Below are 128,984 nucleotides of genomic sequence, written 5' to 3'. Positions count from 1 at the left end.
GGCGTGCACGGTCATTATGAGAAGAATGCAATTGATTTGCCAAATTAACAAAATCATTTTGGATGCGTGGATCAGGAGCCGAACCCAGCAGGACAACCTGCACCATAGTCCGTTAAAACACCAAATACAGGGTTGACATATCAACCACTTCCTAATTGGAAACAAGCATCAGAACTTTCAACTCATCGATGTATATGCACATTATGGTCATTTTAGTATGATTTACTTCACAATCATACAGCTCATTTATCCACCCAATGCTCCAAACCACCCAGATAGAGATACACAGGTAAGTTGACATCACATGTGAATATACAAAAAGTAGGCTAAAGGGCAAGTTTAGATTGATATCAACAACACGTCAAAACTAAAAAATTTCATTGTTATTAAGAAACTACAAAAGTCCATGGTATAGATTCATATCTGGTGAAGAGTCAAATGCAATCCTCGAACAATCAGATGCAGGGTAAGCAATCAGTTAAATTTGAACCCTATGAGCAACCGGAGAAGGAAGTAAGAAGCAAAAAACCTGTCCACCGCGGTCCAAAGTGCGCCAAATTGCATGTTTTATTAGGTGGATCCCTTTCTGGTGAGTCAAACGACTGATAATTCCTACCAGAGGCAGGTCTGCCCTTTTCAAGCCAAGCTTCTGCTGCAAAACTTCTTTAGCAGCCCTTTTGCCTTCAATAACATTTTCTGAAGTGTAAGATACCTGCAATAATTAGTAATGCATTAGCATTATACAAATTTAGACAGGAGAGAATTTTCCAGTTTCAAAAAATGGCCTCCCTTTTATGGTATATTGTCAGACCATGGCTGGAGACTCAAAAAAGTTTATAAAAAACATTTGAGGTCCTCTATGGAAATTCTCCTCCTCTTAAATGTTTCCTCAATTAATTTATTTCTTCTTTACATAAGGAAACCCAAAAATTTGCAGTAAGTGACCAAACATTGTCTTCATAGGCATAATCAACATATAGAGCCAGCAACATACTAGGCAGTCACATAATGCATAGAGCCTTCAAACACATATCAAACATAAATTTGGAATGCTTGGGCCCCAATTAACATATGGAAAACTTACCCCTTCGCAAGAACATATCACAAATTGAAGCTTAAGAAACCACAGTACTAGAGCACCCTTCATGCAGTAGTTACGATGCATGATAACATCAATGCTGCAGATTTAGCCTATCAAAAACTAGAATTTGCTCATTAAACAAATTATAGCTCCATAGAATCGAAAGTAAGAAGATTAAATAGCCGCAAAAGGGGACCAAAATTTTATGCAAAGCACAAAGAACATTTCAATTGATTCGTTCAAGAAAGCAGAAAGTCATCTAGATCATCTAAGAGCAGCTGAAATATACAGGACATGCATAAAAAGACTCCCATAGAGCCACTTATCGTCCTTTAGCTTCTACCAAGATTAAACCTCAGACTGCTTAGTTCATTACACACAATGTTTTTTAGCAGTAACTAATCTCTTATCTTACAGTGTCTCCTTCAGTTCTGTTTGTACCTTCAGTAGCCTTACCCTAGCCTGCTGCTCCACAAAGCTCTAAATTCTATCATCATCTCCAGAAAAGTATCTCATTCTGTACTAGATAAAACCTATCCCCAGTGCAAATATCCAGCAGTACCAAATAATTGATCAATATCAATTGGTGTTGATGTTATTTAGACAGTAAGGCACACTAAATCTGCTAAAAGTTGAACAAAGTACTGAAGTAGCAAATACCATAACCTTCCTAAAGTCAGGCACCATAAAATAACAAGTCAATGATATAACAAAATGGAATTTAACAAGATAGATTTAGTTTTACTCCATTATGGGTAAAAAGATGAATGAAGGTACCAGAGAAGCAGGGAAAAAGAAGATTAAAAAATTTTAATACTTACAGGAATGAATTTATCATTATAAGGGTCCCATATGTCTGGGTCAATGCCATTTAGTATTCCATGAAACTTGTAAAGATGAGAAGCAACTGCTGGATTTCCTGAGACCTCCCGTGAATAAGTGGGGGAGACCTAAAGCAGAAGACACATTCAGAGTCTTATGGCGTCTGTGATACTGATTGAAGAAACTTTTTTCATTGCAACAGAAGGTAAAGAATATAATCATTAACAGGCTGGAAAATGAGTATAGAGTATATCAGGCACTCACAGTTGTAGCCTTATCAGTGTATGCCATTGCTTTGCCAATCAAATGTGCTCCAAATTCGAGGTTATGTATTGTGAAAACAATGCGGGCTTTACTAAGACCATAGTGCATATATTGTTCTTTGAATAACCATGCAACTGGAGCACTAGACCAATCATGACAATGAATAATGTCCTGTCAAAACAAAAGTAACAGTAAATGTCATCAAAGCAATGGACTCTCAATTTTGTTCCTTGCACATACTCTAATCAGGCCTTTGCACGTACTGCCTACAAATTTCTTGGATTTTATACAGTTAAAAAATTGGTTTTACTGCTCGACAGACAGAGAGGACAAATGGAAGCACCAGGAGAAAGGAAAAGATGATAGCAAGAATATACTTACTCTATGTACCTTTACAAAGAACTAACATGAAAATCAAAATCAGAACATCAGAAGTTAGTTACACCTTCCTTTGTTTTCTCAAAAGAAGTAGGCTCCAGCTTGGTTCAAACTAAAATTGGTTTTAAGGTATTCACATTTAGCTTTTACCTCTAAAATATTTTTTTTTTTTTTTTTTTGAACTTGAGAAATGGTTCTTCAACAGGAAAAGTCCTGTGTAAATAATTTTTTTACTAACTTGTAGGTTATTTTTTTCCATGTCAATGGGAAGGTGACACTGGCAGCAACAAGAGTAAAAATATAGTTTTGGAGAACAGTGGCTTCAGCATTTGGGCCAACACGTGCTCTCTTTTAAACTTTGAAACAGCTTTTCCAGAATGTATTCTTTTCAGAAGCTTTAAAACAACCTAAGGAAAGAAGAAGCTCTAATCAACTAGGTAGTAAATAGAAAAGTCATCTCTGATTATGTGCATCTTTTTAGATATCAGAGCAATCTATACGCAAGAAGTGCCTCCATTCACACAATGCATCACTCATCAACATGATCAGAGAAATTGGATATAGTACTTTAACAAACCACTCATACATCAGATCTGAACAAAACTAAAATTTATTTTCTTAATGGTGAATGACTGTTACTTTATGAAAAATTAGACTTACTGGATGGAATCCACTTTGCAAAAGGAACTCAAGAGCAACATGACAAAAGAAACCAAATCTTTCACCATCGTTATGGCAACCATATATACAGCCTTTCCCAAAAAACCTGCCACAGGCAAATGAATGTATAATACAACAGCCATTTCCCCTAAACAAATTTACAAAGACCTAGGGAAAGAACATATATGATGTATAATTGTACTGAATATGTGAAGTAACTGAGAAACAACTTCATTCTCTTTTTTATCATCCTTCATAAGGTTGATTTTCCCCACTCAACATTTCAGAGAGAACGATAGAAAAAATGTATCTAAAAACATAGTGAAACTGAAATCTCAAACTGCACCAAACAAATTGACATTAGTTAGCCAATTATCAATTCATAATAAAGACTTCACTCACTGCACCATTTCATTTTCTCAGGTAGACAACTTAGAAGTTGATCTACCCTTCTACTTGTTGGAAGAAAGCAAACATGCACATCCAGAGACAAAGCAAAACTCTAGACTCAAACGATAGAAACAGATGGCATGAAAAGTTCTCCTCTTTACTAGATGATAACATAAGTGAAGCTTACAATAAAATGCACAAAATAGGCAAAATAATATAAACCTTCATTATGAAATTGTAAAGGAATCACATGCCAAGGTTCATCAAATTCGTAGTAGCAATCAAGTTGTTGGAACATGTATAAGGAAAGAAAGGATCTAAATAAAAAGTCACGTCTCTGTTGATTCAGAACTCAAAAGAAGAAGAGACACAATACATTACTTCAGGAAACATAAATTTCCAAGCAAAAGGAAATACCAAGTTTCCCATTTCTCCAATGATATGGCAACCAGGAACAAATTCTCAAACTGAGTAAAGCTTCTATGTGTTCCTGTCAAAAATTTTAGACGAGACAGCTATACTAATACAGTTTTTTCCAGAAATTTGTTCTATCTTGTTTAGCTTATTTTCTGTGAGACAATCAGAACCTAAAGATCCGAAACAACCTTTTAAGGGATAACATTTCCAGAGAGAAAGAGTTTATAGTGCAAAATATGAAGGCGGGGATAGGCTATCATCTTAAATGATCTATCAACTATGATGAGTTGACTCATATCAATTGAATGGTCAACTGAGATGTAGATTCCAAGACCACATACTTAGTATAATTACTTGCAATGGAAAAAAAAAAATAGCCCCATTTAGTTGTAATTACTTTTTTCTAATTTGACCAACTCTTTAGTTCCATTTTGTATTTTGAAACTGCCAAGAAGAAACATGCACTTCAACACAAATTGATTTTCGTGAGAGCTATGGGTACATAAGAGAGGGAAGTAAAGCCCTCTCAAGGATAAGAAGATATGAGGAGGCCATAAGTTGGGATACAAGTTACCCATATTAATTACCCATTTTTCAAAGAACAAATCAAGAAACATAATACCTTTCATGTCATGTGATTTGTGTAGAAAGAACTTTCCTACAAATAACTCAAAAGACTAATTTTATCAAGAACATTTGAATGTACCACAATAATAAAAAGAATCAGGAAGCATTTTAGCAAGAGAAGCTAAAATATTGAGTATATTACTGGTCATCAAGTACTCCCTAAATAGTGTTTGCACTATACAGCAAAATCGTAGTAGAATTAAACAAGGGGACCACAGAAAAAAAGGAGTATGGGTATTACAGCAATTACCCATTTTGAGGCTCCAAAAAGTAGACAGAGAGGCCTTCCACCTTGCCAAACCAAACTTTAATTTCAGTCCCACCCCAAGAATAGCTTTTATGAAACTGAAAATCCTTGACCTGTTTCAAATGACATAGAGCTAATCAGCTCTCGAGCAAAAGGTTACTAGTTCAGCCAACAGATTATGAGGAAGCACTTCCTATAAAAATAACATCTAAGATGGTTTTCCTGATTGGCTAACAATATTAGCATAAAAAGAGAACTGGTCATACAGAACAATGGATCAGGCACTAGATCTCTACATTTCAGGAAGCAAATATCCAGAAATATTGTGTAATATACATCTGTCTATATATTAGTGTAGTAAGACTTCTGTTGAGTTAGAAATAATCAATGATGTGCAATCATCATAGTACTGCAATGACTGCAATAGTCAGACTGTTTCAACTGCCCAATGACGGCATTTAAAAAATATGACTGATCCATAAAAGTACACATTTAATACATTGGAAGAAATATTCCATCAAACTAAGAGATCAGAAAAGTAAATAAATAGAATCTGCAGGCCACTATTCACAGCCGTAAGGAAGACATGACACCCAGCCATATAAACAGATGAAAACTTACATGGCTAAAGTTCAAACAGTCATACTTCGGAAGGATAACATCTACACTATGTTTTAAATCCTGTACAGCACGGGAAAGGCTAGTGACAACATCACCAAGGCCTCCCACCTGTTAAAGCATAGAGAAAATTGCAAAAATGAGTAGATGACCACAGCCTTCATCAAAATGGTTTTGAAATTACAAGCATGAATCAACTGCAACACCAATCCTAAATGGTACAAATCACATGCATCACAAAAAAGAAGTTTCTCCCAAACCATCAGTATATCAGAGAAAGAAACAGTTGAAACTGTTACTACTTTCTTGATAACAGTTGGAGAAATTAATCAAGGACAAATGAGCAAGTGTGTTGTGTTCACTTTTTGACATATCTGAAAAAACCTTGAAACCAACCTTTGCAATGGGAGCCATTTCAACTGAAATATGCACAATATGCATCGGGGGTTCCTTGATAACTCCTCCAATAACAGGTATGTGATAGTCCATGCCATTCTTGTTGTCAAAAATTCCACCATCCTCTTTCTCAGAGAATACAAAGTCCATCATATATGCATCTAAAGGAACCTTAACTATGGGAAAGAAAAAGGCATAAGAATATTATTTTGGATGTATTCTTATTCAAGGTTTACTTGCAAATGAATAAAAGATACATCCAGCATGTATATAGTCTTAAGAGTGCTGAGAAAATGGAATCCATATTCACGCAATGTATCATGAATACAGGTGGCTGCAGATATGCATCACTTATTGTTAATCTTCCTACTAAGCCATGAATTGGTTCTACCAAACTGTGCATGTAAAATTTACAGGATGCTACTTTTTTTATTTGTCATGGTTGCGTTCCAGAAAAGTTTTATGCAGAAAAGTTTTATGCAATTCAGAAATTTTAGTTACACATCATAAGTTTGTATTGTAAGCATCCAAAACATCACAGACGACTATTAGCCACCTTATCTTGGGTCAGAGCAAATGTATGTGCAGAAAAGGTAAACAGAGGTCTGCCGAAAGGTTCTGAAAGAACAAATTAAATAAAATTTTGATCTAGGGAAGCAAAGACTTCAGTCAGTTCTTCCCCAGATGAAAAATGCCTAGCCTTGTTAAATATCAAAATGCAAGCAGGAAACAGAATAATCTGTTAAAGAAAACTAATAAACCTAAAAATACTTCCTCGCTGTACATAGTAGCAAAAAATACACACCAGTTGCTTTAACATGAGAACTTTGATCAGCAGGCAACATTCTCTGTGGTGGCAATGGACCCATACGGTGAGTCCAACGATTGAATGAGAATCTGAACCAAATTTCAGGCTTCCCATTCAAGACTGTGTTGGTAGGATTATAGAAAACAGTTGCAGCATTCCCAGCTTGGACATCAAGAGGTTCAGTGTAGACAATATGCTTTTGAGATAAAAGAAATGTTTTCAAAGTTCTTTCCTTTGTTTCTGCTTTCATCCATGCTGTCTTCTCAGCCTACAGATGGCAGATCACGAGAGATTAAGATTTAGATATATCAACAGAAATTTTTCCCATAAAGAAAAATTGAATTGGACTGATTTTTTTTTTTTTTTTTTTTGGGGTGGGGGGTTGGAAGGGCACAGGCAGCAGTTAGAAAAGAATTTCTCTACTCCATCAATTTTGCATCATAAAGAATTGAAATCAAGGTGCCATTTTGACAACATCTTTTGAATATATTTTTCAAAACATCAACCTTAGCACGGATGGCCTCCTCTCTGATCCGTCTCTCCTCTTGGAGATTTTGGTATATCTGATGCTCTTCTTCAACCCAATAGTGATCCTCAGGAACACGCCGTGGAACAATAGCACGGAAATCCTGCCTATCATTGTTATCGTAAACCCTTGCTTGGTGAGGTGGACCATCAGCAAAAACCCAGTCCAAGACAAGGGCACGATTAGGCACAACAACTGTAAACAAAATAAAAATAGATCAGATAAAATTGCAACATCAATGGAAAAAGAAAGCTGAAGAAGAAGTGCATGAAGTTTTCAGAGATACAAACATCTGTTGCAAATAATATATTATGTCTCTGCAAGTAAAAAAATGGTTCAAGTAATTATTAAAAAAAAATTTTAAGTGTTTATCATAAACGCAAAAATTCAGTAAAAGATGCACAAAGAAATCTCCAACAAATAGTGCACAACTGTAGATCTCCGAATAGGAAGAATTTCAGAGATTCATGATAAATTAAGAATCTGCATGAACTCTGATAAACAGGTTCATATTATCACTTCAGGAAATGAGATTCTCTCAAAGAAATCAATACTGATGGAATCCAATTTTATCCTTCAAAAGACTAGCTCTACCCAGTCTAAGTACCGATTCCCCAAATCCTAACAAACTAGAAATCAGATGAAGCACTTCTTATGTAAGGTAAACATTTTACTTGACAAAAAGAATCTTCATATCATACTCTATCATGAATACCAACATGCATCATTGATCATTCAAATCACATAGGATATCATACTTACTTTCAGCATACCACCAATCTCCACTTTTCCTCTCAGATCTGGCAAGCTTTGTTGAGATGGACAGCCCATCCTTCCACTTATTGTGACCTCCATGCAGCCATAACTCCTCAGCCTGAATCAATGGACCTGAGCTCTTTTTATAGAACAACCTGACCTTGTCCCCACCTTTAAAATCGCTAGGTTCTATGTGCCAGACATCATCAACAGACTTCGCAGCCTTTTTTATCCACTCTTTCAACATTTCCTGTCTCCTTGCAGCCTCCTCTCTTGCCTGTGCTCTATCAGCCTCACGTGCAGCTTTCTCTGCTTCTATGCGCTTCTGTTCTTCTTCATGTCTTTTCCTTTCAGCTTCCTCCTTCGCAAGTTTCTCCAACTCCTTGCGTTTCTCCTCAAGCAAGAAATCTTCAAACTCAGGAACAGTCATACCACCTTCAACAGTAATGCAGAAATCTTTTTTGTCATTATTATCATAGACATCTTTTCCATTGTAGAACACAAAATCTATCTTGTATGCTTCCTTAGGAACATGGACCTGGCAAGCCCACCAATCACCATTGAGACTTGTCTTATCCAACTTCGTAGTAAAAGACTTCCATCGCCAGTCATTAAAGGCTCCCATTATCAGTACGTCAGGTTCATTACTCAATGTGGATAGACTTCTATTGAGGAACACTTCTATATCTTGATCAGGTTTTACCAATTCAGGATAACAGAATAATCTGTTTCCTTTCTCAAAATTTTCTTCAGCAAGCCTTTCCAATGCATGTTTGCGTAAATTTGCTTCCATTTCCATCCTTAACCTTAGAGAAGAATCATCCTTCTCCTTTTGCTCTGGTTTCAAGAATTCATCTTCACTCATATATTTGACAATTTGAGTACTCCCGATCTGGTTTACATCATTTTTCTTAATTGTGTCTTGCTGTTTTGGGTCATCAATTTCGACGGGCTTATTACTTGCGATAACATCAAATGGCTGATCTTCTAAAGCAATTCCACTCAAATGACCGTCAACTTCATTTTCCTTTGCAACTCCTCTTACTTCATTTGTCTCAGTGAGGTCCTTATTACCAGATCTAATTCTTCCATTTTCTGTCAACTTGCTCATTTCAGCATCAAGTGGTGGTTTCCGGCTTGGCCAGTCCTCTTCAACAACATTGTCAATTTCATTTTCATAATCTTCCTCCTTTGCTTGTTCAATGTCATCATCCTGTTCTTCACTGGTTTGTTTGAGTTCAATTCTATTTTTGTTTGCAGTCCCAAGATCCTTGGGTGGCAAGTTACTCTGACTTTCTTTCTGCCCATTGTTTTTCTGATCTCTTCTCTGGCTGCTTGTCCCTGGCTGTGTTTTTGGCACAAACCCTTTTGGTGTAGAGTCTTGAGTTCTAGGAGTTGGTGTTCTTCTTTGTCTTCTTCTAGAAAAATCTACACAATACAACATTCAAGTAAATATTAAGAAAATTAGAGAAATAGCTCAAGTCCAAGACGTTCAATGGAAACTTAAAAATGAAAGCAACCAACCTGCACTTGCAGTGATTCGATGCGAAATGTGAGCTACCCCATAGTCCTTGCTCCATAAAGAAGACTATAACAAATGCATCAGATAGGATAAAATATATCAACGCAGCAAGTCCACTATAATCCACAATGTACACAAAAAGCTACCAGAATTTGACAGAAATAATGAAACTGCTATTGATGTAGCATTGAACAAAGTCTTATAAGTATTAACAGACAACTGGTTCTGCCTCAAAGGGCACACAACCAAATAGAACGAACTGACCAGAAACATATGCCTACCAAGAAACAATACAAAGACAAACCCTTTTAACAGTTTGTGAGACAGCTTATATGCATACAAAAAATGTTAATGAAAAGTGGCCACTAAACTACGCCTAGAAAAGAGTAAGCTTTAGCTCAAGTGGTAAAGCCACCCCTCCGCAGGCCATCTCCCACAGCTAGAATGTCATCACGATCAGCGGCAATGTACTCAGTTTGTGTTTGTGTGTGTGTGAAAGAGAGAAAGAGAGAGGAGGAAGGGGAAGGGGGAGGAGGCGAACACACTAGCCTTAAAGAGACATCAATCGGTTCTAATTCCCATCAAGACTGATTATAAATTCAGAAAAAAAAAAGTGCAATCCAATCAATAATCACTACCTTATACAAAAGGGTTCTACTGAAGATATCATTTTGAGCCTCTGATTGATACAGGACAAGCTCTATCTCTGCTTACGCATAAAAGCAACGAGTAACCAAATATCAAGACATGCACACACACAAGCACTTATTAAATGCTAATATGAACCCCTAGCATCACTACCATAGTTAACAGGGGAAATTTGCTCACGATAGTAGCATTGTAAGAAAATAAAACAGTGAGTGAGAAGCAAACTTTTACTTGGGAAGACAACAAGCTTGTGGTTCTATGAGGCAGGAATCCCAAAAAAGGCGTGATCTTGATGTGGGTTCTACCATTAACCACTGCTCTACAACTCAATGGTTTCTGCAGTGGCAAAGGGACCTCCATTGGTGATATCTTCAAGAATGTTTCATGAGGGTCTGTCTTCTTTCTTTAACCTCGGAATCGGTTAAAAACGTCCCCTTTTGATTCTCTACTTGATTGAATTGATATGGATATTGATAATCCCTTCTGTACTTAATCTCACTTTTTCTCTCTCTGTATCTGTAGTAATCAATAATAGTACAAGTATGTGCTTACTATTATTAAACAAATCGAAAAAAAAATATCTGCACTAAAATCCAGATGAGGTGCTCAGCCTGCTTTGGTAATCAGCTTTTCTTACTAGTTAGTATTATTTCTTTCACGGATAACAGAACGGGAGAGTCCAAAAATTCTGAACCTTAGAAGCAAAATGTTCCTTTTTTTTTCTTTTCTTTTCTGTCATAATCAAATATTTAACGAAAAAAAAATGTAACGAAATTGCGTGAAATAATCCTACGGCTGAGAATGGTTATCTACTGGATTCAAGGGTGGTGATTTTTGGGTTCCATTACTAGTAAGTATTACATGCTCTTTTTTATATTTTTGGGTTTAAATTTCTGGAGATGGGAAGATGTAGCTAGAATGCGACATTCCGGGGTGATGCTGATCCGGTTGGGGCAGGGCAATCCAATCAAAACTGGAAATAATAGGGTGGGGTCAAGTGACACTTGGAGATAAAAAAGAGTTTGGTTTGTCTAAAGAAACGTACGAGGGTGGCTTTGATTGATTTATTTAGTATAATGATTCAATGGTGAACTGATAAGGCATATACTTTAATTGATCTTTGACTAGTTTGATCTGGGAGAGGCATAATTGTTAATCACTAATTGATCATCTACTTTCCAATATTGCCAAACTGTCCCCAAGAAATGACCCCCACCTAGAGGCACTGATGAGAGCGATGGCAAAGGAAAGGCAGGAGCAAAAGAGCACTCTTGAAACATCCAGAGTCAGTGAAGAAGCTGTTCAGGTACAAGATGAGGCTAGTTAGGGAGTGCTAGTTAGTGCTTAGTAGAGGCTCCCCTGTTCCCTCTTTCTATGTCCCACATCGTTTGTTGAGTGTGTACGTGAGTAGTACTTAAGTTCCATGGGTGCAACCAAAAGTCAGCCTTTTGATTGTATCTTGTGGGGTTAATTTAAGTGTCATTGATGAACTTCTTGTCAAAAAAAAAGGTACAAGATGAGGCAAAAATTAATCCGAAGATAGCTATCTATGAGGATAAGGATACCAAGCGGCGGGGAAGGGGCATGGGGGCAAAGAATCACATGGGACAAGTTAAGACAGCTTGGGCTATGAGCGACAGAGGCACAAGCATACCAATACTGGATTTAGCTGAAACAATAAGATTAGTTTTGATCAAGGCTAGAGAAAAGCATTGGACAGAATTTAAAGTCCATATCCCTCAGAAAGCAGCTTTTATCCTCGTTGATGTCCAAGAAAACCAAAGACAATCTATTGGCAAATCTGATGGATGATATCAACAATCTTAACTCTTTGTTTCAAAAATGCTCATTCTGTTTAGATGTAGCAAATGATAATATATGTAAATCTGTTAGTACTTATGTAGTAGGCATTTGCGGTAATGAGGAATGGAACAATCCTCAAGATATCTAACACTTTTATATAACCTGTTTGAGTCATTGCTCTACAAGTGTAAAATTTTTGGATTTATGAATACAATTCCTATCGTTTCAAGGAAAAAAAAAAAGTGCCACTACTGAGTGTGTGGTTTATGAATTTGATTTTGATGTCATTAGGTATACATCTTTGAATTCCATGCTATTAAAGCAATTTATTCATTTCTTCATCACTAGTAAGAAATCCCTTGAAAGAGAAAAACATTATTGAGTATTAACCTCCGAGAATTAACCTTGTCCACGATCTATATCTATTTGTGACGATTGAGTACATAAACTTCTAGGTTTTACCCAATTTCGTTCTTGACCGATATTGAGCTCACTCTTAACCTAAAGATGAATGATGTGTTGAATGTGCGAGACTATAATGCAAAGTAGGTTCTTTCTTCTAGAACTGAAATTTATGGACATAAAATTGTGTATTTGACATACCACTTGGGTCAAAGTGACATACAAAAGAAATTTAGAAAAAAAAATGCCATGCAAGGGATGCAAATACCCAAAATTTCAATAGTTTAAGAGTGCAAAAGTTGTGTTAAAACTCTGAGTACGACTCTTTTTTGATTAAACAAAAAATTCATTCCATGAGATGTGCATTAATAGCAGAAAGTACATTAAACATATTATAGATACAACTACTCTGAATAATCACTGGACTTAACAGATCTTAAAAATAATAAAAATTACACTGTAAAGCTGCAACAAATTATGAGCAGCTCTAAGTACAATTCTGAATTATGAGCAAAGAGGGTACAAATTTCTTTGAAATGTATTATCGTTTGTAAAGCTAAAGATTGCTTTTTTATTTCTTCTCTTCTTTAGATAGTAAAAGAAGTGCATAAGATGAAACAAAAATGAAAAAGTAAAAAAAATATGATAGATTAAGTCATGGGGATTGGGGAAACATAAAAAAGCCCCTTAAATCATCCATAAGAAATGAAATACAAAATTAGGACAGAAGTCAATAGATCAAAAGGAACCATCACTATTTTCTCCTTTCTTAGCCAAAATGTCCACATACTAGTTAGGTTTTCCAAGATTGTGCTTCAAACAAGCATGTTCAAATGTAATTTAACAGCTCATCGCATACGTGAAAAAGTTCATGAAAGGTCATTAAAATCTAAATTTGACTGTAAACATTTACTTCTTCTGATGATATAACATGCCTTGTCCAAAATGCTGAAATGTCACTAATGAACAACTCAGGTGGTGTTTGGTAAGAGAGTTTCGAAATGAAAAATTGGAATAAACTCCATAATTGTTGTTTGGATTACTATTATCAAAATTGAAATTTTGGAATCATATCTGAAAATTTGGAATTCCCTAATTCTCTAATAACCTGAAGGGTTTTGAACAAAACCTAAGTCTGATTTTTATTTAATTTATCAAAAACTAGGGATAGCAATTAAGGTGAATGGGGCCGAGGGAGGGGGAATTTTTTTTGCCCCATTTAGAATGGGACCCATCCCGTCACCGGTTAAAAAAATTAATATATAATTATATTTATATAAAATTATAATAATACATATATTATATTTATAATATATTATTATGTACACGTATATAATATATTATATAAATATATATTATAATTATTTAATTAAATATAATTATAATATATAATTATAATATATAATATATAATTATAATTATAATATATAATTATAATTAATTATAATTATAATTATTTAATTAAATATAATTATAATATATATTATATTATATAATAATATATTTATATTATTTATAAATACATATTTTATTTGCATATATATAATATTTATATGTATATAACAATATATTATAATTATAATTATATATATTTATATTATAATATTAGTATACTTATATTTAATTATATACATAATATTTAATTTAATTAGTTATAAACTTATAATAATGATATTATTAGTTATATGTATTATATAATGTATATTAGTATATGTAATATAATTGATATTATCAATCATACTAATAATTATACATGTTTACTAATAAAAATAATTAATTAGTTATACTAAATTTACTAATACATTTAATTAATAAAAATTTCTTATATCCCAGTTCGAAAGAGTCTATTCTAAACCCAGGATGAAGGATCCCAAATCCGAATCCGATTTCAATATGCGAACAAAATGCCACCTCAATTTGCCCCACCTATCTTAAAGTTTTCTAGTTGGATTACAGGCTTAAAAATTCATAACAATGAGTGATTAGCTACCTTTCTTTTTTCCTTTTTTCCTTTAGCATGCATTGAAAAGAGAAAAGTGCCCATTTGGATTATTGTTATTTTCTGATGTTTTTTTATAGAAAAATGTATTATAGCAATTTGATGTTTGTGAGATAAAAAAATGGTTAAAAAATAGGGCAAAAAATCGCGGTGGTCCTCTAACTTTCAACTTTGCGCACTTTTAGTCCTCTAACTAATAATTGCGCAAACGTAGTCCTCAAATTTAAAAAAGTGTATATTTCTAGTCCATCCGTCCAATTTCGTTGTTAAGATGGACAGAAGAGACATCACGGACTACTCTCATAACATTTGTTGGGGGCACTATGGTACAAAAAATAACAAAGTCCCTCGAAAACAACAAAGTCCCTCGAAAGCTTCAAAGTTCGGACTATTAGTGGAACTCCATTTTCCAGAGAAACCTAAATTACTCCTTGCAGTAACGAGATTTGCAACAGAGAAAAAGACAATCGGGTTTGAAGTCTGCCCAAAGGAATGGTGGAATGGAAAATCAGGAGAAGGGGCGTCTACTTCAACCCCTAGTTAGTATACGGTAAGTGCACTTAAACTGTACAAAGTTCTACAAAAATGGTACAACAATTGATGGTTATTTGTGTTATAGTGATGGGTAAGTGAATAGGAAATTTTATTTTGGTTGTGGGGTTGAATGTGAGGGTGTTTTGTCTCAAATATGGGAGGAAAGTGGTCTCATATTTGGGTTCACTGTCTCTGTCTATAAATAAGCACTAGTGGTCCTGAAGCATATTTTTTTAAACTACTTTGTCTTGTTGAGTTAGCCTAATTATTTAATTTCTATTGTTAATTAGTTTAGTATATATTATTTTAATTGTGCCTATTGACCTAGGTTTGGGATTATGGTCTTTTATACACAAAATTAATGAGTTAATTAACTAGTTACCAAATTAATGATTACTCGTAATTGTTAATATACATGCAGGATCTGAATGATTTACTATAAGAATGCATCACAGGGGAAATATTCGTTGGGAAAGTTACATAAGTTATGTTGGTGGTGATGTGGACGATGTAGACTTATGTGATTGTGAACGGATGTCAATTCATGAACTGAATCAAATGGTAGAAGAGTTAGGTCATATTCAGGAAACCATAATGTATTACTATTTTGAACCAACTAAAGATCTTAATAGTAGGTTAAGGGAATTGTGTACAGATGCTGATGTAAACAAATTTTGCAACTTGGCTTATGAACATAAAGTGATGGAGGTTTACTGTAACCACTTAACAATTGAAGAAATTGATCAAGTTTTGATGGAGGCTGCTGGTAGGGGTAATTCAGTAGAGCGGAAAAAATATGGTGTGGTAATCGAAGAACTAGATAATGAAGGTAAGGTGGTTACGGAACCATGTTTACAAATGGTACGTAGTGGAGTAGGGACATCACAGTCAACTTGACAAACTGTTGACAATAACACTGGGCAGACTTCAGCACAACCATTAAGGGACAATGGAGGTCATGTTGAAAATCCAAGGAATGAACAGAGCACTACACATGAGGGGTCTGGAACTACACATGAGGGCACTATACATGATGGTGAAGTTGCATCTGAATCAGATGCTGAAGTAGAGAGGTTTCCTTGGGATAATGATTATTGTGGAGATGAACAGCTTCTTTATAACCTCATTAGAGAAGGAGACCAGCAGCAATTGGATACAAGAGGTGAACAACAGCATGATACATCTGAGAGGTCTTCGCAGGCTAGAAACAAGCATCAGCAGTCTAAAAACCAAGTAGGAGCTGAGCAACAACCCCAACAGCCCTCTATTCAGCAGATAACCAACAATCAGCAACCACAGCAGCCAAAAAAGGGGAAGAAACAAGTGAGGAGAAGAAGAGAGAAACCTGTAGATGAAGGTCCTGAGAGGCAGACAAATGCATTGGATGAAGATTATGTACCAGATCACTTAAGCAGTGATTATAATTCATCAGACGAAGATGAGAACCAGTTTGAAGGCAGATACAAGAGATTTGTATGGGATAAATCCATGATAGACCCCAAGTTTGAATTGGAGATGAAATTTGAGTCAAGGCCACAATTCAAGGCAGTAGTGACCGACTATGGTATCAAGACAGGTAAACCAGTCTGGACATGTAAAAATGATACCAAAAGGGTGAGAACTGTTTGTAGAGACTCGTGTCCTTGGTTTGTTTTTGCATCAATTGAGAGGGCCCTTGGTACATCAGATTTGGTGGTAAAGACAATGCATGATGTGCATGAGAATTGCAATCACACTTGGAAGAATAAAAACATGACTTCTACGTGTGTGACAACTCGTAAAATTTCTTATATTTTTCTTAAAAATTTTCTTTTATTTGGAAATTATTACTTTATAATGGCCCTACTACCCAATCACCCCACAATAAGTGTAAATGAACATAGAATTAAGGATTTTTCCTTTCGTTTTCAAGTTATCGAAAATTAGTGTTTTTACGCCTATCCGTAGTGTGACTATCCGGTACAGAGGGTGGATCAAATTTGGTGATTAAGAGTGAGTTTTAGTGATATTAAATGTGTGATTAGAAGTGATAATAATAAGTTAGTGAATTATAAGTTAAAATCCTAGTATACGCGATTTAAGAAAAATCGGCTCGAACCGACGGGTATCGTTTGCTACCGATTGAACCCACCATTTGACCACCATTTTTATCAAGTTAATCTCATTGTTATTGGAGCTTAAATATCAGCTCTAAAGCTGATCAAAGTGGCCGAAAATTTTGACCAAGGAAAATAAAAAAAATTGAGATGGAAATTGGTAGTGATAAGTAGCACTAATCCAAGAACCTTTGACCCAAACTATGACTAAACCTTAAAACCATCTTGGAGCTTCATTCTTCTTTATTTTTTTCAGCTTGTGGCCGAACCTAGGAGAGAAAAAAAGAAGAGAAAGAACTTCAATTTCATCTTGGGTTTTGCTTGATTGAGTGAGAAAAACAAAATTCTAAACCGATTAAATCTTTCTTTGAGCACTTGGAAAGTTTGGTGTGTAAAAGGTTACAAGGAGAGGTGGTGGATAACTCTTCCAAGCATCTTTGAGAGGTATATTGGCTGCCACATTTATTTCCCTTAATCTTGTTTAAGTTGAGTAGTAACTTGTAATCTTGCTTGTGATGCCTAAGTCAAGTGATTTTGATGATTGAGGTGATGAATTTTGAGTTAGGGTTTTGAATAATTCACTTATAATTCTTTCGTTTGGATGGTATATGGTATATATAATCTTGTATAGGAGGTTGTAGTAGTGATTTAAGCTAGAAAGGTGAAATTATACTTTGAACTCCTTAAATTCCAGAAATGAAACTCTTCACTGCCCTGTTCTGTTCGGTAAGGTTTGACCATGAGAGAGGCTGAATTAGCCTTAGCACAAAACATGAAAGTTGTAGATAATGATATTTTATAGCTGTCTGTAAAATTTCAACTCAATCCGAGCACTATAACACATGAAAAGATAAAAATACCCCTGACTACCATAGGTAGAGTTTTGTGACAGTTTTGACATTTCACCAATCTGACCGCGTCTGTTCACCCTGATCCATACTGAATTAGTATTTGGCCAAAACGCAGAAGTTGTAGTACTATGTCTTAGCTTTCTAACAGTCCTGAAAACGCCTTAATCAGACTTCGATAACTTGAGTTATTGTCGTTTACGCATAGTGCGGTTAACTAGCCCGAATATGAGATTCTGGTTCTGTAATTTGAATTTTTGACCTGGATACACTACGAACTGGACTGAGTGGTCTTCATCAAAGTTGTAGGCCTTTATTTTAGCTTCAAAACGATATAAATTGTACCCTAATTCGATAAGCGTAGCTTCGATTGTGCCCGTTACGCTAAGCGACGGCAAATCTGTCTTTTGTTTTCTGACTTAAATTTCATTTTCGGACATTTTCCTACCTTGAATTTGTGCTTGTACGACTTTGATCCTATTGAACGGCTATGGAAATGAGATTATTTTGTGTGTGATTTTGGGACTGATTGAGAAAAAGAGTGAAGCCATAAATTGATGTAAAATAGGTAAATATAAAGGGCGTGCCGCCCAAATTTACGCTCGAGAGTTAGGTAGATATACTTGCGACTCAAGTAAAGCTTGAGAGCGAATACCACGTGAACCATCTAGGCTATTGCGTTTTCTTTTATCGAGGTATATAAATTAGAATTTGGCCGAACTTGTACCCTTCAAAAATGAAAGTAATTATCGATAGAAATACGTTTTCCTCGTTCTTTCGACTCCAATAGGAGTTCTAAAGTTTTAACCGCTTCTTTATCGAAACTAAACGAGCGAGCATAAATTTTTCAGAATTTGATAAGTATCTTGAATACTACTTAAACGAGTTGCATTTACTTAATTTTTTTGAAACGAAACTCCTATGTTTCGAATTCTAGAGAGTTTTACATTCGTAAATGATATTTTATCGCAGATTTGGACTCCAACCAAAGAGTTGGACTTGAACGTGACTTTTGAGAGGCACTAGACCTTTAGTGAGTGCTTCCAAATACCTGATTGAACAGGACACTTGTTGTCAATACTTGATCAATGTAAATACATGATATGTGATTTGTTTGATCGGCCAAGAGTGTACTTTATCACACTTGTCCTAATATGGTATATACTTATTTATTATTGCAATTAACGTGATATACTTGTACTTGAGTTGTAAGTGTGGAGCGGCAGTATGTACTACACTCAATCCGAGTAGGAGGTGCCTCTCATTCCCGTCTCCGTACTTTTATTTTGATTCAGTCGATTGGAGATGTTATCTCATCGAATTCTTGGAAACCTAAACCCCATTGACTAATTAATCGAGTCGAGCCGGCAAGGGTTTGGTCAATTAGATAACGAACCATGGGTAGTTAGTGATGTCCAGTGGAGTGTTATCTTTTCGACTAATCGGTATACTCGAGTATTATCACCAGTGTTTATCGTAGAGTTCGGGCCCGATAATGGATTTGGTTGGTGGACGGAGATTGGAGTTAAGTGGTGTACTACTGGACTAGTTACTTTACTTGAAAGTTGACGGAGTGTCAACTAATACTTGATCAAGTTCTGGTGAAGAAATGGGAATTCGGCTCCTGAGAGCCATCTGTATCCTTATACATTGATTGTTATTCAAAGTGTTATTGTTGTTTTGGAAAACTAGGCATGTACGCGAGTCGAGCTACTCGCGAGTAGCTTGGTCAACGGCTTGGCTCGAACTCGGGTTGACCGAGTTCCAGCCGAGTTTCGAGTAGCTCGATTGGCGTTCGAGTCTCAAATTTTTGGCTCAAGACTTGTCGAGTAGATTGTCGAGCCGGGCTATTTATATAATATATTTATAATTTAAATAATATATATGTATTATAATTATAAAATGACTATTATGGATATAGGTTATATGAAATTTACAATATACTCTTCTTTATAATAAAATTTTATAAGGGTAAAAAAATAATAACATAATTATAAAAATACCTAAAAAGAAAAAATGTCTAAAAAATGCCTCAATTTTTTGGTCGAGTCGAGTCAAAAAACTTGATTAGACTCGGTTTGATAAGACTTGACTAAGGGTCGAGCCTTATCGAGTCGAGTTTCGAGCTTAGAGCGAGTACATCGAGTCAAATTTCGAGTATCAATTTTTTTGACTCGATCGAGATCGAGTTGAGCTCGAGCCTAGGGATATATGAGTCGAGTCGAGCTTGAGTATAGCATTACTCGAGTTTGACTCGGCTCGATTACATCCCTATGGAAAACAAAAAGAGTTTTCACTCGCTCATTTTGACATTTGCTATTTGAAGTGTTATTGCTCACTTTCATGAACTTGTTATACTCACTATTTTGCTACGTGATATTTGTACTTTTCAATAATGGTCAACTTGCTATTTGGAACCTCACTGGGCTTTTAGCTCATTTCACGCCATTTATTTTCCTTACATGGGGTACGAGCGAGACGTGAGACTTGTACAGACTAGCGTAGTCTAGTTTTTTTTTTATTTTGATATTGTACTCACGCCAACACCCGTCTAGGGTTGATTTTAGTTTGGTTATAAATAATTTAACGTTTTGGGCATATATAAATTTGTAGCTGGATTTGAACATCAATGTATATGTAAAGTTTGAGATTGTTGTTTCATTTCTTCTCTATGGACGCGGTATCTTTCTCGAGTTACGCGTGAGTGAGTCCTGACGAGAGTTGGGCAGGCGGTCCGCTAAACCCTGGGGTACGCCTTAGGGGGAGGTGGAGTCGTCACAACGTGGCTATCCAATAGGTATATGGAGATAATCAAGTCTAACACAAAAATGCCCGTTAGGGAGTTTAGGCAAACTGTTTATGAGGATTATGAGGTTGAGATTTCTAAATGGGTGGCTAGAAAAACAAGAGCCAAGACTATACAGCTTATTAAGGGGTCTGCAGAGGTACAATACAAGAAAATTTGGGAATATTGCAATGAGATAAAGAAGACACGTGACGGAAGTATTATGGAGGTCATGTTTACCCCATTCAGACTGCCTACAAGTAATCCAAGATTCATGCGACTATACTGCTGCCTTAGGCCACTTAAGCAAGGCTTTAAGGATGGTTGTAGGCCTATTATAGGCTTAGATGGATGCCATCTAAAAGGCACTTATCCAGGACAATTACTTACTGCTCTTGGAGTGGACCCTAACAATGGTTATTGGCCAATTGCATGGGCAGTTGTGGAGAAAGAAGCCACAGAACAATGGAAATGGTTTCTGAAGTTGTTGAGTGAGGATTTGGAAATAGAAAACCAATACCACTACACTTTTATCTCTGACCAACAAAAGGTTATGCACTATATCATTGTAATCTGGTTTCTATCGTCAAGTTAGGTGTTTACTTTTCTATTTATATTGTAAGGACTGGACAGAACATTAGTTTAGGTGCTTCCAAAACTGTGAGCACCGATATTGTGTGCAGCATTTATATAAAAATTTTAAGAAAAAACATTCAGGAGACGCGTCGAAAGAGAGATTTTGGAATATTGCATATTGTACTACATCTAAGCACTTCAATGAGGCAATGTCAAACCTTGAGATGTATGACAAGGAAGCACATAGCTGGGTGAAAAAGGCACCTCATCCTCGGCATTGGTGCAAGACATTTTTTCCAATTCATACCAAATGTGATATACTAGTATATCTTTCAATGATATACTAGTCACTATATCATTGTAATCTGGTTTCTATCATCAAGTTAGGTGTTTACTTTTTTATTTATATTGCAGGGACTGGACAGAACATTAGCTTAGGTGCTTCCAAAACTGTAAGCACCGATATTGTGTGCAGCATTTATATAAAAATTTTAAGAAAAAACATTCAGGAGACGCGTCGAAAGAGGGATTTTGGAATATTGCATATTGTACTACATCTGAGCACTTCAATGAGGCAATGTCAAACCTGGAGACGTATGACAAGGAAGCACATAGTTGGGTGAAAAAGGCACCTCATCCTCGGCATTGGTGCAAGACATTTTTTCCAACTCATACCAAATGTGATATACTAGTCAATAACCTTTGTGAATCTTTCAATGCTCATATCCTTGAATTCAGAGATCATCCTATAATTTCACTACTGGAGACTATCAGAGAATATATTATGGATAGGATTCAACAAAGAAAGGCAGCCATGGAGAAATGTAAAGGTCCTATTGGACCATTGCCCACCAAAATTGTTGATGAGAGGGTGAAGCGTTCAACTCACTGGAATCCTATTTGGAATGCTGCTGTTGGTTATCAAGTGAAGAGCCCTAAATGAAACCAATATGATGTAGACCTAAAAAAAAGGCATTGCACGTGCAAATTGTGGGCCGTAAGTGAAATTTCTTGCTGTCATGCAATAGCAGCAATTCATAGGAATAATGGAAATTCTTATAACGAAGTTGAAGGTTGCTACAATGCAGATCTATTTTTGAAGATATATTGTAATATCTTCGAACCAATTAGTGGTGAAATTTTATGGCCCCCATCCATCATGTCTATATTGGACCCACCACTCACTGTTGCTCAACCTGAGAGGCCAAGAAAGGCTCGAAAGAGAGACATCACAAAAGGAAAAAATCATGGTAGAAAACTGAGAAGGAGAATTGTTATACATTGTAGAAAGTGTGGAAAGGTAGGTCACAATACAGCTACATGCTGCAAAGAAGGGTCTACTCAATCTAATCAAGTAGAAGAGGATACTGATATTGGTGTACATACTCCACAGGGTGCAGAAAATTCTAAAAGTCCAAAGTCTTCTACGAGGCCATCTAAAAGGCAGACTGTAAGTGTATAGAAATTGTGGTATATATGAAATGGTAGATTAAAATCTTACTTTTTGCTATTTGCTGCCATTGACAGGTTAGAAAGGACCAGTAAAAGAAGAAAAAAAGAAATGTGCAGCGATGATCTCCTCAAGTTGACGAGGCATATGAGCATCAACGTTCGGGATTTGAATTTGAACACCAACATGAGCATCAGAAGAGACACATCAACAACAAGTGGATCAGCAAGACCACCAATCATCATTCCAGCATGGCGCTAATCTTCAAGAACAGCAGGCCTCTTGTAGCATTCCTTTAACACAGAAACTACCTCATAAGAGGCAGAAGCAGAAAAATTCAACAAACCAGCCTTTAACAGATATTGATAAAGGATTTATCAATCTAAACTACACATATTTTGGCAGGCAACCTCCCTACCTCCCTTCACTATTGGGAATTGGAAGGGAAAATGGAGTGGCAGGGGCAGAGGAAGAGCTGGTAGATGAAGGGGAACTGGAGGTACAAAAGGATAGACAGCAGCTTAATACAACAACACCCACTGTTTTGCAAACCTAGCAGTACTTTATTATTGGATCTTTTTTGACTGGGAAACGTCTTTTGTCTTTTGTAATAGACAGCTTTTAACCAAGTAATGGTTTTGTCCAACTGCTTAGCTTTTTCTGTATAAGTGGATTAGTTTTTTGTCTACTAATTGTTAAATGGTCAAGCTTGACTATTGTTTTGACTGCTATGTTGGATGGTATCCACTTGTAAATGCATATAACAGGGCATTTTGTTTTGTTTTGTTTTATTCTGGTTTCTACTATTATTTTTAGCACTCATTCAATGTCAATTGGATGGTACAATTTTTGTTGGATGGTACCCACTATTTTCTCTTGTAAAGCTATGTTGGATGGTACCCATTGTTTTATTCTGTTTTGTCTACTAATTGTTAAATGAATGTCGTCTTCATGTGTGGCTGCCAACCTGCCATTACAATTTCACAGCTACACCAGTTTAGATCAAACTTCATTCTATTACTTCCATTCTTCCAAAAGCATAGAGTACAATTCAACTGCATATTCGTTAGCCTAGCTAACACTACAAAAGGCCAATACAGTGTGGCAAGATTACAACACAATTTTTACATTATCTTAAAATCAGATTACTCCATCAGCAACTTGATAGATACAATTTTCACATGAACACAATTTTCGTAGAGCTTCTTCAATTTGCAGCATTCCAGAAGTCCATCTTTCATCTCGAGGCCAAACCACCATTAATAAGATTAAAACCCAAGAGAGTACCAGTAGTCTTACAAGCCACTTCCTAATATGCTTTTGTCTCGCCAAGTCGTGCTCCATGTCCTTCACTTTCACCTTCAACTTTGCAGCTTTTGACTCCAATTTGGTTAGTACAATTTGCAATTCATCCTTTGGTTGCTCAGTTGCATTCACCTTTCTTAGAAGATCGGGTATCACCTCAATTGAGTGACGACACATTTTCCCATCGATCCAATCCCAACACTCGCAACCCCCATCTGCTTATACTGCATACCTCCTGCCAGGATTTCGAGATGTCCACGAAGTCACCATCTTTATCGATTTACCGTAGGGGCACATAGGGAGAGTTGGAGTGTTCAATCTCCTGATTTTCGGCTCAATTGAGACCAAAAATCTACTAGTACCACTCCTACAAGTTTCAGATGGAGTGAAAATGGAGAAGAAGGAGATTTTTAAGGCAAGTCCCTCTGCTGTGTTGACAAGATTGCCCCTAACAAATATTATGAGAGTAGTTCGTGATGTCTCTCCCGTCCATCTTAACAGCAAAATTGGACGGATGGACTAGAAATATACACTTTTTTTAATTCGAGAATTACATTCGCGTAATTATTAGTTGGAGGATTAAAAGTGTGTAAAATTTAAAGTTGGAGAACCACCGCAATTTTTTGCCCTAAAAAATATATTCACAGAAAAAGCGAGATTAGATCTAGAAGTTGCATATGCAAGGTACTAGTATAACTTACTCAAAAGTCTCTTTAAACTTTACATAGTTTGTAGAGTGACACTTTTAATTGTATACTTTTGGCACTTTTAATCATATAATTTAAATTATAACTAATTATTATACATCTAACCCCACTTTTGTAATCAAATTAGGTGGTGAACTTTTCAAGAATTTAGTGTTACCTTGCCCCCCAAAAAAAAATAGAATTTAAAGGAAAAGCATAGTGCCTTTGAAGCCAAAAGGCAAGCATGGTGCCTTTGAAGCCAAAAGCCCATTTACATGACTTCATAAGGAGGGAGGAAGCAGAGTCGCCAACAAAATCTCATCATCCCATTTTTCCCGCCTATCCGCCCTTTGTATTTAAAAAACCCTTCTTCCCCGCCTCCTCCTTCTTATGCTTCATTCTAGGGTTTCTCGATTCCTCTCTCTCTCTCTCTCTCTCTCATAACCTGTAAGCTACTCATCTGTTTGCTGAAAAATGAAATCCAGAATCCGAATCTGCAGCAGCATCAGATCACAGCCATCCACATTCTGCAGATACTACTTGAAGCCCGGAGCATTAGCCCAATTCAGGAATTCCAAAATCACCGCCAAATTCAAAGCAAAAGAAAATTTGAATTTTACCCAGATTTCACTCTACAAACTCAAACCCACCTCTGAATTGACCTTGCGGCCATCTATTTCCGACATGGAGGCGATTCCTTGTTTCGCTTTTAGCTTCAAGAATAACCGCAGTGCTCCTCGCTGCCTTCTCCGGAAGAAACTCATCGCTGTCACCCCGATATTTTCCGAGTTGTAGTCGGAAAACTTGTGTTAGGATCTCTAATTTCTTTTGTTCATTTTTTTATCCATTACCGGTTGTGATTGTAGTAGCAAGGCTGAAATTACAGTAATCATTATACTAAAAAAAATACCATATGTATGATGTAGAAACTCAAAAATTAATTAAAAAAAAGTACTGTCTTTCTTCTTTCTTTTTTGAATATGGGTTGTTCATTGGCAGTTATCACCTATGTTTATAGTGGATTGATTATAGGAGTAATTTGTGCGGAACTCAGTTTTGTTGAAATTTTGTTTCTCTTGTGGGTGACGGGTTTTAAATCAAATGAAGAACGATGTCTATGTTGGAGAGGTTTGATATTTTGCTTGTTTTATTTTTACTAGTGCAATGTGGAAATGCCTAAGGTGTGTAAGTGTCTTACTTAGGGTAATTTAAATGGATCATCAAATAGCAATTTCTTCTCGTTCTGATTTTCCCAGGCCTGGCAAGCATCGAATCACTAATAGGACAATGGAGCAAAGTAGAGGGTTTAATTGACTTTGAGTTTCCTTAATACAGGACATGACTCTCAGCCCTCAAACACTCCAGTTATGTTTGTACAGGATAAGCTCATTAATATAAAGGAAGACCAGTATCAGTTTTTTTTTTTTTTTTTTTTTTGTCAAAATGTCGCTTACTTTTCTATTAATAGTTAATGCCTTTACAACAGTATACAAAAGGGAGCAACTGCTCCATCAGAACTGTGATGCTCCTTTGAGCCACAGGGGGAAGGTTCTTTCCCACTTAACATCATGTATCAGTTTGGTTGCAAATTTTGCAAGCTTAAAACTAACTCTATCTTCCTGCTGACTAACTAATGAGAATTTACACTTCCAAAAGGATGCTTGAAGTTGCTTTATATCTCTGATGATTACTGCTAGCTGGGATTCATCTTCAGCATCTTCATTCAGTCTATCTATCAAGGCTTTACACTCAGATTGGATCTCTAAAGAAGCCCACTGTTTCTCCATTGCATATAGCAGTCCTGCACGAATTGCTAAAGCTTCAGTTAAGATCCTATCTCCACTGAAAGTCAAAGGAATCGCCCTTGTCGCTGTTGGCTTCCTACTGTTATCTCTGACTACTATGCCTAATCCTGCCTTTTTCCTCACTCTATCAACAGCTCCACAGGTGGACATTTTCATAGCTCCTGGAAGCCCAGTATCAGTGGCTGGATAATCTTTTAAAGGATTTGATTTGTTTCTTGGACAAAACTGCTATAGACCTAAAGCTTTTCTGGCTCTTTCATCTCCAGACTACAAAATTATCTTAGTCTGCTAAAGTCTGAACTAGAAGTTGAGGAGAAATATCTTGCTGTCTGTCCCAGATATTTCCTCCTTTGTGTCCTTTTTTCAGCTACAAGCCGATGTTTCGTTTACAACTTGTATTGTGGATATTCATTAGTTTGTTGCCCATGGTATTTGCATTTGAAGCTAGTTTGAGATGTCTTAATGAGCTCCATGTCACCATCAACAGCTCATTAAAAGCTAATTATGCAAGCGGCACAATGCGACTAGTCATGAAAAGTTCATTCGTTTAGCATATTTGCTATTTAACTCTGTAGCTACTGGGATCTCTAATAATAATGTCTATAGTTTGGTTTGATGCTAATGAAACCAAAGTAAGAAGAAGGCTCATATGTCCTCGAGAAATTGGCAGAGCAAATCAATTGATAGTAGCAGTATCGAGATGTTGCTGCAAGTTATTTCAGCCAGCAGCCTGGGAGGTAACATACATAAAGGCTACACCCCAAAAATGGTCCAGTCTCATGGTGGCATGGGAGCTTCCAGAAGGAATGGCAGAAATTGAAGATACTTGATTTTCTTCACATACTAGGAAAAGAGCCATTTTTCCAACAGTTGTACTCTGCATTTTTCAAAGTTAAGCTAGGAAGAAGTAAAGTACAGAGCAAATTATCTAAGACTACCTCATAGCAGCCAAGAGCATATGAGTTTAGATTATCTGAATAATTAGCTTTCAAGCTGACTTGAGATGAACTATTGTGTAATCATAATGACATCTTTTGTAGATATAGGTCCCAGAAAAATGATCAAGCTACTGGACATAAAAATGAATTTCATATGGTGAATGTTTTACATATAAACTGAGATCTCATGCCACGAAGTAAACTAACCATCAGATGAAGAAAAAAAAATGCCCGGTGCAGTGTCAAGTAATTCTGCTGTTTCTGTAGCAGTAGATTTATGAAAACAATTTAAAATGTCCTAGCGATCAAGAAAATATGTTGAGCTAAAACTTTCTGAATTAATATAAGAGGTATTACACAAGATGACTCAAAAATAAAAGTTTCAAAGATGCAGAAACACTCTCATGTCTCCAAAATACATTGTGGTTCTCATATTGCATGAAGTTTGTATGTGGTTGGAAGTTACAACACGAAACTGTCTACTCTACTTTACAGTTCTTAAATAAGCATAGTTTGATGAAAATGGAATTTTCAACAAAAATACCTATAGTGAAGCACAATCATGGGAGACAATTAGAATGCTCAAGTCAAAGCTTTGGCTCCAGCAACAATTTCCAATATCTCTCCTGTAATCTTGGCCTGACGCTCTCTGTTGTAGGCTATAGACAGGGATTTCTTCAATTCACTAGCATTGTCAGTCGCATTGCTCATTGCAGTCATCCTAGCAGCAAGCTCACTAGCCAGTGACTCCTGCAATGACCTCAAAATTTGACTATTTAAGTAAAGAGGGAGTAAGGCATCAAGGATCTGAACAGGGTCCTGCTCAAATTGCAAGATCGCCGAAAACTCTGCTGTTTTAGTCCTCATAATGTCTCTTTCCACTGTCAATTTGCCTTCCTTGGTTGTCAATCTGAAGAACTCATCCTCGGCTGCATCAACACAGTTCCCATTTATGTCACAGATCTCTCCTTTTGGAGACAACGGAAGCAGAGTGTGAATCACTGGTTCGGCCTTCACTAATGAAACGAACTTAGTGTACAAAAGCTCTACCTTATCCACCTCTTCACTTATGAAAAGGGAGAAGACATCATCTGCAATTGCTTGAGCTTCTTTAGCAGTGGGAAGAGAAGTACCATCAAGAAATCTGTCTACCGGAATATAAGGCCTGCGGATAAAATATGCGTTACCCTTTTTCCCCACACTGATTATAGTGTAATCAAGGCCAAGTCCCTTCAATTCTGCTATCCTAGCCTCCGCCTTTTTAATAATTGCATTGTTAAAACCACCACAAAGTCCACGATCACCGGTAACGACTACAAGACCAACCTTCTTAACAGGCCTAACTTTGGTGAGAGGAACATCAATGTCGTCAGTTTGGAGCTGCTCATTAATGTTGTAAAGAACTTCGACTAGAGATTCTGAAAATGGCCTGGCATTGACCACAGCTTCTTGAGCTCTTCTCACTTTAGCAGCAGCCACAAGCTTCATGGCCTCCGTGATTTTCTGTGTGTTCTTCACAGTACCAATACGATCACGAAGCTCGCGAAGTCCACAATGAATTGGAGTTACTGATGATGGCCTTGAGGGGTTGGCAGTGGTTGAGTTGTTGCTAGGGAGCTGAACAGGGGTGATTGAAGAGCGAAAAGAAAGCGCAGTTGAATCAGAAAGAGAAGTTTTTGAGGAAACCCACATGGTTAAATTTGAGCAAGACATGGTTTCAGGCTTCAGCCCCTCTTTGGAGCTCTACAAAAACCGGTGGCAATGGAGGAGAAGAGGAGGATCAGAGGGAGGGGAAGAGAAGAAGATATGAGGTGTGGGGTTGGTTTGTTTTAAGAGTTTCTGTGCAATGATGTCTTATCTCTATTGCGTTGTTGTTGTTGTTGTCGCTGTTGTTGGTTTCTTGAGGTAGATTTCTCTTGGTGTCGAGGGCAGGAGGGAAATGAGAGAGGGTGCTTAATTGGATGAGGCTTTGGGATAAGGATTTTGACCGTTGGAGATTACGGTTGGGAGCTAAATTTTGTTTTCGTAGTGGGATTTGGCACCTTAAACTCGATTAAAATTTTGATTAGATTCTGGATTGCATGGTTTGTGAGGCAGATGTCCTCTAGTGATTGGGTCCACCGTTTCGTACTGCAGGAATATGCGGCAATGCGTGTGTGATTCTTCAAGAAGCGTCTGCTTCAGCAAACTCGGCTTTTAACTTATTTTTGCTTTCTTTCTTCCCTTTTTTCTTTATCGGTTTCGAATAGAAATTGGGTTTCACTTTGATTGATACAATATATAAGCACCATCCATCCCACCAATTGTGAGGTAACAACATTCAGTTCATTCAGCAGTTTGTACCTCTTCAATTTGCATCCTAATTTCAGCACCTGCAAGTTCCTAATTTCAGCAGGCAAAAATGTTTCTCTTCCCACCCACCCACAAAAAGACCGTTTCTGAGGATAAAGAGATTATACTTTCTACATGTTAAACACTTAAAATTCAAGTGGAAACATAACGGAGAAAAGGATCCCGAAACTCACCTCAATCAGAAAGCTAATTTAAGCAAGTCGAAAAGAACCTTTAACCTTCAGGTGAGCCCAGCCAAAAACATTTAGTACATGAGAAATTCTGTAGCATAGGTAGGAACAGAATATGCAATATTCCCAGCCATTTAAGACACAGATACAGCATGCCTCTAAGTCATGGCTTAAAGAAGTCTAGTACACAATGCATGTTCTACCAAAATGAGAAAAAAGGAATATGCCTTTTCAACTTCATGAGATGCATATACAACAATATGTCCAGTAAAAAGTCAAGTGGAATCTGAATATACCCCTGCTGTGAGTGGATGAACAATGGCTTGGTATGCGTGACTATCAGGAATTACTCCTTTAAGCACCATGTAGTCATGTAATTCAACAACTTCCTCAGCTTCACAGTTCTTGATCCCGCTCATAATAAGAGTCGTATATGTAACAGAATCAGGATTTATGCCCCGAGCAAGCATCATATCCACAAGTTCCTTTGCCTGCTCAATCAACCCAAACTTACACAAGAAGTTGATCAATATATTGTAAGTGACTCTGTTGAAAGAAATTCCAACCTTCTTCATACCCACAAGTAACTGAAATGCATTATCCATATTGCCGCTAATGCAATATCCATTCAACAAAGTGTTAAATGTTACAATATCAAAATAATCTGCTTGTTTTAGTGCATCTAGCAATAGTTTCCCTGCATTTACAGATTGGTCTTTGCAAAAACCATCTAATATAGAATTATAGATCACCAAATTGGGATTTTTCTCCACCTTTACCATATCATCATAAATTCTCAAGGCATTTTCCATGTTTCCTTCCTTGCAATACCAATCAATCAATGAACCATAAGTGACCAGGTCTGGAATTAGTCCACGGACAAACATATTGCACAAAAGTTGCTTAGCCCCTGATACATTTTTAGTTCTGCAAAGATAATTGATAAGTATATTGGCAGGACAAACATCTTCAACAAGCTTCATTTCTAATATCCACTTATAATACTTAACAGCTTCACTCATATGGCCATTCATACAGAGTCCATTTGCAAGAATGGAATAGGTAAATTTGTCTGGGCATATATTCCTCTTGATCATGTCACACAATAATATTGAAGCTCCATTCACATCCCCTTCCATGTACAGCCAATGAATAACTGAATTATAAACAACTGCATTAGGCATCAAACCCTTTTCAACCATAACATTGCACAACCTGAATGCCTCCTCCAAACACCCATTTCTACAATATCCATTAACCAGTGTTGCATAAGTTCTTACATTGGGCTTGATACCCATCTTGAGCATTTCATCAAGAAAGTCCTCTGCTCTTGCCACACTCCCCAACTTACAAAATCCATTGATGAGAGTATTATAAGTAACTGAATCAGGGGTCACACAACCCTTTGACATGGTTCCTATCTTTCTGACAAGTTTCAATGCCACATTGAGGTCACCCATACCACAAGCACCATCAATAAGCATGTTGAGAGCAACAACAGTTGGCATAATCCCATTTTTCAACATCTTATAGAAAACTGAGATGGCTTCAAAGAATTTACTTTCCTTGCAAAAAGCATATATAATCAAGTTAAAAGTATTCACATTCTCATAATACCCATATGAAATGATTTCCTTGTATACCATCCAAAACTGAGCTACCTTATCTAATTTCAGCAGATGACTTAAAAAGTTATTCCATGCATGAATAGAAAGCCAAAAGCCCTCCACTCTCAATTTATTGATGACCTCATAAGCACCCTTGGTTGAGCCAATTTGAGTACACACCCCCACAAGTGCTTCAAAAACTGCACTACTTGAAAAAACCGAGTCATAGCTGTTAAGCAATATCTCCAGAACAGTTAAGGGCGAGCATCCCCTAGCCATCATCAATTCTTTCATCAAAAACAGTGCATCATCATACTTTCTGCAGTTCACCATGACATGAATGACTATACCACAACAACTTGAAGAATCCAATATAAATTTGTACCCTCCAATCCTGTTGTAGAACTCTAAAACTACCGGTGGGGATCTTTGAAACTCGTGGAAGACACGAGAAACAACAGAACTTGTTAGGCTTGGCAACATTTTGTCCAGTAAATTCCATTTCTTTTGCCTTAAGTTCACACAAATTGCCTTAAAAATAATATCTTCAGCACTTGGGTTGGCAAACTGTTTAGCCAAATGAAAGCCTCTGATAAAAAGACATTGTCTTTTTGGTGAAAACAAGCCTAAAAACATAGAACGGACAAAGCCACTTCATAGCATAGCCTGCTTCATACCAAAAACAAACAAAAGGTTGCCAAACAAATTTATTTGAAGAAAATGAATATAAGCAGACAAAAGTTGACCATATCCGTGAAGAACAAACTAAAAAGTGCATATAGAGCAATCAGAACATAGAGGTGAAGATAGTCAAAGTGGAATTTCAGCAGCTGAGTTAACAGTCTTCAGGCCACTATCTCAACTATAAGCAGGTGTTTCGACAGAAATAGTCAGTGAGCCAGCAGCTAAGTGACAGCAAGAATTCGCAATTTAATCTGCTTCAACTGAATTAACCATGGAGCCCTCACTAGTTGAACGTATAATGGTCCAGGCCAAGAAAACATGTTTTCAAGAAAATGTTTTAAGTGAATCTCAGCTTTCAATTCAATGGAAAATAGGTTATCACAGACAATACATAGATGCGTAATTGATGCCTGAGAAACAGTTAAAACAGCCACAAAATGTGTTTGCAATTAGAAGAACGAAAGTAGTCTATTTGGATTGTGATACTCGCAGTATCCAGTATAATAAAAAAAAAAAAACATGAAGACCAAGCGTATCATGTCCCCAAAAAAAAAAAAAAAAAGAGTTTCTTTCTACAATTTTAGTTCATGGGCTGCTGAGAAATTGTACACCCAGAAATCCATCTTGCAACAATCTAACCTAATTATTAAAACAATAAAAACCCATATCTGCAATTAAACTTAAACAAATTAACAGAGAAAAAAAAGGGCAAACATTCTCTGTCAAACACTCTATCAAACAAGTGGTAGAACTATAACAACCGCCAAGAAGAGAAACAGAAAACTCAAACAAATTCAATCCTGAACTTGGGAATGGGGACTCACCGGATTAGTTCCAGGGGGTTCCCTTTATGGTTCTTCGGGGACTATGGAGAGCACAGAGAAGAGGAGTCGCTGGCGGCAAAGTAAATAGGAAAATGTGACTGTCTTGTTCTAAAAGGCAGAGGAGAAGCAGCAGCGGGGGCACATTTTCAAGATTTTATTTACTACCTGTTTTCCCAAAAAAAACAACAGGTTACGGGTCGTAAAAACAAACCAGGCTATTTGGACTTAAAAAAGGTGATCCAGATTCTATCCCTTTTGGATTAGCTATTTTTTGGAGTGTTTTTGAAAAATTTTACTGTAACAGAGTTTTTATAGTATATTTTGAGATATTTTTAGAAAATATTTTGGAATATTTAAGAGCAAACGAGTTTTTAGAATATATTTTGGGATATTTTTTAAACATTAAAAAAAATTTAGACTACTTTTTAGAGTACCTTTTAAAATACTATTAAAAAATTTTATGTGTATTTGAAAAATTAGTTTATGAAAAACTCAGCAATCCAGAAACAGTTTTGTTCTACCAAAAGATTTTTACATTTTTTTGTAAATATATTTCTCAATCACTTTTTTGTTTCACATACATCAAATCATTATAATATATTTGTATACAAAAATTTCAGAAAAAAAATAGCAATCCAAATAGGAAGTTTATCAAATCAAAGATTAAACAAAGTCATATATTTTGTTTATTTTTCCAATTGACATAATAAGTGTAGATTATGAAAAATTCACATGGTGAGCTAGTCAAGTTTTACTTGAGCTTGAGTGGATTTATTAAAGTGGGCTAAGTTAGGCTAGATTTGAAAAGAAAAAAAGAAAAGAAAAAAAAAGAAAAGGTTGATATACAATTTCGAAGTGGTTAAAAATTTAATACAATTTCGATTCACATTTATAGTATTTGGACTCAGACTTATCCATATGTGTATTGAAGCTAGTTTTTTGTGCTAATAATGAATAGGTTAATTGACAAACCAATATACATTTTCAAATTGTGTTTAATGCATTGTTATAATTTTCATTTAACTCTAGGGAGTAAAATCACACATTTTTAGAAGAATATTGCTGTTTTTTTCAAATCTTTTACTGGAAAATAATGGTTTATTAGCTCTTTGTTCTTTTGGGCTGAAATACAAAAGTACGATGAAGGAAATGCAAAGAATTAGCTAATTTTTAATCTAACTGATGTTAAAACTATCAAAAAAGTTGATGAAATACCCTAATGCACCCAATTTTTCTTTTCACTTACTTTTACTTGCAAACTTTTACCGAGGCAGACAACAATTTTCCGCTTAAGGATTAACCCGGAAACTTTTACCCAGCTCCATTATCAATCCGGATTAGTTAAAAAAAGTCTTGAAGGTCTTAATGCTTTTATTTATTTATTTACTTACGTATTTATTTATTTTTGTCTAATATTCCAACATTTACAAGAGAAAAGGGAAAAAAAAGAAGAGAGTTTAAGAGTCGAACCAAAAAAAAAAAAAAAAAAAAAACTCATAGCAATCTGACTAATATCCCTGCTAACTTTAGAATTTAGAGCTAGTAGAAGATTGGAAGAGTTTTCGACTCTTTCCTGTTCAGTTTTTCTGTGCCCTCTCCTTTCCCCTTCCCCCCATATAAGGAAGGCATAGAGATAAAGAGTCCCTTGGATCAACAAAGAACAAAAATGGATTCACAAATCTAAATGCATTTGGCATTAATTATGCGAGTTTTGTATAGCCGTTCACCAACTCTGACTGTTCTCAGAGATTAAAGAAACTTCAATCTGATTATCTCTCTTTGTTTGATGCCATTAAAACCAAAATTCAGGAGGCCTTGTGGGGGATTTGTGCAAATACAAGAATCCCCCACTCTTACCTCTTGAGATCCACCAATCTACAGACAAAACTTCACCTTTTATTTACAACTCAAGGTGTTGAAATTTGGCATAGCACCACCTCCAAGACGAGTAGAATAAGCCTAACAAACTCGAACGTTTGAAAAAATTGAAGAGCTATCCATACCTAGCCGAATTAACCCTAGCTGTCTTGCTTGGACTTTGCTGAGTTCATATCAGTTTTCAAGCTTGTATTTCTTCTTTTTGGTGTGCCCCTCCGTAAGCGCAAATCCGCACCACATGCACGTTTTCTAGGTTTTTTCGATGAAGTGATGCCAGAATTCAGATTTGATTGTGATCCAAGCTCCACGACTTGCTTCTGAGATGCTACATTGTCATCATTTGATGGAATGTTTTCAGTAGCTGCTCTGGCACCAGAATGAACCTTCTCGTCTGGAGCTGTATTACTGCCCTTTAGACTTCCATTGTTGGGCTTCTTCATTAAAGGAGAGCCTGGAGGACAGGAGTTTAAATTTAAAGATAAAGAGCTGGAGGAATGATCAATTTTCTTGCCCATCTGGCAGCCTTCTACGGTTTGAAAAGCATTGCCTTCTGAATCATCACACCTAATTGGATCGTCCTGTTGATCATTAGAATCGGCATCAGCATCTGCCTTCTCCACATCCTAATCAAAAGTTAGAAGTAATCAATAAGAAACAAGCAATTTATAGAAAGAATGAAATCAAATCTCACATTAAACAAGTTCAATCAATCAGAACTTGGTAAACAGCACTATTAAACAACGAAAACTAAAAATAAATCTACCCTCTGACAAGCCAATGTCCATAATCAGATATTTTACACTTTATATAGGTCCAAATGAAAAGGTATAAATCCCAGCTTCGTCATACACTAACAGTTACAGAAGTTTGCCATGAAACTGTTGAGTGGCTTATTCTTTTTAAGTTTGACTTGAAAGCCATACAGTTCTTTCTGTCACATGAATGACATGATAAAGAAACTACCATGCAGATTTGTGCAACCTAATCAGCAAAGCAGCATTAACAAACCCAATTAATTACCACAAAAAAAATAAAAGACATAAAGCATCATAGTGTATCTTGCCAGGGAACAAGAATTCAGGCAGTTGAAAACGCAAAAAGGCATTGGAGCAATACCTCATTTTGCATGTCAACCATCTGGTCAGAATCAGATCCCTCCTCTGCTTCTGAATCTGCCATCTCTTCACATTCAAACTCCACATTCTCTCCAACTTCATCCTCAGAGTCACTTAACTCCTCCTGCTCCATTACAATTTCTGGAAGAGATTGGTCCTCAGTATTATCAGCACTGCTCCTGTTTCCTTCATCACTAGCTACAACCACCGCATGGACACCCGAATCCAACTTACTGCCAATTTTGTCTGGAGCATAAGCCACAGGCATATATTGGCTGGACTGTTTCAAAGAATCCTTTGGCATTGGAGATCCTAGGTTTCTAAAATCCTTGGCATTTGCTACTGATACAGCAGTACCACATTCATTTACATCTTCACTTCCTAGTGCCTTGTGCTGTCTGGATGTGGAACTGAGGCATATGTCCAAGTCAAGTTCATTAATCTTTTGACCGGGGCTCACTGCAGAGGCAGCGGAACTATTATGCGCACAACACATACTAGGTGTGCCACCTAATGGACTTTGAACCTGAGCACATCTTCCCTCAGATGTCTCTAAATTTGCTGAAAATTGAGCTGTGGAACATGCAGCCACTGAGCTGGAATTCACATCCTCAGATCTTTGAAGAAGTGGATGAAAATCAACCCGACAAGATGAACCTGATTCACTCGGCTTCAATGACTTTGCAAGGAAATTAACAGCACTGTTTGCATGGCGTGGATTGTGGAAGAGACTCAGATTTAATTGGGGTGGACTTCCTGCAAAGAAGTTAAAAGAACTAGAAGCACTTGCACTAGAGTGCAATGGATAATATGGAAAATGACTGTTTTCAGGGGCCTGAAACAGTAAAGGATGCATCTGAAGATCAGACTCATCTCTTTCTTCAGAAGCATCCTTATTCCTGATGATTAGAGAATCTCGAGGCTGCCGATTACTAGTGTTGGCGTTCACAGGGCTTATTGTAATTTGTCCTGCTTTTGCTGAATTACAAACTCCTGAATTTGCAGTATGCTTAACCACTTTCCCAACTCCAGCTTCTGCTCCAGGACCTATAACAGAAGAATTGGCACTTGAAGGCTGCACAGTTGCTCCACCCTGATAGCTCTTAAAAGCAGACTGTGACATCACACGGACAGAGGGTGGAAGATTTACAGGAGGCAGGTCTGGAGCTAATTTCACTAGACGGGCATTATTAACTCTACGTGCACGATAGGGTCTGCCACATACTTGAGAGCTAGATGACCTTAAAGTTAAATCAAAAGCATTAGCTGAGCATTTAAATGAATGTCCAAGATAACAGTGTGAATTACATTGTCAAATTGATTTCAGAAAAACTAATGAAAGATATGAAATGATAATGGTGCAGAAGCCTGAAGTACCTTACAGCGGCTGGAAATTCATTGAAGATAGGGGCTTGGGCACCTTCTGACCCACTCCTACGCAGTTGTTCACTGACTTGGGAGCCCTCCTGCAATGGTGGTTGCAGAGGGGACTTCTCCTGCTGCTGTGAGTTGGGAAAACTGGAAGCAAGATTGGAGGTACCTGGTCCCCAATCTGCCAAAAATGCCTCATGAACATAAGATTCCTCTTCTCTGTCCATCTGATTACGTACATTATTTTTGTCTACACAAACTTTATCCGTGCTATTATCCTGTAAATTATGAATTCAAATAAGTAGAGACACATAGTTAATCAAAAGAGCTCTTTGGTTGTGTCTGGTAATCCCAAAGCCACAAGTCAAGAGAGAGACAAAAAGCCAAGGCCAGTTATTAAAATCTAAAACAATATGATACCCAAGATGCTAATCAACAAATTTCACTCAAGCCAAAGAACTGCAACTCAGTCTCTATGCACAAAGTTTGCAAACAAGCAAACTAATTATCATTCATGAGATATAATAACAAAATGTCTCTCCACCAGGCTTAATGCTCTCAATTTTTTTTCTTCATTTTCCTGTATTTTTGGGCTTTTAAGGAGAGAAAAGGTTTTTCTTTTCTTTTTTTTTGTTTGTTTGTTGTGGGTGGGTGGGTTGGGGGGGGAGGGACACAATGCCATTGAAATCCTGCTAAACTAAAAGATAAGACCTTATAGGGAAGGAAAAGCACAAGGGCCAAGATTAGCTTGCACTACCACTTCGCATAGGCTTGCAGCGTGGGGTCATCTCTCCAATTACAATCAAAGAATGGGACAATCTGCCCCTTCCCAGGCTCCAAATCTGCAAAAACCTTATTGCAGTGGGTTTGCTTCTAACGAGAGCTCATAGAAGTTATGCAAACATGGTTATGCAAGCACACATTTGACATTGACATACACCACTGAACAACACAACAAAATTGAACCCCAAAAAAAAAAAATCAATTCCCTCCTTTGTTTATCCTTTTTTAAATTTTCACGTGTACCTGATTAGGCATTATATATTTAACACAAGCCAAGATAATTGAAACAAAAATAAAAATAGTAAAATTAGCTGAAAGCGATAAGGCACTGATATAGAATATATTGTTTATGTAGCAATTATTCACCTGTTAATGGGTTCTTTTGAAAAGGAAAGAAGGAGGGGGGGGTGCATAGTAAGTGTGCAACACATACCATTTGAAAGATGAAAGCTTACCTCTTTCTCTGGTGAAGTCTGCCAGTTGGGCAAAGCTGCAGGTTTGCTTGCTCTCCTGTTTCTTTCATATAGCTGCCGCTTTGCATTTTTAGTTGCGTCACATTTATATGACTTTTGAGTTCCATTAGCAATACGCCATTGCCGAGGTAGCAAGGATGGATCTCTATAAGGAACAAAAAACTTCCATATGGACATCCAATCAAGTTTAAATATCTTCAACCCCTATACATAGTATCATTAGTCAATAGACATCCAATCAGTTTAAATACGTCAGCCCCTACATAATCAATAAATAGAAAGGATGCCTATGAATTATATTCAGCTATTACATAGTTACCTCTTCTATGCGTGCTATTTCGTCAGCTGTCAAGGGAGAATTTTTCATCCTTCGAACTGCCTACATAATCCCAAAATTTGGAATTTCATCATGAAGCATACTAAGTACAAATTCTCAGCACCAAAATTCCAATAAGATAACGAAATCCAGCTTAACCAAGATGATGGCTTATCAATTTGCTAACAGGCAAACTACGATTTTCTTGATATAGATGAACTCAAGTTGATGAACTTATCAAATAAACACTGGAGTATCTAAAGATGCTTTATTATTTTAAGGTTTTCTTTAATCTTATGGAAAGCGCCTTATGTAAAATGCTCTTGCATATACACAGATGTCAATTATCTTATTTATATCTTGACTGGAAGGAATTCTTGGAGAATTTTTACATCTCCATTTTAGAAAATAGAAATTTTCTTTGAACACAGCATTGGCTGTAATGGCTTGCTTATATTGGACCCAAATTAACCAGAAACAAGACCAACTAAGAAGGTTTCGTCTTAATAGGAGTGTGCCATGCTGAGGAAGTTATTTGAAGAGGGATTCTTTTTTTTTTTTTTTTCATAATGTTAAATAAATCATTGCAAGATCTAAATGATGATGATATTAAAGTTCCTCTCCGTGCTATAACATCTATCCTGCACTGTTTGGTATGTTGGAGACAATTTTATGATCCTGATGCCCTTAGATTTGTTCAATAACTATGATTTTCTTTTTCTCTTTTTCAAAGGGTAGTTGTTGGAGGAGGAAAAGCGGTGCTTACAACAGACATTTCCTGGAAGCATTAAGTAACTAGATCCAACTCCTGAGCCAGAGGTTTATTTACAGCAAAAAAGAAGAAATGAACCAGAACTTAATTCTACCACTTGTTTAAGAATACTCTAGTAATATTATAATCAATGAAGATGGACCACAGCAGCAGCAGATTAGTCGAATAGAGCTTCAAGTTGTGAACCAAACAAGTGTAAACATACCTTTATTGGATTTTCAGGTGCTTTAGAGGACGAACGATTCTTCTGCCTTACAAAAATCTGTCAAAGATTTAATAGAATTACCACTTAAACACAACTACTTTAACGAGACAATGCAACAATCAGAACCAAGATGTGATGCCATTTTACAGAGAGGGATAATTGTTCTGTTTGGTGGGGGAAAAAAGGCATAACGTATTCTTGCCACTGCCTTGTCCAAAAATAAATCACCTGATGCTTAGATTTGCAAGGAAGAAAGCGCTGCTGAATTGCTTTCCAGTCTGTATTATATTCCATTAACCCCAATGCTAATAATCTGCATTTGAGATATTACAAGAAAATAAAGTTCTAACGCTTTTCAGTTGCAGAAGATAACAGAAGCAAAATTGCATGAGTATGAAAATGCAGATAATCAGCAAATAACAATAATACTCTAACTTTAGAACTTGATCAAATGCTAAATTCTAACAAAACCACGTACTATAGTTAACCATGGTTGACTTTCAATAACCTTATCTTCACAAAGACAATTGAAAACAGGAAAGCATTGGGAAACAATGCGGTATGTTACAAGTCAATAGTAGGCAAAAGGCATTTCTAGCTGAATGATTAAAAAAAGAAACCAAAAAATGACAAATGGAAATTGAACTATGAGTCATAGCCAATGACATGAACTTTAAAGCATTCCAACATATAAAAAATTAACATGATAAATTAGCAAAAGTAATGAAAAGCATACAACTCACTCATCCTCTGCCTCGGTGAAAAGTACACGGTTTGCAAGAGGGGCAGGGGGTGGTTTATGAGGGTAAAGGGCAGGATTAAACAAGGGATAAAATCTCTGAGCTATCTCAGCAATCTCCTTTGGAACTAGAGCAACTGATTGCTTTTTGGCCCTTTCAACTAGGGCAGATGCCATTGTCTTCTTAGGTGTTCGATCACTTTTAGGTGACAAATGTGCCACACTCAAAGTTGGAGAATCAGCACCTCTCAAAATTTGATCACATGGTTCAGAAGCAGGGAAACAGCTTAAAGGGAATAACGGTTCCCTTTCTGAGCGAGTATCACACGTAAGTCCCACTTGGCGTCTATGATATTCCTGCACCACTGTATGAGTTAAAGATCAATAACAGATAAACCAGAATGTTCCAAATATACGAGGAAGCATCATGCCTCCATGACTAAACATGCATAATGTGAAAAGATATAGCTGATAGTTTTGTCTTGAATAACATTCCAGCAGAAACATCATCCACAAAGTTCCCAACTAATCTGAGTGGAGCTACATCCATTACAGACAATACTGAACCATTTATGTATGGCATCCAGAAGGAACCCTCAGGACCATGGCCATCACGAAGAGACTCACGTCTTCCTTTTGAAGCAGAGATGATATCAGGCGGTACCATGTTATTCCCTGAAGGACAGCTTCTCCAAACGTCAACAACAGAAGAAGATTCATCAATGCATGGCACTGGGGAAATTCTGGGTGCTTCATTTGGCACTGATGGATGAATGTGAGGAGGAAAGAAGCAGAAACTAGGATATGGTAATCTTCTCCATGCTAACACATGATCACGTACATGAAGCATCTCTTTAATCAATTCCTGAACTTTGGCAGCTATGTGCCGTCGAGAAGGCTCAAGTACACAAATGGAAAATACCTGAACAAGAAGCTGCATGTGTTCATGGATCAGACAATGCAATTGCCCAATCTGATGTGGAGAAAATCCATTTATAGATCCATCAGTTGTTGAAGGAGGAAAATCTGCAGCATGGTTCATTATGAAGCTTTTCCCATCCAGAGTTGAAAAAGGCAGCCGTTGTGCTAGAGGTGCACTTGGTAAGAGCGGGCGTAATGGCCTCTTCGACTGCCCCAAAAGCTTCTTGTTGCCTTCAACAGAAGCTTTCTTGCGTCTATTTTGCCTAGTCTTGGGTCGGCGACCAGCAACATCATAAACCTCTTCTTGAATCCCATCCCTTGCATCCTCATCAATGTCACTCTCAAGTGCCTCTTCAATTTCAAGCTCGAAGTCTGCATCATTTTCTTCATCTTCATCATCAACATTGTCATTCTCTTGTGCACTTTGAGGGTCCCCATCCCCACCAAGTAGAACAGCAGCAAGAAATTTCCTGTACTCTTCTTCATCATCAACATTTTGAAGGTCATCATCATCATCTGTTTCTTGAAGAAAAGTCTCCAATTCATCAAGTGTAAAGCTAGCAAGTGAGTATCGAGCTCTTGTGCGCATGCAAATTGCATCCTCATCGTCCATATTTATTACAGGCTTCCCGGAATGTACAGCAGGGCTGAACTCCCCAGCCACCAAATCACTATCAACAAACATCCGGCTGCCTGATCCTTCACTCTTTTCATGCAGGGACCCAATTTCGGAGCCTTTTTTACATTCTCCTGCAGTAGAAGTTTCAGTCTGTGTCACAACCTCTTCACCTGGGTCAGTGTCTCCCACAGGACAGTCCTGCACTGGACTGGGAAGCTTTGCTGTGGAATCAGTTGCTACAGATGCAGAAGCATTTTCCCTAATATCCGTAACATCAGCATCCAAACCTTCATTTTCAGAGCTCAAGCTTGAAGAAGCTTCTTGAGAAGGAGAATCCTTTAATAAAGGATTGAAATCTACATCCTCTTCCTCATCTTCATCTTCATATCCATCCTCAACCTCATTTCTGTTACCAACACCATCTGCAGTATCGCCCTTGTTCTCATTGACCTCTTGTTCCATTGGATATTCACCACATTTGTCTACGCTGGCACAGGCAGGAATTGTACCATGCCCATTGGGGTCCCCAACTTCCCGTGGTAGCATAATTCAACCTTAAATAGTAAGGCATATTTCAAATGCAACCTACCCTGAACATAAGTTCACGACTTGGGCACAATTTCACACACAGAGATATCCACTTTGCCTCCTATGCAATTTACAACCAATCTAATCAGTAGACAGTTGAGCTTGTATTTTGTATGAACCAAAGTTAATGAAAACTAAAACTTCCAACCAGAAGAAAAATGAGCCAATAAAATTCCAATGCTAATAAAGCTTCCATTTTGCTTCTCTGGCTTTCAGCTGAGCACCACAACTTTACAGCATAAAAAAAGAAGGGCAATGCAAAAGATGCATGATCACCAAAATTCCCCCCCACTGATCCTGAAATTGTACCATAGCTTATTCAACAAAGCCAAAAAAATTTATCACAATCCAATTCGTTCTCAAGTTTTATAAACATTTTGCTATTTAATCCCTTTTTCAACCCCTTATTTCTTCAACCTTGCATGAAGGGCCAAAGATAACCAGAATTTAAACCCGATAATTAAAATCAAACCAAGATGATTAAAAAAACCAGGCTTGATAATACAAACAGGCAAATTTACAATCAGATAAGAGAAGGCGAAGAAAGGAGTACCTGGAGAAGCAACTGAGTCTGAAGAAAACCCAAATGGAGATGGACTGATGGAGGAGGAAAACTACACCCGGAACCGGAAGGGGTTGTCGGGTCGTGTCCCTGTTTTACTTTGGGAGGCGTTTTTCAAGTAGAAGCGTCGCTAAAGCTCAGCGATTTTGCTTGTTTTGGGGGCCCAAACAACAAGATCCAACTCTACCCGAAAAAACGAAACAAGCTTCAAAGAACCCAACCCAAATAGCTGCCTGCAACCCAAGGCTCTTTGCTATCTACCTTTGACGTCTCTTTTGGACCCGGAGTGAGTGACCCAGTTCTATGATGTGAAGTCGGCTATTATTCTAATCACTATTAGGGTGTTGATATATCAATAATCATGAATTTTTTTTGAAAAAATTATTCAAAACGTCCCTCATATTTTACAAAATGACTTTTTTCATTCCTCACTTTTAAAAGTATAATCTTATGTTTTTTACAAATTTACATTGGTCAAGTTTGGTCTCTACTTAGATTTTCGATTAATTTTTTGTCGGAATTCACTACGTGTCTAACATGTGATCATTTTTTAGGGGTAAAATTGTCAAACATATTTCACATAATCTGATCCATAGTTCTTTACATTTCACAAAATAAATTCTTTCATTCCTTATATTTCACAAAATGAATTTTTTCATCTCTCACATTTTATAAAATGAAAATTTTCATCCATCGTTAATTATGTATACGATAGTTTTTTCTTATTTTTGAAAGCTCATGTATATGTCTATTTGATTTCACCTGAACAATACAAATAGCATGTAAAGTATCTCTATTTAATTTCACTTGAATAAACTAATTGTTGTTGTAGATGAAATCAAATACAGATATATTACATGTTATTCGTATTGTTCAGGTGAAATCAAATAAATATATACATGGGTTTGAAAAAAACCTATTTGAACACATGATCAATAAGCGATAAAAAAATTTATTTTGTGAAATATGAGGGATGGAAAAATATATTTTTTTGAAATGTGAGGGACGAAAAAATTTATTTTGTAAAATATAAGAGGCGAAAAAATCGAATTATGTGAAATTTGATTTGACAATTTTGCCCCTAAAAAATGATCACATGCAAGGTGTGTGGTGGATTCCGACAAAAAATTAGTCGAAAACTTAGGTAGGGACCAAACTTGACCAATATAAATTTGTAAGAGACATAAAATTACACTTTTAAAAGTTAGGGATGAAAAAAGTCATTTTGTAAAATATAAGGGATGTTTTGAACGATTTTCTCTTTTTTTTTTAAGGACAATAATCATGAATTTGAGTAAAATTTTTCAATTTTTTTATTACCATCTAAATTTAGATTTCATAAATTAGATGTTCATAATTAGTTTGCGATCGAATAACTGGTAATTCAATAATATCCAAGACTTTATAAGTAATTAATCAAAAATTTTGAATTTCCTCTCGTCTTCCAATTGAAAACAAAAAAAGGTCAAAACTAAAACAATATGTTTATAATTCCCATGTCAAAATCTTAAACAACATTGAAATGGCGCAAGAAGTCCTAAATTATATAATTATATCAAACAACACGTCCAAATTTCTAGAGTTAGTTTAGACATTTAGGGTCAGAGTTAGCTTCGGAACGCTTCGAGAATATGTATTTGGATAATGATTGAAGCATTGGGTACAAGTCATTATAACTCTCTGATTTTTGTTTGCAAGTCATTCGATGCATTGCCTTGTCTGCTAGTGTTTATGCTTCTGTTGTGGTAAGGATTTTAGGGATTGATTTAATAGAGGAATTATTTCCAAGCAATAATGTACTGTTTTGATGGCTGCTCTTTCACCTTCTTCCGTTAGGTTCTGTTCATCTTCTTCTGATATGTGTGTGTGTGTAGTTTGATTATTAAATCAAAACATGTTGAGCAATAATGTACAGAATCATTAAACTACACAAGGAAAATATATATAATAGTACTATAATGACTGGGGTTGCTGGATTTGCAATTTGCATTTGGATGATTTACTTGTTTGTATATAGGCGGAAAAGACTTCCAACAAACTACCAAGTATGAGAGCTACCAGTCTTGTACGTTAGACTTCTTCTACCTGTAAGTCTGTCCTCTGGTGAGTTTATCAATAGGCCATGCAGCATAAACTACACGTTATCCAAAGCATAAATATTACTGTACTAAATAGTGGACATTGAATCTGGCCATTTCATTCCTGCTCTGCTATACTACTGCTATTAGTAGCCCAGAATGGCAGACTCTCATCGCACCAGGGTTGATGGCAATGACAAAGTTGAAAAAGGTACTGCATATATTGAAATTTTTTTGTCCATGGCAAGTAATCATAGCCCATGATTTTGCTTGCCCATAAGTATTATGAAGATGTTGATAAACCCTCGACAAGGTCAAGCTCAAACGTGATTATAATGATACGCAATCTGTGTCTGGTTGAGCTTGAAAATCAGAAAATGAAGCGATTAAGTTTGAGCTCAGCTTTGCTTATTTACAGCCCCCTAGAAGTTATAATTATGTCATCTTTTTTTTTTTTTGGGCTAAAAAACCTTTCTTTCTTCATTATTTTTCTTGGTTGTTGTGTAGAGGGCACCATCAAGAGGAGGGAGTCCAAGCCAGAATTCTCAGAAGATGAAGAAATGCTTATGGCCAGAATGTATAGACTGGTTGGACCAAGGTTAACTTTGTATTAATACATTATAAGTTCAAGGAAATGTTTAACTAGTACATATTCCTGTTGGTGGAATTTTAGTTGCTACTAATAATTCGCAATTTTCTCCCCTCCTGTGCAGGTGGGCTTTGATAGCTGGAAGAATACCAGGAAGAACACCCCAAGAAATGGAGAAGTACTTCACTTCCAAAAATGCTTCAACAAGCAATTAACCAAGGATCTTGAGTTGCACCTATCTAGCTAGTGTTCGTTCGTCTGCTACTCCTGGTTTGGATTGTGCTGCTTCTGCCCCTAGCTGTGAAGATTGTTCCATGGATTTTCAGCAACTCTTTTAAGTGTGTGCATTTTCTTAGTTCTTTCTTCTCTTCATCAGACTTTTTATCTGTGCATTATGTTAATCAGTGTTCAATTTATGTGCCAATATGTGGATATATTTCCAACTCAATGAAAAAAAACCCTGTGGTATACCTAATACACAAAAAAGTCACCTGTGATTTCAAAACATACAAAACGACACCTCATGTGTTGAACTAAATTGTAAACTAATAGAATTCGTTAAAGTTAACGAAAATGATGGTCTCGACTGTTAAACTTACAGGATTCCATTAAATTTTCTGTAAAGTTTACTGGATTTTGTTAAGTTTAACAAATTCTGTTAGTTTACAATTTAGTTCAAAAAATGATGTGTCGTTTTGTATGTTTTAAAACTATAAAGGGTTTTTCTATGTATTAGATATACCACAGGAGGCTTTTTTGTTTTTAACCCAAAAAAAAAAACCAAGCTAGTATTTTGTCATCTATTAATTGTACAAGTCCATGCAGAATCAGCATGCAATCATACAGCACGTGCAGGGTGCTCATCAGCAGTTGCAAATTGTAGTCTCCTTCCAAGAAAAGATATTGTAATCTCCTTTTGCCTGATATAGCATATTATTGTTATAAATCCCACAGTAGTTTTTGGCATCTAAGTCCAGAACAGGGTATTTCAAAATCAGTGTAGAAATAACAAGAAGAAGAAGAAGGAGGAGGAGGAGAGACATTTGCAGGAGTCCAAAGAATTTCAGCCGTGTAGAGATGGACAAGTATGGCTGCTTTTAGGAGATTTTGCAATTGCTTATAATGAAGTAGGAAACCTTCATCGCATACACCAGTGAATATCTAAAAGACCAGAGTGAACAGATGGGAAGCTTACATCAAGCTTAACTATGTTGTGTTTTTTATTATCAAACACGTTTGAATAAATTAAAATCTGAATGCATTAACTTGAAGCGAAGAATTGAGTTATCAGACGACACGGCGTGAATTAAAAGTTTATGTCAATAAGCCAGGCATGAGAAACACACAAAATTTTCCAGTCCAGTTACATACTACGCCTTTCAATTCACAAAGTGCCAACTGCCACGACTTCGAATTAAAAGCGTGATTCTCTAGCCCTATTTACAACTACTATATGTTAGGGACACACAAGGGCGTGGACTTCAAAAAAGCGTCCACCTTTGAATTGATGTAAACGTGAATTTATAAGATCGAACGCTTGCCTGTGGGGCCCCGGTACCGTTTTAGGGTTTATCCCGCTAAACCCCCCCACTCTTCCAAGGGAAAAGAGGAGAAAGGAACAGGCCTGAGAACAAGAAGAAGAAGAAGAAGAAGGAAGGAATGGAGTTTGAGAAAAGAAAGGCAGCAACTTTGGCCTCCATGAGCTCCCCTGAGCCAGACAAGTCCCCCAAAGGCACAATTGACACCCCAATCATCCCTCTCCTAACAGCTATCAACTCCCACCCTTCATACTTCACCACCAGCTCTTGTTCTGGCCGGATATCCATCTTCTCCCAACCTATAAACCCCAACCCCGCTTCCAAAAAGAAGGCCAAAGGCGGTTCTTGGCTCTTCATCTCCCATTCCCCTGTCGACCCTACTTCAGTCCTCCCCCTTCTCTTCCCCTCTTCTTCAATCCAGTCAAGTTATCGTGGCATCAGTGATCAAGAATTTCAGGATTGCCCACATAGCCTAGTGTTCAAATTTGAGCCCCTGATCATAGCTGTGGAGTGTGAAGATATTGAGGCAGCTCAGTTTTTGGTTTCTTTAGCTATCTCACGTGGGTTCAGGGAAAGTGGGATTACTAATTTAAGTAAAAGGGTTATTATTGCAATCCGGTGTTCGATTCGATTGGAGGTGCCATTAGGTGATACTGAGAAGATAATGGTGTCTTCAGAGTATGTAAGGTATCTGATTGAAGTTGCTAATGAGAAAATGGAAGCTAATAGGAAAAGAACTGATTCTTTTCTTGATGCACTGCTGAAGAATGGATTTTCTGGAGGAGGGCGTGTTCTTGAGCATGGAACTGCTAATGGTGAATTGGGGTGTGATGAAGATTCTGGGTGTTACAATAGTGGAAAAGTGGAATCTTTGGGAAATTCTGTGAGTTACCATGAGGACAATTCCATGGATGGTGAAAAGAGGAGCGGTCTTGATGACAGCCAATCTGGTAATTACTTCTTTAACTCGATTGAAAATTCATTACTTAGCGTCAAGAGTGTTGAATTTGTCATTCTTAGCACAATTTCTAATTTTTTATAGCACCAAATATGTTCATTGCGTTTAGTCAGTCTACTTGAGAGTTCTGGCCCAAAGCTTCATTTTTTTTTTAGTTTTGCACATTGACCCTTAGTCATTGAATTCAATATTACATGTGCTTGCGAAAGATCATCTCACACTCATGTTTTTCCAGTGAGACTTGGGTAACATCCAATTTTGCACCTCCAATAACTGATATGGGAAATGAATTTAGATCTTTGATTTGATTCTTTATTTCCTTTTTCAATCTGATTCTTATTGGAATATTGATTTGCTTTCTCCTCGTAAGTTTTGCTGAGCAAGGCCTGGAAATTTGTTTATTGCTGTAAAGGCAGAAGATATGGTCATAAAATGACATGCTATATATCTTTGATTGCAGGATGCTTTGCCTTAACTATGAGCACAGTCTGAATATTTATATAATTGACAGGATCTTCACAACTGCCTATTTCTCCCATTATAGTTGTTGGCGAGCCTGTGGAGAGGCTTTTCCTTTGGGGTCACAGTGCTTGTACATTGGATAATTTAAACCATGAGGTGATTGTCATTTTTGGTGGTTTTGGTGGCATTGGAAGACATGCGCGACGGAATGATTTGTTATTACTTGACGGAGAAAGTGGAAAGACTCAAGTGGTAAATGTTCAGGGGGCGGCACCATGTCCCCGTATGGGTCATACATCTAACATTTTAGGGGATTCAATGTATGTTATTGGAGGCAGGGCTGACCCATTGAGTGTTCTGAATGACGTGTGGGTATTCAGGATGGGAACAAAAGAATGGAGTCTGTTGCAATGTTCTGGCAGTCAGTTCTCACCAAGGTGATTTCTTTGATGCATTTTGATTGGGTAACACATTTAACAGTGCTAATTATTAGAGTCTAGTATTTGTCATTGATGCTTGCCTCCTAAAAGCATGACCTTCAATGTTCCAAAGCATCTGAGCTGTAAGGTTTGAGAATTTGATCTTTCATTTGTTATGATTGCTGTACTTAAGAGTCTTTTTCTCCTAATTCTTATTTACCTTTTTTTGTGTCCTTGTCAAGGTAAAAAAGAGTCCTTTGCTCCTAATTCATATTTACCCTTTTTTTGTATCCTTGTCAAGGTAAAATGTGTCCTATGATGTTGAGGTTTTTGCAGGCATCGACATGCAGCAGCTGTAATGGGTTCGAAGATATATATATTTGGTGGAGTTGATAATAATGCAATAGTATCATCACTTTTTGTCCTTGACACGAAAAATTTACAATGGACAGAGATACCCATCAAAGGTGAATGGCCATCTCCACGTCATTCTCACTCCATGCTGGCATATGGGGATCATTTATATATGTTTGGAGGATGTGATGGGGAGAAAGCGCTTGGCGACCTATATGCTTTCAATGTTCAAATATGTGAATGGAAGAAGTTAAATATGGATGGAAGAAAACCAACTGCTAGGTTTTCCCACTCAATGTTTATTTTCAAGAATTATCTTGGCATTATTGGGGGATGCCCTGTGAGCCAACATCACCAGGAATTATCCCTTCTTGATCTGCACTCTTTTTTGTGGAAGCATTTCATGGTGGATTCTACTGGCACTGACCTTTTCGTCCGCAGCACAGCCAGTATCCTTGGTGATGAGTTGGTAATGATTGGTGGAGGGGCATCTTGTTACGCATTTGGAACAAAGTTTAGTGAACCGACAAAAATAAACTTGCTTCCTCTGATGTCTCTTACTCAAAGTAGGGAGAAGCATATTCACTGTCATGAAAAAGGATCCACTCATAAAAACAGTGACAGCTGCCAACTTTCAGATATGGAGCTGAAACTGATTGGAAATGGAAGCCTTAAGCATGATGCTGATGTTGAAGATTTTGATGTAAAAACTAGTGATGAGATGGTTGTTTCTTATTGGGTTCTTCGACTTGAAAGAAGATATGCAAAATTTGGGAAGGATATACTCAAAAAGTTTGGATGGTTAGATCCTTCAAGACAGGTTTGCTCACAGGAAGCTGGGAAGTACATTTGCTTCCCAGTAATTGAAAGTTTTTGGTCTCTATTCACTAATACCTTATCTGAAGTACCACCTGATCTTCGTCCTGATCAACCATCTTGTGCAGAGAGGTTTTTGTTGAAAGATGTAACTGAATCAACAGCTTTGAATACTTTAATGGAATGTGGTGCCACTAAACTCGAGGATGAGTTTGTTAAACTAAAAAAGGGACCAATTTCTCCTTTAAAAGCAATGAAGGAAGCTGTGGCCTCTTTGGTTGCACATAGAGGGCTACCTACCAATCTCTTAGATGAGCTACCTTCAAGGTCTTAGTATTTCATTTAGCATCATTGGTACTACAAAATTGTTGTTTGTTAACTTTTCTTTCTTTCTTTTTTTTCCCCTCTTTGATATGGCTTCAACAATTGGAAATGAGAAATTTTTAGTGCCAATCTAGGATGCTGATTGAAGGTTTATCTTATTCCCTAATACATTTTACATGCACATTTGATCTACCTCAGATGGCAGCGACTAGGGGACATTGTCGTGCTTCCTGTGACATCATTCAAAGATCCTGCATGGAATTTGGTAGGAAAGGAGCTCTGGCCTGTTGTTGCCAAGTCAATTGGGACTGATCGTCTTGCTCAACAAGTAAGATTCTGCATTTTATTGATTGGAGCTGCTTCTAAAATCTTTGTGTGAAATTTTCAGATCCTACATTGATGTGCATATTGTTGAACATGTGCTGGAACAATTATTTTATATTAGGATTTTGAGAATGTGGGAAGGGATGGTGTAGATAATTGCATGGTTAATCTTCTCTATTTCCAATTTTTATTCTTAATTTTTTTTTGACAGGGAAATTCTTTTATTTTCATTGTGTTAGATTTGTTATGGGGAATTAAAAAAACATCTCCATTTGCCAACATGAAATTTCTGATGGTCCATATCAATGGCTTTTGGGATAAACTTGGATCCAACCAGGAATTTTGCTGTACTTTTTTCACTTAGAAGAATAAAATCGCTTGCTTTTGATGGAATCTGCTGATACTTTAGGGTCTGGTTGCATCAACTGGAACAAGGGATAGTACTCTGGAGATTCTTGTGGGAGACAACGGATGGGTTGAACACCGTGAGAATGGTATCTTATATTCTTTTGATGCTACCAAGTGCATGTTCTCTTGGGGGAATCTATCTGAGAAGCTTAGGATGGCCCGTCTTGAATGTAGAGATGAAGTCATTGTAGATTTATTTGCTGGCATTGGTTATTTTACCTTGCCATTCCTTGTGAGGTATACTATGATATCAATTTTAAGTTTCTCTCAAATGCTATCTTATATATTTTGTATTTTGTATTCTTTGAAGCAACAATCAAATTGGCAATCCTAACTTCCTTTTTCTATGTTGTTTGGGTAAATTGAGTTATTACATCATTTTGGGAACTAGTTTCTTAAATCTACTTGCAGTATAGCATATATATCTAGGACATAAAACTGAAAATTTTAACTTCTGTTTCTATGTCTTACCATTAGTCGTATTGCTTTCCTCCGCATCTTCCTAAAAATTGGAGGAAAGATTGCTATCAATTTGCATACTTGCCTGATTTATTTAAGCTTTTCAAATGTGCTAATTCAGGATAAGCTTGCGTGTTTTATATTTATTTTATGACTTGTTTTACTTGAACCTCAGCCATGATACTGCCGGTTTGGAGCCTAAAGCATCCATGATTGCTGATCTTGCATGTCTTCTTGAATGCTGCATAAGTTCTTTTGCTGATCTTTTCTTTATATAGGGCTAATGCAAAGCTGGTATATGCTTGTGAATGGAATCCGCATGCTGTTGAGGCACTCCATCGCAATCTTTGTGCTAATAATGTGGCAGATTGTTGTGTCATACTTGAAGGAGACAATCGAATTACAGCCCCCAAAGTACATATTTAGCTTTATCTCGTAGTACATGGTCTAGCTTCACCTTGTAATAGAGAAGGTTTTTATGGCCAAAGTTGTTTGCTTGGTCACAGGGAGTTGCTGATCGAGTCTGTCTTGGTCTCCTGCCATCAAGTGAGGGTAGTTGGATTACTGCTGTGAGGGCATTGAGGTGCGTAATATTATCATTTTGAAAATGATCTTGTGCTTTGAATTTACATATCAGATGATTGTTGATGATTTTGCTTATTCTCAGCATCTGAAACATCTTCACTTTTGAACATCTGGCTATGTTTTGACCCTCCCCCTTATCTGTGTGTCCACAGTCTGCATGCATGCATTACATATTCTGCTGAAAGTTGTGCTGCTATGTTCCTGTCTATATGTCTTGACATATCGACTTGCTGTTGCCTTGGCAGAAGCGATGGCGGGGTACTGCATATACATGGGAATGTGAAGGATACAGAAGAATATTTGTGGACAGACCATGTCTCGAAATCCATCAACAGCATTGCTCGATCGGAAGGTATAAAATCCTCGTTTAGTACCCTGTGGCATGCTGCATCTTTAGTTATAGCCGTATATAGCAATTCGAAGGGATAACCGTACTTAAGTTGCGCGTGCTCGCTCGAAATTAATGGAAAACACTGGTTATGTGCAGGTTATTCCTGGGAAGTTTCAGTAGTACATGTGGAAAGAGTTAAATGGTATGCCCCCCACATTCGCCATCTTGTTGCAGATGTACAATGTAGGAAAGTTTTAAGGGTATAGTCGAAGAAGATGTTACCCTATACTATGTTAGCTGAGTATGGATAATTTAAGTTTCCTTACAAAGGAGAAAGCAAGCTCTGCTCTTTTACCTTTATCATGGTACAACATCAAAGCCTGGTTCAAAGCACAGGAGACATTGAGATGGCTGCAATTCTGTACCTATCGAAATTGTGGAATGGGACAAAGTATTTGATGCAATTCAGAAATTTATGGCGTTATGAAGTGTTGTTATGTGAAACTTTGCCAAAATAGTGTAGTTTATTGTTGACATAGGACAAATAAGGGAACGCAAAACTTGAATGCCCTGGACTAGAGGTGGCATTAATTCCAAGCCCACTTGCCCTGCTAAGCCCACCCATGTTGGGTGGGTTTGGGTTCATTTATGTGAAAGTGGGCCCTGACTCTCAGGACACCTCGGTCAGGTTCTTTTTTTTTTTTTTTTTCCTCTCTCTCAAATAAACGTCCCATATTCCTCCTCCTCATGCCTTTCCCACCCATGACTGTCAAATTTAGAATTCGAACGCTGAACTTGATAGCGAGGAGAATTATAAGAGCCTTCCTCTAATCACAGGGTTAATCCTAGTGGTTACTAATAGTCAGGTTGGATTCTTAGTCTGGTTAAATTTGTGGAAGGTGTAGCAGGAATCATGGCAGGAGGGTCATGGATATGATTTAAGGAACAAAATTTCACAATGTTAGGGATTTTAGGGATCAAAGATAGATCTTACAAGGGTTCTACTGTCCTTTAGTCCTAATTATTGTGCGGTGATTCACAGCTACAGGAAAAGGCTCTGGATGCAGAATGGATTTGGGTATGGAAACCCATCCTAAGGTAATTGAAGTTTTGCCACTCTAGTGTACTGAATTGTAGACACCTTTTCTCTTCATTTTTTTTGGGGGTGGGGGGTCAAACTGCAAAAATGACGGTAAAAAGAAAAAAAAAAAAAAAAAGAACTAAACACCCAGAAAGACAAATAATACATGAGAAGCAACAAAGGAAAAGTTTCAAAAGCAGACGGCAGAAAAAGAAAAGGGGAAAAGAAGACAATTGAATGACATCCACATTTATTTGCCCTTCCCTTTAGCGGAGGCATAGGATCCTTATTCCTGGAGTCCGGGGAATACCATCCAACAAGTCCAAACAAAATAGCATAGCCGAAGGGTTTCCAAACCTACGTATTGTCAAAAAAAAAAAAAAAAAAAAATCAAAAATAGAGCTCATTAGAGGAGAGTTGATTAGTTTCTCCTTAGAAAATGCAACTACTTGCTTATAAGGCAAATTTTTTAATTAAAAAATTCACATCATTCAATAAATCTACACTAATAATAAAAATACATCAAATCAAACATGACACAGATACATAATCTTCCATCCAAATATAGTAAATATAGTGTATATAGTGAATATAGTTGTTAGTGTTAGCGTGTTTCAACTAGTGAAATTTGTGATGTATATATGCATCCCAATAATCTGACTCACACAACAAAATTATTGACCCAAATTTACAGCAATTTGGCCAAATCTTGAACTTCTTCAGGGTATGATTTGTTTCTTTATAACCTTTTTTTTTTGGGTGGAAGATATATGATTATTTACCAGCTACCAGAAGACATAATCCCAATTTATTTATTGGATATCATCATCCAAGAACCATATGACACCTCCCGTGACCGTGCCTACTTCGTTGAACAAGTACACATATACATACAAGAAGTCCCCAGCACGAAAGTACACGAACCTTCAATTAATTAATAATCCCCATCATTCACCGTCATCATCATCGTGGCGGTGGTGGTGGTGGTGTTTCTTCTTCTTTTTTATTTATGGGTTTTGTTGATCAGACACAAATGTCAAATCATTATGGCCAACGGACGGATGGATAAGCAGGGTACCAGATCATTGTGAATCTCTAGGTCTAGGCTATTGGCTTTTGTTTTATCGACGGTAAAAGAATCTATCTGTGGAAGCATTGTGACACAAAAGGAAACGCCAAGGAAAGTAGAATCGCTTGGGCATCCGTGGATGAAGCTACAGTTATGCGATCAATGTACATTCTTTACACAATGGAAGTCGTGCTACTCAACCATTTTTAAAGGAAAGAAAAAAAATGAAATGAAAAGTCATTAATCATGTGAATTAATTTTCTACATACTGATATCGACTTTAAATGCATACTACATGTGAATTTTAAAAAGATTGTATATCACAATAAATTTGATACATTCAATTGTATATAAAAGATTAATTATGATTATATATATATATATATAATAATTATTTTGACGATATGATAAAATTCTATTAATATAAATATGATAGTGTTGGAAGAATAGTACTGAAATAAACGTGACACGTAATTTGTAGTTATAATGTTATATGATGAGTGTCGAGTAAAATAAGAAAACAAATCATATTACATGAATATCGATTGGCTGTTCAGGCTTCGCATTTTGACAACAATTTTCTTTGAATGAAAACGTAGATCAAAATAGCAAATGGAGAGTTCAAAGGAACTCAAAGGAAAATGGAGAGGAGAAGCAGAAATATAATCCGTTTGAATTGCTATTTTTAATAATGTTTGTTAAAAAGTATGCTATAATAATTTAATATATGATAAAAAAAAAATTGATTAAAAAAATGTGTTCATAATAACTTAAAAGCTTGATCCGAAAAATCACAATCCAAACAGCGCGTAGAGATGCTGAGTTGTGTAGCGAGTGATGTGATGAGTGGGATCGGGGAGTCGCAATCACACTCGGCCACCTGTAAGTTTGTGAGCTATTTTAAAGCTGTCGCAGGGACCTTGCAAGATTGTGGGGGCCGCCGGATGTAAATACTTATAATTTAGGTCCGGTGGTTGCGTGAAGGCTGAGCACTCGGGAGTCGGGACAAAAGCCAAAAATCATCTGTCGGTGGTCACAAGCGGCTGGCGGCTGGCAGCTGGCTCCTTAGTCTGGCTTCAGCCTTCAGTCACTTATTCGGCTCGCTCCTTTTCCCTTATTGGTTGTTCTAGCAATTTTCCTTTTTTTTTTTTTTGGGTAATTTTTCTCCCGTTACAGTGTAGTATACATTACGAATTTGAAAATACTCTATATAGTTGAAGAAGTCAAACGCTACGAAGAGATACGGATCACTCTCAATTTATTAATTTTTATATTTATCATTATGTTTCTCTTTATCTTAATTTTTTTAGATATGTTCACGCGTGATTTGTAAATAATTTTTTTCGATTATTTAAAATTTCAAATGATATAAGTATTGGTATAGAAAGTGTTATATTCATCTGTAATTTTAGCCTAACTACTGTATCCTATGAACTTCTCTGTCATGTTTTCTTGTAAATTTTTCCTTTTTTGTGAACATATTTTTCAATTATCTTTTATCCTATATACATCAAATGACTATAATACTTTTTTTTTATTAAAACTCTTAAAAATAGCAATCCAAATGGGCAATTTTCAACTGAGACAAGAGTTTGGTTGTTGCACATATTTTTCTGTCAATTACCATTTTATGATAATCAGATTAATCAAGTCCTGACCAACCTTTTCCTGAATTACTTTATATTCTTTTTCCTTCCTTAACTGTTTAATTACTACGGGGGAAGGCTGGGTTGGGTGGTACCGGGGGGGGGGGGGAGTGTAAGCAAGAGGTTTTGGGTTCAAATCCTCTCACTTACACAAAAAAAAAAAAAAACTGTTTAATTACTACATGTTCTTAATCTGATTTTTTTTTGACATTAAAAAAAGGAAAAAAAAAAGAGTGCCCAAGTTGGGACAGGAATTGGGAGTTTAGAAATATGATTTGAGTCTGAATACTTTTCCAAATTGTAGGATAATGCTTTTGGATTCACTAGTGTTCAATTGTATCTCGAAATGAGGATATTAATATTTTCAAAATTCTCATTCCTTCCTTCTATCAACAACAAGTGCCGGCTTTTTGTCTCTGTATTTGTCATAAAAACTAGATCAATGTTGAGTTTTGAGTTCCATGCATCCTTTTGTCTTAGCTTGCATGTTCATATTACAAAAACAGAAAATTGGTCATAACTCCAAAATATGTAGTCTACATAACAATAACTCAACATCCCAACTAAATTGCCAGATGGGGTGAAACTTCATGCAATTGAATATTATGCTACGTTTGGAAAGCAACCACGTTTTTTTTAAACACATTTTTCAATCACCTTTTTACCTTACATATATCAAATCGCTACAGTTTTTTTTTTATAAAAAAAATTCAGAAAAATGCAATCTAAACTCCAAATCAATTATAATACTAGGCAATCTGGGCTGATATGTTTCTTTCATCATTTATTCAAATCAACAATAATACACTCATAAAACAGGTTAACTTTTGCTCATTACTCTCTAACTAATGACCCCACGTAAGTGTTTGAATATATTGTACTATTATGGATCACCACATTTCATGACCATTTAAATATAAGGCTCCACCCTCCTTGGTCCCCGTACAAAGCAAACAAATTGCAACTATTTACTTTAACCAAGAATTGCCCAAATGGATGCCATTGGCATGGGCAATGTGTCTTCGAAAGGAAGAGCCATGTGCTTGTTCTTGTCTCGAGGGTTTTCTATTAATTCAAAGTTTACCAAATCTCTGGCGTTGATGATGGAAACGGGACAAGAACGGTTGCAGTAAGCAACTGTTTGGAAAGGTTGATGGCTAAGATTTAATTAACAAAAAAAATATAAGATTCAGATTTTATTTTGTACATTATTTTTCACACATATGAAACCCACAAAATTTTATTCTATAATTATACGTTATGTAAAATAAATTATATCGTGTGTAAATTGAGTTATATCTCGTGCTAAATACACAAAACCGATCCAGCTTCTCTGTTGACTGCTCTGCCCCTGGTCCATTGAAGATTGTATGAGTTGGATTCCTTCAAACAGTAGCCTATGGCATTTTAAATTTTGTATAATGTATGATATGATCTGCCCTACTACACTCTTCAATCATGCACTCAACTTGCTTATTTTGATAAGCAAGGTGGGATGATTGGCAGTGTAACAGAAGAAATCAGGGGAAAAAAAAATTTAAAAACGTTTGATAAGATATATGTGAATGATAGATATCCTCCTCCTCCTCCTCCTACATTTTCTGCAATTTCTCGAAACAATTATTCAGGTATGCTTTGTACTTTTGTATATTATTCTAATCAATTCCAGCTGCCTTATAAGATCTTAAACAAGCAATTAAAATTGATGTTGCCTTTTCAGACATTGACGGAGGTCTCGTAGAGGAATATTTAATTGCAAATTAGAGCAGACCAAGCCCTAAATTTGGGTCAACAGATTATGCTAAACACGAAAAGCGCTTTTAAGTACTAAAATTATTTTAAATAGAGTGTTTGGTAACTAATTTTTTATAAGTTAAGTAGGATATAGTTTTGACAACGTCAAAGCGTTTATGTTAGAGTAGTGTTTTTTTCATAAACGATCGTTACCTAAACGGAGCCTCAAACTAGTTTATGGTGTCAATCTCAAAGTAACGTGGACATATTTCCGTTAATGTTTGTTTTGACCTCTTGAACAATAATTGTTGTGAGTTTCAAAATGGTGAATGGCTGTATAATATAAACAAGTGATAATCGGGACAAAATCTTTTATCACTGAATCCGGTAACGTATGACTGTATCTTTTAGACTTTTCCCATTTGAAGCAAGGAAATCGAGAAATGTCGGTCCCAACCATCATTTATATATTTTAAGTAAGGAAATGAGCGAGATTTAAAAATTGGGAAAGAAAAAGCAAAAATTGAGTTTTAAATTCAAATTTAGATAATCTGTCATGCATCTAACGATGAAAGTGTATATACTGTCAGTTAATGCATAGAAAATTAATCCTTAAACTAATATTTTTTCAGTAAAACAAACACGTTCTCCTCCCAACTGCTTGTTTTACACCCCAAAAAAAAAAAAAAAAAACTCTTTTCATCCTTCTATACGCTCTTACTATACAATGTCCCTAGTGTAAATGCTTGTCATTTGATTTAAAAGACATTTACCAAATATGTGTAGATTTAATTCTAACATTTGTAGTAACAAGTTCTATTCCTCGGTTTGTACCACGCTACTAATAAGTAATACTAGTAACTAATTCAAGTGCCCGGCTCCCGAAAACAGGTAGACTGCGGTGCTGAAACGCCAATGCTTTTCTTGGGCGTCAGCCGTAAATGCTGCACCGATACAAATGTCAAGATAAGGCAAATGCATCAGCATGACAAGCTGACGACTGCAGCTCTTCACTAAAGATAATTTGACAAAACCTCCCCTTGAGGTATGTTAATTACGAGCACGCCCCCATAAGTTTGGGTAATTGTATTTGCATTTATGGTTGAAAATGACTATCATAACATTTACAGATAGTCAAACCCTTTACGTGAAGAGATTGCTATAAGAAAGAAATTCAGAAAGATTTTGCTGCAGCCTGCAGGGCTGCTTCCCTTGCACCATGCCCTTGGTGTCTACTTGTATGAGTTTGCACGTCAAATTGTGTGTTAAAACTTAGAACATAAAAATATTTCCAGAAAAAAGGCAAAAAAAATAATTGGTAGAGTTGGATTCAAGACTAATATAAGATTTATTGTGGTTTTGGGTTTTGGTCATTTGGAAAGGGTAGTGAGTTAAAAATGGAACGATGTATGAATATTTGGAGAGCAAGAAATGAAAGATGCGATGAAAAACGTACATATTGTGAAATTTGGGGGGAGAGTTAGGTTGGGATGATAAGGTGTTATTAGTGAGAATAACATGCCTTATTCAATAATTACTCTGGTTCATGACATGTATGGTGTAACTTTCCATCGGCATTGTTGTTATAATTAGGGTTGCATTTGAGTCTAGTTGATTTCGAATAATATCATGCTCAATCTCCAATTCAATTATTGGTAGTATTACTCGAGCTCAAACTTGAGATCGAACGAGCGACGATTCTTAAACTCAAACTCTACTCAAGCAACTAGAATATGAGTTCGAACTCAACTTGATTAAACTTGAGGATCCTAGTGAGCATATCGAGTTCGAGTTCCATTTTTTAGTGGTAAATTTCACAACTTCTATGCCTAATTATACAAATAAGTTTGTCGAGCATTCGAACCTCCTTCTCTAAGGCTTGTGCTCAATTTGAATTGACAAACGGGATGCTCAAACTCGATTTAAACTAGATTTTAATTGAGTTCGAGTCCAACTATTGATCGAGTTGTTTAAGAACAATTTATGAGTAACTTAAATTTCTAGCGTCTCTAATTATAAAGGTATAATGATTAGTTATACCCCTAATGTAAGGATATTTTAAAAAAAAAATAGATTGGATTTACTATTCTAACAAAGTTAACTAATTTTCTTAAACTATGTAGAAAAAATCAAAATTATAAAAGTGGGACAAAAGGAATACTATTTGGAAACACTACCTTCGGATGCCTGAGGGGTGCTGTTAAAACTATAGGGGTCTAAGCATAATTCTCACATACATCACTGGATCTTTTATGAATAATGAAAAGAACACCTGTAGCTTCCTTTTGTTGCTGGTTTTGAAAAAAATCTTCCTTTTCCCTTATTTAAGAGGTAGCTTGGCAAGCGATCCAAAATGCAAGGTCAGTGACCTTTACTTTACTGTTGTACGGAAAAGATGAATTCCAGAGCTCTCTTCATCTTTGCCATCCTCTCCTTCTTTGCCTTCTCTGCTTTTGCAGAAGAAAATGGGGAAGACCCTGGTCTTCTCATGAACTTCTACAAGGATTCATGCCCTCAAGCTGAAGATATCATCAGGGAGCAAGTCAAGCTTCTCTACAAGCGCCACAAGAACACTGCATTCTCCTGGCTAAGGAACATTTTCCATGACTGCTTTGTCGAGGTGCTCGATACTACTATATCAATATTATTCTGCGTTAGAGAATTTTATGCGTAAATTCTTGAAATTATTGAAGTTGATGCATCGTTTGTTTTGTTTTGCAGTCATGTGATGCTTCATTGCTGCTGGACTCAACCAGGAGAGTCTTGTCCGAGAAGGAGACAGACAGGAGCTTTGGTATGAGGAACTTCAGATACATTGAGGACATCAAAGACGCTGTGGAAAGAGAGTGCCCTGGAGTTGTTTCCTGTGCTGATATACTGGTGTTGTCTGCCAGAGATGGCATCGTTGCTGTAAGTTGAATCTTCCTATTAAAGTTCATAGTACTATCTTTTTTAGTAAAACTATTTTCTGTAACATTTTTATTTGTGCTATGCACCATTTGAAGTAAAATTTTTTTTCCTGAACATGTGAACCACTTGGACGCTTAAAGTTATGGTACAGGGCTCTAAAGTTCTCCAATTTGTGTCGTGCTGGTGAATAATCGTCGTGTTTCTTCCGGACAACTTTAAAGAAACACCGGTTTGTTTGAATCATATACACATTTTTCAATCACCTTTTCCTTACATACATCACATTAATAAAAATGCTACGGTATTCTTTAAAGAAAATATTCCAAATAATCTACTAACCAGATAGCTCCTATTCTCTGTTCCACTTGGAAGCTAGTTAGAGACTTGATGCGGGGGTAGTAGCGGAATCTTGTGTTATACCTATACCGAACTTCCTCTTTCCTATCTTACATTAAGGGCTCGTTTCTCACTGTATTTTTCTTGAAGTACAGTGGAAATTGGTATGTTTTCTTCTGGTATTTTGTGAATACACTTTAGAAATTGGTATAATCCTGTGTTTTGAAACTTTTTTGTACAGTTGGGAGGCCCATATATTCCACTTAAAACTGGAAGAAGGGATGGCAGAAGGAGCAGAGCAGAGATTCTTGAGCAGCATCTCCCGGATCACAATGAGAGCATGACCGTTGTCCTTGACCGATTTGGATCTATTGGTATTGATGCCCCTGGAGTTGTTGCCTTGTTAGGTATATACTCCCATACCTTTTCCTACATTTTGTTCCTAAGAATAGGCACAAGAAATTAAGATGCATTGTCCATATCTAAACACGGGGTTGTACTCAGAACTCACACCCTGTATAAGCACTTAAAATAGTTTCAGACAATTCTACTGCTGAAACTAGCTTAGCATTCCCTTAGGAATATTAAATTGATCATCTTAGAATTTTAGCAGTACTTTTACATACCTGAACATATTTCTAGCAAAGAAAAGAAGGGCTGAATTAACTTTGCTATTAATCTATGGGTGAAGGTGCTCACAGTGTGGGCAGAACCCACTGTGTGAAGCTGGTTCACCGGCTATACCCAGAGGTTGATCCAGCACTCCCAGCTTCCCATGTAGAGCACATGCTCAAGAAGTGCCCTGACACGATCCCTGATCCAAAGGCAGTCCAGTATGTGAGAAATGACCGTGGGACACCCATGATACTGGACAACAATTACTACAGAAACATATTGGACAACAAAGGATTATTGCTCGTGGACCACCAATTGGCTAATGACAAAAGAACCAAACCCTACGTCAAGAAAATGGCCAAGAGCCAAGACTACTTCTTCAAGGAGTTCTCTAGAGCCATCACCATTCTCTCTGAGAACAACCCTCTTACAGGATCAAAGGGAGAGGTCAGAAAACAATGCAATCTTGCAAACAAGCTCCATTAAAGGGTTTGCATTGCTGTAAAAATCCCACCTTTTTTCTTCTCTGATGCATGCGTTCAGGAAGGAGAAGAAAGGGAGGATTGACCAATAAATTTGAGGTTCACACGCCAGTGGCTGTGACCCATGTTGATATTACGCACTATTTGTCTTGTAGGTTTTATGTATTTCGTTGTTGCTTGATTGCCTGTGAGCTGTGACCTTCCAAGGTCGATCTTAGTAATGATCATGGTGAATGTTCGCGTGGATCATGATGTATTGTTGATGATGATGGTGGTTGTGATAGATTAATATGCAGCATTTGCAATGTGATGGTTGCTTTAGCAGATTTGAAGATTAAAGTAATACTTGCACACTGTATTTTCTTTGAAGTTCATTATTGCAAATTTGCAATTATGGCTGCAAGTATAGATCTGGAACGAGTGAAAGAGAAGCATCCTTTCAACAAAGAAAAAGAAAGAGGAGCATCCGTCCTCTTCAAGGGGACAAAAACCAATAAAGGAAAAGCGAAGTAAGGGCCCTCAGAGAAATTGCTAAAATAAGAATTAAATACATAAAGATAAGATTCCCTTGCATGAGCGGATGTAACTTTATCCATATTAAATTTTCTTTTATTGGGGCATGTTTGTATTAGGTAAGAGATCATTGTAGCCAAGTCCAGCCACACAAGGAGAATTAAGAATGATTCTCTGCTGCAAGCCATCATGGCTCGAGACTTCCAGACTAGAGAATAGAAAAATACCTTATGGTGGATAATTATTGTTAATAACCATCATATCTACTTTAGCAAAAAGGTATGATATGCAGTTACTAGTCGATTGAGTTGATCTATTCAAATATCAAATTTAGCTTAATTTAAGAAACTCAGCATTCACTTTGACAGTTCAAACATCTACGTTTTCAGCCCAAAGAAACCTTGGTGCAGAACCTTTTAACACCATTTCACCTCAGGAGTGTACCTGTGGCAATTGCCAAATATAGGTGACTAACGAGGAAAACTGGAATGCCAGATTGATTCCAGAATACATTGACAATACGTTTCTTACTGTAACAAGTAAAGAAGATATATTTGGCTAGATTTATGCTTCTGCAAGAAAGTACCCCCAACAGATTGAGATCTACTAAATTTTCTCTACTTAGCACTTTTTCTTTTATACACCGTTACTTTCATCACATTCCTGAACCACAATTCTTTTCATATTCAGTAGTCAAGGACATGCGCGTTTCAGTAGCATATTTCAAGGAGAATCCTACTGTCTTTGATCTTCTCTCCAATTTGATCTTAATTTTTTGAAGCATCCTTCCTGTGACCAAACAAGGAGAACATGCATGTGGGAGACATAACAACCATACCTCCTAAATAAATCGAACATTACTTACAATGCGAAATTGAGACAATCCAGTTTATCTAATCTAGGTACCCTCCACACTGGCTGGTAATTCTGGAACTGAATTTACAGGCAATCCTTGGTGCCAAAGTACCAATATTTTGAAAGGAGTCACCACGGCCAATTGCTTTCCAGTAGCAATGTTGAACCGCAGTAGAAGCTGGAATTGAAAGACCAGCAAATTTGTTGAACCACGGTAGAAGCAGGAATCGAAAGCCCACAAATTACACATATAAAGAACTCCAAGTCAATGGTTTGAAGCATATATGACAATTAGTATCCACCAACACCTTTGAGTTAAGTTCAACTAGAGGAGTAGAAGTCCCTCTTGAATGGCACTGCTGAAGAATGATAATTCGCATAAAAAGCTATAGAATCCTATTTGTCTCACTTGTCAGATTTTCTGATCTTTTTTGGCTCTATACTGCATGAAGTGCTATTAGAATCATAGTTAGCATTCTCAGATGCTACATCACTCTTCCAAGTATCTTTTGATGGCTTTGGTATTAGAGTAGGAGGGCCATAATAAGGCTGTGGATAGATAGAGATGTAATTCCCAGCAATGGGATACCTAAAGCTATGAGAAGATGGATGAGGGTAGTGAAGGAAGGCAGTGGATGGATGCCAATACATCATGGGCACAAAGGAACTTGTTGGATGAGGTGGGAACATAGGACATGATGATTGATCACATTGGATGATGTTTGAATTAGCATTGCCGATTAGAGGGTTGGCATTGGAGAACAAGTCTGCTGGAGATTGATATGTTATGGACTGAGCAGCTGTGATTGCTTGGTTTTGCAATGAAGCATATCCCTTTAGTTCAAACTGTGAAGAGGCTCCACAGGTTGAAGGGGCTGAGGGCAAGATTGAGGTTTTCTCCTTAGTACCATGGCAGGCTGAGTAACTGTTTTTCTTGCATTTTAATTTTCTTGAGATAGTCTTCATGCTTAAGAGTGAAGAAGGAAGACTGTCATTCTGCAAGAAAATATGATAAAATCAGATCCTGTTTATTTTGGACAGATCAAGATAAATGGTCAGGCTGCAAAACTAAGAGGTCTGAGGTGCATATTTTTTAGCACTCCCATGAAGGCACTGTCTCATTGTTGCAGCAATTTATGTCCACCCTACAACATCTGTATGCTATATATTCTGAATCCTGCTTTAAAATAACAAGAGCTGGAGAGAATTGCTTTTCAGGAGGATTCATCTTCAGAGTTCAAACTCAAAACAAGTAACTCACATCCATTCAATAGGTATTGAACATTTAAACTTTTTGATGAGGATGAACTAAAATCAAGAACTTAAGGAATTCAAAATAAAATTTTAAAATTATAGTTAATACTCCAACAATATTACTTGCAGCATCTTGTTTCAGGACAACATACCAAAAAAAAAAAAGAATAAAGAATATGCAAATTTCTAGACTAGCCAACTCATAGTCATGAACTTACAGTATCTGTATTGACCGGGTCTGGCAGAAATAATTCCTCCCCTTCAGCATCTTCATCTGTCCTGTGATGAAAAACATTGTGGGATAAGCAAGTTGTGGGCAGAGGTTAAGGATAGCTGGCAGAAGAGCAACTCTGAATTGTGCCTGGTTTGACAAATCAAACCATGCAAAATCTTATGCTGCTCATCCTCTTGGTGTAATGAGCCTTGAAGTATAAAAATTTTGAAACATGATTCAGTGTCATTGCTCATGTTCACTTGGAAAGCTACTAGTTCTTTTTAATCATGCATGCAGACTGAACATGTCAATGGAGTCCTGCTACATTGTTATCTCATTTAGTCCTGTTCTCTGGTAAACAGTTCTGAGGTTCTGATAATATTACAGTTATATGCAGTTAGAAAGATTGGTTATCAGCACCTCAGCAGGAGTATTTCTGATACAAATTACCTGTAGTATTTCTGAAGGAGATCCAAGTTCCTGTACTTTGTTTCCCTTTGAACAAGGTCATCAGGATATCCAGCCATAAACAGAAGTGTGATACCTAAAGCCTTGAAAAAGAAGCTTCCTCCGCGTATATGGACTAGCATTGACATTCTACAAATAGCAGGCCCAAAGGATTTGAGCTTGTTTCTTCCCATTCGCTGCCTGACATATCTGGATATTAAATCATAGAAGAGTTTCAGCTTATGCTGAAGAACCAGCTGTAATTTTTATGCATCGGATACAAATACAAGAACTTGACGCCACGAAGTACTGATGAGTTGTTGGAACGCAAGGTTGCGCCTATCAGTAAACCCCGCTGAATAGAACGCCCCAAAAAAAGATCAGTGAGATTCATACTTACTCATTTTGGGGAATATTTCTGGTCCTTCCACCATATTTAATGCACAGGAATAAGCATGAGGGGCAGCTAGCATCTTGTGGACGCATAGCCTTTTCCTCTTGAAGAATTTGGACAGGACACATGGTAGGATTCTGCCGGTTGGGATAGAAGATCTTCCTCCGGACCCCAGGGTTTTCATATAAAACATGTTCCTAGGACAAAAATTGAAATAAACTCTATTGATACCTAAAAAAAATATTGATTCTATCAAAACTCATCAAGCTCACAGATAAGGAACCACAATGAGAACATAGAGTTGGATGAACTGTAAGGCATCACTCCATTGTACAAAGGGAAACCATAGACCACTTTCGTAGGACTGGGACTCAGGGATCTTAACCTAAATTGCTGTTCAGATATCATTTGACCCAATAGTTCTCTAATAGCACATAGAAGACTTGCATGTCAAATCCTTCACTAAGCCAGTAGACTGAAGCCATTGAACTTGCATCAAATCCCCAGAAAAAAAAGAAAAAGGATTCATTGCAGACACTAATTGATACAAAAGAGTGTTCAAAAAAAGAGAAGAAGAAGAAATTTGATACAAGGATAATATCACCTCTTTGAATGAGTACAAGTTATTCTTCATCCATCTTCTTCTTTTTTTTTTTTTTTTTTTTTTTTTTTTTTTTTCCTTTTAGCCATTTGTACTATCCCTCGAGGCCATGTCAGCTGAGTTTAAAAGCAATGCAAGAGAAGCACTATTTCCGCCAAATCACCAACAAACAATACAAGAGATAACATGTATAAATCATGCATTCTTTCAACCTGAGAATTTAACAAGGCTGCTATTACTTGAAAAAATCATTGGAAGTTCAAAGTTTGAGGTCTAAAGCATTGCACAATATTTTGCACTGTTAAGGCTTGATGTCAGCTAAACCAAAGGGATCAGCACAGGGCGGTTCATATTCACCAGAAGTAGATGACAAAAGAAAAATCTGCAGTAACGGGCATGATGATGCTGATGAGATTGGTATTCGATATACATGCCAAAGACGAACAATATGGGCCTTATAAGTAATTGGAGTCTTGACTTAATTAAACAAGCAGCATCACTATTTCAAAGGAATTCTCGTTTCATATTAAATCAGTCTAACATGGAACACCTGAAGTCACAATTAATAAAAGAAAGCTTACCCCAGGATCCTTGGGGGACAAATATGGTTCCCCCTTCCGTAAAATGCTAAAATGATTGAAGTCTAATTCATACATGTCTTCACATCCATGTCTTATGCCAAGGGATGCAAAGACTATGATCTTCCTAACAGTGTGAGACTGAGCATTTTTCACCAAGAGCTGTTTTGACTGTATCATTCTCTTGACCTCCTTTGGACAGAAAGCTATCTTAGGAGGCTTTTTCTGTAGAAACATGTTGTCACATATTTTGATCTCCCCTCGAGGGGTACAAGAATATGATGTATACCCATGATCACCAGTCATGACTGTTTCTTTTGTATATTGGTGATCACATTCCCTTGAGCTAGCAATAGGATTCATACATGATTTTAACCTTTTCTCTATCACATACTCATGAAATTGTTTGTCTACACGTGCAGCAGACATCAGCTTCCCCTGACTGCTTGAGGGACTTGCCACATTTTGTGTATCTCCTTCCCCATTAACTTCCTGTTTCAAAAGAATTTCTTTCACCTCTTTAGCACAAGTTAATTCTTTGGAATTTTCCTTACTTTTTGGGTCAGTGCCAAAACTATTTATTACATCCGCTTCACCATCTTCATCACCAGTGTCATCTGTATCTTCAAACTCTGCAGCAGAATCACTCCCTTTCAGGAATTCAGACTGCAAAAATTCAGTTTCATCCATGCCCATCCAGGTGACAATGCCTTCTTTCATAGACACGTCTTTATCTGGCATGCATTGGCTATTATGCTTCATGTATGAGCCCACCCTGATATCTTCACCTTCAGGTTTCATTGAATTTGTTTCTACCTTCTGTCTCTTGGACATGTGTTCAACTGTGTTTTGAGTCTTTCGACAATAATCCTACAGTTGAGATTGAAAAGAGGAAAGCAAATAGATAACAGAAGCCAGAATTGCTCATCATAGAATCTCAGTACCTCTTCAATCAGTCAATAATCATCAAATAGCAACTAGGATGCACAAAATACTGAAAAAAAAAAGTTAATCTGAGAATTTTATGAATTAATTAACATATAGCACCAACTCACTTGTATCACATTTTGAAAGTCAACAATTTCTCTGTCAATCAATGAGTTTCTGTCATGACATTGTTTGGAAGTGTCAACTAATATGAGAATTGTCAGCATAAATACAAATCATTAAATGCTTGTGACAAGCTATGGAGTTTCAACAAACTACAAATGAAAAATTTATCTTCATAAGAGCTATAAATTTATTTCTCTACAATACTTTATACTCAAAAACAACTTATATTAATTAAACTCTAAAAATCTAGCTCATTTAATTATTTTTTGGTTCCTTGTAACTCAGTGAAACAAAGGCCAGGGCGTAAAGGTTGAAGATTAAAAAAGGAAAAATATCATTTTTGCATAGACATTACAGTCAATGCGGTCTCAATTTTATTGATCCTATTGCATGGTATGCTAGTTTGTCGTCTCACAATTTTACCTCGCATACACAGATGTTTCTTGGTTATGGTTATCAAAGAAATTTCTTATTTTAATTTCGTCCAAGGTACTATGGAAAACAAAACTGATTATCAATAGTAGAAAATGTTGAAGCAATAAAGTCCTCAGATGAAACCATGTGCAATCATACAAGCGAAAACAACATACACTTGATCAATCGCGGATTAAGCAGAGAAATGATGATGAATGTTTTGAGTTGGGCAAGCTTACTTGTCCACAAAAAACCAAAGGGCCATTATCTCTTTCTCTTGTTTGGGCTTCAAGTACAGTTATTCTCTGCATAAGTTCAGCATTTTTCTGCTTTTCCCTTTGCAACTCAGCTGAAATCTCAGCAACGAGATTGACAGAACTGTCCCCCTTTACTTCACTGTCTATAGCACGTAATGCAGATGCATTCACCAAGCTTGCACGAGACTGAAGCTCCACCATTCTTACGTTCTCAATAAATAATCGGAGACAAAATCCTAACTCTCAGAAGTCGGAACCTGAAGAAGAAAATTCACTTGCAGTATAGTGCAGCAATGGGACAAGAAATGTTAGATGGGATAAACAAAGAGCAACTTGCACGGACTAAGAGAAAGAGGCTAAGTCTAATCTAGAATCTAAACCGAGGTGGGGTTTTTATTTTTATTTTTTGGAGCTAACAGAAGCTAGATGGATAATGAATAAAGACTTTTGCTTGCTATTGCATGATGGTTGCTGCTGAAGTTGCAGTTAGAGAGATGGATCAGCCCCAAGAATGTCATGAAGTTCTTAAGTGTTTTTGGTTTGGTAGATGGAAATAGAACTTTTAATGATCAGAAAAACGGTAAGCGTTTTTGTTTGGTAGATGTATCAGTTTCGTAAATGAGGCCGATGGCCGTGGGAGGCTGCATGCAATGCCATGTGCTCTTCCTAGGATTGATGGTACTACGATTATTTACATTAGATATTTTTACGTGTAATCACAAAAAAGAGATTCTTGTAATTGTTAAAATGGTTGGATTTTCTTTCATTGTGTAACATCTTACCTTAAAACCATCTTACGTAGAAATATTACTGTTTTTATTACCATTTCATCTTACTCTTATATAAAGTTTAACTAGTTATATAAGAAGAAATCAATTTGGGCGGTTTTTAATTCTCCTCTTGATTCACTAAACTTCAACTATTAGTAGCAATTTTCCATGAATCATTGTGCAGATGGTCTTGGTCTTGCTAGATGGCCGGAAGAGATAAAGAAGACCTTGTGATGCACCTTTGTCATAACAAAAAAGAAACTCTAATGTTCCAAAGAGACAAATGCTTTCATGCATAACAAATTTGGACTCTAAAACGTCTGTCTAAATATTCACAAGGGGCTAAAGAAGAAAATTGCAGCTCTTTTGACCTACCTAGAACAATTTGAGAAGGCAGCGATTATTGCACATGGTGTACTTAATATTTTTTTAAACAATTTGAAGTTAATCTCCGTACCATTATTGTTGTTTTTCTTATCAAAAATTAATGTCGTTACGACGAAAAAGAAGTCAAGTTATACCACCGTACGTATGAATATCAACATGATTGAAATAAAATAAACAATTAACAAGGTTTTGTTTAGTGTTAGAACAACAAAATGCTAGAGAATTAGTGCTACTAATTAAATAAGAAAGCGTAGGTAATGACAGATTGAGTACATGGAGAGTGGCTGGAGGCACAACAATCGACATGCTAGGAGCATCCGAGGCTAATTATAACATGCTATAACAGTGGTGCTTATCGAACTTCTCGACTAAGAGGCAAGCAACTTGGCCAAATTTAATACAACAGATTTTATAGCTTTGTACTGAAATCAAGAAAAGCGTTTGAAATTGTGGTGGACATATAATCACTTGAACTTGCACATTCATTGTATACTAACACCAATTCACCTAACCATCAAGAAGATTGTTACTTCATGAACCCTACTATCTTTTGTTCTTGTGTTTCGAGAAATGAACATGCTCATCACTCTATACTTCCATTCAATATAGGTCTTTAAGTGTATCCTTGTATTGTTTTTTTTTTTTTTTTTGTTAATATGCTTATTTTTGGGATTTGTTTGAAGATCTTGATAGGAGAATGCTAGATGTTAATGTGGGAAAGTTGCTATACCAATAATTAATCAAGGTAGAGAAGACTGAATTGTGCTGTCTTTCTCGGGCTTATGGGAAATGAATACTTTTTCCCAGAATAAAGAAAGCTCGTGCACACGTGCACACGATCATATGCTTATTGCGCAAAGCATTCGAGCTTAAAATATATTCCTCACCTGCAATAGTTAACCTAAATGGTTGTCCTAATGCAGTTTGTGTCAGGGAATATCAAACTTACCCTCGGATTCTTCATTTGTGCACTTGTCATCTTAAGCCAACTAATGTTTAAGATGAGTTCACCCCTAAACTGTTCACGATCCAAGACAGCAAAATTCATTGAACACTTCATGTTATGTTATTCAAATTTTTAAATGCCAATCTACCCTTAAGTGGTTCTTTATGCCATTTACCGGAACATTGCCAAGTGATGCCTAGAATTCAATTTAGTGGGTGGAGATATTGATCGAGCGATCGTGAGGTCTCAGAAAATACTCCCTTTTTTCATTTCCTCTTGTAAAATTTATAGTCTTCCTTCGAAAGAAAGAGAAAAAAAAAACTGTTTATGAGTGTCTTTATAACAGATAAATAACGCATATTATCCTAGGATGGGTGGTTGACACATTTGGAAAAAGGACAAACTTAAAAATGAAATACAGAACAGGTTACAAGTTGTGGAATCTTGTAAAGTCGTGATGGCCTTTCATGGAACTTGAGATATTGGAAAAATGTTTCTGACAGCTTTAAATTGATTCCCATTTTTCCCTAGAGGTCTGTGAAATACGCTTGTTTAAGGGTCCTATCTAATCTAGGACTGTTAATAGGATTGGTTGGACTGAGCTCAATCTGTTTGGTCCTAGAACTAGGCTTGGGCTGCAATATACTCAGTTAAAGATCGAACCCAAGAACAAGATATGTGCAAGTGCTGTGTGTGTATATTTAACAACATTGATTGTTTTTCTCTCTTTTATAAACTACCAAAATTGATTGATTATCTTGGTCATTCAATCTGTCTGGTCCTATGTAAGATTGTTAGTAAATTTTTTTTCCTCCCATTTCATTGGGTTATAATGAATGAGTCATGGAAGTTGGTTAATCAGATGGAAGGAAACCTATAATGCCTCCCACTTCTGGGTAAAGATGATGGACAAACTACTGCAATTCCTATTTTGCTGCATTTGCCTGATACAAATTACAAAGTGAGTCGTCATAATTTCTCTCCCCATGTTAAATCTGAAAGACAGCCATCAGCATTTCTTCTGTTCATTTCAAGCATATCATTCACATGCAACCTTATAAACCTTAAACAATATACCCCAGTTGAAGACAATGTAAAATTTGGGTGAAACACAGTTATTATTCAACCAAATATGCACAACTGCGATTTACTCCAGAAGAAATCCAAACTATAGGCCTCATTCTGTGTTGACTACAATCGTTTTGATACACAATTTTGGCGAAAGATACAGAAAAAAAAAATGCTAACTCATGCGTCCTCAGGCCAAATAGCCCTTTTACCAGCAGACCTCTCTTACTGTACCTAGCAAATCATTAGAACTTCCCTTGAGAGGTCAAGTGCTTACGTTCTAGAAGAGCTTCCCCTGTGCTGCAGTTCCACTTCTCATCATTGCACAAAACTCCTCATAATTGATTCTCCCATCCTGTAAAGTGCAACAGATATTATGCTACAATTGGATCCAAAATCGATTGTGAAATGTTTTTTATGAGAATCAAAGGACACTTACATTATCTGTATCCACCTCTGAAATAATTTCCTTTATGGTGGCCTCATCACCCATTCCATACTCCATCATAGCAGACTCCAGTTCATCTCTCGTGATAAAGCTGTTATCACACCAATAATAATCAAAAGTCACTAATATTTCAGAAGCAGCTCATGAGGAAAGATGATTTAGGTGGACAATTAATCAGGATAAAGTGTCTGTCCTCCAAGAAATAAATGAAGAAAATTTCTAACAACTCTCAAAGCTCTTCCAAACAGTTAGGTGTGCTTCTGGGGCAGCTAGAGTTGGCAGAAGTTTCAAACTAAATACCACATGCATGTAACAAAACCGAGAAGTTTGACCATTATATCGACTCACCCACTATGATCCGTGTCAAAGTGCTGGAATGCTTTATACAGATGCTCATCTCTTTCAAGCCTGTGTCTGTGCATTGTAGCAGTAATAAATTCAATGTAGTCAATGGATCCATTACCATCCACATCAGCCTGAAATAAAGAATGATATATGATCGTAGGGTGTAACCAACAAAGAAGATGAATTGCAAAAAAGTCAACTGATCTACTTCTAGCTGAATGCGTTGTTACTTACAGCTTCCATGAGTTGCTTCACTTCGTTCTCTGACAACTTAGATCCAAGTCGAGCCAATCCAGATTTCAACTCTTCATAAGTAATTGTGCCACTATTGTCGGTATCTATATTTGTGAACATTGCTTTAAGACCTTTGATTTCTTCTTCAGATAAGTTTTCAGCAATGACCTGTGGTATATTAAAAATGGAAATTAACAAGCACAGAGATCAGATGAGTCCCATGTACACAATCTCGAAGATCCATTGGCATCAATTCACAGCTAACAAGTGATGAAGATTTTTGTGGGAAGATTTCTCTCCTTCAATGGATTAAACAAGAACTAAATCTCAATTATATCAGTGTCCGAAAGATATGTAGGAATTTTACATTTAAGAAGCCCTTATTCTACAGTAAATGAAACATATGGGGAGCCTTCTAAAGCTTAGGTTATCGACAGGTTAACAGGGTGTCTAGTTATTTTAATTGAATATGATTCAGAGTCTTTCTAATTAGAGTGATTGGTCCATTTATGTTCGACAAGAAACAGAACACTGTAGATCACCTTCAGAGCGAGTTTCTTGAGCTTGTTCATTGCTCTGAATTGCTTCATTCTGGACAGTACTGCACTATCAATTGGCTTATCTGATGCTTCTCCACCTACTCTTATCCATGGATGCTCTGTATAGACAAAGCAAACAACGTTAAAAAGTTAATTCAGGAGTAATCATGTACCACATGTTATCAAGCAGATAATAGAAAAAGGCACTCAAAGTTATGGAATGCATTTCAAAATATAGCTAATGAATCTGATTAAGTTTTAATTTTGGCAAGAAAAGAAAAACAGAAATACATGGAAATGAGACTGTAGAATTAGAAAAACCAATTCTTGATCCAACTGATAATCGAACTGTCAATCTTCAGTGACCCAAAATGTGTCACCAAAACATAGAGTAATGAACTTATATTAGCATAAAGAAGCAAAACAAGCAGACTAGATAAGAGCTAAACAAGAAAATAACAAAGTACATTAATTAGGCCCAAACACATATATATGATACAGGATATTCAGGGCAACCAATATAGAAGAAAACTTAACTAAAAAGAAAGAAGAGAAATTCATCCCTGTTTCCTGAGAAATCAGCTAATGTGTGCTTCTCTAATATATCAACTCATTCATCAGATGATAGATCCATCCCTAATCAGGTCTCGACTTCCATGGTCCTCTCACTAGTATTGCAGGTTAGATTGAAAACCTTTCCATTACCTATAGCATGTTTGTCAGTCTCTGAACATAGCTAATTTTTGTTGAAGCTAATTTATTTCATCCCCAATTCAAGCCATACTCCAGATTTATATGAAATATGGTCTAGCATCTTATCAGTCATAACTCATAAACATCGATTCTCATTTGCTAAAATGTGTACCAAGAATTACCATAATGAGTTGTCTAGAAAATCGTACCATGAAATGATGCAGATGGTTGATGATCAACATGTCTAAGACTCAAATCAGCTTACCTTCCCCAGTAAGATACATAAAACATTCAACCAGGCACCATGTGCATACTATTTAAACATTATTTATGAAATTTGTTTAATATATGTAACTTCCAAGGCTTGCAAACAAAAGAATACCAAGAACTTGTGCAGAAGTGATCCTCTTTTTTGGATCCATGGTCAGCATTTTGCGAACTAGGTCTTTGGCAATATTCGAAATCGATGGCCATGGCGGGCTTTCAAAGTCAATTTCCCCTTGCAGTATGGCATCAAATATTCCTTTTTCAGTCTCTGCAAAAAAAACAAAAAATTATATGTGTCAGCGAAAGACGGTAAAACATGAATCAAAAGGCAACATATAGGGAAAATGCTATTGTCCTTACCAGCCCAAAATGGAGGTACACCACTAAGTAGAATATACAAAATAACACCAGCACTCCAAATATCTATTTCTTTCCCATAGCTACGGCGCAATACTTCAGGAGCAACATAGTATGCACTACCAACTATATCACGGTAGACCTTTCCTGAGATATGTAAAGTGAAATTTGATTAGATATCATAAGACCAATTATTCAACAACTAATAAGATCAGAATAGATATACAAAAAGCGAATAATGATTATGATCTTAGCAAGCAGTTGAGTAAGAAGAATGCTAGAAGTGGAGCATATGTCTGATTTATATGAAAGATACTTGAGTTGGTTAACTGTATTGTACCTCTGACATAGACAAAGAGAAAATAGAGGATTCTAGGATAAACAAAACCATAGCATCTTCTGAAGCTGTTCCATGACATACACTGAAGTGCAGGATATGTTGATGTTTGTTTAGGGGAGGTACATATTTAAGTTTTTACTATGACTAAAATTAGAAATTTGAAAGTAGCTCAAGTTATTAGAAGCTGCAGCCAGTAAAGCACTTCCATTTGACCCCAAGTGATGCAGCAGATATCCAACGATCCAGAACAGAGGACCTGTTAACATTGTTATATTGCCAATCCCTAGCCGAATGCATTTTAGTTATATCATGACTTCATAATTACTTACTTTTCTAAGACAGACTTAGGATCATAGTGTTACTCAATTCCTTATTTGGTTTATTTCTTGGAGGAAACCAACTCCACATTGATCATGACTCTGTTAGCATTAGACTACTAAATATTATGGTTTATCTTTCCAGATTTTTATCAAGGGTCTGGGTCTTGTTCTAAAAGTTAATGAAAACAGTTCTCTCTCCAGTTCTTCACAAAGAATTTTTGATGTTTGAGATAAGAAATGACCTGTACATATTGAATTTTAATGATAACTGTTATGCATGCACAAGTTACACCAGCATTTCAATCTACCTCCAATTCAATCTCACGTCCTACCAGAATATTGCTACAAGTTTGTAATAGCAAATATTTTTTAGTATTTAAAACATTGCCATTAGTTCATATAACATAATACTTTTAGTAAATTTCATACTATCTATAAAGAACTGTGACCAAAGTAGCTATTAACTCATTGAAGAAAATTTCCACATAGTCAGATGCAACTAACGGAGCCTTCATTTCCAACCTTATGGGGCTATTTGAATGGATTTAGTGCGGCTATTTATGGCAACAACAATCTCTTAATGTTGAAACGTGGATACCAACCAACTTGTCATCTACATAAGCCCATGAGTACATACTTTCCTAGTATAAGAAAACTGAATAACATACACTGAACAACTCGGAGTTTGACCAAATTATCTATGCAAGGATGCAACTTGAAGGACATCTGCTCATAGCACAATGAGTTTAAGACTTTAATAAAAGAATTAGAAGACATAGTGAATCTAAAGATGCAAAACATCCTGCAAGGATAGACATTTAAGGGATTATAGCTATTGATTATCTCAGAGAAACAGCTTCCATGTAGGTATCGTAGCACACAGAAATCACATGTATCACTAAGTCTACAATCAAGGAAGCATATAGAATAACTATCTGTCTCCATAAATATGGAAAGTCTTAATCCAGGAACGACAACAGGAAATCTAATCCACCAAATTTTTTGTCACTGAGACTTAATTAAATAAACGACGAAGTGCACAAGAAGCTCACCTTCTTCAATGAAGACAGAGAGCCCAAAATCAGTTGCCTTTAGCATTGACTTTTCATCCTTGCTTGCTAATAAGAAATTCTCAGGTTTGAGATCCCTATGCATCACACCCATAAAATGACAAATGTGGACAACATTCACAATTTGTCTGATAAGTTCAGCAGCATCCCTCTCAGAATAATGACCCCTAGAAACAATCCTATCAAACAACTCCCCACCAGCACAAAGTTCCATAACAATGTGCACTGATTGCCTATCCTCATAAGCACCCTTGAATTCCACAATATTAGGCTGTCCACTCAAATGCTGCATTATCTGAATTTCCCTCTTCATATCCTCCTTGTCATTTTTGCTCACAAGCTTCCTTTTCAATATTGACTTGCAGGCATATTTTTGCCCAGTTGCATTCTCAGTACAAAGATAGGTCACCCCAAACTGACCCTTACCCAGCTCTCTGCCAAGGGTGTAGTGGGCCCTCACATCGTCGAAGGGCTTCCCCAAAATTGTATTTGGCTCCTGCCTCTGAGCAGGCCTTGGCCTCTGGGGTGGTTGCGCCGAAGGTTTTGCAGGAACAGATGACGGTGGCTGCGGCTGATAAGACCTCTCTGCTTGATGTGGCTGAGGAGTGTATTGGACGGCCTGTTTTTGATTGGTTTGGTAGCTCTGCTGATATGCTGTGGTGGTGGCTGCTGCTGCTGCACCACCTCCTGATCTGTGCCCATTAATACTTGATTGGGGGTACTTTTTCTTGCTGAAACAACCACCCATTTCTTCAGACAAGTTATTGAATTTCAGATCAAGCTTGAGACTTTATTGATGGGATTCCTTGAAATTTCGCGGAAATGATTGAACTTTGGAGCATCCAAGGATAAAGATTGCAACTTCGGAAAATATGGCAAGTAGGGATCAGGGGGAAGTAAAATAAAATCTCTTGATTATTTTTGGGTTTCAAAGCTAAAAACCCCACGCGGAAAATGGCGTAATCCAGCTCAATTTTGATGGAGGATCAACCGAAAGATGGCTATTCATCAGATCAGAGCAGCAGTCACAAGACCTGTAGTCGGTTGACTTTTCTCCAGCCCATCAAAGGCTCAAAGTCCAATTTTTGTTTTTGTAATTTTGTTTTTGCCCTTTTATTATTTTATTTTAATTTTTTGTTCAATGGACATAATTGTCTTCGTCACTTTCTTTTGTTATCTTTATCTATCTTTATACCTAAATGACTTCGGTAGCGTCTCAACTTTTACCAATTATCTTTGGTTAGTCCGTTAACCTTTGAAAGTGTCAATTTAAATCCTTTAGCTTCTGAATTTAGTTTTAATTAATTCCTAATGCCAAATTCAATTGGAGCAATATTCACTTTTAGCCATTACTATTTAGATTAATGTTAATTTGGCACTTCCAAAATTTATAAACCAGTCAAGTTTTCTCATTTAATGGCTTGGGTAAATATTGAGTAATTGGAAAGTTAGACTATGAAAAAATGATAAAGCAATTGTTTTACAAATTTTATTTAAGCATATAGTGTTCTAATATTTAATTATGAATATTATTGCTCTATGATGGGATTAATCAAATTATTTGAACTCTAATGACAAATTTAGTAAAAATGGATTCATTATGTGAAATATATGTACATAAAAGAGAATAGAGCATAGAAGAAAAAATTTTGACTTTTGGAATATCTATTTATTTATCTTTTGGTCATTTTTTTTTCAATATCATGATTTATCATTTTCATTATTACATTGACTACACAAAAATATAATATTGATACAAGCAAAACAACCCTCTATGAATTTAGCTTAAAATCTATTCTTATTCCTTATGGATTAAGGCGTATGTGTGTGTATCGATTTATTAGACATAAAATCAAATAATAATAATAATAATAATAATGACAATAATAACAATAAATAAAGTTAGTTTTTATAACACATGGAATTTAAGCTTGTTATTGTTTAAAGAGTAGTTTTTTTATTTTTTACTTTTAGTTTTTCTAAATCGTTAAAAGGATAGTATTGGATTTTTTTTTTTGGTTAGTCAAATTAGTTAACTTATGCCTTATCTCTAAATTTAGAGGAAGAAAATAGACACTTAATCAAAGTTTAGGGGACAAAATGAAAACAATTTTATTTAGATGTGAATTGTACATATTATGTAAAACAAAAATTTATAAGTTGAGGGATCTAATAGATACTTTTAAAAGTTGAAAGCGACTGAATAAGACTATTGGTTAAAATTGGAAAACTATTAGAGTCAGTAACTCTATCTTCAATTCTTCATTCATTTTGAAAACTTTCAACTCATGTTTTGTTTTTCTCTCTTCACATTGAGATAGGAAAAAGATAGTTGGACTAAATTCACTTTGCACCTCTAACTTATTACTGAATCTAACTTTACACTTTACTTTTTTATCATAAGTAAATTAAGATCATTCCCTATTCCCCACTTAGGCATTTGCACCTTATTTTTTGTGGTTCAATTAAAACTTTTCTCATAATAATAGAAAAATTAAAAAAAATACGAATATAATCTCATAATAATAAGTTAGATTGAAATGAAAGTTAAGATGTAAGTATCCAAGATTAGAGTTCAGGGCAAAGTTCATATCTTTTTTTTGGGTTAAAAAAAATAGATACTATATGTGCGTAGTCAATTAAATTGTAATTAGTTACTAAAAGACTTGAATAAGACTAGCTATTAGAAAGCAAGAGTACTGAAGTTGCAGGCTGTAAAATGACCTTCTTTCACCAACAGAAGGTTGGAAAATGAAATATTACTACAAAGAAAGTGAAGAATGATGTTGATACTCCACAATGGACAAAGATAGCCTTATTATCAATAGATGATTGATCAATGAGTGAAGGAGAAAACAAACAGTGATAAAAGAAGGGATTGCAACAACTAAATTAATGGACAATCCAATCATAAATTCCTCTTTAGTGATAGGAGAATAAATGAAATTGGAAGAGAAAATATTATAATACACATCAGTAGTGTCTCTACATGCTTTTCTAATAGTTTGTTTTGGTTTTTTACCTCAAAATATCAGGCATATGCATGAGTAACATACCAATAGCCTATTACTGTTTCAGAAGGATTAATTTTTTTTTTCAAATATTTAAACCTACTAGCCTTTATTGTCTCTTTTTACAACATTCATTGCAATCTCATGGTAATAAATATTATTGTTCATAATGCGTGATTCCTACCATAATTGTGAAGAAGAAAATTGATTTTTTATTACATGCTAGTATGAAATTAGTGTCTAATAAGCCTTATTAAGCACTATTTCATGCATGTTTTTCTAGTTCCCAAAAGTGCATTTTATGTAAATAAAGTTTTCGACATATGCAGCAAACTATAACACAAATCCGGTCACACTGATAGAAAAAGTTCTTGATTTCTTCTTTTGAGAAGTTGGTTTTCTTTTCCAGAATTTCGAGCAACAGAGAAAAAGGAAAAGTGGTATATAGAACGTGAAACTAAGGAAAGATTACGGACAAGAAAGAAAAATGGAAATCAAAACGCACAAATATAGGACAAGCACAGTCTGAGATATTGAGGTACCAAAAATTCTCCATAATAAATGGACAAACAACAAAGCAGCCAAAACGGTTTCCATCTTTCCCCAAGTTGAAGCAAATGGAGGGGAAGAACAATACAAAGTCTGACAATAAATGATTTTGCTAGTGATGGGGGGACCTTGAGCACTAGAGATGGTACGTGGACCATGAGGCTTGCAAATAGATTTTTTTCACAGTTTCTTTTCAATCCTTTTTTTTCCTTGTTAACTACTTCAATCTGATCTCTTCTGCTTATCAAGTGGTACATAAAATCGAAGAGGAAAAAGCAAAAAAAGAAAAAGCTGATATGGGTTCATCTAAATTGAATGCCTTGGAAGGTTTTCATGACGAGGGAGAGTCTCCCTGTACAGAAAGATACATTTTCCAATACATTGTTAAGGATGTCCAACGCACTCTAAAATCTCAGGCCAAGTTCTTCAACAAGAAAGCCTGCAAACAGAAAAACGAAGCAGTGCTTAATTGGTGGTCGTGTATGCCATTTTGTCCTGCTTATTTTAGCATTTGATTTGCAAACATATTACCATGTTGGGAGAAAATGCTTCTTGTCTTTATATTTTGTTCTGATGAAAAAAAAAAAAATCTCCTGACTTTTTGTTTAATATAATATAAGGAATTAATGGGCAAGTGAATTTAATTCTGGGATAATTTCAGAAACCTCCCCTGAGGTTTCTGACAGTCTCAAGGACCTCCCCTGAAGTTTCGAAAATCCCTTATACCTCCCCTGTCAGATTGTTGGGTCCCAAAATGACTTGAAAAACGTTGAATTGACACAAATATCCCTGCTGTTGAAGTAATATATTCTGATAATAACATGAATTAATTAGTGAAATGAGTAATAGAAAGGATTAAGTAACTTAACTGGAATTTGATAATAAAATGAATTGCTAATTTGGGCTAAGAGAAAAGGCGCCAAAAATTGCATCAAACTAGCAAGCTTTTTGGTTGGACTGTATCTTGCATCAATTCCTAGAAAATTGCCTAGAAAATTTTCTAGAAATTTATTTATCGGATAAAATAAATTTAAACCCATTGTTAAATAAAAGACCAGCTCTTTATGGCTTTCGTTCATTATACTTACAGAGTACCCATTTTCCTTCAATGTGAGATCATGTACCTTGCATTTAACAAATGCAAGGTCATGTACCTCAGTTTCCCATCATTGTTTCGTATGATGCTTCCATATTTTGGCATGATTTTTCCGAAAAAAATTTTATTTTAATTCAATAAATTTATTTTATTTTATTTTAATTTCGGCATTCAATGGGTTCAAAATATGAGATTTTGTAGATTTTGAAGTTTAAGGAAGGAATATTTGAAGTTTAACGACCGTTATACAACTTTCAAAACAAACAAATTCATTCTGCTATTTTTTTGGGATAATTTCATAAACCAAATCGCGGTCACTTTCACAATAGTCATATTTTTTCATAAAAGACCAGCTCTTTATGACTTTCCTACTTTATAAGAACAGAGTACCTATTTTCCCATAAAACACCAGCTCTTTATGGCTTTAGAATGAAGGGTTAAAATGTCGCTGTCTCTATTACTATCAACTTTTGACTCCCTATTTCTTCCATCCCAACCAACACCAAAACGAAATACCATTATTTGCAGCATCTTCAATAGAAGTAAAAAACAGTCCGATATTCGCATACCCATTGCATAGCCTATTTGTGAAGATGACAAAGTTTTTCAAGAATAGTAAATTCACTTCAAGGGTTGAGATTTGTTCCTTCAAAGACAGAATCAAATTGTTTTCAAACTTAAGCAGATCCTTCAGATTTACCAGAACACAATCAAAAAATTTCACCAGAACTTCACCACTCATGACATTGTTTGGTTCTAAGGAATGTTTTGCCCAATCAATAAAATCTTCTCTTCTCCAATTTCCACCTTGGAAGCTTCAACCTTTTCAAGCAAATCATCTACTACATGATCTAATTTCTCGTTTAGACTTTCAGATCTTGGAAAGCTATTGCTACTATTTGTGAACCTGAATTTGGGACTTTGAAATGAGAAAGAAGATGTCCGATGAAGGTGATGGGTGGCGATTGATTGAAGAAGAAGAGATAGAAAAACTGATGAAGAAGAAGACTCTGGTTTGATAAATATTGTCTGAGGGAATGAGTTGAGGGTTTTGTCCAAAACCTCCCAATTTACTCGGGAATGATTCCAAAAATAGTATTCCAATAGGCTTAACCCAAGCAACAAATAAGGGATTTATTCCATTTTGTGATTCCCAAACCCTTTAACCAAGCAGCCCCTAACATAAACATCCTCACTAATGACAATCTTGAGGGCAGAGGTGGAATTTGATTATTTTCTCTCTCCTGAAACACATTTTATATTCATTGTCCACCTCAATTGGGTTGGACCTGAAACTATCTACTTAGTTTTAGGGGAGGTATAAGGGATTTTCGGAACTTCAGGGGAGGTCCTTGAGACTGTCAGAAACCTCAGGGGAGGTTTCTGAAATTATCCCTTTAATTCTAGTGCTGTCAACGCACGAAAAATAATAACGATAACAATAATGGAAGACATCTGACAGTTGTTCAATCTATAGTTTTTTTTTTTCCATAATTTTCAACTTTAATGAGTGGACATCTGAAGCAATTGAGTTACTCATTATATCAAAGCCATCATACTGATCAGGGCTAAAAATGTCATACTGATCAGGGCTAAAAATGGTTTAAAAAAAAAGTAGTTGTACTCTAGAACAAATAAATGAACCACTATTTGATCATATCCACAAAGTTTGAAACACATGAGATATGTACATCAATCAAATGAAACAACAACAATTGACACATGAGTTGGCTGGCTACAAACATCAAGTGGTGAAATTGACAAGTGCGGTCAATATTATGTTAAATATTGGTGACATGAGACCAAGGATCAAGTCTCAGTTCACCTCAGGAATGCTCTGAAGACGGGGCCTCCATGACCACCGTTGTTGTTGATTTTGAACCTGAAAATGTTGATCGCTAGCATTAATCAGCCTCGACAACATTTGGTCCACCGGCATTTCGCCCACGTCAACTTCCCCTAGCAATTTCTCCAGCTGTTTTTTGGTAATCCTAATCTTTATTTCTCTCCCATTGGAAAATGAAGATGATGAGAAACCCGGGTTATGGTCATCATCGAGTAAGCTTTGGTTTTCTGGGACATATTTTTTTTGTGCCACGGAGGAATCCCAGTCATCACCAGCCCATGCCATTGATGACACTTTACGCCTTCTGAGTTTTAGACAGTTGCCCATATTTTGAGTACCTATTTTTGTACTCAAGATTCGAGGCATGTATGATATAGCTGGGAATATAGAAAACAAGTGATGTGGGAAAGAGATCAAAGAGAGGGGAGAAAGTGGAGCTGCATATTGTGTTTGGATATATAGGAGGAGGAGGAAACAGGGTTGGTAGAATATTGGATATGTATGGGAGGTGGTATGAAATAGGACCAGCTAGCTTGAAGAATTAAGCCACCAAGACAAGAAGATGGTTAATTAGTTGACCAATTGCCTGTGTCGGTCCCTTTGAGGATTGGGGTTGAAGGGATAGGCTTCAAGAAATAGCTTGAGCTTGGACACGTAAAGCTGGCTTGGCTAGCTATACTAGCTATTTCATGGCTCTTGATACTTGAGGTTGAAGCCTTTTCCAATATTCAATGTTGATTTCCTAGAAGGAAGGATGATGTCTAGATGTTGGAAATTTTCAAAGATCATTTGCAATTCTAGATAGATATTCACCGAAAGCTTTTTTAAGTTGATTCACCTAATTTACAATCAAGGTAGAACAATTCTTCCCTTGCATTGTCTCTAATATATGCAACTTAGTATAGAAGATATACTCTACTTCGTTGTTTGTACTTCTGAGATCTATTCTACTTTGTTGTTAATTAACTATTCAGGATAATTAGGGTCGACGCAATTGCTATATATATCACCTCGAATTCACATGTACCAAGAGCAATCTCAACCAAGATAAAATTGTTTTCAAGATTTCTACATGTTAATCTGGACATGTAACTAAGCACATGCTGGCATTTTGAGTTATTATTAGTATATTCAGTCTTGTGCTTCATGTCCAAGCCTAATTCGTTCCAATAGCTAGAAGTATCCTCTGAAGATGGACCTTTTCTGCTCTAGTTTATTACTACGAAACCTTCCTCGTCTACACTTCAGCTAGCCGTCTACCAAAGCCAACAACTCATGATGGAAAAAACTAATCGTTTTCCTAGTGTGAAAAGGTTGGGTGATGGTATCTATTGTAGATCAAACAGAGAAACACAAATGTGAACACGAAAATGTCAATGGAATCTTGATATTCTTCACCTACCTTGGCTTTCCTCTTTAGCTTTGCATAATCATCAGCTAAAGGGCTAATTAATTTTAGTTTTCACGAGTTGATAATGGTAACTTAAAACCTCGTCAAACATCATTGTCAATTTTACACAATCATGTTTAACAGCCAATTCGACCTAATCTTGTCCCTTTGACACTTTCGCTCACCTGCGTTAATCCTTGTGTGTAAGTATCAAATTAGCAAGCAACCCGAGCCAACAAACAGTTCACAAGGATTTCAGCTGTAAAATCTTTCCATTAATTAGTTCGAAACTTTTTCCCTTAATTCTTTTAGAAGGACACAGATTAAAAGAGGACTATAAGGTGTTTTATGAAAATTCTGATGTCCTACAGTATGAAAAAGTTGAAAAATCTTACGTCCAAAAATTTCTGATATATGAGCATTCTTTGTTATAGATCAACTGACAGTGAACACTGCAAGTGCAAGGCCCCTTCTTATCTCATTCTTTAAAGCTGATCAATGAAGCTTCCAACCACATTGCTATTTAGGGATGTAGGAGCGAATTTAAGAAATTTCGTCCTAGATTGATTTTGGCAATTACTCACAATAACGTAAAGTTTTTAGGTAGGTTAGGCAAATGGGGCTCGTCATGTCTTATTATTCAATGCGAAAGAGTGCAGCTTTCTTTCAAAATGACAAGTCAAAAATTAAGTTTACATTGAAAATTTTAAATTTGTCATTTTGGAAGGAAATTGCTATGGCATTAAAATATTAGCTATGGTATTAACATCGCACTTCATTTTTCCATTGATTTAAAAGAAAAAAAAAAAGAGAGAAAAGAAGATAGGGTTTACACTTCCCTGCAAGGAATATTGTGATTGCATCTCCTTCTTGAATTTGTGAACTCCTATGTTATCATGTAAATTAGACCCTAGAATCAAATCTGATTGTAGAGGCTTATTTCCAAGAATTGCAATCAATCAGGAGGAATTGGGGCTCACTTACAGATATAAACACTGGGCAGAGCCGTATTTTACATGATGTAAGTCCCCATTTTAACCAACCATTGGTGGCCTAACATCTTGGCACTCAAATTCTATCAGAACCATATATAGTAACGTACCAAATTCGATGCAGGGTATTAACTATTAAGTAACACATGAGATTCAGGTGGGAAATGTAGCTTTAAGAAAGGATTCGGTCGAAATAAGCATTTTTTTTCTTTAGGGGAGTCCAAGGTCTACAAGAAGTGGATAGGGAAAGATTTGAATCAGAAATCTCACGATCAACTTATTAACGTTTTTATCAATTAAGTCAAGTCTTGAAGACGAAACAAAACACCTCTTCAAGTAACCATGGTGGTTCAAAATGATTCTCTATCTTTTGTTTTCCACATTACTAATTCCTCATCCCACCACCTCCACTTTGGCTGTCATTTTTACCATATACCCCATCATCTCTTTTTTTGAGAGACACCATTATTGTTGTTGGAAACTGAGAACCCAATGATCACTACTGTCGTTATGGCTACCCTGCTGTATAGAAAACCCACTAGCACTATTGTCTGGAAATAGCTATTCCCTGTGCATGCACATATGGTTTTGGATTAGTCAAAGAAAATAAAAAATTCTGTCATAGCTACTTATACATATCCCTCAAGCTTGATGCTTTAAACAGCATCCCACATTTCTTGTTACGTAATTTGTGAATCTACCATCGAAATATATGGCAGCCAGCAGAATGTGCTTCTTATCAACAGAGGGGCCGCTGAAATCTTTTCTAGAAACGTAGCTTGCTTGAGCTTAAAGATGTTGGTTCATCCAGTAAACGCTAATTTGGGCTGTTAATTTGGATTTCTTCTATGCACGAGCCAATTTGATTATGACAGGCACATATTAATTTTTTTACGCTATACGGTTTGTCTTCAGTTTTTTAATAGTGCAAATAAATAAAACAAGAATGAAATTATAAGTAAAAGATAATTACAATATTATAACAAATGTACAAATTAGTAATACTAATAGGAAAATCAAACAAAGTAGTGACACTTTTATCTTAAACTAACAAATAAGGGAGCGAAGTGCTTATTTAATAAATTCAAATGTACAACTAAAGGTAAATGTCGGGGAGCGCATTTAACCCTTAACTAATTGAAACCAAAAAAATAATACTAATAAATATGTGTTTGTTCAATGTTTGACTGTGTAGCTCGATTGTAAGTTGTAACTCTTTAAAAGCTCTAGTACCTAGCCGTGAGTTTCTCCCCTGTCGCAGTTGCAGGTCTTGCGCCAATTGTTGTTGAAACAGGACCTAATTAAATGGCTCTGTACTGGGGCTGCAGGCCTGCGACACCAACAAATTCACAGATCAAAATCGAACATGATAAGTAGAAACCGGTAGAACCACCAGCTCTTGGGCTGGTGGCCACCACCAAGCCCTTAAGGCTTTGGTGGGGTGGGAGGCAAGGGTTCAAACCTTGCCTCCCACCAAAAATGCCACTCTTGTGGCTCTGCTTCAAATCCAGACGGGTGTGTAGTGCACCCGTCTGGTCGGTGGTTGTTCTGTTCCCATCGGTCCCCATAGGCTCAGTTGAGTCTCCCCCTAGATGGCGTAGGAGTAGGAGTAGGTGTAGAGATGACAATCGAAAAAAAAAAAAAAATAGAAACCGTAGATTTTGCCTATTTCGATGGGAGACTCGCCATACAGAAGCGGCGGAACTTGTTATTGCACCTAAGACATGATTTTTGCCTAATTTCTAGGATAAATTACTCATAATGCTCTTGTACTTTTGCATGATACTGCATAATTCTCTTAAAGTGTCAAAATATTCATACAATCTCCTAAAATTTTATGTGAATTGAAATTAGTTTAATGAAAAATAGTTTTCGTAACGTCGTTAGTTGAATGTCAGCGTTGACCTTACTTATTTTCGAAGTTGCATCTCTGTTACTCACGGTAACGAGAGATGCTTTCTGTCTATTTCACTTGACATAAAATTTTAAGGTATTACTTGTATAGATATTTTAAAATTTTAAGGTATTACTTGTATAGATATTTTAAAATTTTAAAGAGGTCATATAATATTATACTAAAGTACGAGTAATGAGTAATTTAACCTAAGTAGGAGTTAATCGAAGAACGGTCCAAAAATAATCTAAGAGAGACCAGTAAAGAATCATTATTCAATTAATTGATAACTGAACAGATTCCTGTAGACTTTAAATCCAGAGTAAAGACCCTACGATACGTGGGATAGGATACTCCTTTTGTCATATTTGCACCGTTTTGATTGTTTCACTAATGAATGGAATTAACAACTTGGTCGAACCCCAAAAGGAAAAGAGTGCAAGTGTACAACTTGCAACACAGTAGTGACTAGTTCTTGAGTAGTAAATCCATGGAGGCAGGCTACAGAAAGCTGCTCAGCGGAGAGTGAATTTATTGATCGCTTTCATCAGATGTGCCCGCATGCATTTCTGTGCCCTCTACCCAACTGGTTTCCAGCTCCTTGTCCTATATTAATCCCCCCTAATGGCTCATCTCCCTGAAAACACACACACTCACACAGTGACACAGTTGAATGAGTGTCAACCTGAACACTCAAGAACTCAAGAACACTCGCACAGTCTAAAACTTTCTTGCTTTCTTTTTCCAGTGCAATGGCAGGTCAGATGATACGTGCCTAGCTAAGCAATAACATGGAAACTTCAGACAGAGCCCATAAATTTCCATGTGATTTTGGTAAAGACTTCGTTAATGGTCATTCTCTTAGTTCACGATCACGTGGGCGACGCGTGACTGATGGAACTGGGAACCTCTCCGGCCACCGGAGTACGATAAGGGGACCTAGAAGGAGGTTTAGGTGGGAGGCAAGTGGGTTGGCCACTCCACGTGTGGAGTGGAAATCAGATGGTGCTGTATCCGGTGCTACGGCTGCCGCCGGAGGGGAAGGGATCCGGCAGGTGCGAGGTGGCATTGTGGTAGGGGTCTCAGCTAGGAAGTTGGCAGCTCGGATGTGGCACTTGGCGGAGGGTTTTAACTCTGGTGGTGGTGGTATGACGCGGCAGGGGCGGTTTAATCGGTTACGTTTTGGGGTATGCTTTTTAAACTGATCTTTGTTTATTATGTAATGTTTCAAAAAAATTTTAGTTTCCAATAAAAAAAAGTTTCAATTTTTGTGGTTGTCCTCTCTTTCCTAGGGACTATTGGATTTTGCAGCATGTGTCTTTTTCCAATTTGGATTTTTCTTTCCTTCCATAGCTAGACTTGGAATATAAAGAATTGGGTAGCTCATAAAATGAAATACTACTACTCAAGAATCAAGATTGTTTGCAGAGAGAATCCAATCTCGTAATGATGATCTGATCTTTTCTTGGATGGTAGCATGCGTCTATTATTGTTTTGTTTTCGTTTTTGCCCTGCCGAAAGTAAATGCATACAAGGGTTGATCAAAAGTTTCAAAATAAAAGATCAAATCTGATGCTGAGAAGAAGTATAGAACAGAATTACTGTGCATAATACATTGATATTGAACTTGATCTAGAATTATAATAGATATGATGTAACCATAATGAAGACTGAAGTAAGGTGATAACTGACATGTTCTTGTTCAAGAGGATGCAGATCGAATGTGTTAGCGAGCTATAGTTTCCTTGATAGAGCAAGCCAACCGCGTCTCTGCCTAACTGAATGGTTCTTGCCTTGCGGCGCATTCACATTTCTAAAAGCATTCTGTTCTATACAAATTGGAACTTAAAATTTGCTCCCTTGCTTTGCTGCATTAAATATCATATCCTTCATTGACATCTTACTTTATGTCGTTGTGTCAACTTTCAAGAATTGTGAAGTTGAGTCAGTGCGTAATGAACAAGGTGTGCCGTAATCCTTTCTTCGATTTTGAACATGACTGTTGAATTGTGATATCCTTTCAATTCTTTGCATCCTTGGTATTTAGCTTCAACCACTCTTGTCCATTTGCAAATCTGCAATGAAGGGAGGTTCAGATTGGGAGCTGGCGGGTCTAAAAACGCCGAGTGCCAATGAAGTTTGCCAACTTCACAACAATGGGAGGCTTGTAACTAGTCACCAAATTGCAACAATCTCCGTTGCTTCTGCTTTGCAAGTTGAACTTGTGAGATCTCAAAATCGGGTGAAAGAGCTTGAATCTGAGCGCCATTTGGTTAAAAAGAAAATCAAACAGTTTTTGAAGGGGCACAGTGAAGAAAAGGAGTCGAGTAAGAGAAGAGAACGGAAGATGGTTCAGAAGATTAATGACTTAAAGGTCGAACTACAAAAGGAGAGAAAAAGCTATCAAAAGATGGATCTCGTCAATTCCAAACTGCTGACTGATCTAACCCGTGCCAAGTTAGCGGCCAAGCAATTCAAGCAAGAATACGAGAAAGAAAAGAATGCAAGGGAGTTACTGGAGGATATATGCCATGATCTAGGTAATGATATCAAGGATCACAAAGCCAAAATAAGAGCTATCAAGGTTGAATGCGCAAAAATCCTAGAGGAAGTGGAAGAAGAGAGACAGATGCTGCAAATTGCTGAAGTTTGGCGTGAAGAACGTGTTCAGATGAAATTAATTGATGCTAAGCTGATTCTTGAAGAAAAGTACTGCCAGATGAATAATCTGATAGCAGATTTGGAGAATTTGTTGAGAACTAATGGTACAACTCCAGAGATGATCAAGATGAGAGAAGTCGAAGGCATGAACCTGGAAATGCAATCATTCAGCGTTCAAGATAGAGAGGAGCTACGTTACATGCCACCTACGGTGAATGACATACACACAATCACTGAGAATCTTCAAGATGGTGGAACAATGGAAACTGGAAGTCATGAATGTCAAAGTTATCTTTCCGACACTCACTCCACTAAATTTCATAACGCCAGCTGTGAAGCTAATGAATTCACCAAAGACCGTAGCATTGATCATGATAGGAGTTCAGCAAATGCCAGTTTCAGGAAAATTTTGACTTGCAGTATGGATCAATATTCAAGTCATACTCTTGGAGATGGCACAAACTCTGTGGATGGAATTTCTGGAGGCAGACATGTTTCTAGTCTCACTATCCACAACATTCAGAATGCAAATCAGCAGTCTCTAAATTGTACGATTAATAACTTCACCTCCATGGAGAAAGATAAAAATAAAGGACCATCTGTTCGCAAATTTTGGAGATCCACACCTAGTGTTGCTGATGTTCTCAGGACAATATCAGTTGATGAGAATCGAAGGCCTTCAAATGGATCAAATTCTTCCAATGTAGCCGTTTCCCCAGAAAATTTTTCCGAAGAGGCTGTCAACCACAATGAGCTGGTAGGTCATTGGTGCTTGCCTGGCCAAAGAAATCCACACGTTACTCGAGCAATGAGAGGATATATTGAATGGCCACGAGGGATTCAGAGGAATGGTTTGAAGGCCAGGCCCTTGGAACCAAGCTTAGAGAGTCAGAAAAAGCAGTTGCGCAATGTGCTTAAGCAAAGGATTGAGTAAATCCCTAAACTTCTTGTTTTGCCAAGGTTGGTCCGCCATTGAGGTCATTTTGTTAAAAATTTTGGCAGCATCAATTTGCTGGTATCATTTTTTAGTGGTGGGATCGTCTATGCAATCAAATTGTCCATTAAGAGCTCTTCCCTGGGGCTGCAGCTTGACGATAGTTGTATATAACTGTTCCTTCAAGAATTTTGCTGAATTCCGCTGTGCAGATATACTTTTGCATGCTTGTTCCAGGGACATTGTTTGGATGAGTTGTAGCTGAAAATTAGTCTGCTGTTATCACGAACTATACAAACTGTTTACAGCAAAAAAGAGCCATTACTTGCAGAAATTGTACTCTTCTATTTCTTACATTTTGAGTATTACGACCTTTCGAAGATTAGTAGCTTTTATCAGAGGCTATGCAACACGAAAGTGGCTGGTTAATTGCCTCTTGTAAATTAGCAGATCACATCATAAAATCTTGTTCATACATGCTGCCACTTGCTAAAGCGTTCGGATTCCATCATTTCCCACTCATCTTCATCAATGTGCAAAGAAAAGCGGCGTCACAATCTTGAGATAGATCATCTTTCAGGATTAATCAGCGAAGTATATATCTTGAACAATGCAAGTAGCCAATTACATCCTTTTCTTTGGATTCATTGCCACACAAAGTCTTCAAGCTAATTTATTATACCAAGACTTGTACACATGAGTACAAGCATGTATACATCAACAGAAATGTGCAAGCAAACTCATCCAGATGTACACAGGGTGAATGATTAGGCTGCATTTTTTCCCCCTTGCACTTTTTTCTTCCACCAATGGTAAACCACGAGATCGATTCAGCGTCAAGTTCCTCTTATCCTAATAAAAGATTCAAGTAATGACTTGAGAAAAGGTGGTATCTTGGTACAGTTACATAGAAGACTGCATAATCAGTCGGTTGTTAAAACTTAAATGTTAGTAACTTTTCTTCTTTGCCCTGTACAAGTATAGAAGCATTCACTACGGCTAGACTAGCAAGATTGAACTTTTACTGCTGCTGTGGGGTGCAGAAATATGTACTTTCTGTAACCGTTCCTTGGAAATCATTCCAAACAGGACTACTTGGCCGGCGTGGGCATGCAAATTCATTGGCTAAGCAATTAAAGATGCTTGGTTGCTGACTGTAAATTAATTTATTCCATCATGCTGGGGACCCAATTCCCCGGATTTCGGCATCCATCATCTCATTTCCTCACTTTCATGCGTGAGCCCACTGTCGACTGGAGAGTACACTGTCATTTGCATAATTGGAATTTGTCTTTTAGTTTTGAATTTAAAGGTAATATATCATCATGAGATGACATACAATGGAGCTATTCTTTTGGCAACAAGGAGATAACATTCTACATTATCTTTGAGCTTTTTAGTACATATGGAGGTGCTTTATATCTCATGTTATGCTTTGTTGAGTTGTTGTTCCAGGAACAGGGCTGCCATTGACAATAAAATTTAACTCGCACATCTCCTTGTTTATTATTATCCCATACATAGTTTATTTGCTAATGTACATCGACTACATGCACTTAAGCAGCCCTAATTTCAATGTACTAATGTAATACACATGTATATCCTTATTTGGATATGTAATTCCATTTGTGCCTCCTATTAGCAAGTTTTTTTTTTTTTAGTTGTTTGGATGTGTTTAAAATACACTCTTAGGGTGCGTTTGATAAAACTGAAATATGAAAATTGAAGTCTAAATCTGAATTCTGAAGTTTGAATCTATTAAGTTGTTGAATTGTTAAATATTAAATCTAATACATTTGAGTGCACATCACATTCAGTGATAAGTGAATAAATTTTGCCTAAAAAATTTAGTATCACTTAATTAATTCAAATGTTCAATTTTTTGTTATCAAACGATCTGAATACGTTAAGAACTGAATTTATTAAATTTAAATGTCGAATTGAGTTATCAAACAGGCCTTACATAAAAATTTGCATGTCACAAGCGACCCATGTAATGATATGTTGCATTGAACTGAACCTCTGGTCTCTGGTCTCTAGCCAGTCTAATGGCCAGGGTTCAATTCCACTGGTACATTAAGAGACCTGTTTAGTTTGGACATGGATTCTCTTTCCCTTTAGTGCTCATACAAATTTAGTTAATTTTTGTCCTCCATAATGTAACGTAAGAGTATGAGTAGGTTGTTGCAGTTAGACCAAAAAAACAAAAACAAAAACAAAAAGAAAGTATGCTGCATTGGCAATTTAATTAAAAATCAACTGGCTGATTAATGTTCCTTGGACGACAACATATTAATAGTCCATAAGTGGTACTGGTAATGTGGCTAGAAGAGGGAAAATCCCCTGGCAAGTTCTACAAACATTCCCCATCCAAGGATGTAGACCAATTTTAATTGTAATTGTTGCATTATAATTATGGGATCATGAAGTGTTAGAAGGCAGTTCTGAGTTCTTTTCCCAAAAAGCAACTGGTGGAAATCAAAGGGTTGGTTTTGATTCCAGGACATGAATTATGTGCATGCTCTATCTTTTGCGAGATTCTGCAGGCTTAATGACTATGGATTTAATTTGCATCATTTAACTCTGTTCAGCTGCTTTCAGCTACTGACCTGGACCAAGCACCATTGCTTTTTTTTTTTTGGTACAAAATGAAAGAGCTTTAACTAAGATCAACAAGAAAGTTTTACACAAGATGGAACTCTACTACATCATACAATAACACACTAATACTAACACTAAGCTCGCTCACAAAACTAGCACAGGCAATTGCAAGGGAGCCCCATTTAACAACTAGTTCCCAATTTTCCTTAGTCCCAGAAATTTTTCCTCAAGATAAAACCGTGCAGTGAATGGTGGCTGTGAATGGCCGGAGTGGGATTAGTCGGGCCCGTAAGGATTGATCCGGACACCCACTCCGTCAGCAAAAAAAAAAAAAAAAAGAATGGTGGCTACTATAGATTCCAGAATTCCCACAGCTGACTGTTGCTTAGATTGAAACCTAGCCACATTTCTAGCCTTCCAAATTTTGTATACACTGACAGCAAGTATCTTTCTCTCAAAATGATGACCAAAGGAACTGGAAGTCCAGTGGTGAGCAAGCCTGTAAAGCTCTTGATTCCAAGACTACTTCCCACTGTAAGCTCTTGATTAAACTGGTTCTTGAGGCTTGAGCGTTCTGTCTTGAAGCTGCTGAGAGTATGGATCATTTGTTTGTATCAGTCAGATTATCTGGCAGAAAGTGCGCAACATATGCATCTTTGAAAGTTCCAGACAAGATGTCATGGAGTTGGGTAATCCAAAATTTTGTATGATCTTAGAAAAACATTCTTGAGCAGCTATCTTCAGGCTTCCCTTTACCCTATATGGAGAGGACAACCATCCCCTCACCTTGGTGCATTGATATTGTACGTACATCAATCTACAATCAGGCCATATGCACTACTTTTCACAATCTTGTGGAAGGCTGGATTTAGTGTTCTGTTTTATTAAAAAAATTGGACGGCACAAAGATATGTATTAGATGAAGATCAGCCTAACCATTTCTTAAAATATTATTCCAATTTTGGTGATCACTATGGCAAACCCTCTATTTGGTATCTGAGCTTAAGAGAACCAGTTTCTTTTTTCTTGTGTTACAGTTCTCTGCCACTGGTCTAGCTACGCAAATAATGTTATGGTTACCTTAGTACTTTCTGCAGTTGTGAATATGTACTGATTTCCTTTATATGCTCTTTCATGTTAAGCAATTGAAACTCCATTTTCGCTCGTAAGATAATTATATATTGTGGTTGTGGTTTTACGATAGAAAAGTCTACAGTTACTGATATTTCTCACAAAAAGCGTGGAGTTGCGTACCTCTAAACAGAAAAGGTCTAAACTTAGCCTCCAATCAGAAGGTTCCAGTTGTTACTTGAAAGATGAACTTCTCTCTTGCTTTCACATCCAAATTCTATCAACTCAGATGTGAAATTTGATTAAATGAAGTCTTTGATAAAATGTTTTTTTGGTGGCCCAAGAAAAAGAAACAGTAATAAACCAAATGTCTCTAGTATTTGTCCAATGAGTTTTTGGTATTTAAATGTTATAATCACGCACAACTGTAGAAGTCTATCTGTGCATGTTCGAAGTGTTGTTTGGTATGCAAGATACATGGTGCTAGAATTGTGTCATTCCCGAGTTATTGCAGTCCTCTGCTTAGGCTGATACTCTCTATCTTTCTGTGCAAATTCTGCTTTTCATCTTCCATTCTTTTCTTAGTTTTTGTTTGTAATAAGACTTCCTGCAATGACAAATTGCAGTCTACTGATACTCTCTACTGGTCCTTTCGTTAGATTTTTGTTTTTGGTTTTTTTTTTTTACCCTTTGGCATAAAGCAGCAAATGGCGGACGCATGATAGAAGTGGAGCTTTCCTGATGAAGGGCTGGGGATGATGTAACCGAGATCATCTACTCCATATGGTGATCACAGAAAGAGGCTGAATGGGCAGCCAAATCAATGATCAGTTGAGTAAAAGCACTTTCAATGGCAAAGCAAACTGGATGCTAGAAAAAGATGCTCATTCCAGTGTCCTTGCAGAGCACAATCAAGGACAATGGGCCATTTCTGAGAACTGAAAGGACCTGTTACTCCCATCACTCATGCCATGTTCGGGTTTCTTTCTGATGTAACCTGTGCTGGAACAATCACCTTCTATGAAACAATTGTGTTTCTAGGCAAGAAGAGACGAAATGACAGGCGTCAAGAAATGGTTGCACATTCTGGGAAAGATGATCTCTTTTGCAGCCTGCACTTAAACTTTTCAAGTTTCAATGATACTAATTTAAAACGTGGGCAGGCATCAATTACGTATGAGGGAATTCCCAAAAAAAAAAAATTTTATGAGAGAATTCACAAAAAGGGAAAAATCTGTTCACCTTAGTGGAGAAATATTTTTACTTGTTTATTGGTTATCAAAACGATCATTTTGATCCATTTTCTTTGGATCGTGGTCAATTTGATCCTCTAGAATTTAGTCCCTCATTTTGACAAATAAAGTTAATATTAAGACATAGAGTTAGTCATGTGTACAGTAGTATATATAAGCTATTAAAAACAACAGTTTTTGTCTCTTATCTTGGGAGTCATGATTAAATGATTCATAAAGTTTCACGAGAAAAAACCCTAGAAGAAAATAAAATTCTCACTAGAACAAATGTAGGAGAAAGAAACTCTCACTAAGAGAATTAGCGGAGAAGAATCTCTCACTCAAAAACCTTATGAGAGAATTTATTCCTACGAGAGAAACTAAAAACCTAAAGAGAGGACTTCCTCTGATAAGAAAAGACTAGATTTGTCAGGTCTCTTATATGGTAGAGTTAGAAGAGATTTTGGCAGGAGGAATTCTAGAAAGGAGGAGGAGAAAATAGTTCTCAAGAGAAGAAGGATGTATGACTAGGGTTCCGTTTGATAAAACTGAATTTGAATTCTGATGTCTGATGTCTGAATTTTGAAATCTGAATACTAAAACAATTAATTTACTGAATTTTAAGCACTGAAAAAAATATATGAATGTTTGAATTTTAATGCTAAACCTATTTATGTTGTTTGATAAATATTTATAGCTGAATCCTTAATAAGTTTAATTTGACAATTTTGCCCTTATATCCTTTCATTCAAAAAAGAAATAGAATCTATGATTTAATTAGTTTAAAATTGTTAGGTATGAAAATGACAATATTTATTTTTAAATCAAATTAATATAAAAGATGAAATATATTATATGAGAAGTATGGAGAAGATGTGAAAGTCATTAAAAAGGGAGAAAAGAGAAACTAAAAATCGTTAGATAGAGGATATTATGTTATTTAATTAGATAAGAATTTTGAACATAATTAACAAACAATGGTAGATTTGGTAGATAAGATAAGGTAGTTGAAGTAATTCTATTGATTCTTATCAGAATTAAGCATTCAGTTAGGATTCTTGTGCTGAAAAAAATATACACAGGTTCAGCACTGCTTAACAAGTTCAGCAAATAGATTTTCATTTATCAAACACTCAAAACATCTAACATCTGAATGTCTGAAAAAATTCAGATTCAGCACTTTTTTATGTTATCAAACAGACCCTAGCTCTGTTAAAGAGTTTGCAATTTCTCGTTAGAAATCCTATATTAGACTTATTAATTATTATGTAGAGCTTGGGAATTAAAGGGCAAGTAGAGACACATAAGAGATTAAATTGACTATGACCTTAAAAATAAAGCATCAAATCACTTGCCATCTGACCAATATTGTTAGGATTCTCCAATTTTCCAATCTTATTACCTCATGTTTATGTTTTTGCTCTTACCTTTTCTCTTCTTTTCTTCCCAATCGAGGGTGGGTGATGTGGTTTCATCAGATATTACAGACAAAAGAGCTAAAAGGCTGAGGAAAGAAGATGATAATTAATTGACTTTCTCATTAATTATTGAAGTTTCAAATCCATTTATGTGATTTAGCTAAATTAGCTTCTCGTTTTAGGATTCCTTGGTGTAATTATTTCCTATTCTGCACAATTTAGCTGGCTCAGCTGCAAGTAGAGCAGGAGTTGGAAAGAATGAATGCTGGAAACAGAAGGTTGAAGAAGATACTAAGTCAGGCTAGCAACAATTACACTGCCCTACAAAATGCATCTCGTGACATTGATGCACCAGCAACATCAAAACTGAGATAAGTTTGGCTATTGTTAACTAAATCTTCAATTGTTGATTTTTCTAAAATTAATCTGAGATGCTCATTAAATTACATTAAATTTCCATCATTTAGATTGTTGAAAGGAAAGCTAAAGAAAATAAACATAAATAACCATTTTGATCTATTATTTTCGGAGCGATGGTCAATTTGGCTCCTTTTGTATTTACTGTCTATCAATTTAATCCCTTAACTCAACAAGAGGCTTTTAACTCTAATGTGTTGATCCCGTGCATAGTATGTGCATCCTTTTTTTTTTCATTTTGTTAAAAGGAGAATTAAAAAAAATCTCATAATTCTGTCGAATTCCCTCTCCAAGTTTTTTTAAATCTCTATAATTAGATAACTTAATTCTTAAAATTCCACCCAATTAATGATGGTAATAGAAAGACTATAAATGTTGCAAATGTTGTGCATGTAACCAGTTCCGTTAAAGAGCTCAAATATGTCAGTAGAAACCCTATATTGACTTTATTTTGTAGAACTTAGGGATAAATTGACAAGTAATGACACATCTGAGATCAAATTGGTTATGATCTCAAAAGAAATCAACATGGTTGTCTTTAGCTTTGCACGTGACCAATTTCATTGGAATTGTCCAATTTTTTTCATTATAAATTTTCTACATCCACTTTATTTTATAAAAATAAAAAATCAAAATACTAGTAAGCAATCAAATTGATTAGGACCCTAAAATAAGGGACCAATTTGTTCATTTTCACTATGTATTGTTGATAATATAACCCTATGCATGCAAGATTTTTCTGAAGTTGGGTGATTGAATGCTTATAATCTTTGTTTTTTTAATACAGGGAGTATCCCAGTTTTGCCAGATTAATCTCCCTGCGTCTGTGCATCCCGCCCCCCAAGAATACACAACCGGTAGAGAGGTAACTCGAACACACGACCTCGGGACCTAATTAGGCTACCCCAAAACCATCCGAACCAACCCCAAGGGCTGATTGAATGCTTATAATCACCAATACAAAAGCTAGTCATGTGATAGAATGGAACCGAGGGACTACAAGATATGCCAAATTTGTAGATGCAAGACTTGTCGATAAGGTCTTTAACCGATTAGGATTACCTTCACAAAGGAATGCAGGACAAACATTCACATGTTCATCAGGTTAATTAGCAAGAAATCTGCTAGCTAGGCGGACATTATCATCCTCTAACTCGTTGTGACGAGAGATACTATACCGTAAGAAGAATCGAGAAAATTGGTGTTCTATCATTGTGATTTGATCACTCAACGGATATCGTTATTCAAATGCCAAGATGCCATATCAATCAATTATATGTTCATTCCTGCCAAAGTTGATGATTGAAGAAAAGCCCACCTAACAGAGAAATGGACTTGCTACCAGCACTTGAGCCACTCTTAACTACGGCTACAATATACCCAAGCGGCGGACAGATAATTGCTTACTCCTAACTGTCCTGAACGGCTGCAGTGAAAGAGGTAGAAAGAGTTCAATCTATAAACGACATGAGAGCCACAGTAGCCTAAAAAGGCTTCTTTATTACATCAAAAGAAGTTGACATGTGAGCATAAGTTGTCAATCTTCTCAATTTTTTATAAGTTCATAATTATTTTGTTCTTCATTGGTATATACCCAGAATAATTTGGTGATCGAATGTATTCGACTAGAAGCTTAATTCCCAAAACAAACCAAAAACTTATAGTTTAATAGACAAGGGATTGATCAAGATGCAGCAATTAATTTGGTCAGCAAATGGAGTTGCTTTACGGATTTGAAAGGGCTTGAGACTCTCTTTATCATTTTTTTTAATAGCAGAAAAGTTAGGTAAAGTTGAGATTGTCGCACGAATGATGAATAATTGACAAGAATCTTGTGAGACGTATATTTTATGACTTAAAAAAAAATATATATATATATATATATATTTATATATATATAAAAGGAGATTCACTTCTTATTCATAACAAGCTTGAAGTTGGATTAATCAACAAAATGTCTTTGGAAGGCTGTACTTAGACCACTAAAATGGCATCCCATGGGGTGATTGATCCTTACTGCATAAATGGTCAACAAAGTAGAAGGTGAAAGCTTTTCGTTGTCGATGATGAATTTCTTAATTGCGTGCAATGGTTTGACCAAAGAACGCAAGCTCCTCCCTTAAAGGTTGATAATCATGCTCTCCAAATAATTCATTGTGGAAAGTTTTACATGATAACTTTGAGGTTATAAACGATTATCACTCAAACTATTATAAATTATCTTTACATCAAGAAAATTTGTTTGTGGAAAGTTTTGAGAGATTGAGCCCATTTCAAGTAGACCAAGTACATTGCAACAAGAAACAAGATGAAAAGGAACCACTTAGTACTAGTACTAATTTCAACTTGAGAAAACAAAAAGAGAATATATCTTAATTACATGCACAATCAGGATAAATGTTTTGTTGCACGGAGCAAAACCCTTAGAAAGGTTTTATATACCTAAAATTGAACATGCTGATTGAAATAATTAAGTTTTACAACTAAAACTCAAACAAGTATACATAAATTAGATCAAAACCAAAAAGGGCAGGAAATATAAAGTGCTTAAAATAGTTACAAAACGTGAAAAAAAGCTTATTTGTTTGAACAAGAGTCGTCATCAAGAAAATGAGACGCGCACAAGGGCACATGCAGGGCAGGGTCCTATCTAATCAAACCCTACCAAGAAAGAAGACCGAGTGGGTTGTGTTGTTAGTTCTGACGGCCTATTCTGTAGATTGGTCACGCTTAAGATAAAAACGAGCCCACCAGGCACCAATCGTTATGCTGCCATTGGTGGCGGTATCAGCATCCCGGAATAGCTGATTGGCGGTGGTGGAGTCGTTCCCTGGCCTCACTGATTGAGACTCATTTGGGCATGGGTCAAAACTTGAAACTCCTTTGTCTTTTACTGTATTTCTTTTCCATTGATTGTTTGGGAATGGGTTATTCTGGATCTTCTTACCTTCTCTGGTTACAAGTAGCTAAACTCATTCATGTGTTTAATACTAGGGAGGGAGTGTCGCGCATCGCGTGGGTATTTGGTGCCTGTGATTAGAGAGGATTTTTCATTGAACAAATAATAGTTATCAAATATGATAAAACTAATAATAGTATATTTTAATTGCAGTACATAGTTGTACATTTTGTTTTATCAACACTTTTACAATTTTACTATTCTCAAAAGTCCCCTACAGATGTCAGTTGAAAATTGTTCAAGAGCAGATATATAGGGATGGCAACGGAGCGGGATTGGGATAAGGGACCCCTCCCCCTCTCCCGCTTCCGCCCCACTGCCCTTTAATTCCCCTCACCCCCGCCCCGCTTTCGCCGCGGGGATTCCCGCGAAACTAATAAAAATTTGCTATATAATTTGTGGGGTTGCACTGTGGATAACTAGGAGTTGAATTCTTGCACCGGAGATGTAACTCTCTCATCATTGTGAACTTATGTTAAGGAATATCAATCTAGGCCCTTTTGCTTAAAATTAATTAGTTCAGGAGCTGTACAAGCAGTAAACAACTTCTCCATTTGAACATCATTTAATTATTCTAGAAACTGAAATTCTAAAAAATCATCTGAATGATGAATATATATCATGCAAAATGAGAGAACGCAAGTGTCAGTATCCTTCACCTTTCGAGGCACCGGTGCATGTATGTGACACTGTAAAATGACTTAATCAAGTTATGTGGTTGTCTGAATTATTAGGGATGGCGAGAGGGATGATGTCTTTTTGCATGGAGTTGCGGCAATTCTGTATTGGCTATTGGGCAAAACAACGGCATCGCCATCCTATCTGCCACCTTTGTAAAGAAGGCTGTTGTTTCGCTTTCTATTTCTTTCCTACAAGCAAAGGATGCGAATATAAATATATATGGTAGGTTTTACCAATCATTTGCTACTTCGAAAGTGATGCACACAAAATTATTAGGAAAAAAAATGAGAGATCGAGCACATGAAAGAGACTAATGGATAACATCATTAGCCTAATAGATTAAGCTAATCTTGACCCAAAGATTTAAATCAATACGTGATAGACCCTTATCTAAATATATTAATTAAGCACTATTTTTTTGTTTCTCTCTCAAATCAATTTGGCATAGCAAAACAATCCTTAATTATGAACCTAACAAAAATACGTATAATTTACAAGTTAGAATGCTGAGTTATGAATTTCAAGGAAAATTAATGTGTAATCTTAGGTGCATGAAGTAATTATGAGTATTGTGAAAAAAATTGAAAAGGGAATAATAATTTTTAAGAAAAAACTCATTTTATTAATTCGGCTGTTTTGAAAATAAAGCTTTCAAGGCCCAAATTCCAAAAACATAATTGTAGTTAAAGTAGACCATATATTTTATTCAAGGCTTAATGGCATAAAATATTGATTATCCCAAAAAGAATATATCCAACTTATAAAACAAAATGAAATAAATTGGAGTCCCAAGAATCTCCATGTATCCAATGATCAAGAAATCTGACAGACACGCGCTCTTGTAGCGAGTAGCTCTGGCATTTGTATATTCTACTAGAATCTATTGCAAGTTCACTGAGTTGACGTTAGCCACGCTTGTGCAAGGTTCATATTCCATTGGCTGCTGTATCATTCATATTTAAGAGCTCTGACAATTCTGACAAAAACCCCTTGTCCCGAAAGAAAGCCCCCATCTCTCACTGAACTACAAAATATGGGAGATTCTTTGAAGAAAATTACTTAAAATAATAATATTATAACACTTTTTGTGATGTGATATACATGAAATAAAAAATAATTACAATTTGTGTGTTTATGATGTAATCAGAATAAATTTAAATCTTTTTTTGTTTTAGTAGTACTTAACTCCAATTAATCACTTAATTAATTTCTCTAAACCGGCTGCTAGCATTTAAAATAATCATTAGTAGGACACTGGACATTCATAATTCAGCAGCCATATTCAATTTGCATTAGTACATTCATTATTGGACCTGGGATCCAATTTCATATCTTCAACTAAAATAAGTCATGGAAGCGGTGATTATTACCATTATTTAATTGTTTTAGATTCTGATTCGGAAGGGATCAAAAGTGAACCCTATATAAAATATCATCATAGACTGTTGAATAATAATGTCTTGTTTAAGAATACTAAAAAAAAAAAATACAAATTTCACCAAATTTACAAAGGAAATGATGAGAATTGAACCAGCCCTCATTCTAATGTCCACGAATTGGGGAAGTAAAAAAATACTCGAACCCTAATTATTCAAAGTTGGAATTAAGGTATCAATATTTTCTATATTGTAATTATTTTTAAGTTGAAGAGACTATATTATAAATTACCAAATCTTCCAATTTGGAAAGATCCCTATCCAACTATTAAATTAACCATAGATCAGTTGGATTTTCTTTAGAATGTTAAAAACTATATATATATATATATATATATATATATATATATATATATATATATATATATATATATATGTTCTCCTGTAAGTTGTCAAAGCACTGGGAAAAAATTTGCACTAAGCACCATACACAAACTCTCTCAATACCCTCAATACTTTCTTAAGTACTAATGATTATGGCTCTCAATCAATTGGGGACAGCATAACCGACAAGCCAAAGTGATAGTATTAATAAATGTAATCTGCCAGTTCAAGTAGATGCAACACTACTACGATTATTCAATGAAAAAAAAACTAATCAATCTGTCAACCATGAGATCACATGGGAATCAATTGGGGGATTAGCAGGCGAGATCCTGATTCTATTCAAAAGGGTTTGTGCCACCCCAAATCTTGTCTGTTCAAGCCAAAAAAATATATGTATGATTCCATTTGGGGTCTCTGTAAAGTGCCCTACGGAATCATGAACTTGATTAATAGAGGCTCACGCGGTATAAAAACGGTGTATATATAGTTTATTTTCTCTGTATTATTCATTACAGCCCTACAATTCTCTTCCATTTATGTGTGAAAAAAATTTGAAAAGCAAGAAAAAGAAAACAAAACAAATTAAAAGGTTCTATTGCATAGTAGAAAGTTGAACTAACATTCGTGCACAATGTTTAATAATTATGAATCATCTTTGGATAGTCTTGTCGATTTGTGAACAAAGCATGTGAGCATTTTGTGCTTATTAAAATTTTTCACCTTCTTTGTTTGCTGTTTTTTTCTCTTTTTTCCTTCTGGTTTATTTTATATGGAGAAAGATGTTCTTAAATGCTGAGTCAGAACTCACATCATTGAGTCATGCCTATTTGGATTACTATTTTTAGAAGATTTTATAGAAAAATATACTGCGGTGATTTGATGTACATGAGATAAAAAAGGATTGAAAAATATGTCTGCGAAAATCATAATTTTTTTTTTTTGCAAAAAAATACAATCCAAACAAGGGTTCATTCAAACAAGTATACTCAGGATATTATCTTGAACACCCCCTTTGAAATTTTACGCTCAATTTATGGTTTTATAGTCTGAGTGATTTGACTCCTTCTTGGAGTATGGTCATGATTATTGCTAATTTCGTTTATTGATGAGCTTCTTTATTCTCCATCTATGAGTGTTTATTTAATTGATTAGACTCTTACATCGTCAAATATCATTATCACCTATTTCTCATCATCCACGTTTAGTGGATTATCCATAAAGACTTGTCATTAGAAGTTGAAAGCGTGGACGTAAGTAAAAGACTAGACTCAACAATTAGGATGGGCGGGGGTCTAAACAAGAACTAGTACTTGATAACTCTTATGAGAAAAACAAGGTATGATGATATGATAGGTACATTGGTTCTCACTCATTCATCGTAACTAGGAGTGAAACATTCTCCAAAGAATGTAGTATAATTCATAAGAAAAGTGGAAATTAACTTTTCAAGTGGGAGAGTTCAACGTAGTGGTGAATAATTGATTGATTGTGGCCTTTTCTTATTTACAACAAATTAAAGTCTCAAACTTCTCCAATTTTTTCTTTCCTTGCTGCAAAAATGAGCGAACACTTGCCCTTTTGAAAGCGATATATGGTCGTTGTTGTTGGAGTCATCTCGTGGAAGAATTTACAGAAGCCTCAGAAAAAGCCAATTACATCTGAGGCAATTGGTTATGCAGTGAATGACAGACGGAGTGCACTATATATCTTGATGGTTACACATTTTGATTAGTGAAAAGAATGCAAATCGTCTCGATGTGTAACATCTAAAAGTGATTAACCAAGTGAAATGATGGCTATATATAGCAGATCATCGTAGAAGACTTTTTTAATGCAAGATTCCACATAATGCATGCTGTGGTGCATATGCTTAACTGTACTTGTTTGTGAACTCAAGGTTTTCGTCTCATGACCATTTTGATTTTTGTTTCTTGGGTGGAAAACAAATTGTGTGTTCTAAATTATGAGATGCTTTGTATATTTTATTTTGAAAAAAAAAAATCTTGATTGTATCAATTCTTTATGTTTCTAAATTAATCATAGGTTTGCTTCTCTTTTTAATCACAAGTAATTTACACACACGAATGACTGGATGAACCCCCTCAGTTGCAGATGAAATTAAGTTAAAATTAGGTCATCATTGAGATTCCTGATTTGACCCTCGAATCCTTTCCTTCTTCCTTCCTTTTTACTGGTAATTAAGCCTTGGAGTTTCATTTATACAAAAAAAATATATATTAATTTTTTCTATACACTAGTGCATACACTCTGTTACTCTATTAGTGAAAAAAAAAAAAAAAAAAAAGCAGTTCAATAGTCAATTCTTGACATTTGATGCTGAAAGTAAATAGATTTTATTGCGGTGAGAAAATTTTAATGCAATCACTCTTATCACAGTAGTATAACCTAATGTGAAGCCATCAAATTTTACTTCATAACTGCATTCCAAGTTTACAAAAATTCATTTCCATGCATCGAACGTTAAATACCACCATCTACAGCAGAAACGTGAACGGAAGAGCAAGCCTCTATTATTGAAACTTCAGCTCTTGTCTGTTTCTGTTAATCTTGTATAGTAGCAGAATGTGATTCAACCTCTGCCTCGATCCATTGATCGTAAGTTGGAATTCCACAACCAATCTCAGTCCAGAAGGAAAAAAACAACACTAGCATCGGATACTTCCTATTTTTACACTATCAGAGCTAGACAGCATCGGCAGCAAGAGGGTTAGAACTTAGAACCATGCATGGGTCCAACGCCAGGCAAAGCCAATGGGTTCATGAGGGTCCAAAAAAGTCCGGTCACTGCCAAAATCAAATGGTTTCTGACCTCTACTGCTCCACACAAATAAGGCCATCGACGGAGGGTCCCCGATAATGCTCTCCCTCCACTGCCATTTACAGTTTTCACTAGCATCAACTACCAGTACCTAACATATTTACTCAATGGAACTGATCATCAACATGTTCAAAAGCGTACGTAGTGGTTAACACAAGTTTTCAACAGAAATCCACAATCCCTCCCCCCCCCCCCCCCCCCCCACAAAAAAAAAATCAGCATGGAGCTTGACTCGCATCAACTAGGAAAAGTTTAAGTAGATATAGTCAATATATGTATCATGATTCATGCATATGTAATTATGGACAGCAGTAGCCAGCAACTATATGCACGTACAGCGTACTGTCAAAAGTGTGTGTGTGTGTGTGAGCTTATTCTTGTACAAGGGGAGAAGGTTTTCTGGAGTTTTGTAAGGGGACCTCTGAATCTTTGAGCGTGAAAGTGCCTTGGAAGGTAAAGGATGATGAGGCTTTTTGTTCATTCCATTAAAGACAAGCTAATTGTAGGATCCACAATGTTCCCACTAAAATCATCCTCAACCATTCAATGTGCCCCATCATCACAGACTTCACTTTTTTCCAACTCCTCTCACAGCTAGGGAAATTTTCTACGTACGTCTATCTGAGGCTGCCACTGGCCATTTGGACCAGTGGTCATGGTGACCATTAAAGGTGATGCTAGAGGTCAGGGGTTTAATCCCTGCCTCCACAAATTTGTCACAATTTATGGCGGTCTTAATTGACCTTCATCGATAAAATCTGTACTCACATCGAACCCCTTCCCCTTCCCCTTAGACTAGACTAGATTAGGTTATAGGACATCTATCGTTACGACAAAAAACAAGTCTATCTGAGGCTGCGGAAACGTCTCAATTAAGAAAGCCAGGTCGAAGCTCGTAGGATTTCAACCGCATGCATTTTTCGAAACAAACAAAATTGGGGTAAATTTGAAGCTCTGTTAATTACTTGAAGTTCAAGATGCTAATGATTTTAACATTTTATCAAGTTGCTAGAATTTATTTATATTTGACATCTACACACCGTGACTAAAACCGAAACCAAGAATGTTAGTTGTATCGAATAACTCATTCAATTTCTGCATGTGTGATTTTGCATAAGAATAATCAAGCTCTGACATACACACTGTGAAAATCTGTACGATCGTTAGTTATACAAAATGAAGGACATTAATGCAAGTTGAAATTCATTATTGTACGTGTGATTTGTACATGCCACTTTAAATTAATTTCGTACAACACTAAATAGAATTGTTTAGAATTTGATATATAAGCCACTTTTTCTTTTCGAGTATTCTTCATAGACTAGGTTTGAACATTAAACAATTAGAAGCCAATATATCAGTTTTAAAGAAAGAAAGAAAAAAAAAACAACCTAGAAAACACTTCAAACTTACTTTAACCACATAAACACAAAGAAATTTTATTTCATCTCGGAAATTAATGTAAATCTTAAAAGAACCCACTCAAAAGCTAGATTTTGAGTTAGAGAGTTCAAAATCATCAAAATCCCATACTTATGATGTGAGATCCAAATTTCATACTTTACAATTGGTTCGTAATATATAACTGGTACTTTAACCAGTGCTAATGCATGGGGCATTTTTTGTTTTTCTATTTTTTTGGATTAGTTGTTGAAGTTGGCAAGCATGAATAATTCATGAAAAAGATATTAATACTGGTTAAGTAATATTATTTTAAAAAAAAATTAGTATATTCTAACCATTCAACTATCATGACAATATTTAAAAACTTCTATAGTGACAAGTATTATAATACAATAATATTCATCAAATACTCCAAGGTATACCAAAAGATTAATGGATAGTTTTTGAGATAATTATTAAATCTTAACAATGATTATTACATATATGCATTTAGTTGAGCACAGAAAATGCAACAGTCCATTTTATCATGAACATATATTCTGAATCTGGCAACATTAATAAATTTACTATGTAACAATTAAAATCCACTAAACAAAGTCACTCAATATTTATCTAAAAAATGTGTCACTCTCTATGAATAAAATATAATTCATATTTAAAAAATAAGATAAATATTCTTAAGGAGAGAGAAACCATGATAAAAATAATAATTTAAATTTGTGAAAAAAGATAAAACTATTAGAAAAGAGAGAAAAAGAAAAAAAGAAAATATTGATTAGTGAATAGTATGATACAAAAAAGAGTAAAATAACAATTTTCTTTAATTTTGGCATGCCATTCAGGAGAGAGAAAGTACTTATTTCAATGATGATAGACACACACAGATACACAAAAATAGATATATATATATATATATTCTATATGTATGGATACTAGTGATCAACACACACTCGATGTATGTGCAACTAATTAAATTAAAAATATATACAAAAGAAATTTTTCTTTAAAGTTATAGTATTAAAAGAGAAAAAATTGCATGGAGTTGAGATGATTTAAAAACTAGAAAAAAGGCAGAAAGAAAAGAGGAAAAAAATAGTTAATGTTCATAATTCTAAAGAGTTGTTGATAAGTATGAAGAAATTCAAAATATGAAAAGATGGAAAGATTGGAGATTAGTTCAATTTTCTTTTTTTTTTTTGTTTTGTTAGAAAATGGGAACATTTTATCCAATGATAAAACTAAAAATAGCAAAACATTAACTGATGGGGCACCATAAGGTGGCTCTGGTTTCATTTATATATAGTATAGGTATAGATATAGATGTTATAGTTCTTCCTTCCGTGACGCTAATTGCTTGAAAACTACTTTTGACTTTCAACTTTCGGTAATAATACACGCACTTGAAATTATTCCACCATAGATTCCCCATTTTCAACCATCTTTCATTATCAGTATATTCAATAATAGTAAACCACAAACTGTGCTTCACATTGACATTTTGTCCTTCTATTGACGCAATAAAAAGCTTTACATCTGCCACACAAAAAAAAAAAAAAAGAATCAAAAGTCTTTAACTTATTAAAACTCAATTTGTTTACCGCATGAGGGACAGGAGCGGTCATCAGAAGGACCACTCCTGAGTTATTCATGGCCAAGATTTGGTCCAAAAAAATTGTACGGTCCAGATCATTTATTATATTTCGTTTTTAACAATAAGTGTGAGATTCATAAAAATTTGTTTTAAAGTTACACATTGTGCAAATAAAATTACGTCGTATGCAAATAAAGTTACGCGCAAAACCGCTATGAACGGTTGCCCGTGATCCTTGTTTACCAAATGCATCCAATATTCTAAATCGACTATCTAATTGATAGTGATACCGTACATGTTTACTTCTCTATTTTCGAGATTTACTCTGGAATTGAAACCTTTTCTTTCCCGAAAGACTCAAAATTGGAACTTGATCCGCTGTTGACTCTCAAAATTAATTTAGCGAAGTACAATAAACTTATTCTTATAGTGGTATTGTGCATCATCATACTAATGCAATTTGACATCTATATCATACTAATTTTATTAACGACTTTTTCCTGGAGTATTACTTTGCCATTAATCACCTGCTTGCTTCTTTCTTTTGTTAGCAAAAGAAAACATTAAATGCAAAATTTGAGGATTCCAAATTACAAAGTGTAAACCCTTTCTTCTCGTGTTCTTCACTTTGTTGAAATCAAACTTAAAGATCGATCACGGCTTCTTACATATGCACAACTACTTTAATCAATTGAAAGTTGGACTGACCAATGATGAGCGTTTTATTTATTTATTTTTGTTAAGGGGAGATTTCAAACTTTATAAGAAGAAGAAAACTGAAGGACTTGAAAATCGAATCAGAGATCTTGCAATAACCTGGTTAAATACCCTAACCAGCTAATTATGGAAGCAGCAAAGTGGCGAGATAATGAAGTGATCAACAACCTCCAGGTGAATGGATCATCTGGCATGTACTGTTTCCTCCGACTAGTCTGATTTATTCTAACCAAGTCAACCCAAAGATTATATATTTTTTTCAACTTTGATATCATGTTGCAGTAGCATGTTTAACCTTACGCATACTAGATTGAAATCGTATTAAAGGATAATCTCCAGGATAAACTGAACCGTGTCCCCTTTCTTTCTTTTTTTTTTATTTTTGTTTGCTTTTAAGAATAGATTCCTTTTTTCCGTTTTTTTGGGTGAAAATTGCAATATGTTTTGAGCGAATTTGAACTTTGATAACTAGAAATAATCAATTCAATTTTACCTGCATCATCCACCTTTTGTAGAATATTCAGCAGCAGCAGATAACTTTAAAAATTCATTCTGTCAATTTTTTTTTTTGTGGAAGAATAATAAGGAATCCACAAGACAAGAAGTTAACATCACAGCCAAAAAAAGAGAAAGAAGAGAAAAAGACTAAGACCACCATAATTTGCAACTACTAGAAAGTGCCACGTGTTCTCCACTCTTTTCCAAACGCGCGTTGCTATCTCCCCCATGGCTGTGGCCACCACCGCTCTCAGCTCAGCAGAGCAAACTGTTGGTCTGATTTTTGCAGCTTCGTGCTGGTCTTCTATCCTCTCCATAGTTTAGTATTCTTATTCTTTTGCCCTTGATTGCGACGTCATAGATCAATGAAATGCGGACAAAATTCGCCCCAAATTCAAATGAAATTCACGTCTTTTTGAAAACTACCTCCACTCCTCAAATTTCTCATGCACTTGCCAGTTCTATATATACCACCCCTCTCCCTTCCCAGCTCCGTCTAGGCATTTATCATTAGTATTTGTATTATTAGTATTAAATTATTCGCTTTTGCTTCTCACTATAATAATTTACTAATGAAGCTAACTTGTTTTCATGATCATTGAACGCACACGCGTACGCTTTTGTTTCTAACTTGGTTCGCCGGAAAATCAAGACTCCGGCTACCAAAGATAGTTAGACTGTGTTTTTTTTGCAGCTTTGAATTGGGTTTGCAGGGAAATAAAGGAATAAAGATTTCGTTAATCTCTAAGATAAATGGCAAAGGGCAGAAGATTGACGACCAGTCGGAGTGAAAGGTTCTTAGGGAGCTACGGTTACGATCATCAAGGTCAAGAAGGGGTCAACGACGCGCCTGAGCTAGGGGAAGATGATGTCTGGTCAATGGTTGACGGGATGGTCAACAGGGACGCTCAGCTAATGAACGGTTCTCACGGAGCGTGGAGTCCAAGCGCCGGTTCGGAGAGTAATGGAAGCTTGAGTAGTTATAGGAGCCACCGGCATCCTTCGCTGGCGGACAATCAGCCTCATGTGGGGGGCTTGTCGTTGGCCTTCGAAGATGCTGGTAAGACGACGTCGTCGCACAGGATCGTCCACCAGCTTCGCGGGGGGCAGGATGGCAGCATCTCGTCGCCACATGGACGACAGATGGCCACCTCGGCCCCAGTGAACGTACCTGATTGGTCAAAAATTTATCGAGTTGACTCAGTCGAGTCCTTGCATGACTCTGATGAAGGGGTAGACGATCAGGAGGACTCGGAGTGGGTTCCACCACACGAGTACTTGGCGCGTGAGTACGCACGCAGCCGGAAAATGGCCGCAAATTCTGTTTTTGAGGGCGTTGGTCGGACTCTCAAGGGCCGAGACCTGAGCAGGGTCCGAGATGCGGTCTGGAGTCAGACAGGGTTCGACGGCTAAAATGTCGTTTCGATCATTGCTAGATCAAAAGGCCAAGATTGATTACTGATTAGTCCAACGGCAGAGAGCTTTATGGAGGTTGTGGATTTTCATTCGTAAAAAGTACTAAAAATTTATGACAAATTTAAAAGATCATATATTCAGTGTGTCTTGCATCAAGCAATCAAAGTGGTACACAGCGAATTCGCACTTGGCCCAAATTAGGTGGCCTAAAAAAAAAAAGAAAGCCAAAAGTGGTGTAATTTTGTTTATCTTACCATATTCTCTTTGCCTTCAATGAGATCATGAATTTGTGAATCCACATTGTATACACTTCAATATAATGGAACTTGAAAGCTAGTTGTACTAGTATTAATAATGCAGGTCAATTATTTGAGCACTTCTAGAATGCACGACAGTTGAGTTAATGTAACAATCCATACATTTGCAAAAAGCAATTCTCGAGATAGACGAGGGTCCCTATTGCTAGTTTTGGGTGATGATTAATCTTGATCACCAAGAAAACATGTAAGTTTATATCTCAACAAAGTGGTTAGTATTATGTAGGACTTCTTAGGGACAACTCAGTTTCAAGCACAAGATCGGTTTGACACTTTACAACCATCTTGCCCTGAAATATTTGAACATTGAACAACCGCTTCTCCATTAATCTAAAGTTTTCCCGTGTGCTAGATCGGAAATTCAAACCCTAGTTAGTGCATATAACATAGTATTTCATTTCTTAAAAATTTTAGAGAGCGCAGTAATACGCTTGTCTGATCTGGTGATTCACCTCTCTTAACTCTCCGTACAAAGCTCCTTTGATCTTCCTATTTTTAGTAACGTAGATTGGTATGGGAGAAGGGTAGATTGTTGTCGTTGCTGTTGCCAGAAGGAAAAAAAAATTCAATCTAAAGGTTTCAATAATTTCTGTGAGTACCTAGTGTTCGGTTACTTCAAATCTTCTGACGTGAAAATAAAATTGGAAATTAAACATGGGGTTTAGCATAAGCAATGTACTGCGGTGATGCATGTTTATTGTTTGCAAGTCACAACTGTATATGACGGGTGTACTGTGGACGTATATCCCCACCTAAAGTACCAAGTTGCCGTTAGTTGTCATCTTCGGCTATTTACCCATTTCAACTAAATTGGTATAATCTCATCAATGTAGGATATAAGTGGAAAGCTGTTAAAGTAGAATGCCAACGCAAAATCAGCTCACTGTGGTCTCTTTCTTTAACAAAAAAAATATATAAAAAGTGCTTAAATTCTTCCGTTCATGTGAAAGAAAACTACGTTGATGGACAATCTGTAACAATTTCGGACTTATGATCCCGAACCATGCCCTGCTTGCGCTTGCAGTAGTAATTGCAACCAAATCCGTCCAAATTTTTAATTATCAGAAGAATAGCATAAGCAAAATTAAATTACTGCATGCAAGTTAGAGTAGCACTAGGGCTCCAATCCATTCCAGGTCCCAAAAATCCAGAAAATAGGAAAAACCAAAATGCTTTTAGTGGAAGGTGATAGATTCGGCCGTCTTGGTACAAGTGGACAAAAAATAGGGTGCTATAGAGTAGAGAAGAATGGAGCCCGGAGGCATCCCCACTCCCAAATGCTGAATAGCTTCCAGCTTACTTTTACCAGAAAGAGACACAAGTCTCTTGATTAGGCTTACGATCGCTGTGAACCAGTGGTTCCATTGCCTTCTTCCTTGTCATAAATAATAGCAATAATGATGTCGCCAAGGACTTTGTGGATATTTAGCGGGAGCCACCCTTCGAGGGATCAGGACATCCTTCGAGGGATCAAGATCAATATTTTGGCTGTGTAAATCCATCACTGATACATTCAATTTCACAGCATCCAATTGCGCAAGTGAACTTTGAGCCGAGATGACTAACAGAACAACTTCTAGCTGGTACCATTTTAACTTGGTTATACAATCCTCTGTGTCAATATACACTTTTTTTTTTCTTTAAAAGAATCAATGGTGATCCTCCGCTTATCTTCTTGATAACTTGAATTCGTAACTTGTCAGTTACAGATAAAGCGTTTTACTAACTAAGTTACGCTTCGTTGTTGTCAGTATACTTATGGTGCCTGAAAGCCACTAAATCTAACTCAATCGAGTTGCCAAGGAGCTCCATTGATCATTGACGTATCATACTCTAAGATCAAACACCAATCCCTCCAAACAACCAAGAATTTTTTTTTGCCAAGACAAGTTGAAAGGGGAACTATGTCCACAGGAAACCCCAACTTAACAGGCCTCCTTTCCAAGAAGGCAAAATACTACTATTCCACAACATTCATAGAGTTGAACAGTTTGTTAAAGCTTGGGCTTCTACATGGACCTCTTTCTTTCTGAAACTAAAACCAAATCACAAAGTTGAGCACCTTGCACTCGTAGCAGCTACAGTGGGCCTTCTGTTGATCGCCCATGTCTTCACTCACTCAGTTGAAGCCCAGAGAGTTTTTGGTGGTTCATCGTGTTTCACCAAACACAAATGAAGCCCACAACAAGATAACGTTGCAGACTCCAAACCCATAGAACTAAGTCCCTCATTCTTTGATCTTTCTCAAATCTCAAATACCATCCATAAAAAGAAAAAAAAAATTAGGACCTAGAGTTTCTCTATATTAGTTGCAGTTCGAACACCAGCTCCTGAGATGCATAAATTATATAGACATATCAACAAGTAGAAGTAGTCCATGAAATTCTTCAACTTGCTCTAGTTTGCCATGCAATATTTCTCAATTTAGTACAATAAATTGTTTTGTGTTTTTTTTTTCTATAGAATTGATATTTTAGAGAGTTAGCCAAGAAGTTTACTAAGCTTAGAAGCTATTAACAATAAATGTTGAAATTTTTCAATATCAACTCTTAGATAAATAAAACTGTGTGGGATATTGCAACACTTTTTTTTTTTTTTTTGGTTTGCTTTGACAAGTGAAGAATTAGTGTACGAACCATTTTGTACAAACTTCATGATCACGAGTTCCCTTAATTGGGCATCGAAAAAATTGAGCAAAGAGAGATTCCAACCTTAATAGGACAATCAAAAGACAAAGAACCCACTTAGTTAAGATAATGGATCATTTTATTCCTTCTTAATGTCATCAACTGTGGCAACTATAATTATTGGAATTGCCCAATGAATGAATGTTCCGGGTACTTATTAATCAAGGTCTTACATATTATTTTCTTATAAAAATTAAATTGAAGGTTAATGAATGTAAGTGTCTGTATTTAAATGACAAATTTAAAACTGTATTGGAAAAGTTTATAAACATTCTGACGGACACATAAGATTTACTATGATCTTTGGTATACTAACCATACCAAAATCATGAATATAAGTTGATTTAGTTCAAAAGAATCGATCGTTTCTTTGTTTATGAAAAAACTTAGGGTAAAATACAAGAAACCCCCTTGTGATTTCGCGAAAAGACACCTTACTCCCCTATCGTTTAGAAACCTGCACATAAACACCTTAAACTTCGTTACTAAAGTGAAAATTGACCTTTAACCGGATGTGCAGGTCGAATATCAGGTAACAAGGCAGGCTGAAAACTGGACCTGTGAACATCTCCTAGGATCCAATTGAGGATCATTAAAGACCCTCGCTTCCTGCAGAACAGCACCCTTCTCGATCCCCATGAATGGAGAGTAATCCACTACAGATTAAAGAATCGAAAATACAACATCGGATTTCATTGACTGCTACACTCAGGCAAGGTTCAAACAAATTCCAAAGGCTAAAGAAGATCTGAGCCAAAATTAACCGATCTCTTCGAAATTAATGTAGTGAAGAACTAACCCAGGGCTACAAATACAAATAGTAAATAAATCCGCAGGACCAGTATTTCAACTTCTGCTAATTCCTTTTTTTTTTTTTTTGTCTTTTTGCTTTTTAAGTGGGCACAGGTTTTGGATAAAGTGTTTGATCCGTGTGTCTTCTGGTTTTTAAAAATTTACAACTTCCAGATGGAATTTCATTGACTAAATTTGCTTGCCATATATGGAAATTGAACTGGTTATGTATTTTAGCAATTTTTCACCTGAGGATCCATTCAATGACAGACATGGTAAAGCTAGAACTCAACTCTCCCGTTTCTGAACAATGAAAGGTATGTCTTCACTACTAAAGGTCGTCTCATGTTGCAGAGTGTTCTGAAGGATATTCAAACTCAGAATAAAAAATTTGAATGGAAAATCTTGCGATACCATATTCCCTCTTTCATCAATGTTGTTCCTATAGACCTGAAGCATTGGGTCTCTGTTTTAACAAGCCTCACTGCACTTTCTTCTCCTCAGATTCGAAGTCCGTAACAGCTACAATCTCTTATTTTCAATCTTCTCAAGCTTGGCAAACATTTCTTTTTGACATCTGCATTCACGTGATTATCAGCACCAATTTTCCTGACAAAGCTCGTTTCTTGTCAATCTGTATGGCAGAATCTGATTCATAGCAAATTTGCTTTGGTGGTGTCGCATGCTGCTGATACCATTGCAAGACTGGAGAAAGGAGGAGTGTTGCGGATCTCTTCGCTTCTGCCTTCTCTCTCTTCTGTATGCTTATATCGGGTGGGAGAGTGAAGTCGAATCGCAGATATCTCTTTGGTCGATGTTGTACAAATTAGTTTCCCTGGACAGTAACTTTTTTCTTTTTTGTGAAGGAATTGGACAGCCTGCCAGGGTATTTGACCTTCTGCCGGTAACTAAGCCGGTTCAAAAGGTAATTTGCACTTTAGTTATAAAGTTTATGGTGTTTATGTGCAGGTTTCTAAACGATAAGAGGATGAGGTGTCTTTTCGCGAAATCACAAGGGATTCCTTGTATTTTACCCAAAAACTTATATACTCAAACTCTATCGAACTTATATATTCGAATTCTACTCTCGAACAACTGTAAATGATCTATGATTAAGACAACTAATTAAGACAACTGTCTGTCTTAATTAGTGATTTTTAAGAATCTTGTAAATGATCTATGATCCTTGTGGCCATGCCCTGATTCGTCGTGGCGGTGATCCAAGCTTTTTGTTACACGAAGAAGAAATCACATGCATGATCGAGGCTAAACAAAATGACTCGAACAGTCAACCCTCAAATCTCTAAGAAAGTGTGTGGAGCTGTGGAGTGAATGCGAAGTATAGGCGTCAAGAGTATCACGTGCCAATCATGCGCGTTATGAAAGAAAGCTAAAACAAGACAAAACAAAGCGTGAAAAAAAGGCATTAAATGGAATTTAATGCAGCAGGGATGTGTTGTTGGTTATGGCCTATGGGGACTTCTTTGGTGTCTGAGTTTCCCAGAAATTAATAGTAATTAAAACTGGCTCTCTATCTCTCTTTCTCTCTCCATTCTGATCTCTGCTCTAGTTATTAGTAGGAGTAGAAGTTCAGTTGGGGTGGGGTCTTCACAATATTCAGACAGCTATTGCTAATTACAGCTTTTGTCCCCACGCCCTCTCAGCACCTCATTCATGGCTGCCCCCAACTCTAACTCTCTCCCTCTTTACATTCCTCACCAGCCCACTTGTGTTTTTTTCCATTCTTTCCAGTCTTCACGTTCACATTGCAGCTATAGCTAGTCTCTGAGCTGGGATTTTTTTCCAAGACTACTCCTTTTTTGCTTTGAAACCCTTTTGTTTCTTTTCTTGCATTTTGTTTTCCCCCTTTTTTAGTGCCTCACTCAGTTTGGAAGTGGTATGAGAGCAAAAGGGGCAGGAATGAGCGGAGGGGAGCCTCAAAGTTCCAATTTTTATCTTCATTCTGTGTTCTTGCTACTTCTTTGTAAGTATTCTTACCTCATTTTCTTGATTCCTGGCTGGTTTTTAATGCATCTTTAATGATCTATTCGTAACATTAAATGGGTTTTGATTAGAGTTTACGTTAGTTTTTCTTTAATCCCAAGAATTAGCTGGAATTGGTTATTTGCTTGCTTTGTTGGTTTTGTGAGTGCTTGTGGAGGCTAAAATTGCAAATTGCTACTTTAAGGTTATCTTTGGGGTGAAATTGCTGCATTGGCTGCCACTTTGTTGAAATTTTAATGTAACCTAAACATTATTTGATGGACTAGAAAATGAACTTAAATTACCGCCGTTCTTGATGATCAACCCCGGTTTCAGAGTTTGCTTGTGTGCTCTGCTAGCTTGGTTTACGTCTATTACTGGGGCTCTTTGAGGTAGGATAGGGTGGCGTTATTTTGCTGTTTTGTCCAAATTAGGGTTTAAAGTTGGGAACTTGAAGGCAGTTGTCAGTGTCTGTAACATGCTTCAACTAGGCATGTCAAACGAGTATCATCTTATTTTCTTGCTACAATTCTGCCAAGCAATCTTTATAAAGTAAAAATTCATAATAGATGTTGAAGTAAGAAGTGCATGGCCCACGCAAGGATGACACCTCAAATGGAAAGGCCGTCATTTTTTTTTTTTTAACATGGCAGAGCAGAAATGCATGCTTGTTCTGATGGAGATACGTACTTCTCAGTAAGTAACGGTCTATGTTGGGAAGAAAAAGGGGAAAATGTTTCCTTTGTTAGGATTGGAAGATTGCAGGGCTTAGGAAACTGTATAATAACATCGCATAAAAGATGATCTTGCTTGAGACTTCTTGGCCGTATTTGTTGTTCTTTACTTTCTGTAGATACCTTTCACTTTCTGTTTAAGTTAGCTGCACATGGGGGCCTTGAATAGTTATGGATTCCAGTACGGGGCTTTGGGCTCTTCCACCTTAATATTTAGCTATAAGGTGTCTTCTCCTAGCGTTAACATTAGTTTATTTGGATGATAATCTTCTCTTAAGCCCTGTCTTAGCTTCTTTGGTGACTACCATTATACACTTGATATCTGCCTTCCTTTAAATTGAGAAATTTCGAAGGGGTCAGACAAACATAAAACTATAGCTCACAATGAAACATGTTAAGGAGAAGGGAATATAATGAAATTCATGAAGAAGTATGAAAGTTTTCTTTATTGGTCCTTTGGATTTAAACTCAATTTCTTTTTTGGTATGAAATAGATCTAAGCAGATTAGAATATATGTGCGTTTCTCTACATTCTCACATGCTTTATGCTTTGGGAAGTTGAATCGTGGTAAAAGATATGTGGGTCGGAACTTACCCGACAAGGAATTCGCTACCTTAGGACTGTTACAGTTACGGCTCGATTTTAATTTTCCGAATAACTTGTATGAGTATCAATTCCAGTTTCATTTAGTACTTTTGTTTGTCAATCATTTCCACTTCAAATCTTCAATGTAAGAAAAGTCACAGTGAACCTAGTTGTCTGTTTGATTGAAATTCGTCTTGAAGTTGGATTGTATGGTTTCCTGCCTGTGGTCTAGAACTAATATCTTCTACTCTGCTGCTACATACTGGGATAGTATATGATGATTTCCGTTTCTTTTACACAATTGCAATTGACATGAGCCTTGGCCATTGATTTTATAGTTAAATTGAGTACTATCTTTATTCCCACTGTCTCTCATGTACACATGTTAATTATGCAGGCTTATTTACATCGTGTTGCAGTTCATCAAGTTATATCAAAAGTTCTGTGATAGCTCAAAGAAAACATGCCCTCTTGCCTGAAATATCTCCCAGTGAAGCTCCTCAGCCCCTTCTTCCTCTCCTGGCACCTTCTCCATTTTCACCATTCACCAACAGCAGTATACCAAAACTATCTGGTTCGATTCTGCCCTTTCTCTTTTTTAATCTTTGCCATTTTAGTTCAAGAGGATTATAAATTTCTATATCATCGTTGAGCTATCTCTCTCTCTCTCTCTCAGGAGTCTGCATATTAAACTTTGCGGCCATGGAAAGCATGATGAGGATGACATCAATTGATTGTGTGGGTGGTTTTGCACCATATCTAGCTAATGTTATATGCTGCCCTCAAGTAGATGCCACTCTTACTGTCCTTGTTGGTCAATCTAGTAAGGACACCAATATGCTTGCTTTAAATGGAACTCTTGCAGAACCCTGCCTTTCTGATTTTGAGCAAATTCTAGTGGGTCAGGGTGCCAATGACACTCTGCCCCGTATATGCTCCATCCATCCATCAAACCTTACTGAAGGTTCTTGCCCAGTCAGCGATGTTAATGCATTTGAGAGCACAGTGGATTCATCTAGTCTTCTTGCAGCCTGTGGGAAGATTGACACTGTTAATGAATGTTGCAAGCAAGTTTGTGAGAATGCTATAGCAGAAGCAGCTGGGAAGCTGGCTGTAAAAGCTTATGATCTTATGAGCATGGGTGGCTCTCATGCACTAGCTGACCACTCAACTCGAATAAATGATTGCAGAACTATAGTACTTCGATGGCTGGCAAGTAAACTTGATCCTTCTCATGCAAAAGAAGTTCTTAGAGGGCTATCTAATTGCAAAATTAATAAAGGTGAGTTAATTTACCCATGTTTCAGACTATTCTTTTGGAGTTAAATAACCTGTGACATAGTTAATTGTCTTCTGACCTTCATGTTTGAAAAGTCTTCACTGTTTCCTTAAACAAACTGCAAATAAGGATGTATACCTCCAGTTAAACAACAAAACAATACTTAGGATGTACTAATTAGGCAAAAAAAAATCAGGGAAGACTGATAATTAGGGTGTACAAGAAGAAGCAATTCCTGGGTCTTGTGGCTGCCTGGCCTAATAAAAATCTTGAATATCATTTATCTCTTGCTCCTTGAAATACATGATGATGTTCAGAAGTACCCTAACCAACTGTACACTCAGTGTCCCTTTAACTTTGTTCTCTTTTTCTGTCTCTCTGTCTACTCGCACCCCCACTGACCAAAATGATGAAATTTAGTTTGTCCCGGGCCTTAGGAGTGATTTATGAAGATTCTTTTGTGATTTAACATAAATGTGAATGTAAAATTGCAATATACTTCCATTTTTTACTCTGTTGCTAGTAAATCAATATGTATTTTGTGACACAGTTGCTCTGTTTGCTCATTTTTACAGTTATTAATAACAGGTTCTGTTTTTCTTTAGTATAATACAAGCATATGAGTATCTCTGTTTTAAATGTCAAGTATAAATATCTAAAAGGATTTCTAGCCCTACCCTGTAGCTAATTTAGGGATATCACATATATTAATCTTTCTTTGATGTTCTGAACCAGATGATTGATCATGATCTGCACTTTTTTGGCTGTGTTGTCTCATGTCAAACTTCTGGTGAATTTGAAGTTTTTGAAGGTCAAATTCTTTGATATGGTATTCTTTTTCATTAAGTAGTGATACGCTAAAATATGTAGGACTGTATGATCTTGATTAGATAGGGTTATTTAGGTTTTCAGGCATGTGTAAGGATCTTAGGGGATATATTGTTTTCTAACATGCAGATAACAGAAACATAAATTTTGGTGAAATATAGTTGCCTCTCATGTTTGCATTCTTCAGTGGTGGTGGTTGGAATGTCGTGCTGTTTTCTCCTCAACATCCTTCATTAAATGAACTTTTGGGATGAAAATATCAATTTGACATGTGTTTTAATATTTCCCTCGCTTTTGGTGATTACTTGTGTAGATCAAATATTCCAATTGTTTTCCTTGCAGCATTCAAATTGACATGTGTTTTCATTAAATGAACTTTTGGGATGAAAATATCAATTTGACACGTGTTTTGATATTTCCCTCGCTTTTGGTGATTACTTGTGTAGATCAAATATTCCAATTGTTTTCCTTGCAGCATTCAACTTAACTTTCTTTTCCCCCTTGTATTTGACTAATGTCACTATGTTCTTAATTCAGTGTGTCCTCTGGTTTTTCCAAACATGAGCCATGTTATAAAGAGCTGTGGGAGTGAATTGCATGACCAGAGAGCTTGCTGCAAGTCAGTGGAGAGTTATGTGTCTCATTTGCAAAACCAAAGTTTTGTTACCAACTTGCAGGCTTTAAATTGTGCTGCATCACTGGGACTTAAATTACAGAAAGCAAATATTACCAAAAATATTTATAATCTCTGTCGTGTCAGTCTCAAAGACTTCTCAGTCCAAGGTAATTTTTTCTTTGTTTTACTGCTCTGAATATTAGATTGTTAAATAGAAAATTTTGAAGATGCTAATGCATAAGCTTGTGCTGATGATATGATCTGGCAATCTTCGACAACTGTGTACCAGTTACCCCGCAAGGTAATCTACCTACTCTATTGATTGTGTCATTTCTTATAAAATTTTTGTGAAGAAAAGAAGAAGCTTCTTACTATCATGTTCTACGTAGAATTCCCTTGTTCGCACATCTGATGCCAGAGGATGAATGCATACATGTTGGAAAGATAAAGCACGGGAATTTAGATAGAGTTAGTGGGCTCTGTCAGGACTAAAAAGCTTTTAGAAAATAAACAAAGAAATTAGTTTAGGACTTATTGGAAGAAGGACCAGAAGGCTCCTACACATGCCTAGCATTCTTGAAGTTGATAATATTTCAATCCGCTGGTGGATTTGCAAGATAGTCAGTACTAAATAAACTTCATTCAACATACTCTTTTAGGGCTCAAACCTTAAGGAGTTCTGATTTGCATATCCTGCCAGGAAAGGTGATATTCTATGAATAGGCCAAATTCAGGAATCATTTAATGGTTCGTTTATCAGTAGGTGCAAGTTTGATTTGTCAGAATGTAACATGAAGGACATGTTATCTTCCAGGATTTCTTAGCTCAAATGAGTAAATGATGCCCTATCCAATTGGTTAGAGAAATGAAGCATTGATATATCATACCAAGGTTTTATAGGGAAATCTTCCAAGTCTAAGCATATTTGAAGCTGCAAGTGTGCATCTTTAATATTCCATCGCTTTCATTGTTTACTCTTAGCTCCTCAAGTGTGGATGAATTTGAGGAAATCTGCATAATAAACTTCAAGAACATCATGTCCTTTTCTCTGCTCTTCTACCCAAACTCAGCTTCTTTTACATATCAAGGCACGTGGTACAAGAATGATTTTTTAGTTGATATGTTGTCTATCCTTGCTTTCCCAGAAGCCATCAACTCTGAGATAGAGCATTATGCTTTTTCCTCTTTAGCAAAGAAAAAAAAAGGAATCAATTTAAAGAAGGATAATATCAAATCTTTGAGATTTGACAACCTTTTGATCATGGGCACCAATTTTTTATTGTTGTTTTACAATATTCATTTGTGGTGTTTACTTCATCCTTCCAAATGTCCTTAATGCATCTTTTAGGTGTAGAATCTGGATGCCTTTTGCCTAGCTTGCCATCAGATGCAGTATTTGACAGTGCTACTGGTCTGAGCTTCCTCTGTGATCTGAATGACAATATTCCAGCTCCCTGGCCTGCTCCTTCTCAATTACCAGCTTCATCATGCAATAAGAGTATGTGGAGTACATTATGATTATTTTATTTTTTTGCAACTTATTAGCTGGAATACTAGATGTATGAAATGAAGGCATGCATTCTCTTCCTTAAAGCATTTCTGATGCCTTCCAAATTTCTCTTTCTGCAGCTGTCAAAATTCCCGCACTTCCTGCCGCAGCATCTGGGCAAAGCAGTAAGAACACTATTTTTTCCCTTTGGAGTTACTTGACAAGTGCTAAAATCCATTCCTCTGTGCATCAGTTTAGTTTTTCTTCTTGCTTGAGTGCATAAATTGAAATTAACGATCAGTTGCTCTCACAGTGCTTGAAAACAAAGAGAAAGTTATTCATGACAAAACCAGATGACTGATGTGTCAGCTGACACATGGATTTTTTTTGGGGGGGGGACTGCAGGGATTTGTGGCTGTGGTGGGAGAGAACTCTAAGCAACTTGTTATGTGCCATCACTGAGTGTTTCTATTAGAAGTTTCTCTTTCAAGTTATCACCCAACATTCTTCCCCTCAACTTAGTTCTAGTATAATGCTTCTAAATAAATGTGGTTTTGTGAAAGAGAGACATAATATTACGATGCTCTTATTGATTGGATTGTACAGTGGACTGCTTGGTTTTTTTTTTTTTTCACCTAATCTTCCATGTCTTGGATGAAGTGCCTGACCGTTTGACGGAAAAAAAATCAGAAAGATTTTTCCAAGTTTATTTTATCTTTATATTTGCTTGGTTTTTTTTTTTTTTTGACATGATACTATTTGTTCACTTCAGGCATCTGTAGTGCGGACCAAGCATCCCATGCGCTTTTTGTAGTCTTGGCCATATTTGCACTTCTGATGAAAATTTAATTGGCCATTCTTGTCTGTTGAATTACCTGAGAGGAGGATCTACACCTTGCAACTTGAAGAATTGTACCAATCCTGGGGCACGAAGAACATCATGTGAAAGTTGAAGCAGAGGAGGATTCTGCCAAATATCATGCTACTAATTGGGCTTTGACCGGTACACAGAGAAAAAACTTAGCTACCGGGTGAAAATGAACTTTGAAGTTACTGCAAAGGCATATATAAATATATATATATACATACCTATTACTACTACAGTATAGCATCCATTCTTGCAAGTTCATGTAATAAAAAATTTTGTAAAGTTTTACAAGTCGAGGATGCTAATGTAATTATCACCTCTGAAAGTGTCTCTGTAGATCCGCAACACTGGGAAAACAATATATATGTATGTATGTATGTTGTGAACTAATGCATGTATAGTAAGGTTCTTGCTGAGTTGTGGCTGCATGAAGGGTAATTGCTTTCCTCCTCTTTCTGGGCAGATTCAGACTTTAAGCACCTGGTTTCCAGAGACATCGAAGTACTTGCCCTGAATAATATCTTCTTGGAAACCCAATCTAACCCGAAATCATGTACTGCTGCATACAGGGTTCATAATCAGGTTGATCCTTCCGACTGCTGCTGCAACTAGATTCCAGAGCAGAGATATCATAATTCATAACCAGTGAAAGCGACGAGAATTCTATGAGTTGTAACCTATATTTGTCATATTTCCACATCCAAATGTGTAGAAAGGTGACCATTCATGAAGGCTGTTGATTCGATCCTGTAGGATTATTATGATCAGGAAAAGAAAGTTGCAGCAACTCTTGGGGTTGCCTGCACAATACGGCAGATATGAAGAAGAAGAAGAAGATATGGTGGGGAAAAACACGTTCCGTTTTGAGAAGATTTTTGAGCACGTAAACGTGGTACTGCACCAACACAAGCATCACCACAATCATTATTAAGAGTTAAAGACTTCGTAGGAGATTACAGAAATAGTTAACGTCCAACATTTATGGCAATTTCACTTAGTGCCTTTTGAGGTTTTGAAAATTACACCTAACTCCTTTATTCATTGAAAAAGACAATATTATATTTTAATGCTTCTCCATTGTTTGGTATGCCTAGGAATGGCTACTCGGATTTTTTTTTTTTTCTTTTTTTTGTTGTCCTTCCTACTCTTTGCTTTTATATATTGCCAACAAAACTATAAAACTATCAATGCTTGCCGAAGGCATTGTAATAATCGACTTTCAAGCTAGTGACCTTTTTTGAGAAGATAACTTTGGATTTGATCCTTTTTTTTTTTTGTTTGCTAATTCTTTTTTGGTATAAAAAAAAAAACCAACATCCACTCAAAAAGAAAATCCATACCAAAGTGTGGTAGCTTCATCACTTCGAAAATCCACAAACTAACAAAAGATTATAGCAGCACTTTCTTCTCCACAGGAAAAATCTGTGTCTCCGGTAAAGCACTAAAAAGAATAACCTGTAATAGTGAATGAATTATTGTTTATCAAACAATAAATATAAGTATGAAAAATTTGACATCCATTCCTTATAATTGTGCTGCATTATTCTACAATTGTTTGGGAAAGAATATTGAACTTCGCTAAATAAGGGCAATGTAGGTTATTCATTAAAATTTTTTGGCCAAGTCAAGTTTATTTTAAGTTTTGGTTCCTAAAACTATCAAACCAGACAGGTAGATGTAATTTTTGGAACTTTAAAGAAGCTTAGTGAAATCGTCAGAAATCTTAAGAGAAGTCTTTTAAATTGTCCCTTTTCTTGAACTAGGAATAATAAATATTGGGTAAGAGTATAAATGCAAGGGAGACAATGAGTCATTTATAAATTAAGTGTATTTATTAAGAAAATCCATGATAAAATAGTTCATAACTATAGTAGACTGACACTATATATGGAGGATATGTTATTTCTTTTACTTTTTTAGTATAAATGGAAAGATTCGAATTCTAAACTTCTCACTTATACTCCCTTCTCCGAACCACTCAATTCATCTCTTCTTCCTTGTAGAGCGATACGTTAAATTTAAGGTTGTCTTTTTTTTTTTCCTCCTTTTTTCTCTCTCTCTCTACCGTGTGAATATCATAACTGAGTAGCTAAGATTATATGCTCTAGACAGCAAAGATTTATATGCTCTAGTCTCTAATTCCAATTGAATTAGGATGTTGTAATGCTCCTTTGTGGCTGTAAGTATCCAGGGTAAATGACAAAAAAGATTTATATGCTCCTTTGTGGTTTTCATTTCATTTACTTTTCAGTAGGTATTAAAAAAAAGCCTCGGGGATTTTTTTGTCAAGGTAGAGTAAAACTAGAAGTTATACCATTGCATATGCAAAATTTCTTTCATTGCACAGTGACAGTAGTGGTCCTCTTTTTTTTTTTTTAATGGGATTTCTTTAGAGGACGTAATTAACCAACAATTATAATAGATGAATATATATATAAGGGTATAGTTCTTTAAACGAAACGTAGAATTTTCATAATACATGAACCAATCTTGATCATATAATATTGTATTATAAATTAGGGATAATATTAAAACCTCTTTTGAGATTTTTTTTCTAATATCACTTAGGACCCCTGAAATTTTAAAAACATTACTTACCTCCTCTAGTGATTTTAAAATGACTATATTATCCCTCACTTGGTACATAATTCGCATATCAATTAAATGGAGTTCATAAAAATTAAAGAAAAAGAAACAAAGTCACTATTTTCTCTTTCCCCTTTCTCGAACTTTCTCTCTTATTCATTTTGTTACATGCCTCTGTAATTTTTTATCTATAAATTATAGTAAAATTTTATTTATCTTTTTCTTTTTGTGATTAGGGCAGAGTGGAGTATGATTTCTTTGTTTATTTTGAGTTAATTTTTATAATGATTCAGTAGAGCTTAAAGGCTTGGGCCATGGGTTGAGAAGAGGTTGGGAAAAAAAAAATAAAGTTCATAAGAAATCGGTTTTATAATTGAATTGGTGCTAGTATATTTCTTTACAAATATCTTTTTTATTTTTCAAATTTGTAATTTTATGGACTATAGCTCTGTGATATAGTGGTACTATTGGAGATTATTTTTCGAGTGGTAACTTTTTTTGGAGTAAACAAAGTGGTTTAGGAGTACTTTTATATAGGAAAATGAGCGAAAGGGCAGTTCAAGGATTTTAAAAGTTTTGTTACACAAATAAGAAAAGTAAAGAAGATAGGTGATATTTTTAAAATCTTAGACGAAACTAACAACGTACAGACCCAAGTCCAACAACCTTTCCATGTTACATTTGTTTGATAGGCATAGAGACTGAGTCCAGCAAAGAAGCACTGACTGGAAAATTAAAGGGCTGCCATTACGGGGAAAGAAGAGCAAGCAAATAAGGCAACTAATTCTGCATCGTGGAAAAAAGGAAGATGAATTGGAAACTCGGGAACATGTGCCAAACTTATGTGACCAAAATTCTATTAAAAAAAAAAAAAAAAAGAGTCAGCAAATTGGTATCAACAAGTAGATGAGCTGTTTTGTACAAATTATACTGGTACAGAAAATTTTTCAAGAAAATGACATCTTGTTAAGAAATGAAAACATCAGTAAGTGTCAATTCTTGCACGCCTCTCTTTCTATGCACCTCTGTGTAGGTCATTTTCTCAAAGAATATCTTATTTGGGATTCATCTACTTCAAAAAAAAATTTTTTTTTTTTGAGCTTATCAATTCAAGTACACGACAATAAACTGGATTTCACCCCTTACGACATCATCTGTCTTTGTTGTCTACTTCAAGTTTATGGTATTACCATGAATCATATTCTTCCAATTTTTCCAGGAAATGTGTACATATATTTCCATTCCACGTGGAAGTAACTCTAGCAGTAAACATTTGATGGAATGATGGAAGACAAGTTTGCTTTGTAAGGTTAACTTTTTGCAATTTAAACAAGAAAAATCATCTAAAGAAACTTATCAAAATATATTTTCCCGGAGTTACATTAATAATTTTGGCCACATTATCAGATATCATGTGCCCCTCTTTTAACTTCTTTTTCATTACACACTTAGGTCTTATTTGATAACCCAGTTCAGCACTTAAATTTAATGGATTCAGATCGTTTGATAACCAAAACTTGAACATCTAAATTAATTAAGTGATACTGAATTTTTTAGGCAGCAAAACTTACTCCCAAAATCAAGTGATAAACTACTTAATGTAACATGCACTCAAATATATTATATTTAATACTTAATAATTCAATAATTTAATAAATTCAGATTTCGAATTTTTTATCAAACGCATCATTAATTATTTTCATAGATAAATCGCTATGTTTGTTAGCTTTTGGATGTAATCAATTTTGACCTTGCCACCAAACCTTGCACACGAGCATGGGGCAATAATTGGATCCGCGAAAGTAGGTAATTGATTTAACACAAGGAGTCAACTGTTGTTTCCCAGAAGGATTTTTTTCCTTTTTTTTTTTTTATTTGGACGGGTGGGGGAATCTTTACATATTCTCAGAATTTATTATTATTAAAAATTTTGTGGACTAAAATCTCCATCCAAATCAGCCTTTTTATTAAACAAACAATGCCCCTTTCTC

General features: G+C 36.2%; 13 protein-coding genes across 21 annotated transcripts in view; 6 read left to right on the top strand and 7 right to left on the bottom strand.

Annotated features, from left to right (window-relative positions):
• Positions 1 to 11,193, bottom strand: part of LOC113709412 (starch synthase 3, chloroplastic/amyloplastic) — a 14,106-nt gene extending 2,913 nt beyond the window's left edge. The window contains exons 1-13 of one of the 3 annotated variants that reach the window (XR_011821472.1): positions 10,392 to 10,664; positions 9,515 to 9,578; positions 7,997 to 9,418; positions 7,215 to 7,429; positions 6,706 to 6,976; positions 5,901 to 6,076; positions 5,508 to 5,615; positions 4,890 to 4,999; positions 3,206 to 3,311; positions 2,168 to 2,338; positions 1,903 to 2,031; positions 530 to 712; positions 1 to 97 (exon numbers count right to left, since the gene is read on the bottom strand). The exon at positions 1 to 97 is cut by the window's left edge and continues 35 nt beyond it. Coding sequence is in view for 2 of the 3 variants with exons in the window: in XM_027232174.2 (XP_027087975.2) it covers positions 1 to 97; positions 530 to 712; positions 1,903 to 2,031; positions 2,168 to 2,338; positions 3,206 to 3,311; positions 4,890 to 4,999; positions 5,508 to 5,615; positions 5,901 to 6,076; positions 6,706 to 6,976; positions 7,215 to 7,429; positions 7,997 to 9,418; positions 9,515 to 9,578; positions 10,392 to 10,520 (3,181 nt within the window). In the remaining variant the exon portion in view is untranslated. Of the gene's footprint in view, positions 98 to 529; positions 713 to 1,902; positions 2,032 to 2,167; positions 2,339 to 3,205; positions 3,312 to 4,889; positions 5,000 to 5,507; positions 5,616 to 5,900; positions 6,077 to 6,705; positions 6,977 to 7,214; positions 7,430 to 7,996; positions 9,419 to 9,514; positions 9,579 to 10,391 lie in introns of all 3 variants that reach the window. The other 2 variants (XM_027232174.2, XM_072066231.1) reach the window with 2 other exon arrangements.
• Positions 11,194 to 27,705: 16,512 nt separating this feature from the next.
• Positions 27,706 to 29,300, bottom strand: LOC113709724 (ATP synthase gamma chain, chloroplastic-like). Its single transcript, XM_027232571.2, has one exon. The coding sequence runs from the start codon at positions 29,098 to 29,100 to the stop codon at positions 27,970 to 27,972; it is 1,131 nt and encodes a 376-aa protein (XP_027088372.1). The 5' UTR covers positions 29,101 to 29,300; the 3' UTR covers positions 27,706 to 27,969.
• A 629-nt stretch (positions 29,301 to 29,929) lies between these two features.
• Positions 29,930 to 33,198, bottom strand: LOC113709723 (uncharacterized). Of its 2 annotated transcripts, none has more exons than XM_027232570.2 (2): positions 33,025 to 33,198; positions 29,930 to 32,182 (listed from the first exon to the last, which is right to left on the bottom strand). In XM_027232570.2, the coding sequence occupies exon 2, from the start codon at positions 32,150 to 32,152 to the stop codon at positions 30,185 to 30,187; it is 1,968 nt and encodes a 655-aa protein (XP_027088371.2). In that variant the 5' UTR covers positions 32,153 to 32,182; positions 33,025 to 33,198; the 3' UTR covers positions 29,930 to 30,184. The 2 variants fall into 2 exon arrangements, with proteins under 2 accessions (XP_027088371.2, XP_071921541.1); XM_072065440.1 differs by having other exon boundaries at positions 29,930 to 31,835; positions 33,025 to 33,197.
• Positions 33,199 to 34,695: 1,497 nt separating this feature from the next.
• On the bottom strand, positions 34,696 to 43,476 carry LOC113710221 (uncharacterized). Of its 3 annotated transcripts, none has more exons than XM_027233104.2 (10): positions 43,358 to 43,476; positions 41,304 to 42,865; positions 40,681 to 41,041; positions 40,166 to 40,250; positions 39,938 to 39,994; positions 38,964 to 39,023; positions 38,627 to 38,848; positions 37,395 to 37,666; positions 36,019 to 37,258; positions 34,696 to 35,525 (listed from the first exon to the last, which is right to left on the bottom strand). In XM_027233104.2, the coding sequence occupies exons 2-10, from the start codon at positions 42,760 to 42,762 to the stop codon at positions 35,043 to 35,045; spliced, it is 4,239 nt and encodes a 1,412-aa protein (XP_027088905.1). In that variant the 5' UTR covers positions 42,763 to 42,865; positions 43,358 to 43,476; the 3' UTR covers positions 34,696 to 35,042. The 3 variants fall into 3 exon arrangements, with proteins under 3 accessions (XP_027088905.1, XP_071921604.1, XP_071921603.1); XM_072065503.1 differs by having other exon boundaries at positions 40,681 to 41,033; positions 41,599 to 42,865; XM_072065502.1 differs by having other exon boundaries at positions 34,901 to 35,480.
• Positions 43,477 to 45,423: 1,947 nt separating this feature from the next.
• On the top strand, positions 45,424 to 46,457 carry LOC113709246 (transcription factor CPC). Its single transcript, XM_027231966.2, has 3 exons — positions 45,424 to 45,655; positions 45,952 to 46,042; positions 46,158 to 46,457. Exons 1-3 carry the CDS (start codon positions 45,604 to 45,606, stop codon positions 46,246 to 46,248), a joined length of 234 nt encoding a protein of 77 aa, XP_027087767.1. The 5' UTR covers positions 45,424 to 45,603; the 3' UTR covers positions 46,249 to 46,457.
• Positions 46,458 to 47,509: 1,052 nt separating this feature from the next.
• On the top strand, positions 47,510 to 53,495 carry LOC113710569 (tRNA wybutosine-synthesizing protein 2/3/4-like). Of its 2 annotated transcripts, none has more exons than XM_027233651.2 (9): positions 47,510 to 48,521; positions 49,074 to 49,428; positions 49,747 to 50,907; positions 51,103 to 51,232; positions 51,638 to 51,873; positions 52,374 to 52,509; positions 52,602 to 52,678; positions 52,926 to 53,032; positions 53,168 to 53,495. In XM_027233651.2, exons 1-9 carry the CDS (start codon positions 47,693 to 47,695, stop codon positions 53,275 to 53,277), a joined length of 3,141 nt encoding a protein of 1,046 aa, XP_027089452.1. In that variant the 5' UTR covers positions 47,510 to 47,692; the 3' UTR covers positions 53,278 to 53,495. The 2 variants fall into 2 exon arrangements, with proteins under 2 accessions (XP_027089452.1, XP_027089451.1); XM_027233650.2 differs by having other exon boundaries at positions 47,511 to 48,521; positions 49,041 to 49,428.
• Positions 53,496 to 60,852: 7,357 nt separating this feature from the next.
• On the top strand, positions 60,853 to 63,223 carry LOC113710318 (peroxidase 42-like). Its single transcript, XM_027233261.2, has 4 exons — positions 60,853 to 61,161; positions 61,263 to 61,451; positions 62,029 to 62,194; positions 62,479 to 63,223. Exons 1-4 carry the CDS (start codon positions 60,937 to 60,939, stop codon positions 62,886 to 62,888), a joined length of 990 nt encoding a protein of 329 aa, XP_027089062.1. The 5' UTR covers positions 60,853 to 60,936; the 3' UTR covers positions 62,889 to 63,223.
• A 737-nt stretch (positions 63,224 to 63,960) lies between these two features.
• Positions 63,961 to 67,126, bottom strand: LOC140014868 (uncharacterized). The gene is made up of 4 exons (XM_072066494.1): positions 66,568 to 67,126; positions 66,171 to 66,377; positions 65,725 to 65,785; positions 63,961 to 65,248 (listed from the first exon to the last, which is right to left on the bottom strand). Exons 1-4 carry the CDS (start codon positions 66,687 to 66,689, stop codon positions 64,658 to 64,660), a joined length of 981 nt encoding a protein of 326 aa, XP_071922595.1. The 5' UTR covers positions 66,690 to 67,126; the 3' UTR covers positions 63,961 to 64,657.
• A 495-nt stretch (positions 67,127 to 67,621) lies between these two features.
• Positions 67,622 to 69,786, bottom strand: LOC140014553 (uncharacterized). Its single transcript, XM_072065573.1, has 2 exons — positions 69,447 to 69,786; positions 67,622 to 68,610 (listed from the first exon to the last, which is right to left on the bottom strand). Exons 1-2 carry the CDS (start codon positions 69,663 to 69,665, stop codon positions 67,699 to 67,701), a joined length of 1,131 nt encoding a protein of 376 aa, XP_071921674.1. The 5' UTR covers positions 69,666 to 69,786; the 3' UTR covers positions 67,622 to 67,698.
• A 2,880-nt stretch (positions 69,787 to 72,666) lies between these two features.
• LOC113710165 (calcium-dependent protein kinase 2-like) lies at positions 72,667 to 78,200 on the bottom strand. The gene is made up of 8 exons (XM_027233011.2): positions 77,231 to 78,200; positions 75,522 to 75,665; positions 75,277 to 75,429; positions 74,205 to 74,320; positions 73,663 to 73,830; positions 73,432 to 73,559; positions 73,075 to 73,174; positions 72,667 to 72,990 (listed from the first exon to the last, which is right to left on the bottom strand). The coding sequence occupies exons 1-8, from the start codon at positions 77,994 to 77,996 to the stop codon at positions 72,916 to 72,918; spliced, it is 1,650 nt and encodes a 549-aa protein (XP_027088812.1). The 5' UTR covers positions 77,997 to 78,200; the 3' UTR covers positions 72,667 to 72,915.
• A 10,228-nt stretch (positions 78,201 to 88,428) lies between these two features.
• Positions 88,429 to 91,955, top strand: LOC113710480 (uncharacterized). 3 transcript variants are annotated; one of them, XM_027233513.2, is made up of 3 exons: positions 88,429 to 88,615; positions 88,775 to 89,213; positions 90,074 to 91,955. In XM_027233513.2, the coding sequence occupies exons 2-3, from the start codon at positions 88,818 to 88,820 to the stop codon at positions 91,619 to 91,621; spliced, it is 1,944 nt and encodes a 647-aa protein (XP_027089314.1). In that variant the 5' UTR covers positions 88,429 to 88,615; positions 88,775 to 88,817; the 3' UTR covers positions 91,622 to 91,955. The 3 variants fall into 3 exon arrangements, with proteins under 3 accessions (XP_027089314.1, XP_027089315.1, XP_027089313.1); XM_027233514.2 differs by having other exon boundaries at positions 88,429 to 89,213; positions 90,113 to 91,955; XM_027233512.2 differs by having other exon boundaries at positions 88,429 to 89,213.
• Positions 91,956 to 111,291: 19,336 nt separating this feature from the next.
• On the top strand, positions 111,292 to 112,604 carry LOC113710321 (protein S40-6-like). The gene has a single exon (XM_027233264.2). The coding sequence runs from the start codon at positions 111,566 to 111,568 to the stop codon at positions 112,223 to 112,225; it is 660 nt and encodes a 219-aa protein (XP_027089065.1). The 5' UTR covers positions 111,292 to 111,565; the 3' UTR covers positions 112,226 to 112,604.
• Positions 112,605 to 117,048: 4,444 nt separating this feature from the next.
• On the top strand, positions 117,049 to 124,823 carry LOC113709458 (uncharacterized GPI-anchored protein At1g61900-like). The gene is made up of 8 exons (XM_072065459.1): positions 117,049 to 118,008; positions 119,725 to 119,901; positions 120,004 to 120,609; positions 121,972 to 122,217; positions 122,340 to 122,351; positions 123,399 to 123,548; positions 123,680 to 123,724; positions 124,312 to 124,823. The coding sequence occupies exons 1-8, from the start codon at positions 117,924 to 117,926 to the stop codon at positions 124,386 to 124,388; spliced, it is 1,398 nt and encodes a 465-aa protein (XP_071921560.1). The 5' UTR covers positions 117,049 to 117,923; the 3' UTR covers positions 124,389 to 124,823.
• The last annotated feature ends 4,161 nt before the right edge of the window (positions 124,824 to 128,984 follow it).

The sequence above is a fragment of the Coffea arabica genome, chromosome 9e (genome assembly GCF_036785885.1).
Source record: "Coffea arabica cultivar ET-39 chromosome 9e, Coffea Arabica ET-39 HiFi, whole genome shotgun sequence".
NCBI lineage: Eukaryota > Viridiplantae > Streptophyta > Magnoliopsida > Gentianales > Rubiaceae > Coffea > Coffea arabica.
The sequence above is the reverse complement of the archived record's forward strand: the minus strand, read 5'-3'. Positions and strand labels throughout refer to the sequence as shown.

Excerpts from the sequence above, each read along its gene's own strand:
- LOC140014553 (XM_072065573.1), bottom strand. The coding sequence starts at position 69,665 with ATGGTGGAGCTTCAGTCTCGTGCAAGCTTGGTGAATGCATCTGCATTA. Across the intron at positions 68,611-69,446 it reads CTTTGGTTTTTTGTGGACAA|GATTATTGTCGAAAGACTCA; the intron begins GTAAGCTTGCCC and ends TCTCAACTGTAG.
- LOC113709246 (XM_027231966.2), top strand. The coding sequence starts at position 45,604 with ATGGCAGACTCTCATCGCACCAGGGTTGATGGCAATGACAAAGTTGAA. Across the intron at positions 45,656-45,951 it reads CAATGACAAAGTTGAAAAAG|AGGGCACCATCAAGAGGAGG; the intron begins GTACTGCATATA and ends GTTGTTGTGTAG. Across the intron at positions 46,043-46,157 it reads TATAGACTGGTTGGACCAAG|GTGGGCTTTGATAGCTGGAA; the intron begins GTTAACTTTGTA and ends CCTCCTGTGCAG.
- LOC113710165 (XM_027233011.2), bottom strand. The coding sequence starts at position 77,996 with ATGGGTGGTTGTTTCAGCAAGAAAAAGTACCCCCAATCAAGTATTAAT. Across the intron at positions 75,430-75,521 it reads TGTACCTCCATTTTGGGCTG|AGACTGAAAAAGGAATATTT; the intron begins GTAAGGACAATA and ends TTTTTTTTGCAG. Across the intron at positions 73,560-73,662 it reads TGAAGCAACTCATGGAAGCT|GCTGATGTGGATGGTAATGG; the intron begins GTAAGTAACAAC and ends TCTTTATTTCAG.
- LOC113709724 (XM_027232571.2), bottom strand. The coding sequence starts at position 29,100 with ATGTCTTGCTCAAATTTAACCATGTGGGTTTCCTCAAAAACTTCTCTT.
- LOC113709458 (XM_072065459.1), top strand. The coding sequence starts at position 117,924 with ATGAGAGCAAAAGGGGCAGGAATGAGCGGAGGGGAGCCTCAAAGTTCC. Across the intron at positions 120,610-121,971 it reads TAATTGCAAAATTAATAAAG|TGTGTCCTCTGGTTTTTCCA; the intron begins GTGAGTTAATTT and ends TTCTTAATTCAG. Across the intron at positions 123,725-124,311 it reads CGCAGCATCTGGGCAAAGCA|GCATCTGTAGTGCGGACCAA; the intron begins GTAAGAACACTA and ends TGTTCACTTCAG.
- LOC113709723 (XM_027232570.2), bottom strand. The coding sequence starts at position 32,152 with ATGTTTTTAGGCTTGTTTTCACCAAAAAGACAATGTCTTTTTATCAGA.
- LOC113710569 (XM_027233650.2), top strand. The coding sequence starts at position 47,693 with ATGGAGTTTGAGAAAAGAAAGGCAGCAACTTTGGCCTCCATGAGCTCC. Across the intron at positions 51,233-51,637 it reads CTGATCGTCTTGCTCAACAA|GGTCTGGTTGCATCAACTGG; the intron begins GTAAGATTCTGC and ends CTGATACTTTAG. Across the intron at positions 52,679-52,925 it reads ACTGCTGTGAGGGCATTGAG|AAGCGATGGCGGGGTACTGC; the intron begins GTGCGTAATATT and ends TTGCCTTGGCAG.
- LOC140014868 (XM_072066494.1), bottom strand. The coding sequence starts at position 66,689 with ATGTGTCCTGTCCAAATTCTTCAAGAGGAAAAGGCTATGCGTCCACAA. Across the intron at positions 66,378-66,567 it reads AGAAATATTCCCCAAAATGA|ATATGTCAGGCAGCGAATGG; the intron begins GTAAGTATGAAT and ends TTTAATATCCAG. Across the intron at positions 65,249-65,724 it reads ACCCGGTCAATACAGATACT|AATGACAGTCTTCCTTCTTC; the intron begins GTAAGTTCATGA and ends ATTTTCTTGCAG.
- LOC113710480 (XM_027233513.2), top strand. The coding sequence starts at position 88,818 with ATGGAAACTTCAGACAGAGCCCATAAATTTCCATGTGATTTTGGTAAA. Across the intron at positions 89,214-90,073 it reads TTAATCGGTTACGTTTTGGG|CTTCAACCACTCTTGTCCAT; the intron begins GTATGCTTTTTA and ends CTTGGTATTTAG.
- LOC113710318 (XM_027233261.2), top strand. The coding sequence starts at position 60,937 with ATGAATTCCAGAGCTCTCTTCATCTTTGCCATCCTCTCCTTCTTTGCC. Across the intron at positions 61,452-62,028 it reads CCAGAGATGGCATCGTTGCT|TTGGGAGGCCCATATATTCC; the intron begins GTAAGTTGAATC and ends TTTTTTGTACAG. Across the intron at positions 62,195-62,478 it reads TGGAGTTGTTGCCTTGTTAG|GTGCTCACAGTGTGGGCAGA; the intron begins GTATATACTCCC and ends CTATGGGTGAAG.
- LOC113710221 (XM_027233104.2), bottom strand. The coding sequence starts at position 42,762 with ATGCTACCACGGGAAGTTGGGGACCCCAATGGGCATGGTACAATTCCT. Across the intron at positions 39,995-40,165 it reads CTTGCAAATCTAAGCATCAG|ATTTTTGTAAGGCAGAAGAA; the intron begins GTGATTTATTTT and ends AATCTTTGACAG. Across the intron at positions 37,259-37,394 it reads GAATTTCCAGCCGCTGTAAG|GTCATCTAGCTCTCAAGTAT; the intron begins GTACTTCAGGCT and ends TTTAACTTTAAG.
- LOC113710321 (XM_027233264.2), top strand. The coding sequence starts at position 111,566 with ATGGCAAAGGGCAGAAGATTGACGACCAGTCGGAGTGAAAGGTTCTTA.